The 142856-nt window shown below is 49.8% G+C and overlaps 4 protein-coding genes and 1 non-coding gene across 6 annotated transcripts; 3 read left to right on the top strand and 2 right to left on the bottom strand.

Annotated features, from left to right (window-relative positions):
* Nucleotides 1-8839: 8839 nt before the first annotated feature.
* On the bottom strand, nucleotides 8840-8982 carry LOC119927956. Its single transcript, XR_005450920.1, has one exon. It is a non-coding gene; the product is annotated as a small nucleolar RNA SNORA7 (small nucleolar RNA).
* Nucleotides 8983-26082: 17100 nt separating this feature from the next.
* Nucleotides 26083-32915, top strand: GFI1B (growth factor independent 1B transcriptional repressor). The gene is made up of 6 exons (XM_038746017.1): nucleotides 26083-26182; nucleotides 27341-27472; nucleotides 28642-28892; nucleotides 29739-29876; nucleotides 31142-31394; nucleotides 32737-32915. Exons 1-6 carry the CDS (start codon nucleotides 26083-26085, stop codon nucleotides 32913-32915), a joined length of 1053 nt encoding a protein of 350 aa, XP_038601945.1.
* A 23788-nt stretch (nucleotides 32916-56703) lies between these two features.
* Nucleotides 56704-77134, top strand: GTF3C5 (general transcription factor IIIC subunit 5). 2 transcript variants are annotated; one of them, XM_038745121.1, is made up of 11 exons: nucleotides 56704-56826; nucleotides 60603-60825; nucleotides 61769-61967; nucleotides 67862-68057; nucleotides 69611-69715; nucleotides 71041-71155; nucleotides 71522-71602; nucleotides 72817-72908; nucleotides 74019-74101; nucleotides 75992-76134; nucleotides 76460-77134. In XM_038745121.1, exons 1-11 carry the CDS (start codon nucleotides 56743-56745, stop codon nucleotides 76615-76617), a joined length of 1479 nt encoding a protein of 492 aa, XP_038601049.1. In that variant the 5' UTR covers nucleotides 56704-56742; the 3' UTR covers nucleotides 76618-77134. The 2 variants fall into 2 exon arrangements, with proteins under 2 accessions (XP_038601049.1, XP_038601050.1); XM_038745122.1 differs by lacking the exon at nucleotides 60603-60825 and having other exon boundaries at nucleotides 56762-56826.
* Nucleotides 77135-78382: 1248 nt separating this feature from the next.
* CEL (carboxyl ester lipase) lies at nucleotides 78383-93626 on the top strand. The gene is given in 13 exon segments (XM_038745670.1): nucleotides 78383-78448; nucleotides 83396-83546; nucleotides 83913-84035; nucleotides 84727-84924; nucleotides 85653-85783; nucleotides 86098-86205; nucleotides 86576-86693; nucleotides 88184-88370; nucleotides 88552-88755; nucleotides 89932-90129; nucleotides 90724-90957; nucleotides 92416-92494; nucleotides 93504-93626. Coding segments are annotated over 13 exon segments (1920 nt in total).
* RALGDS (ral guanine nucleotide dissociation stimulator) lies at nucleotides 92602-141995 on the bottom strand. Its single transcript, XM_038745669.1, has 31 exons — nucleotides 141991-141995; nucleotides 139747-139845; nucleotides 139335-139412; nucleotides 138884-139249; nucleotides 138721-138803; nucleotides 138561-138630; nucleotides 138390-138472; nucleotides 138179-138299; nucleotides 138040-138134; nucleotides 137817-137949; nucleotides 137551-137657; nucleotides 137393-137460; nucleotides 137261-137362; nucleotides 136986-137171; nucleotides 106937-107047; nucleotides 105624-105817; nucleotides 104155-104229; nucleotides 102877-103070; nucleotides 102586-102737; nucleotides 101635-101850; nucleotides 101254-101357; nucleotides 100939-101023; nucleotides 99556-99633; nucleotides 99146-99232; nucleotides 98562-98594; nucleotides 98143-98264; nucleotides 97724-97819; nucleotides 96918-97119; nucleotides 96095-96340; nucleotides 94828-94942; nucleotides 92602-93931 (listed from the first exon to the last, which is right to left on the bottom strand). Exons 1-31 carry the CDS (start codon nucleotides 141993-141995, stop codon nucleotides 93756-93758), a joined length of 3882 nt encoding a protein of 1293 aa, XP_038601597.1. The 3' UTR covers nucleotides 92602-93755.
* Between the last annotated feature and the right edge of the window lie 861 nt (nucleotides 141996-142856).

Below are 142856 nucleotides of genomic sequence, written 5' to 3'. Positions count from 1 at the left end.
GCTGTCCATCCCCTCGCCCCCTCCTACCTCACCTCCCTTCTCTCCTTCTCCAGCCCAGCCCGCACCCTCCGCTCCTCTGCCACTAACCTCCTCACCGGGCCTCGTTCTCTCCTGTCCCGCCGTCGACCCCCGGCCCACGTCCTCCCCCTGGCCTGGAATACCCTCTCTCCACACATCCGCCAAGCTAGCTCTCTTCCTCCCTTCAAAGCCCTACTGAGAGCTCACCTCCTCCAGGAGGCCTTCCCACACTGAGCCCCCTTTTTCCTCTCCTCCTCTCCAACACCCCCACCCTACCTCCTTCCCCTCCCCACAGCACCTGTATATACACGTTTGTACAGATTTATTACTCTATTTATTTTACTTGTACAGTACATATTTTCTATTCTATTTATTTTGTTAATGATGTGTATCTAGCTTTATTTCTATTTATTCTGATGACCTGACACCTGTCTGTATGTTTTGTTTTGTTGCCTGTCTCCCCCTTCTAGACTGTGAGCCCATTGTTGGGTAGGGACTGTCTCTATATGTTGCCAACTTGTACTTCCCAAGTGCTTAGTACACAGTAAGCACTCAATAAATACGATTGAATGAATGAATGAATGAAATGGAATAAAGCTCAATAAATACGATTGAATGAATGAATGAATAAATAAATCCATTTTACCTGGGGCCTCCTCTTCTGCTTTCAGGCATTGACATCTCTCCTCCTCTGCTAATCCCACCATAGTCCTGCTCTGGGATTTTCCCAACCTCAGTCCACTTCCTCTGCTCTAACCTGAATGGTCCCTTTGTCTCCACCCAATTCCAACCTGGCTTTATCTTTATCTTGGATTCAGCCAAGAATCTGGAAGTCACCTAGTGGGACACCTCTTTCCTCATCCTCTTACTGGTAGCCTCAATCAGTCAATGGTATTTATTGAGCATTTACTGTGTACAGGGCCCTGTACTAAGCGCTTGGGAGAGGACAACAGAGCTGGTAGATGTGTTCCCCACCCAAAGTGAGAAGCAGTATGGCCTAGTGGACAGAGCATGGGCCTGAGAGTTGGAAGGACAGGGTTCTAATCCAGGCTCCTCCACTTGTCTGCTGTGTGACCTTGGGCAAGTCACCTAACTTCTCGGTGCCTCAGTTCCCTCATCTGCAAAATGGGGATTAAGACTGTGAGCCGCATGTGGGACAGGGACTGTGACCAACCCGGTTATTTTATATCTATCCCAGCACTCAGGACAGTGCTTTTCACAGAGTAAGCACTTAAAAAATACCACAATTTGATCATTATTATTATTGTTATTCATTCATTCATCCAATCGTATTTATTGAGCGCTTATTGGGTGCAGAGCACTGTACTAAGCGCTTGGGAAGTACAAATCGGCAACATATAGATAGTCCCTACCCAACAACGGGCTCACTGTAAAGAAATTATCTTGTATCTACCCCACTACTTACTATTGCCTGGAACATAGTAAGCGCTTAACAAATACCAAGCACTTTGTACAGTGCTCTGCACACAGTAAGCACTCAATAAATGTGACTGAATGAATATTCCCCTCTCCATCCCCCCCATCTTACCTCCTTCCCTTCCCCACAGCACCTGTATATATGTATATATGTTTGTACATATTTATTACTCTATTTATTTATTTATTTTACTTGTACATATCTATTCTATTTATTTTATTTTGTTAGTATGTTTGGTTTTGTTCTCTGTCTCCCCCTTTTAGACTGTGAGCCTACTGCTGGGTAGGGACTGTCTCTATATGTTGCCAACTTGTACTTCCCAAGCGCTTAGTACAGTGCTCTGCACACAGTAAGCGCTCAATAAATATGATTGATTGATTGACTGAATACCATTTTTAAAAAACCCAAAAAATGAGCTTATAGTGTAGAGGACAATGAGTTCAATGATCAATTCCCTGAAATAATTTATTACTCTATCTATTTTACTTGTACATTTTTATTCCATTCATTTTATTTTGTTAATATGTTTTGTTTTGTTGTCTGTCTCCCCCTTCTAGACTGTGAGCCCGCTGTTGGGTAGGGACCGTCTCTATATGTCGCCAACTTGTACATCACAAGCGCTTAGTACGGTGCTCCGCACACAGTAAGCGCTCAATAAATACAATTGAATGAATGAATGAATGAAAATAATCCAATTATTAATAACCAGCCACCACTCTATCCTGGTCTCTGATGTGTTGCTTGATACCGGGAGAAAAGGCCCTGAATGGAGGGAATCGACTACCCTTAGGGCAGGGATGAATTGGAGAGTGAACTCAGATAACAAATTGGTTACATGCTCCTCATAGTGAATGCCGGGCTAGTGACCATGATAAATGCTATCAACAAGTACAACACCGAGAGGCAATAAATGAGACAATGCTAGGTTTGAGTGAGCAATGACCTGTAATAAATCAGCTGGACAAACGGAGTAGGATTAAACTGGGCCTAAAAGGAATAAGGCTATAGACCGAAAGTGTTTCAACAAAAATTAAAAATACACCCTTCTGCTTTCTAGTCTTTCAGAATAAATTTTAAATTGTGAGCCCCCTGAGGGGCTAACTCACAATTATTTATTCTTTCCCAGGGCTTAGTACAGTGCTCTGCATACAGTAAGCGCTTAATAAATACTATTACCGCTACTTCTGCTACTGAACTTACTCATCGATCAGTGATATTTACTGAGTGCCTACTATGTTTAGAGCACTGTACTGTTTGGGAGAGTACAATAAATTAGCCCTCAGGGAGCTTTCAATCTAGTGGGGTCAATGGACACTAAAATCTGTAAGCAAGGAGGAAGCGATAGAGAATAAAGATATTAGCATAAGGGCTCCAGGGTTGGGGGATGAGCATCCATTTATTTATTTATTTTACTTGTACATATCTATTCTACTTATTTTATTTTGTTAGTATGTTTGGTTTTGTTCTACGTCTCCCCCTTTTAGACTGTGAGCCCACTGTTGGGTAGGGACTGTCTCTATATGCTGCCAACTTGTACTTCCCAAGCGCTTAGTACAGTGCTCTGCACACAGTAAGCGCTCAATAAATATGATTGATTGATTGATTGATCCAGGAATTTAGGTAATCCAGAAGAGAACTGGCTGTAGAGGGGGGAATCAACCCACATAGAAGCAGCGTGGCTCAGTGGAAAGAGCCCGGGCTTTGGAGTCAGAGGTCATGGGTTCAAATCCTGGCTCCGCCACTTGTCAGCTGTGTGACTTTGGGCAAGTCACTTAACTTCTCTGGGCCTCACCTGTAAAATGGGAACTGTGAGCCCCCCGTGGGACAACCTGATCACCTTGTAGCCTCCCCAGCGCTTAGAACAGTGCTCTGCACATAGTAAGTGCTTAATAAATGCCATTATTATTATTATTATTTTCAATGTCACGAAATCCTGTCAGTTCAACCTTCACAACATCATTAAAATCCCCCTTTCCTTTCAAACTGCTACCACATCGATCCAACCCCTTATCCTATCCCACCTTGATTACTGCACCAGCCTCCTTGCTGATCTCCCTGCCTCCTGTCTCTCCCCACTCCAGTCCATGTTTCAATCTGCTGCCCAGATCATTTTTACTACAAAAACGTTCAGGCCGTGTTTCCCCCCTCCTCAAGAATCTCCAGTGGTCGCTCACCCACCTCTGCATCAAACAGAAACTCCTCATGATAGGGTTGAAAGCAAACCTCTACCTTACTTACCTTACCTCTCTGATCTACTACCCAGCCCGCATGCTTCACTCCTCAGTACAGTGCTCTGCACACAGTAAGCGCTCAATAAATACGATTGAATGAATGAATGAATAATACCAACCTACTCACTGCACCGCGATGTCGTCTATCTCGCCTCCGACTTCTTGGCCATGTTCTCCCTCTGTCCGGGAACTCCCTCCCCTTTCATATCCAACGGAAGATCACTCTCCCCACCTTTGGAGCCTTATTATTATTATTAATAATACTAATAATTATGGTATTTGTTAAGCACTTACTATATGCCAAGCACTGTTCTAAATGCTGGGGTAGATACAGGGTAATTAGGTTGTCCCACATGGGGCTCACACTTTTAATCCCCATTTTCCATATGAGGTAACTGAGGCACAGAGAAGTTAAGTGACTTGCCCAAGGTCACACAGGAGACAAGTGTCAGAGAAGCAGCGTGGCTTAGTGGAAAGAGCCTGGGCTTTGGAGTCAGGGGTCGTGGGTTCAAATTCCGGCTCCACCAGTTGTCAGCTGTATGACTTTGGGCAAGTCACTTAACTTCTAAGTGTGTAAAATGGGGTGAAGACTGTGAGCCTCCTGTGGGAGGCTTGACTTGTGTACACTTGACTTGTGTACACATTTTACACATGCAGGTGAATGCCTAAACTCTCTGAGATATGGTTGTCCGGTCTTTAAACTCAAGAAAAATTAGAAAAGTCTGCCAAGGAAAGATATAATAACCTAAAAGACAAATGCTTATGCCTTATGTCCAATTAGGTCTCGATGCAATTTAAACCCATTTCCTCCTTGTTAATCCTCTGAATATTTTGGATTAGGATTCTTCCCTTTTTGCAACCTGGTAGGTGTTCTGAATTTAACCGAAAAAAAAATAATAATCATAGACCAGAGCCGGAAAACCAACCAGCAAACTGCAGGTTGTTCTTGATCTCAGATTTCGGTGCAGATGGTTGAGAATTTAACTTCTGGAGACTGTTCTGTGATTTCCAAAAACTGAGATGACTTTTAATGTGGCTTCTTTTCTTTGTCAAAGGATGGGGGTCATACACGTGACGAGGTTGGAGGAACTGAGGAGGATTGACATTTGGTGGTAATTAAGAACAAAAAATTAAGCGGAGTGGGATAATAACTCAGGAAGCAGCTGAAAGACTGAGGTCCCCAGAAGCCCAACTAATGGTTTGAATGAATGAATGAATGAATGAATGAATGAATGAATGAATGAATGAATGAATGAATGAATGACAAAAAGTATGTTGGAGCTCCCTCTTGTGGGCATTTGCCAGATTGTTTCCCTGCATGAACCTGATTTCTGTTTCTAAATTCCACTAAAGGGCTGCAAATATTTTATCAGTCAATCACTAGTATTTATTGAGCGCTTACTATGTGCAGAGCATTATACTAAGCTCTTGGCAGAGGCAATACAGCAGAATTACCAGACACGTCCCCTCCCATAATGAGCTTCCTGTTTAATAGCAAGGATAAACAATATTGCTTTCCTTCCTAGGACAAATGGAAATAGTAGTTATACCTTATTTTCTTCCCTTGCAAATATAGTTTGCTCATCATTTAGGGGCGCTACTCTCCCAAGCTCTTAGTACAGTGCTTTATACATAGCTCAGTAAATACCATTGATTGATTGATTAAAAACAACACACACGAAACCTTGAAAGCCAATTTGATTTACCATCAGTAGATGATGTTTAAAGGATCGTGTGGGTGGGTCTACATAGGCAAATGATTCATATAGTTGAAGATTAAAATGATTTTCCAGTCCAAATTGCCTGAAACCCATCTCCCTGAAGTGACTCAATATATTCAAATGAAAAGATTGCACTTTCCACAGGATCCCAAATTGTAGTGTCAACAAGGCAGCTGCCTTCATTCTGAAGCTGAGGACGTTAGACCCCAAATGTGCTCCAAACTCAGTTTCAGTGGAAATTCTGTGTGGCAGCCCCCCTCCCCACCCCAAATTGCAGTTGAGGTTAATTGGGACAGGTGGAGAGTATTCCAGTTTGGGGCGAGGAGAATCTGTGTTCCTAGATGGCCATGGCAGTAGTCCAGGGAGGACTTGTCCTTAAACAACTCACAGCCCCCTTCCCCCAAGAAGCCCTCCCTGACTAGGCCAGAAAGCAGCTGGACATCTGTTCTTCTACCTCTTCTTCTTCTGCCCCTTCCTCTTCATCCAAACTGATACCGTGCCAGTCCAGTCAGCTGTCATATTCTGACGCAGCTACCACATCAGCTTCCTCGCTGACCTCCCTGCCTTCTGTCTCTCCCCTTTCTCTTTTTTTATGATATTTGTTAAACACTTACTATGCATCAGGCAAAGTGCTAAGCTCTGAGGTAGGTACAAGCTAATCAGGTTGGACACAGTCCCTGTCCCACTTGGGGCTCACAGCCTGAATCCCCATTTTGCAGATTAAGAAACTGAGGCACAGAGAAGTTAAATGACTTGTCCAAGGTCACAGATCAGGCAAGTGGCAGAACCAGGATTAGAACCCAGGTCCTCTGAGTCTGAGGCCTGGGCTCTTTCTTTTAAGCCACGCTGCTTCTCACCCCTTCCTCCTCCCCTCTCCCCTCTCCCCAACAGAGGCTGTCTAAACTAAAAAAGCTATGTGGTCTGCAGCTGGCATGGGAGAAATGGTGAACCCCCACTGAGAGGGGGTTCAAATCCCAATGTCACCAAATGGATCTGTTTGAGTGGCAATATTCACTTGGAAGGTCATTCTTGGTGGAGGGTACAACGTTAGTACAATCACTCATCCTATCCCAACTGGATTACTGCATCAGCATCCTTTCTGACCTCCCAACCTCCTGTCTCTCCCCACTTCAGTCTATACTTCACTCTGCTGCCCGGATTATCTTTCTACAGAAACGTTCTGGGCATGTCACACCCTCCTCAAAAATCTCCAGTGGCTAAATATCAACCTCCATATCAAGCAAAAACTCCTCACTCTTGGTTTCAAAGCTCTCCATCACCTTGCCCCCTCCTTCCTCAGCTCCCTTCTCTCCTACAGCCCAGCCCACACACTGCTCCTCTGGTGCTAACCTTCTCACTGTGCCTTGTTCTCCCCTATTCCGCCTTCGACCCCAGGCCTGCAGCACCCTCCCTTCTTAAATCCGCCAAACACTCACACTTCCCCACTTCAAAGCCTTATTGAGGGCTCATCTCCTCCAAGAGGCCTGCCCAGACAAAGCCCCCCTTTTCCTCAGCTCCTCCTCCCATCCCCATTGCCCCGACTGGTTCCCTTTGCTCTACTCCCCTCCCCGCCCCACAGCAGTTGTGTATATATGTACATACCTATAATTCTATTTATTTATATTAATGCCTGTTTCCTTGTTTTGATGTCTGTCTCTCCCCTTCTAGACTATAAACCCGTTGTGGGTAGGGATTCTTTCTTTATTGCTGAATTGTACTTTCCAAGCACTTAATACAGTGCTCTGCACACAATAAGTGCTCAATATATATATATGACTGACTGACTGACTGACTGACTGACTGACTGAATGAATGAATGAATGAATGAATGAGGGGTTAGCTACATCTTCCTTGAGGGCTTGGAACTAAATCCCAAGCCCCTCAGAATGAGTGGCTGGTCTTTCTGTAGCCTGGTCTTTTTGTTTTATGGTATTTGTTAAGCACTTTCTATGTGTCAAGCACTGTTTTAAGCCCCGGGGTGTGTACAAATTAAGCCAGATATAATATCTGTCCCACATAGAGCTCACTGTGTAAGTAGGAGGGAGAACAGATATCGAATCCCCATTTTTCAACTGAGGAAACCCAGGTACAGAGAAGTTAAGTCCTTTGGATGGTAAGCTCATTGTGGGCAGGGAATATGTCTACCAACTCTGTTATACTGTACAGGAAGCAGCATGGCCTAGTGCGTAGAACACAGGTCTGGGAGTCTGAAGGACCTGGGTTCTAATCCCAGTTTCGCAACCTGTCTGCTGTGTGACCTTGGGTAAGCCCCTTAACTTCTCTGTGCCTCCGTTACCTCATCAGTGAAGTGGGGATTAAGAGTGTGAGCCCCATGTGGGACAGCCCCACAGCACTTGTATACATTTGTACAGATTTATTACTCTATTTACTTTACTTGTACAAATTTACTACTCTATTTATTTTGTTAATGATGGGCATATAGCTATAATTCTATTTATTCTGACAGTTCTGACACCTGTCTATATGTTTTGTATTGTTGTCTGTCTCCCCCTTCTAGACTGTGAGCCCGTTGTTGGGTAGAGACCGTCTCCATCTGTTGCCGACTTGTACTTCCCAAGCACTTAGTACAGTGCTCTGCACACAGTAAGCGCTCAATAAATATGATCGAATGAATGAATGAATGACAGGGACTGTGTCTAACCTGATTAGCTTGTATCTACCCCAGCACTTAGAACAGTGCTAGATGCACAGTAATTGCTTAGCAAATACCATCATCATCATTATTATTATTACTCTCCCAAGCACTTAGTATAGTGTCCTGCGCACAGTAAGTGCTCAACAAAATATGATTGTCCCATTCTCTTTCCACTGGACCATGCCGCTTCCCAAGCTCTTGGCTCAGCTGGCTATGAGTTCTAACCCTGGAAGCTCTTTGGAGTGAGGGAATTAATAATAATGATGATATTTGTTAAGCGCTTACTATGTGCCAAATTAGATTAGAGTGTTGAAGATTCGGTTTAGGGTATAAGACAGGGGAAGGGGGTAGGTTTCTTAGAGGGAAGCAGAGGTAGGAAGACTTCACAGAGTGGGACACTGGGAAGGAGGGAAGAAGAAAATGGGAATTATGGAGGGGAGAAGGTACCCAACTTTCACGCCTGATTTTTCCTAAATGGCTCATCCTGCCCATTCCCCACATAACTCCCCACCCTCCACACTTGCTCAAGACATTCACTCAATCATACAGTGCCTGCAGAGCACTGTATTAAGCCCTTGTCTTGTCTCGAAGATGCCACGGACACGTCTCTCCCAGAACACCCCACCTCCATCGCAATCGTTCTGGTAGTGTATCCATAGAGTTTTCTTGGTAAAAACAAGGAAATGGCTTACCATTGCCTCGATCCGGCAGTAAACTTGAGTCTCCGTCCTCGACTCTCTCCCGGGCCGCTGCTGCCCGGAACAGGTGAGTTTTGATTTGTAGCAGATTGCCTTCCACTCGCTAGCCACTGCCCAAGCTAGGAATGGAATGGAATGGACAGGCCTCTGCTTGACTCACCCTCCCATAGTCAAGACTGGTAGGGTACTGGAAACTCTCCAGGTGCGACCCTGAGAGGGGACTAAGCACTTAGGAGACTATAATACAATCGAGTTGGTAGATGTGGTCCCTGCCCACAAGGAGATTTTTCATTCACAGTGTCTTTTTCTCCTCTCTCCCCACATCTTCCCTGAACGTCCTTTCAGGTCTTCTTCCTCCCCATGAAGCTGCCAGTCTCTCATCTTCAAAGTTACCTTTGGGTCTGTTTCCCCCTGGGCCTTTCCCAGAAAGTGCCATACTCTCCCAGGTGCTTATACAGTGCTGTGCACTCAGTAAGCTCTCAATAAATACGATTGGACTACCTGCTAGGTCAGTCTCACATATGGCAGAGACCTGAGACTTTCCGGAAGCTGAGAGAGTGAGTGGGATGAGTCTGAGGGCCGACTGCTACTTAATCAATCAATCAATGGTATTTTCTGAGCACTTACCCTGTGCAGAGCACTGTACTAAGGGCTTGGGAAAGTACAATGCAACAGATCCCACCCCACAAGGAGTTTACAGCCTACAAAGGGAGATGGACATTAAAATAGATTAGGGATAGGGGAAAGAGTAGAGTAAAAGAATATCTACTACTGTGGGGTTGAGGTGAGTAATAATAATGATGGCATTTGTTAAGCGCTTACTATGTGCAAAGCACTGTTCTAAGCGCTGGGGAGGATACAAGGTGATCAGGTTGTCCCACTTGGGGTTCACAGTCTTAATCCCCATTTTACAGACAAGGTAACTGAGGCCCAGAGAAGTGAAGTGACTTGCCCAAAGTCACACAGCTGACAATTGGCAGAGCCGGAATTTGAACCCATGACTTCTGAGTATCAATGCGAAAATCCCAAGAGCCTGGTGAGGGGGATACAGCTGGAAATCTGACTGCTCATTGTGGGCAGGGAATGTGTCTATCAACTCTCTTATATTGTACTCTCCCAAGTGTTTAGTACAGTGCTCTGAATTCAGTAAGTGCTCAATAATGATTGACTGATCAATTGATTTAACAGATGCAACTACAGATTGGGTACAAACAAAGATTCCCCTCAGACTTCTCAAACTGCTCGAGCTATCTTAACCTCTATGCAGTGGGAAAAACTGTCAATAAGGTTTTGGAGGGTGAGGGGGTAAGAAGCAATGTGGCTTAGGGAATGGGCCTAGGAGTCAGAAGGACCTGGGTTCTAATCCTGCCTCTGCCGTTTGTCGGCTGGGTGACCTTGGGCCGGTAACTTCACTTCTCTGGGCCTCAGTTATCTCATCTGGAAAATGGGGATTAAGATTTTGAGCCCTATGTGGGACAGGGACTGTGTCCAACCAACCTTCTATCTACCTCAGAGCCTGGCACATACTAAGCGCTTAACAAATCCTACAATTATTATCAAAAAGGATCAGGTTCTGTCAGAATCCGGACCTAAGTTTAACTGGGCACGAACTTGGGCCTGAACTCAGGACATCTCCCTGTCCATTCCTTTCTCTGTCAATCAGAGTTCCCTCCGGTTGAATTCCTCTCTTAGTCTCTTTACATAAAATCTTGAACTTCCAGTTTACGTTAGGGCTTCCTGTCACCAGACTTGTTTTCTCAGTGGGGGAAATATAATCCCTCAAATGCCCGGGTATAAGAGGATGCAAATCAGCCTAACAGTCCTCTGCTTTGTGGACAGCTTCTTTCATGCAAAACCTGGCTATATAAATAAGCAGGGTGGGGGAGAAGGGGAAGCGAAGGGTGAAATGGGGGAGGGATTGGACGGCAAAGGGATAAAATTCCAACGCGTTGCATTTGCAAAAGCAAACTCACCCGCCATCTCCCCACATTTGCCTGGACCTTTTAGGGAAGCTATTGGAGGGATTCTGGGGGATGACCAGAAATGCCCCATTTCTCTCCGAACCCTTCAGCAGACTTAGAGTTCCCGGGTTAGTTTCTGAGGGATAGATAGTTCTATTTCCCAGCACCAGATGGCAACCCAAGTTATGGCTTCTGCCGTAGATAGTTGAAGGGTATCCAGGGCCCGGCGAGCTCTATCTGTCCTGCAATCTCACCACACCAAGAAGTCTGAAGCAGGAGACACTGCAACTTAATCTCTGAATCCCTTTGGGTTGGACGAGATCTGTCCTGCAATCTCACCACACCAAGAAGTCTGAAGCGGGAGACACTGCAACTTAATCTCTGAATCCCTTTGGGTTGAACGAGGATGCACCGTGGCCTACTAGACAGAGCGCTGGCTTGGGGGGCCGAGGATCTGGGTTCTACGCTTCTCTGTGTCTGTTACCTCATCTGTAAAATGAGGACTAGGACTGTGAGCCCCTTGCGGGACATGGACTGTACCCAACCTGATTAGCTTGTACCTACCCCAGCACTTAGACAGTAAGGCTTCACAAATACCATTAAAAAAGAAAAATTACCAGGCCCCTCAATCGTTTGTCCTGCTTTCTTCTCACACTTTGATGGCTTCTCTTCCTGTTCAGTTCCTTTCCCAGCTGGAGCTGGCTTTTCTCCCTGTGGTTTTTGGGTTTGAGATAGCGTTTCTTTTGATTTTTCCCCAGAAATTCCCACTAATCAAAAAGGTAAGGCAAGAATGGAAGCCGACTACCTAACTTTTAGTTCAGATCGTCACATGTTGGAGTTGGGCCCAGTTAAGAAGGTGTGTGATAAAGGATCCTGGTAAAGTTAAGGCATCGCTCAATCCAACTGTGATGGCTCATGTACCTATGTTACCGGCAGAGAGGAGCACATATGTCTGCCCAGTTCTTTCCCATAGAGAAACATCACAACTAATATTTTCTGGGCATGCTCTTTTTTCTATATGTTGAGATCCAAATATGTATATTAAACTATGAATTCAGCAAAATCAGCCTCTTCACCCAACTCAGAAGGTCAATGCCATGTCTAGATGAAGTGAGAAGAAAGTAAATAATTAAAGGGAAAATAAGGAGAGGGAGAGAGAGAGAGAGAGAGAGAGAGAATGAAGGAGATATCTAAACCCAAACCCAAGTTTACTACAAACATTCATTTTTCTTTTGAAAGTCTATTTGGTTTGTCCCATTTCCAGGTTTTCTTTCTCCTCTGGGTAGCATACAGTAGTTCAGTGGCAGAAAGGGGGCTGTTCAAGACTCAGGGCTGGGAATGAGAATTCAGCTCAAGTCTTCAAGTACTGGAAAGTTTTGATAAGCAAATTCTGTCTGGGCGCTCTCTCTCCATTGGTTGTTTCTTCACCGCCAGATTTTGACACAAATAATCAGATTGAAAAATCAGGGAGGGGAACAGAAGAAAAAAAACAGAAAAAAAAGGAGAAGTATCTATTTGAACAGAGAGTAACAAAGTGTCAGAGTGGGAGAAGCTTTCCTAAAGAGAAAGCAACAACTCATTTCACTGTGGGGTCTTTCTGGAAACAGCTGAACTTGAAGTGAAAGAAAATCTGCACCCGCAACAGGTGATTGCTTTTTATATTCTATTTTCTAGAGTTTTGATTTGTAATTTTGACTTTTTGTTGGCATTTGTCTGACTGTGCTTTTACAAAGAACTTGGAGGGTTAAAAGGGAAATAATCTTTCTACCTCTCTGAGCATTTGGGCTTAGAAAGACTGAGATGGAACAATTTGGTAAAAATACTCCCTGCTGGATTTACCACCTACTTTTATTATCCATGCTTATACATCACAAATGCCACCTTTCTACACTAAGGTCTGGTTCACGATACGTGCTTGGATATGCGATCTACATGCACAAAAAAAGTTTGTTCATACCCATGCATACCTCCCCAGATCCCATGCATGATCACATACATGAAAACGCAAAGACACCCACAACATTTAGCCAAATTCAGGTGCTTTCTAACTCTATAATATGCAGATGGACACAGTTTAAAGATGTACCAGAATCCTGTAAAAGCTAAAGTAAACTCTTATAGTCAACTTCTATCTTCCTGCACTGCAAGCACAAAAGAACCCTTAATGGAAAAACTTTCTTGTGGGATTTTGCTGAATGGATTGAAAAGGGAAGCTCTTTGGAGAGGGCAGATCAAGTCCTACCGTCTTCTGCTCAGTTTTAGCTTGTGCTAGACTTGTGACCATTAGCCAACCACGCCAGCTTGCCCTGTTGCCTCTGAGGATCCTGGAAGCCTTAGGGCAGCAAAAGAGTCAGAGATTTTCGAAGCAGGTGAGAATTTGATTCCTGTCCCTTTGACAAAACTTCTCAAGTTCTGGGTAACTTCTGAGACGGGCAGACTGATTTCAGGTTTGTTGGATCAAATGATTGCTCACTAAGATGAAGTCCATTCTTCAGAGCCTTCCGTGCATATTGTGGGAGGGCATACGTGCAGCAGAATGAGATTTTTCTGAATGTGCAGGGTGCAGAAAGATGCTGGGGACCAGAACCCTCTGGGTTTTACTGGGGAAATTGCCTTTGATCTCCTGCGGATGCCTGATTGTGTGTGACGCTTGGTGTTTAAAGTGCTGCACCTCTGCCCTTTACAGAAACAACAGAAAGATTCACCCTCGTCAGCCTAGAGGGGAGGTTTTCGACCCAGGAGTTAGAGACAATAGCTGTCACTTGAACCCTGAGTCTAGAGATGCCAGGGTTAGGTACGCCTTGGCCACTTTTGATGCGGTATTGTCTGCGATGGCCCCAGCTCAGGGGAGGAAGCAGTCCGGATTCAAAGTGAAAATGTGAACGTGCGGAGGTCTAAAATAATAATAATAATGGCATTTGTTAAGCACTTACTACGTGTCAAGCACTGTTCTAAGCACTGGCGTAGATAACGAGCTAATCAGGTTGGACACAGCCCTGGTCCCAAATAGGGCTCATGGTCTTAATCCCCATTTTACAGATGAGGTAACTGAGACAGAGAGAAATTAAGTGATCTGCTCAAGGTCACACAGCAGACAAGTCACGGAGCCAGGATTAGAACACAGGTTCTTCTGACTCCCAGCCCATGCTCTATCCACTAGGCCATGCTGCTTCCCTGCGATTTATTTTTACTGGACTTTGGCAGCAGAGATGGAAAGGAACATGTCACAGATTTTTCTCGAGAAGGACTTCTAGACTGTGAGCCCGCTATGGGTAGGGACCGTCTCTATATGTTGCCAACTTGTACTTCCCAAGTGCTTAGTACAATGCTCTGCACACAGTAAGTGCTCAATAAATACGATTGAATGAATGAATGAATGACTTCTGTGTGGATTGGGCACTGGCTGTCAAGCTCCAAGGGGTTAGAAAAGTTCTATGATGTTCAGTTTGGGCTATTTCAGTGACAGTGCAACAGGGACTGTTGTATTCTTCTCCATCCCATCTGCCCAACATAGATCTTGGCAAATAGCAAGTTCTCAATAAATACCCTAACTAATGAACTAGCCACTCTCCATGAAATGGCATGAACGATAAGTTTCTTAGCAGAAACGGGTCTTTTCTCAGGGCTGAGCCAACATGCAAACCTTATTTAACTGAGAGCAACATGCAAAACTTACTTAACTGACACCAAGAAATACTCTTTGACCTCAACATTTACAGCAAAAATTTATTTTGGGGGGGGAATCCCAATTTTTCTCAGTCCTTTGCCTCGATAAACCCAAGTAAGCCTCAATTTCCCTGAAAATAAACGGAGTCTGGTCTAGCAAAGGTGTTCAGAGAGGGAGGGATCTAACAAACCCCTCTCCCCCACGCCAAGTGCACACCCCCACACCCCCAATCTTCTCCATCATGGGAAAAACAGATAATTGCTGCTGTTTGAGAATTCTCACCACCTGAGACCAGGTGATTGGATGGGAACCAAACACTTTCATTTTAGAGGTGCAAAATATTATTCTGCTTCAAAGTCAGAAGGTGCTCTATCAGCGATGGAGGTATCTCTAAAAGATAGCAACAGCAGTTGACTTTCCGGCATCCCAATATCATCAAGCCTCTTGTTTTACGTAAAGAAATCCTATTCTTCTTTCACAATCTGTGCTTCCAGTTATTTCTCAGAACGGATCGTGTGAATCAAAACTGGGTTACACTGTAGGTTGTTAATTAACTAGCCTTAGGAAGGATGGTTCCTGTTTTTCCCTCTATTAACGGGGGCCAAGGGGAACTAACTTTGGCAGCTTTCAGAAGGGTTACGGAGCAGAGGGCTTTGGTTTAACCCTAGGTCTGTTGCATCACAATAAGGCATAGGGAGCTGTATTGCAGCAGCACTGAGGATGGAAGGGGAGAGAGGTGGATCCAGTGCTGCCCATAGTCACTACTCTCTTGAAAAGGAAAAATAAATCTTCTTAGTAGAAGTAGTAGTAGAGTAATAATAATAATGGCCTTTGTTAAGCACTTACTATGTGCACAGCGCTGTTCTAAGCAGCGGGGAGGATACAAGGTGATCAGGTTGTCCCACGTGGGGCTCACAGTCTTAATCCCCATTTTATAGATGAGGTAACTGAGGCAAAGGGAAGTGAAGAGACTTGTCCAAGGTCACACAGCAGACAAGTGGCGGAGCCGGTATTAGAACGCACGTCCTCTGATTCCCAGGCCACATCCTCTGACTCTTCCAAGGGAGAGTACTATTATACTCTCCCAAGAGCTTAGTACAGTGCTGTCCACACAGTAAGTGCTCAAGAAATACCATTGATGATAATAGAAATAGTAGTAGTGATAGTATTGATTTATTTTTTTTGTTTATTTTATTTATTTATTTATATGCATGTCTGTATTCTCCTCCTCTGGACTGTGAGCTCGATGTGGGCAGGAATGTGTCTGTTGTTATACTGTACTCTCCCAAGCACTTAGTACAGTGGATTGCACACAGTAATCACTCAATAAATATGATTGAGTGAAATACGATTGAATAGTAGTAGCAGTGCTCATTGTGAGCAGGGATCTTGTTGCTCACTCTGTTGTGATCTTGTTGCTCACTCTGTTGTGATCTTGTTGCTCACTCTGTTGCGATCTTGTTGCTCACTCTGTTGTACTGCACTTTCGCAAATACTAAGTACTATGCTCTGCACACAGTAAGCACTCAATAAATACCATCAATGATAACGGAAGCAGTAGTAGTAGTAGAAATGATAGTATTATGGCATGTGTCGAGCACTTTTTACGTGCCAGGCACTGTTCTAAGTGCAGGAGTAGGTACAAGATAATCGGGTTGGACACAGTCCCTGTCCCACGGGGGGTTCACAGTCTTAATCCCCATTTTACAGCTGAGGGAACTGAGACCCAGAGAAGTAAGTGATTTGCCCAAATTCACACAGCAGACAAGTGGCGGAGCCGGGATTAGAACTCACGACCTTTTGGCTCCCAGGCCCAGGCTCTATCCACTAGGCCATACTGTTAGTAGTAGCAATGTGCCTTGTGGGAAGGGATTGTTTTGACCCACTCCATTGAATTGTACTTTCTCAAGCACTTAGTACAGTGCTCTGCACATGGTAAATGCTCAGTAAATTATTCATTCATTCAATCATATTTGAGTGCTTACTGTGTGCAGAGCACTGTACTATTATTAGCAGTAGTAGAACTGGTATAATAATAATAATAATAATGGCATTTATTAAGCACTTACTATGTGCAAAGCACTGTTTTAAGCACTGGGGAGGTTACAAGGTGATCAGGGTTGTCCCACGGGGGGCTCACAGTCTTCATCCCCATTTTACAGATGAGGTAACAGGCCTAGAGAAGTGAAGTGACTTGCCCAAAGTCACACAGCTGACAATTGGTGGAGCCGGGATTTGAACCCATGACCTCTGACTCCAAAGCCCGGGCTCTTTCCACTGAGCCACGCTGCTTCTCTGCTTACTATATTTGTTGAGCATTTACTATGTGTCAAGTACTGTTCTAAGTGCTGGGGTAGATACAAGTTAATTCATTCAATCGTATTTATTGAGCGCTTACTGTGTGCAGAGCACTATACTAAGCGCTTGGGAAGTACAAGTTGGCAACATATAGAGACGGTCCCTACCCAACAGTGGGCTCACAGTCTAGAAGGGGGAGACAGAGAACAAAACAATATGTATTAACAAAATAAAATAATTAGAATAATCCGTTGGACACAATTCCCTGTTCCACATTCATTCATTCATTCAATCATATTTATTGAGTGCTTACTGTGTGCAGAGCACTGTACTAAGCGCTTGGGAAGTACAAGTCGGTGACATATGGGGTTCAAAGGCTAAGTAGGAAGGGGAACAGATATTTAATAGTCATTTTATAATTGCGGAAACTGAGGCACAGAGAAGTTAAATGATCTGACAAGAGTCATATAGCAAGCAATCGGAAGAGCTGGAATTGGAACCCAGGTCAATAAATACTGTTGGTCGATTTATTAATCGTGGTAATAGTACTTCGTAATAGGAGAGAAGCAGTGTGGCTAAGTGGAAAGAGCAGGAGTTTGGGAGTCAAAAGACATGGGTTCTAATCCCAGCTCTGTCACTTGTCTGTTGTGTGACCTTGGGCAAGCCACTTAACTTCTCTGTGCCTCAGTTACCTCATCCGCAAAATGGGGATCAAAACTGTGAGCCCCACGTGGGGCACCCTGATTACCCTGTATCTACCCCCCACGCAGAACAGTGTTTGGCACGTAGTAAGCGCTTAACAAATACCATTATTATTATTATCATTATTAAGCATCTACTGGATGCAATGCACAGTTCTAAACACTTGCTCCTCTCTGACTGAGATTTTTGATCAGTAGGAAAGATTTATGAGAATTAGATGGACACAGGGGAATGCGATTTTATCATTCGCTCCCTCCCCGTGGACATAGGGACCTTTCAGGGTCCCTGGGCCAACCTAAAGCAAAAATCATTACATCTCCCCAAGCCTGCGGTTTCAGTTAAGTTTCCTTGTACTTCCTGCCCTAAGCTGACTTGTGTTGCTGAGGTGGCTGTCCTCACATGACTTCCGTGGTCGATGAAGGGCTTGGGGATCCTTCCTGGGGGGGCCCCCACTGAGGTGAGGAAGGTCATGGGGTGATTTGCCCCATCTCTCTCCCCTGCTCCTGACCCCCACTGATCCAGTTTGTTTGTTTCCAAACAAACTGATCCAATTCCAGCTCTTCCGATTGCTTGCTATATGACCCTTGTCAGATCATTTCACTTCTCTGTGCCTCAGTTTCCTCAATTATAAAATGACTATTAAATATCTGTTCCCCTTCCTACTTACCCTTTGAACCCCATGTGGGACAGGGAATTGTGTCCAGTGGATTATTCTAATTATTTTATTTTGTTAATATGTTTTGTTTTGTTCTCTGTTTGTTTTTAATGATATTTTTAAGCACTCACTATATGCCAGGCTCTGTACTAAATGCTGGGGTAGACACAACTGAATCAGGCTGGACACCACAGCCCTTGTCTCACATGGGGTTCGCAGTCCTCATTTTTCAGAGGCGGTAACTGAGGCACAGAGAAGTGAAGTGATTTGACCAAGGTCACACAGCCGACAAGTGGTGGAGCTGGAATTAGAACCCAGGTCCTTCTGGTTCCCAGGCCCACACTCTATCAGCTCAGGGCAGTCTTTGGTCCTTTTCTCACTGCCTACAAACCAATCCTTGAGTCTGGGAAACCCAACGATTTGTCTGGTAGGCCCAGGCCCAAATTGGACAGCTTCTCTATCTCCCTGGTCTTTGGGGAAAAGGTGTCAGGCAATCCAAGCATTCAGTATAGTGCTCTGCATGTAGTAAGCACTTAATATGTTGTTGAGTATGTTTGAATATGTTGTCAAATGTTGTTGAGTACCCACGGGGTGCATTCCCCTTCCCTGAGTGTTGTAGAGATGTGATCAAGGAGAAAACTAGACAGATCCCCACCCTCGAGGAGCTTACAAGCCATCAGCACATCTCCTCCAAGAGGCCCTCCCTGACTAAACCCTCGTCCTCTCTTCTCCCACTACCCTCTTCATCGCCCTTGCACTTCGATTTGCTCCCTTTATTTGCCTCTCCCTCAGCCCTTAACGGACATATCCGTAATTTATTTAGATTAATGTCTGTCCGCCCCTCTAGACTCTAAACTCAGTGTGGGAAGGGAATGTTCTTATCAAATGCATTATATTTTACCCACCCAAGAGCTTAGTCCAGTGCTCTGCACACAGTACGCACTCAATAAACACCATGGATGGATTGACTGATTGATTGATCGGGGAACCATCTGGAGATAATCATCTCCAGAAGCAGGGAATGGACAGGATGATCCTATGGAGGTCCCTTCCAGCCTGAAGGTTTTTTTTGGTATTTGTTAATAATAATAATAATAACAATTATGATGATGACATTTGTTAAGAGTTTGCTATGTGCCAAGCACTGTTCTAAGCGCTGGGGGTGATACAAGGTAATCAGGTTGTCCCACATGGGGCTCACAGTCTTAATCCTCACTTTAGAGATGAGGTAACTGAGGCCCAGAGAAGTTAAGTGACTTGCCCAAAGTCACACAGCAGACAAACGGCGGAGCCGGGATTAGAACCCATGACCTCTGACTCCTAAACCCGTGGTCTTTCCACTGAGCCACACCGCTTCGTGTTAAACACTATTCTAAGCACTGGGGTAGATACAACTTAATTAGGATGGACACAGTCCTTGTCTCACATAGGGCAGGGAGAAGCGGCGTGGCCTAGTGGAAAGAGCATGAGCCCGGGAGTCAGAGGACCTGGGTTCTAATCCCGGCTCCTCCACATGTCTGCTGTATGACTTTGGGCAAGCCACTTAACTTCTCTGTGCCTCAGTTCCCTCATCTGCAAAATAGGGATGAAGACCGTGAGCCTCTGTGAGACAGGGACTGTGTCTGACCCGATTATCTTGTATCTACCCCAGTGCTTAGTACAGTGCCTGGCACATAGGAAGCACTTAATAAATGTCATTATTATTATTATTATTGTGTTCACAGTCCAAGTAGGAGGGAGCACAGGACCGCTCCTCTTCCCCAGCTGCCCCAGCCCAACCTAGAGCTCAGCCATCAGGCCGGGTCATTTCTCACACTCTGTCTTTGTAAATACAGAATGTACCTTATGCTTCAACTGTTTTGATTTTTAAAAAAAAGGAAAATAAAGAGACTTCATCCTACCTAGGGGGAATCCAGAGCCACCTTGCAGTAGCCGCAGGAGACCGCGCCCTGGCCCTCCAAACAGCCCTGGCACAAATGTAAATACGCATGTAAATCTACCCCACCCATTGTCCTCTCTCCACCTCCCCACTCCCTTCGAGGTGTTGGAGACCAGGTTCCTCTGCACCACGCTCCTCGTTAGCCCTGGTGAGAGTTTCGGGGGAGGAGGGAGGTGAAAGGGAGCAGATGTCAGGGAGGGAAAGTGATTGTGTCCCTGAAAGATAAGACACGATCTTCACACCATCCCTCTGCTAGGCTTAGGGCATGTATGACTGTAAGCACATTATGAGCAAGGAACGAGTCTGTTTATTGTTATGTTGTACTCTCCCAAACACTTAGTGTAGTGCTCTATGAACAGTAAGCGCTCAATAAATACAATTGACTGATTCAGTGTTCAGGATAATAATAATAATAATGATGGCATTTGTTAAGCACCAGGTGCCAAGCACTGTTCTTAGCGCTGGGGGGGATACAAGGTGATCAGGTTGTCCCACGCGGGGCTCACAGTCTTAATCCCCATTTTCCAGATGAGGGAACTGAGTCCCAGAGAAGTTAAGTGACTTGCTCAAGGTCCCTCAGCTGACAAGTGGCAGAGCGGAATTCAAACCCATGACCTCTGACCCCAAAGCCCGGGCTCTTGCCACTGAGCCACGCTGCTTCTCCAAGCTTTGCCGGCCTGAGCAACTCCAAGTAGCCTTCAGGGAGAATCAGCTCACTGTGGGCAGGGAATGTGTCTACCAACACTGTTATATTGTACTCTCCCAAGTGCTTAGTGCGGTGCCCTGCACACAGTAACTGCTCAATAAATACCATCCATCGATTGAGGATCAATCAATCAAAGGTATTTACTAAGCATTATGCTATGTGCAGAGCATTGTGTTAAGCACTTAAGAGAATTCAATACAGTTGGTAGACATGATCCCTGCCTACGGAGAGCTTACAGTATAGACAAAGGAAGTTAGGCCCAGAGGAAAAAACATGGGACTGGGAATCAGGAAACCTTAATATATAATAATAATAATTTTGGTATTTGTTAAGCGCTTACTATGTGCAAAGCACTGTTCTAAGCGCTGGGGAGGATACAAGGTGATCAGGTTGTCCCATGTGGGGCTCACAATCTTAATCTCCATTTCACAGATGAGGTAACTGAGGCACAGAGAAGTGAAGTGACTTGCCCAAAGTCACCCAGCTGACAAGCGGCAGAGCCGGGATTTGAACCCATGACCTCTGACTCCCAAGCCCGGGCTCTTTCCACTGAGCCACGCCCATGTTTGGCACAAAGTAAATGATTAAGAAAGAGCAAGGAAGCAGTATGGTCCAGTGGCTAGAGCCCAGACCTCAGAGCAGAAGGCCTAGGTTCTAATCCTGGCTCAGCCACTTGTCTGCTATGTGACCCTGGGCAAGTCACTTCCTTCTCAGGGCCTCAGTTACCTCATCTGTAAAATGGGGATTAAGGCCGTGAGCCCTATGTGAGACAGGGCTGTGTCCACCCTGACAAATTTGCATCTACCCCAGCATTTAGTTCAGGGCTTGGCACATAGTAAGAACTTAACCACAACTGTTATGATTATTTCAACTAACCAGCTCCATCTTATATGTTGCCACCTTGTACTGCCCAAGCGCTTATTACAGTGCTCTGCACACAGTAAGCGCTCAATAAATACGATTGATTGATTGATCTTGGGTTCCTATGATTGGAAATTTGACGCAAGGGGAAGGTCAAAGGACACCTGACTTGGATCCAGCCTGCAGAAGACTAAAAACTTCTCCCCTGCATCTCCCCTGCTCCCCCACCTTCCGCCTGTTCAGCTCTCCCTGGCAGCATGGCCTAATGGATAGAGCCCGGGCCTGTGACTCAGGAGGACCTGGGTTCTAATCCCGACTCTGCCCCTTGTCTGCGATGTGATCTTGGGCAAGTCACTTCACTTCTCTGCACCTCGTTTACCTTATCTGTAAAATGGGGATTAAGACGGTGAGCCCCATGGGGGACAGGGACTGTGTCCAATCCAGTTACCTTGTATCTACCCCAGTGCTTGACACATAGTAAGCGCTGAACAGATAGCATTATTGTTATCATTATTTATATGAGGGAGACAAGGCAACTCGATTACCTTGTATCTACCCTAGCGCTAAGAACAGGACTTGACGCATAGTAAGCACTTATCAAATAGAATTATTATTATTATTATTATGTATATGAGGGAGACAGAAAGGTTTAGGGGACTGTTCATTCAATCATATTTATTGAGCGTTTACTGTGTGCGGAACACCGTACTAAGCAGCTGGGAGAGTACTATACAAGAATAAGCAGACACATTCCTTGCCCACAACGAGCTTACAGTCTGGGGGTTGGGAGGGGGACGACTGTTGGCCCTGTGACCATTTTCTCGCTCTTCCTTTTGGCTCCCCATGGACAGTCATAGCAGGGTTGGGTTGATTTCCTCCAACGGCCCCAAAGGGCAGAGTGCAGCCTCGTTAACTCAGGGTAATCTCTCTTGGGCCAGATGCTCTATCAGACGATAACCCACGCCCCGTCCCCGGAACGCAGTGTCTTCAAAACGCCAACACCTCCCCTACGTTTTGCCTACCCACGGTTTCATCGTCATCGTCCTCTGCAGGGAACGTATCAGCTAATTCTGCTGTATTGTACTCTCCCAAGCGCTTAGTACAGTGCTCAGAGCATGGAAGTGCTCAATAAATGCCATCCACTGGTTGATCATCATCATCTTCCTCGACAGTACTGATTGAGTGTCTACCATAGAGAAGCAGCGTGGCTCAGTGGAAAGAGCATGGGCTTTGGAGTCAGAGGGCATGGGTTCAAATCCTTGCTCCGCCAATTGTCAGCTGTGTGACTTTGGGCAAGTCACTTAACTTCTCTGGGCCTCAGTTCCCTCATCTGGAAAATGGGGATTAATCAATCAATTAATCAATCGTATTTATTGAGCGCTTACTGGGTGCAGATTAAGACTGTGAGCCCCCCGTGGGACAATCTGATCACCTTGTAACCTCCCCAGCGCTTAGAACAGTGCTTTGCACATAGTAAGCGCTTAATAAATGCCATCATCATTATTATTATTATTACCATGGTAGCACCAAGCACTGCTCTTGAGACTGAGGGGAATCCCGAGATAAGAATAAGCCATGGCCTTTGCCCTCAAGGACTTAACAATCCAATGAAGGAGAGAGATGATTAAAAAATATGAAAGAATGATAGGTTTTAAAAAGTGCAAGAGCGTGGAAAACAGAAAAATATGCGGAGGTTGCAGAGGTGTGCCTATGTGCTGAGCCAGCTGGGGATGGGGGTAATCATGGCGTTTATCAGGGAAGGTTTTCTGCATAAAGTGGGCTTTTAGGAGAACTCTGAAGGATGGAGGGTTCGTGGAGCAGAGGGGAATGAGGATTTCAAGAACTGGGGTAGGCAGAATTCCATGTCCAGGGAGAGAAGCATATCTAGGTGTAAGGGTAGGTGTGCTTAGGGGACAGCAAAGATCAGATCCCGGAGTCAGAGGATCTTGGTTCTAATTCTGGCTCTACCATTTGCCTATTGTGTGACTTTGGGTGAGCCACTTAACCTCACCTGTAAAATGAGGGTTAGGTACCTGTTCTCTCTTCCCTTAGACTCTGAGCATGACATTGGACAGGAACTGTGCCCAACCTGATTAGCTTGTAGCTGATTAGCCCTTAGAACAGTGCTTGAAAACACAGTAAGCACTTAACAAATACTATCATTATTATGATAAACATGGGTTGGGACGGAGTCAGAGCCTGGTGGGGATGGGAGGCTAGTGGTGGCCCTGAGGCCAATCCTGTGAGGGGTCACAGGAAGGCAATGAAGCCTTGTGAGGAAGGAGAAGACAAATCTCACCTCTTCCAACATGTCTCCCCTCACCAATTATCAGCACCTTGACTCTTATTAACCTTTCAGCCACCTCTTGCAATCAAGAGGTGATCTATCACTTAATTTCATCTATTTACTTATTTATTTATCCATTTACCTAGCTATTTATACTCATTTTCAGCATTTGTGCACATACCATACTCGATATTTCTGTGTCTTTCTCACTCGTGTAACCTCCTACTTTAAGCAGGGATCAGTCTACCAACTCAATTGTAGTGTACTCTCCCAGTTCTGCACAGTAAGCACTCAATAAATGCCATCATTGGATTGATTAATGGGCAAGGACTACGTCTTGTGCTTCTATTATACCTCCCAAGCACTCAGTACAGTGCACACCACTCAATAAATACCATCACTACTCCCATTATAATAACTTGGCACATAGTAAGCACTTAACAAATACCAACATTATTATTATTATTAATAATGAGGCGCTCCGCTGTTGCCAAGGCGATCTAAGGGCAGAACTAGAGGCAGAGAGACGTTCAAAGAGCATATCCAGAGCCCCGTTTTGATTTTTTTTAATGGTGTTTGTTAAGCACTTACTTGGTGCCAGGCACTGTTCTAGACACTAGTGTAGATACAAGCTAATCAAGTTGGACCCAATCCACGTCTCACATGGGGCTCAAAGTCCCTATTCTACAGACGAGGTAACTCAGGCTCAGAGAAGTGAAGTGACTTGCCCAAAGTCACACAGCAGACAAGAGGCAGAGCCAGGATTCGAACCCAGGTCTTTCTGACTCCCAGACTCATGCTCTATCCACTAGACCACAGTGCTTCTAATGCTGCTTCTTTGAGCAGATAAAGCTGGGATAGGGAGCTGTACAAACACTCAAAATGGCTCAGTCCAAAAAAGTAGCAGCAAAAGGGAACAGAACAGAACTCCTTTAGGAGTCAGGAGTGCTTAGCTTATTTATTTTACCAATTCATCCTCGATAATATGGTGCTGTGGACCGCTCGTTGACCCCAGATAGGGTCAAGGGGATAGTCCTGGGTACTGGAGCTCCATCCTCCTGAGAAGTCAGATCAATTGAAGATGACAACCCACTGAAGGAGCCCCCGAAGGCTTCCCTAGTGACAGCAATATTCATTGCAATTTACCAGTCCCTTGCCTTTATGGAGAATTATATTTTTAGAATAATAATATTATTAAATAAATAATATTATTTATTATTAATTAATAAATAAATGTTAGTATTATTATTGTTATTATTACCAGAACTCCAACTAATTCCATTTCTGCCACTGTCCTGCTGGAAGAGCTGGGAAAATCATTTAACCTGAATGGGCCTCGGTTTCTGCATCAGCAAAATGGGGATAACAATTCATTCATTCATAATGATAGCATTTTATTAAGTGCTTACTATGTGCAAAGCACTGTTCTGAGCGCTGGGGAGGTTACAAGGTGATCGGGTTGTCCCACGGGGGGCTCACAGTCTTAATCCCCATTTTACAGATGAGGGAACTGAGGCACAGAGAAGTTAAGTGACTTGCCCAAAGTCACACAGCTGACAGTTGGCGGAGCTGGGATTCGAACCCATGACATCTGACTCCAAAGCCCGGGCTCTTTCCAGTGAACCACGCTGCTTCTCCATTCATTCATTCAATTGTATTTATTGAGTGCTTACTGTGTGCAGAGCACTGTACTAAGCGCTTGGGAAGTACAAGTCAGCAACACATAGAGACGGTCCCTACCCAACAGTGGGCTCACAGTCTAGAAGGGGGAGACAGACAACAAAACAAAACATATTAACAAAATAAAATAAATAGAATAAATATGTACAAATAAAATAAAGAGTAATAAATACATACAAACATATATACATAGAAACAATGCCAGCCCCTTCCTGAGGACAAAGGAGAAAACTGATACATGAGTATGTATTTTATTTTGTTAATATGTTTTGTTTTGTTCTCTGTCTCCCCCTTTTAGACTGTGAGCCCGCTGTTGGGTAGGGACTGTCTCTATGTGTTGCCAACTTGTACTTCCCAAGAGCTTAGTACAGTGCTCGGCACACAGTAAGCGCTCAATAAATATGATTCATTGACTGAATACTTTGGAAAGAGAAATGATACACGAGTACTTTGGAAAGCGAAATGTTGTATTCATTTAAAGGATTATCCTCTTCATTGTTGTTCTTAATATTGATGTTAAGTTGTTATTAACGTTCTATTTGACTCAGGCAGTGGATAAAAAAAATGCCTCGTTCCTTTCTGGTGAAGAGCAAGAAGGCCCACACCTACCACCAGCCCCGTTTCCCGGAGGATGTCCTGCCCTCTGCCGCTGCCCTCAGCTCGGGTCAGTCAGGTCCTTGTGGGGGTGAAGGGAGGAGAAGTGAGACCTGACGCGCCTCGCCAGGCTGGCAGAGAGCAAAGGGAGAGAAATGCCTGAGAGGGAGATCCTGTCAGATCCTGCTACGGCTCCTAGGGATGGAGCTGAACCTGTCCAGGTCATTTCTCTGAGTCATTCCAGTCTGCCCCCCATGGGGGTGGAACTGGTGGGGGGGGCTGTGGCTCTGGATTTGGTCTGCCTCCCTTGGGGGTAAAGCTGGGGAGGGGGTGGGGGGGACTGTAGTTCTGGGTACAGTCTGCCCCCGGTGCGGGTAGGGCTGGGAGAGACTGTCTTTGGGTCTAGTTTGCCCCCCATGGGGTTGGAGCTGGGGGGAATGGGTCTAGTCTGCCCCCCATGATGGTAGAGCCCAACTGGGTGCAATGTTGCTAGTCACATAGGTGTGATTCATCCGCCCCCCGACATAATAATATTATTATTATTATTATTATTATATTAATTATGGCATTTGTTGAGTGCTTACTATGAGTTGAGTGCATAGTTATTACTATTAATAATAATAATTATGACATTTGTTGAGCGCTTACTGTGTGCAAAAGCACTGTTCTAAGCGCTAGGGAGGTTACAAGGTAATCAGATTGTCCCTCGTGGGGCTCACAGTCTTCATCCCCATTTTACAGTTGAGGTAACTGAGGCACAGAGAAGCTAAGTGACTTGCCCAAGGTCACACAGCTGACAATTGGCGGAGCGGGGATTTGAACCCATGACCTCTGACTCCAAAGCCCGGGCTCTTTCCATTGAGCCACGCTGCGACATCCCTCCCGCCCGGCAGTCAGGTGGGCCGGGATCAGACCACATTTTGGATCATCCTGCACTCACTGGATGTGACTCGGGCTGGGACGGCTCTGAAATTTCAGCCCATGTAGGGCTCTATTGTCCCTCCTGACCACTGGCGAGAATACCATGGATTGATTGATCGATGGGCAATCGGTCTTAAGCAATGAGTTTGTACTTCTTCAGCTCTCAGTACAGTGCCTGGCACGTTATAAGTGCTTAACAAATAGCATTAAAAAAAACTCTGGAGAAGATGGGGCTATCAAAGAACCTCAAGATCTCCTCCTCCTCGGAGGTCACTGGACATTAATTTCAGATGTGATTTACCCACAGCTGAACAGGGCGGGGTGATGGTGGACACAACTTCCTTCAGCTTCCCATTCCAAAGTCAGGACCCGGAATGGACAATTCCCAAGGAAGACAAGGACCCAGACTCGTGCCTGAACAGGACCATTTCAGCTCCAGGTATACGACTCAGTCACCTCAGTCACTGTACTGTATGCTTATCTTACAGCTTAATGGCCCCTCCCAAGATAATAACAATAACTGTGGTATTTGTTGAGCGCTTAGTATGTGCCAGCCACTGTACTAAGAGCCTGGGTGGATACAAGCAAATGGGGTTACATTCAGTCCCTGTCCCATCTGGGGCTCACAGCCGCAAACCCCATTTTACAGATGAGGCAACTGAGAAGTAAAGTGACTTGCCCAAGGTCACACAGCGGACAAGTGGCAGAGCTAGGATTAGAATCCACGACTTCATTCATTCATTCATTCAATCGTATTTATTGAACGCTGACTGTGTGCACAGCACTGTACTAAGCGCTTGGGAAGTACAAGTCGGCCTTAAGACTCCCAGGCCTGTGCTCTAACCACTATAACATGCTCATCACACTAGACTGTAAACTAAGTACTTAGTACAGTGTTCTGCACACAGTAAGCGCTCAATAAATATTCACTCATTCACTCAATCGTATGTCCTAAGTGCTTGGGAAAGTGCAACAGTAAATAGACACATTCCCTGCCCACAACAAGCTTACAGTCCAGAGGCAGGGGGAGACAGGCATCGATACAAATAAATAAATTTCAGATACGCACATAAGTGTTGGGCTGGGAGAGGGGAGGAGACAGGCATCAATACAAATAAATAAATTTCAGATACGCACATAAGTGTTGTTGGGCTGGGAGGGGGGAAGAGCAAAGGTAGCAAGTCGAGGTGACGCAAAAGGGAATGGGAGATGAGGAGAGTGGGGGCTCAGCCTAGGAAGGCATTTTGGAGGAGATCTGCCTTCAGTAAGGCTTTGAGGTGGGGGAGTAATTGTAGGATTTGAGGAGGGTGATTGACTGCTTAAGCTATTAGAGGGTTGGTCTCGTGACAGTGCCCGTGCTTAGAACAGTGCTCTGCACATAGTAAGTGCTTAATAAGTGCCATTATTATCATTATTACCACCTCTATCATATCGTACTCTCCCAAGAGCTTAGTACGGTGTTCCGCACGCAGGAAACACTCCAAGGAAAAGGCCTGGTTGGGTCCTGGGAGGTAGTCTAAACCAAATCCAGGAGCGGAGCCCAAGTGAGATCATCTCCTGTTCCCCGAGGCTAGGCTCACGACTCTTCTCCCCCCATCCTCTCTCCAGAGACGTCCATCTCGGCCCTGCAGGTCCAGGACCCCAATTCGCCCCACTACTATAAGCCCAGCTTCCCCTGGGATGCCTTCCCCCGACCGTACGGCTACCAGCAGCTGTCCTCCACCATCCAGTCTGTCTTCGTGGAGCGTTCGGTCAGCTTGTATGGCGGCCCCCTGGGCCCCAGCTCGGAGCCCCCGCTGGATTACAGTGTGCGCTACTCCCCAAGCCTGGACACCTACCACTGTATCAAGTGCAACAAGGTAAGTCACTCGGGGGCGGACTCCTCTGGACTGGAAGCTCATTGTGGGCAGGGAATATGTCCATTTACTGTTATACTGAGGTCTCCTAAATGCTTAGTACAGTGTTCTGCACACAGTAAGTGCTCAATAAATACGACTGACTGACTGACTGGCTGATGACGCCTTCCGGAACCAGCTGGCCCACTTGGTACCATGTCACACTCTCCCACGACTAATGGAAAACATTTATTTATATTAACGGCTGTCTCCTTCTCCAGACCGTGATCTCCTTGTGGGCGGGGAATGTGTCTACCGACTCTGTAGTATTGTACTCTCCCAAGCGCTTAGTACAGTGCTCTGCACACAGTAAGCATTCAATAAATACCATTCATGATGATGGGAATGATTATTCTGAGCAGGCCCTGCCAGGGGCCGGAAAGCGTGGACAGCACCCAGAGGTCCGGAGAGCTCAGCTGGTGGGTTGCTGCTAAGTTAGACATCCAGAGAAATTAACAGAGAGGATTAGGACTGGACAATTCCGGGGGAGATGGACCCCCTTTCCCAGTTCCAGTTGTCCTAGACAAGGTGGGGACAACTGGTGGGCGAAGGATGGGGAAGACCCTGTCCTTTCCCCACCCCACCCTCCCGGCCAACCCACAGAATGTGGCCCGCTGAACAAGAACCGCAGGAAGGATGCTTTGGTCCCTCACTTCCCCAGCCAACCTCTAGACTGTAAGCTCGCTGTGGGCAGGGAATGCATATGTTTATTACTGCACTGTCCTCTCCCAAGCACTTAGTAGAGTGCTCTGCACACAGTAAGCGCTCAATAAATACGACTGACTGAATAGCCGTGCCTGCCTTCCCCAGGTGTTCTCCACCTCCCACGGGCTGGAGGTGCACGTCCGGAGATCGCACAGCGGGACCCGGCCCTTCGCCTGTGACATCTGCGGGAAAACCTTCGGTCACGCCGTGAGTTTGGAGCAGCATACCCACATCCACTCCCAGGTTGGTAGTTGGCGGGAGGGCCCAGCCCCTTGCCACAGACATGGCCCCTGAGGTGAAATGTGGTTTCCTCAAAGAAACGGGGTTTCCTAGTGGTCAGAGCATGGCCTCGGGAGTCAGAAGGACCTGCGTTCTAATCCTGACTTCACCACTTGTCTGCTGTGGGACCTTGGGCAAGGCACTTCACTTCTCTGGACCTCAGTTACCTTAACTGTAAAATGGGGATAAAAACTTGGAGCCTCGTGTGGGACATGGACTGTGTCCGGTGTGATTGTCATGTATCTATCTCTATCTATCTATCTATCTATCTATCTATCTATCTATCTATCTATCTATCGAGAGAGTTTGTGTCGGGCTTCCTCCAGGTCACTAAGTGGGATGTTTGGGGCTCCCTATGGGCAAACTTTCCTACTGACCCAGTCCTTCCACAGGTGATCCCCTCTCCTTACCCCCCTTATCATTCCAGAAGTCTCCAGTTTTACTGGTTTCCAACTGGCAACCAGTAGTGTGGATGAGGGCGATTGGGAGGCCTCCTCCCACTACTTCAAGGGGAAAATCCACACTCTCAGCTCCATTTCTATGATTTATTTGAATGTCTGCCTCCCCTTGTACATTATAAGCTCCTTATGGGCAGGGATACTTCTGCAACTCTATTGTGTGGTACTTTCCCAAGTGCTGAGTACAGTGCTCTGCCTACGGCAAGTGCTCGCTAAATGCCACTGATTGATTTGATTTAGAGATTGGGATGATTTAGGAGTTGAGAGCTTCAAAACCAACGCAGGGAGCTGATGTCCTGAAGCCTTGAGATTGTTCTGGAGTCCCCCCCAACTGGCTCACTCATTCACTTAATCATATTTATCGAGCACTTACTGTGCGCAGAGCAATGGATTAAACATTTGGGAGAGTAAAATATAACAATAAACAGATTCCCTGCCCACAGTGAGTTTACAGTCTAGAGGGGGAGACGGTCCTTAACGTACATAAATTAACTACAGATATGTACATAAGTGCTGTGGGGCAGGGAGGGGGGATGAATAAAGGGAGCCACATACTTTCAAGACTCCCCAGTCCTAGGCCTGTTAAGACCTTCAAGGAAATGAGTCTGGTTCTGGAATTTCTCCATCCCCCCGGCTTCTCTTCCCAGTTTCCTTTGGGTTACAGGATCCAACGCTCCTCTTGCGGGCTGCCTCCTCCTCCTCCCACCTGCTGCTGCTGCAAGTGGCTGGAGGCAGAGTCAACCCCAATGGCATCCATCTCCTGTCCCCCAGGAGTCCAGGCCTGCTCTCCCGCTCAAAATAACCTGCCCCGCGGCCACGCCTGCGCCTGACCCCCCGGGGCCCCGTTTCCTCCGGCAGGAGAGGAGCTTCGAGTGTAAGATGTGCGGGAAGACCTTCAAGCGCTCGTCCACTCTGTCCACCCACCTTCTCATCCACTCAGACACCCGGCCCTACCCCTGCCAGTACTGCGGCAAGCGCTTCCACCAGAAGTCGGACATGAAGAAGCATACCTACATTCACACCGGTGAGCAGGGGAGGGAGCCCCCCCGGGCACACGCTCTGACCCTTATCCATGCCAACTTGCCCACATCGGTTGGCGATAACCCTCTAGGGTTGTGTACCTGCTCTATACAGCTTCCTCAATTTTTTTAATGGCATTTATTAAGCGCTTACTATGTGCACAGCACTGTTGTCACCACCCTCTTGTCCTCAGATGTATCGCTCCACACGTGCATAGAAATATGTGGCAGACCCATTCATAGAATAATAATAATGATGGCATTTATTAAGTGCTTACTATGTGTAAAGCACTGTTCTAAGCGCTATACTTTTCCCGTAAGAAGCAGCGTGGTCTAGTGGATAGAACCCAGGCCTGGGAGTCAGAAGGACCTGGGTTCTAATCCTGACTCCGCCAGGTGTCTGCTGTGTTACCTGGGCAAGTAGCATGGCTCAGTGGAAAGAGCCCGGGCTTTGGAGTCAGAGGTCGTGGGTTCAAATCCCAACCCCGCCAATTGTCAGCTGTGTGACTTTGTGCCTCAGTTCCCTCATCTGTAAAATGGGGATTAAGACTGTGAGCCCCACATGGGACAACCTGATTACCTTGCATCCCCCCAGCACTTTGAACTGCGCTTTGCACATAGTAAGTGCTTAATAAATGCCATCATTATTATTATTCTGTACGCCTCAGTTACCTCTTCTGTAAAATGGGGATTAAGACTGTGAGCCCTGCGTGGGACAACCTGATTACCTTGCATCCCCCCAGGACTTAGAACAGTGCTTTGCACAAAGTAAGCGCTTAATAAGTGGCATCATTATTATTATTCTCTACACCTCAGTTACCTCATCTGTAAAATGGGGATTAAGACTGTTCGCCCTGTGTGGGACAGGGACTGTGTCCAACCTGGTTACCTTGTAACTATCCCTCTGCTTAGAACAGTGCTTGGCACATAGTAAGCACTTAACAAATGCCATAATTACTATTCACAACGGGCTTTGGAGTCAGAGGTCAGGGGTTCAAATCCCGGCTCCGCCAATTGTCAGCTGTGTGACTTTGGGCAAGTCACTTAACTTCTCTGTCCCTCAGTTCCCTCATCTGTCAAATGGGAATTAAGACTGTGAGCCCCCTGTGGGACAACCCCATCACCTTTAACCTCACCAGTGCTTAGAACAGTGCTTTGCACATAGTAAGCACTTTATAAATGCCATCATCATTACTATTATTATTATTATCCACTTCCCAGCCGGCCAGAGCACCAGGCCCAGGTGGGGGTGGAAGAGAGGGCGAGGGGAGGCTGCCATAGCTAAGCGTGCCCTCTACCCAAGTCGAGCAGGGCGATGACGCTCCCGGGTCCCTTGTTGTCTTGCAGGAGAGAAGCCCCACAAGTGCCAGGTGTGTGGCAAGGCCTTCAGCCAGAGTTCGAACCTCATCACCCACAGCCGCAAGCACACCGGCTTCAAGCCCTTCAGCTGCGAGCTATGCTCCAAGGGCTTCCAACGCAAGGTGGATCTCAGACGGCACCGGGAGACCCAGCACAGCCTCAAGTGACCGCTCTGCCCGCCCGCCTCCCCCCCTCTTCAGAGACAGGGGAGAGGACCCCTGCCCGCTCTAACTGCCGGCCACCGTTGCCGGGCGGTGAGTCCTATGCCACCTGGACTTCGTGCCAGGAGGTTGGAGCTGAGAGGTGGGCCGAGACCCTGCGGCGGCTGAGGGGGAGCACTGACCTCCCCCGGCCTCTCCCTAATGAGCTGACTGTAAAATCTCTCCTCTTTTAAAAGAACTCTGTCTCGTTCTCGGTCTCGCGGGGACCACCCGATCAGCTTACCTGCCTCTTCCGCCACACCCCACAAGGCTGTAGACCCTCTGGGCTCGCATGGACTCTGGGGAGAGGGCACCGCTGCCACGTGGCTTCTCACCCGCTGCACGAGGCCAGAGGTCACAGGTGGCAGCTACCTCAGGCCAGGACGCCTCCCTCTCAATGCCTGTTTGTAGTAAATGAAAATAAAGAAACTTGAGAAAGTGCCTGATCACCCAATAGCTTCGATGTCCTTGTGGTTTTTACCTTCCCGAGGGCTTGCCCGAGGCCTCGGACCCCAGACTCTATCACAGGAATCAAACAGGGCCCTGCCCCTTCCTCGGCCTCCCTAGACCCGGCTCCTTTACCCACCTCAACGCTTTGAGTTTGAAGTCCTCCACCTCACTGTTCTCAGATGCTGCACTTTCCCTCCACTCCTTCCTCATTTCTCTAGTGGAAAGAGCCCAGGTCTTGAAGGCAGAGGGCCTGGGTTCTAATTCTGCCTGCCACAAACCTGCTGTGTGACCTCGGGCAAGTCGCTTGACTTCTCTGAGCCTCGTTTCCTTCATCTGCAAAATGGGGATACAATGCCTTTTCTCCCTCCTACTTAGACTGTGAGTCCCCATGTGGGACCTGATTATCTATGTTTAGCCCAGCATTTAGTACAGTGTTTGCTGCATAGCAAGCACCTAAATACCATAGTAATAATCAATCAATGGTATTTATTGAGTGCTTAATATGTGCAAAAACTCCTCACCCTCGGCTTCAAGGCTGTCCATCACCTCGCCCCCTCCTACCTCACCTCCCTTCTCTCCTTCTACAGCCCAGCCCGCACCCTCTGTTCCTCTGCCGCTAATCTCCTCACCGTACCTCGTTCTTGCCTGTCCCACGTCATCCCCCTAGCCTGGAATGCCCTCCCTCCACACATCCGCCAAGCTAGCTCTCTTCCTCCCTTCAAAGCCCTACTGAGAGCTCACCTCCTCCAGGAGGCCTTCCCAGATTGAGCCCCTTCCTTCCTCTCCCCCTCCTCCCCCTCCCCATCCCCCCCGCCTTACCTCCTTCCCCTCCCCACAGCACCTGTATATACGTATACATGTTTGTACGCATTTATTACTCTATTTTATTTGTACATATTTATTCTATTTATTTTATTTTGTTAATATGTTTTGTTTTGTTGTCTGTCTCCCCCTTCTAGACTGTGAGCCCGCTGTTGGATAGGGGACCGTCTCTATATGTTGCCAACTTGTACTTCCCAAGCGCTTAGTACAGTGCTCTGCACACAGTAAGCACTCAATAAATACGATTGAATGAATGAATGAATGTGCAGAGTACTATACTAAGCACTTGGGAGAGTACATACACAGAACAGCAGATGCGTTCCCTACCATAGTGAGCTTACAGTCTAGAAGGAATATTATTATTATTATCACTACTCCCTACCAGCTCCTTCTCCCATTTCAATACTCCCTGGTCCCCACAAAGCCCTGGCTCTAAGGGGCTGATGATTCATTCAATCATATTTACTACTATGTGCAAAGCACTATACTGAGCGCTTGGGAGAATACAACAGACACATTCCCGCCCACAGTGAGCTCACAGTCTAGCAGGGGAGACAGACATTAATGCAAATAAATCAACGGATAAAAAATAAATAAATTACAGATATATATAGATAATGGTGATGGGTATATTCACCTCCCCAGCCTCACCCAACATCTTCCTCAATCGTAAAAGCAAATCTGGGACAAGGTTCCTGGGACTGCCTGACAATGAGGCCCTGTGCGGGGCATTTCCATCCTTATCAGTGATTTACATGGGGCGGCATTCAGGCTAGGGAGGGTGGCCTGCCCTCTCTCCAATCTGCCCTTCAGCTCCTGGGGACTTATGTTGTCTACCGTGCCTGGTTGGACTTGGGGTCAGTTCTTTGTTTTGTTGTCTGTCTCCCCCTTCTAGACTGTGAGCCCGTTGTTGGGAAGGGACCGTCTCTATATGTTGCTGACTTGGACTTCCCAAGCGCTTAGTACAGTGCTCTGCACACCGTAAGCGCTCAATAAATACGACTGACTGACTGAATGAATGAATCCCCTAGAAGGGACGAGTTTGGATCGGCAGTCCTTATCCCAGGGACCGACTCCCAGGGATGCAGCGTGGCCTAGCGGAAAGAGCTCGGATCTGGGAGACGGAGGGTTTGGGTGCTAATCCCTTTTCCTCCACTTGTCTGCTGTGTGACCTCAGGCAGATCACTTAGCCTCCTTGTGCCTCAGTTTCCTCATCTGTGAAATGGGGTTTAAATATCTGTTCTCCTTCCCCATTAGACTGTGAGCCCCAAGTGGGGCAAGGACTGTGTCCAACCTGATTATTTTTTGTATATGCCCAATATCTTAGTACAATGCTTGGCACATAGTAAGTGCTTGAAAATATCACAGTCATGGGAAATGATTATCCAAATAATAATAATAATGGTATTTGTTAAGTGCTTACTATGTGCAAAGCACTGTTCTAAGCACTGGGGGGATACAAGGTGATCAGGTTGTCCCACGTGGGGCTCACAGTCTTCATCCCCATTTTACAGATGAGGGAACTGAGGCCCAGAGAAGTGAAGTGACTTGCCCAAAGTCACACAGCTGACAATTGGTGGAGCTGGGATTTGAACCCATGACCTCTGACTCCAAAGCCTGGGCTCTTCCCACCAAGCCACGCTGCTTCTCTGAGCCACGCTGCTTCTCTCAAATGCCATAATGATATGCCATATATGATTATCCTACAGTAAGCCCGCTGTCGGGTAGGGACCGTCTCTATGTGTTGCCAACTTGTACTTCCCAAGCACTTAGTCCAGTGCTCTGCACACAGTAAGCGCTCAATAAATACGATTGAATGAATGAATGAATGAATGAAAAGCCTCTGGGGCAGGTCTCTCCCTCTGAGGGGAGGCTTCTGTTAGCATGCCAACTGTTCCCTGATGGCCAAACTCGAGGAGCCCCAAGGCTTTTGAACTTTGGCACAACCCAGCCAGCCTGCCTTCCGAGATCTGTCTGGGATTAGGGCCTGGTTCCTCTGGGAAGGGGGGCTATTCCTAGTCCAAAGCTGAGATCTTCAAGCCACAGAGATTTACCGGATTGGGCAGGCTGGGCTGGGCAGGACCGGGCAGGATACGACTGGAGGAAAGCAGTGTGACCTAGTGGATAAAGCACAGTCCTGGGAGTCAGAGGATCTGGCTTCTAATCTGGACTCCACCACTAGCCTGGTCTGTGATCTTGGGCGTGTCATTTAATTTATCTGTGCCTCAGTTTCCTCAACTGCAAAGTAAGGATTCAATACCTGGGGGTAGGGAAGAGGGAGGAGGAGGATGGGCAAGGACAGACTGAGCTTCAGTGATTGGTCAGAATCAGTCTGGAAAAAATCTGGTATCCCGCGATTGGCCAGAATCATCCTGGAAGAACTTGGTCCCAAAGATTGCTTAGGATCTGTCTGGAAGTCAGTCTTCTAGACTGTGAGCCCACTGTTGGGTAGGGATCGTCTCTATATGTTGCCAACTTGTACTTCCCAAGTGCTTAGTACAGTGCTCTGCACACAGTAAGCGCTCAATAAATACGATTGAATGAATGAATGGAAGAATCTGCTCTCACATAATTGGTCAGGAGCAGCCTAGAAGAATGTGGCCCCTTTTTCCTCTCCTCCCCCCCATCCCCCTGCCCTACCTCTTTCCCTTCCCCACAGCACTTGTATTTGTACAGATTTATTACTCTATTTATTTTACTTGTACATATTTACAAGTATTTACTATTTACATATGTACATATTTACATATTTACTATTTATTTTAATGATGTGCATAGAGCTTTTATTCTATTTGTCCTGACTATTTTGACACCTGTCTACCTGTTTTCTTTTGTTGTCTGTCTCCCCCTTCTAGACTGTGAGCCCATTGTTCGGTAGGGACCGTCTCTATATGTTGCCGACTTGTACTTCCCAAGCGCTTAGTACAGTGCTCTGCACACAGTAAGTGCTCAATACGATTGAATGAATGAATGAATGAATGAATACCTGCTCTCCCTCCTACCTGGACTGTGAGCCCCATGTGGGGCAGGGATCACCTCCGATCTGATTAACTCGTACCTATTCCAGCGCTTAGAACAGTCCTTGATGCTCAGAAAGTACTTAACAAATATCATAAAAAAAAACCACAAACAAAAATTGAAAGTTCCTCACGTCAAGCTCCTGGTCTCCAATCCTCTACCCTTATTCTCCCTGAAGCCAACCCCACCCTCAAACGGAGGGTTGTTGAAACCTGGGGTCAAAGGTGCCAAAGCCACCGGGAAATGAACAGTGTGATTGGGAATGAGCAGGCATTTGATGATTCCAAAGTTCATACCTCCTCATCCCCATCCCTGTCTCTCTTTCTGGGCTCCTAGACCCCTTTCCTACTCGTTGGAGAAAGGAGACCTCCAAATGAGCATGGTGTGAGGGGCTCAGGGTGAGAACAGCATTTTTCCCCGCCTCTGAGTCTTCAGGAGTGGAGGAATTCCAATATCCCTAGATTGTAAACTCATTGTGGTCAGGGAATATTATTATATTGTACTCTCCCAAGCGCTTAATACAATGCTCTGCACACAGTAAGCACTCAATAAATACCATTGATTGATTGATTGATTGATCCAAGCCTAAGCAGACCCCATACACCCCCAATTTCACATTCTTTAGACTACAGACTGTAGACACTACGCTCCTCGTGGGCAGGGAATGTGTCTGTTTATTGTTATATTCATTCATTCATTCAATCATATTTATTGAGCACTTACTGTGTGCAGAGCGCTTGGGAAGTACAAGGTGGCAACATATAGAGATGGTCCCTACCCAACAATCAATCAATCAATCAATCAATCGTATTTATTGAGCATTTACTTTGTGCAGAGCACTGTACTAAGCGCTTGGGAAGCACAAGTTGGCAATATATAGAGACAGTCCCTACCCAACAGCGGGCTCACAGTCTAGAAGGGGGAGACAGACAACAAAACAAAACATGTAGTCAGGTGTCAAGTCATCAGAATAAACAGAAGTAAAGCTAGATGCACATCATTGACAAAATAAATAGAATAGTAAATATGTACAAGTAAAATAAATAGAGTAATAAATCTGTACAAACATATATACAGGTGCTGTGGGGAGGGGAAGGAGGTAGGGCGGGGGGGATGGGGAGGGGGAGAGGAAAAAGGGGGCTCAGTCTGGGAAGGCCAGTACTTTGCACACAGTAAGCGTTCAATAAATACAATTGAATGAATGAATGAATAACTGTAAGCTCTTTGTGATAGGGATCATGTGCTTTCCCAAGTGATTCCCCAAATCTGCCTTTTCCTCTCCATCCAAACTGCTACCACACTGTTCCAAGCACTTATCCTATACTGCCTTGACTACTGTATCTTCCTTCTCTCTGACCTCCTGGCCTCCTGTCTCTCCCCACACCAATCCATACTTCACTCTGCTGCGTGGATTATTTATCAACAAAATCGTTCAGTCCCTATCTTCCCACTCCTCAAGAACCTCCAATAGCCGCCCATCAACCTCCACATCAAGCAGAAATTTCTTACCATTGGCTTAAAAGCACTCAATCAGCTTGTCCCATCCTACCTCACCTCACTAATCTCCGACTACTACCCAGCTCACACACTCCGTTCCTCTAGAGCCAGTTTATTCATTGTTCCCCGATCTCCTCCATCTCACCGACGACGCCTTTCCCACATCCTCCCCTTAGCCGGGAACTCCCTCCCCCTCCATATATGTTGGACCATCACTCTCTCCTCCTTCCAAGCATTATTAAGGTTACATCTTTTTCCAAGAGGCCTTCCCCTATTAAGCCCTCTTTTTCCCCCACTGACTCTTCCTTCTTCATCGTCTACACATTTTGATCTGTGACCTTTGGACATTTGATATTCGCCCTAACACCAACCCCACAGCACTTATGTACGTATTTTTAAATTATATATTATAAATTAATTATTTATTCATATCAACATCTGTCTCTCCCTCTAGTTCGTAAGATCGTTATGGTCAGGGAATGTGTCTGCTAATTCTGTTGTTTTGTACTCTCCCAAGTGCTTAGACAGTGCTCTGCATGAAGCAAGCGCTCAATAAATACCTTTGATTGATTAAGTGATCCAGGGCCTAAGCAGACCCCACACATCACCATTCTCATCTTCTTTAGACTGTAGACAGTAATCTCCTTGTGGTTAATGATTGGGTCTCCCAACCGTATTATAACACTCTTCCAAATGTTTATTCATTCATTCAATCGTATTTATTGAGCGGTTACTGTATACCGAGCACTGTACTAAGCGCTTGGGAAGTACAAGGTGGCAACTTACAGAGATGGTCCCTACCCAACAACGGGCTCACAGTCTAGAAGGGGGAGACAGACAACAAAACAAAATATGTGGACAGGTGTCAAGTCATCAGAATAAATAAAAGTAAAGCTAGATGCACATCATTAACAAAATAAATAGAATAGTAAATATGTACAAGTAAAATAGAGTAATAAATCTATTAGTTTAGTTTAGTACAGTTTAGTTAGTTTAGTTAGTTTAGTTTAATACAGTGCTCTGCACACAGTAAGCAGTCAATAACTACCACCGAATGACTGAGACAAATCTGGTTCCAACTCTTCCCCTGCTGATCAGAGTCATAGTGAGGAGGCAGTTGCCACATGAGGAACCTGAAGAAGGACAGAAGAAGTGGCAGGGATTGGGGTGCCAGTGATTATTGAAATTCTTTCTTGCCTGCCCTTTTGTTCATTCATTCAATCATATTTATTGAGCGCTTACTGTGTGCAGAGCACTGTACTAAGCGCTTGGGAAGTACAAGTTGGCAACATATAGAGCCGGTCCCTACCCAACGGCAGGCTCACATTTTGTTGGCCCAGGCATGTGGGCTTGTGCTAATTGGCAAGGGTGGATGGAAAGATATACCGCCCTTATGTGGGGGAGACCAAGACTCCACAATTACTTACACGGGGTTCTGTTGCCTAGCCTAGTCCTGACTTGGAGGAGACAGAGCCCCAGTCTCAGAGAGTCAGAGCACTGCTAGAAGCTGAAGGGCAGCCCTGTGCCAGTGAGCAGCAAGCAGGTATTCCCTTCCCAGAGCCACAGAAAAGCCCAAGAACCGATAATTCTATTTATTTATATTAATGCCTGCTTACTCGTTTTGACATCTGTCTCCCCCCTTCTAGACAGTAAGCCCTGTGTGGGCAGGGATTGTCTCTATTGCTGAATTGTACTTTCCAAGCGCTTAGTACAGTGCTCTGCACACAGTAAGCACTCAATAAATACGATTGATTGATCGATTGACCAGACTGGCAATACCCCGGGGCCGAGTGGGACTGTTTTGGTGGGGTTTGATCTGATCCGCTCCTAAATGCTGCCCATACTGCTCTCCTTTTCCCCTCTGAGGTAAGAGCCTTCTGGCACAGGCTCCCCTGCCCCTCTCTCCAAACATGCAAATTCTTTCCATCTCCCTCTGCTTTGAAGCTGATCCTTCCCTCTCTCTCTGTTCCCCCCTCAGCTCTAGCTTTGGATGGTCAAAGGAGGAACCAGATAACCTAAAACCCAATCTCAACCAACCTCAGAAGGCAAAGAAAGAGCTTATTGTCTGGGTTTCTCCCCTTACCACCTTGCTGTTCTCTTCCCCTCCCTTCAATTTTTTTTTTAAATTCCTCTGCTGTGAAGAAAAAAAAAATCCAATATCGGTCCAGTTTTGTTTTGCAAATGAGGGCCATGCAAACCAAGCCCTCCCGCTGCCAGAGGGAGAGGGTATGAGTGAGTGTGTGAGCGTGAGTTTGTGTGTGTGTTTGTGTGTGGTGTGTTTGGGGGTAGGGGAGTGTGGAGTTGGGGGTCAATCAATCAATCAATCAATCATATTTATTGAGCGCTTACTGTGTGCAGAGCACTGTGTGAAAACCACCCCAGACCCTGAGGGTAGCATCCCAGGGGAGGATTTGACTGAAGTACATGGTGGTAGGGTTTGCTTATTCATTCATTCATTCAATCGTACTTATTGAGCACTTACTGTGAGCAGAGCACTGTACTAAGCGCTTTGGAAGTACAAGTTGGCAACATATAGAGACGGTCCCTACCCAACAGCGGGCTCGCAGTCTAGAAGGGGGAACATTTACTAACATCTTCTGGGATTCCCCACTTGGAATCGAAACTGTTAACGTCCTGAGGAGCAAGGAAACCAAATCACGGAAGAACAAAGGGGAAAAAATGGAGAGAAAATGAAACCGACTCATGGAAAAGGGCCTATTCGTAAGAAGCGGAGAAACTGAGACTGTGAGAGGAAAAGTGACCTCCCCCAGGGCATTCTGGAAAGTCACACACACTATTAGGGCTTTCCTGAGAGTGTGAGCAATGTCTCTATATGTTGCCAACTTGTACTTCCCAAGCGCTTAGTACAGTGCTCTGCACACAGGAAGTGCTCAATAAATACGGTTGAATTCATTAATATTTATTAAGCGCTTACTGTGTGCAGAGCACTGTACTAATCACTTGGAAAGTTCAGTTCAGCATCAGACACAATCCCTACCCAACAATGGGCTCACAGTCTAGTATTCAGACTACACATTTTATCGTTTTAAATTGACACATATTACCTAAGTTAAAGACATTAGCTAAACAGAATCTTAAACAGTACAACACACAGTAGTCTGCGGTGCGACTCCACTCTGTCGACCAACTCTGTTATAGTGTATTTTACTCTCCTAAGCACGTAGTACAGTGATCTGCACACAGTAAGCGCTCAATAAATACAACTGATTGACTGATCAGACAGACCAGTCCAGGGGATGACAATCAGGAGGGAGGTTGCTCTCCCATAACAAAGCTTTACATCAGTAAGGAGCCACAGAGGCAGGCTGGAACTGAGGCTGGCCCGTCCACATAGTAAGCGCTTAACAAATACCATCATCATCATCATCATCATCACACAGCAAGCACCGATTGCAGCCAAACGGTGCAGAGGGCAGTGTCAATTAGTGTGGCTGAGTGGAAAGTATACCAGCCCGGGAGTCAGAGGTCATGGGTTCTAATCCCGACTCGCCCACATGTCTGCTGCGTGACCTTGGGCAAGTCACTTAACTTTTCTGGGCCTCAGTCACCTCATCTGTAAAATGGGGATCAAGACTGTGAGCCCCATGTGGGGCAACGTGATCACCTTGTATCCCTCCGGTACTTAGAATGATTGAAAGAATGAATGAATATGCTCTATTTCCCTTCCCTCCTCCTTCTCGTCTAGGAAGATTGGATCCGATTGCTTAAGGGCAGTGGCTTCTGGGGCAACTAGAATGTGAGAACGAGCCAAAGACATCAGCAGTAGCATTACAGGTCAGAACACTACAGACCAGCCCTCTATTCTGTCCCCAAGAGTGGGAACAGGATGCTTGGAGGAACTGTGTGAAGGCTGCCCTCTTGGATATCCATTTTAATGGTTAGGGATGTACTACCTAATATCTTTAACCTTCCCCCTTCTCCTCCTTAACTTTCCCCCTTGTATTCCATTATGGACAGCCCATTCATGAATTTGTCCTGAACCTCTTGATGTTTTTGGCCTGCACAATTTCCTGTGGTAGCCAATTCCATTGCTTACAACCCACTTTCATGAAAAGCACTTCCTTTTTTTTTTTTTAAATCTACCACCCATCAATTGTTAACAAATGGCTACTCGTCCGGGTTTGCCCAGCGACGGTAGTAGCAATAGTTATCAAGTTCGCACCGAGCGTAATGGGAAGTACAAAAGAAAGAAGTGACGCATTCTCTGCCCACGAGTGGCTTACATTCTAATAGGGGAGGCAGATATATAAGTAGGTACGTACAGAGTAATCAAAATCAATAATTGAACGTGCAAGTAAATCAGTGTACGAGTGCGGGCTAGAGATGGCTGGAGGGTTTTTATGACTTGGGATGCTGGGAATTAATCCAGTAGGCATTTGGAGGCTGTGGGTTTTTGAGGAGGGCTTTGAACACAGGGAGGACTGTGGTTTGTTGGATTTGGAGAGGGAGGGAGTTCTAAGCTGGGGGGACACAGAGAGTGAAGGAACAGAGGGAGAAGAGACAAGAGGTTAGAAAGTTGCCTTGGGAGGAACAGAGAGAGCAGGTTGGGGATTAGTGGGCAAAGAGAGCAGGTATGTAAGGTGGGCTGAGTTGGTGGAGAATCTTGAAGCCACTGGTGACAATGTCCGACTCCCCCTCTAGACTGTAAGCTCGTTGTGGGCAGGGAATGTGTCCGTTTATTGTTATATTGTACTCTCCCTAGCTCTTAGTACAGTGCTCTGCACACAGTATGCGCTCAATAAGTACGACTGAATGAATGAACTTGATGCAAAAGGCCATGGAAGCCAGTGGAGGTTTTGGAGGCAACTGGGGGTTTTTGAGGTTGGAGGCAGGGAAGGATGGAGGGAGGGAGACCAGAGAGGAAGGTGTTACAAGTCTTGTCGTGAGGTGAGCTAAGCTTGTACCTGAGCTGTAGCTGTTTAGGTGGAGAGGAAGGAAAGGAAATGGGAGATGCTGTGTAGGAAGAATCAGCAGGATTTGGTGGCCCTGCCCCCGTTCTTCCAAAAGGTCTTCCCTGACCCAGGTAGCCCAGGATCTCCTCTCTTGTCTAACTGCTGGAAGATTGGGGAGCGGGAGGGAGGGTGGCAAGCAGAGGGGGGCTATGAGGCTGCCCTAGGCACCTGGGATAAGTGAATGCCATTCCCAGTTTCCAGGCCTGACCGCCTCCTCAGAATGTGGAACGTGAAGCCCGAATTTGGGAGTGCCAATCAGGGAAGGAGTGAGAGGAAGAGGACAGAGCAGCTAGCCGGGTTGAGGCGGGATGGCGGGAAGGGAAAATCTGAGGCCGGGGAGTTGGGGAGCGGGCTCTGGATTCAGGTTTGGGCTGATAAGTTTATCAAGCTCAGCCGGCTGCCAACGGTCGGCTGGGAGAAGGCAGGCAAACCCAGGAGGAAGAACAGCTCCCGGGCCCAGATAGGTCTCTCCGCCTCTTATCAGGAGCCTTTTGGGGTAAGCGAGCGGGTGGGAGAGAGAGAGAGAGAGAGAGAGAGAAAGAGAGCGCGCTTTCCAACCACTTCATCCGAATAACAGACAGATTGGCAGGAAGACTGTCAGAGCTTCCTCTGCTTGACTGGAGAACAAAAGCTACAGAAATAGACCCTCAGAGTCCTGGTGTGGTGGGGGAGAGGGGGTGTATTTCAGACCCCTAACAGAGCTTTCACAGCTGAATGGAAAGACAAGAACTCTCCCGAAGTTTTCCACCTCAACCGTCTAGGCAGGGATGTGTGGCCTGGCCTCCCTGGGTCATCTTTTTTGTTTGTGTGGGGTATTTCTTAAGTGCTTAGTATGTACCAGGCACTGTACTAAGCGCTGGGGTAGATGCAAGCGAATCAGGTTGGTCACAGTCCCTGTCCCACATAGGGCTCACCGTCTTAATCCCCATTTACAGATGAAGTAACTGAGGCCCAGAGGAGTGAAGTGACTTGCCCAAGCTCACACAGCAGACAAGTGGCAGAGCCAGCATTAGAACCCATGACCTTCTGTCTCCCAGGCGCATGCTCTAGCCACTACAGTAGGGAAGGGTTTAAAAAAGAGAGAGGGAAGGCCCCATCCTGAGGTAACTGAGGCACAGTTAAGTGAAGTGACTTACCCAAGGTCACAAAGCAGACAACTGGCAGAGCTGGAAATAGAACCCAGGTGCTTCTGACTCAGAGGCTGGTGCTCTATCCATTAGGCCATGCTGCTTCACCTCCTTGGGTCATCCAGTCCAGTAGCAGGTCTCACCTAAATTCCTGATCTTTTCAGGCATCAACAGTAGCATAATCTTCGAACCCGAAGGACAGCTCTGTATATGTCCACAGTAGAGAAGAATCACTCTGAGAAAACATGAAACACAAGAGCCTTGTCTCAATATTTCAGGGAATTGGGAATAGACAGAGAATGCATAAGTGGAAGCCACAGAGAATTTGAAATACAAGTGGCCTAGGACTGTGTCCAACCTGATTAGCTTGTGTCTACCCCAGTGCTTAGTATAGTGCCTGGCACATAGTAAGTGCTTAACAAATACCACAATTATTATTATTATTATTATACTCATTTTAGCCAGGTTTTTCATCCCTTTGACCAACCCCATCTTTTCTAGGAGAGCTACTCCTCAGCTATAAAGCTGGCCGGTTTTTCCCCTTGGAGAACAGTGAGGTGATCAAAAGGCAGGAAAAGGAATGGTCAGAGAGCCGGCTGACTGAGGATCCACAGTCCCAGAATTACTGAGGATGGACTGCATTTGGGGAAGCTCGTTGGAGTCTCGAGACCTAGGTTCTAATACCAGCTCCGTCACTTGTCTGCTGTGTGACCTTAGGCAAGTCACTGAACTTCCCTGGGCCTGATTTCCCTCATTTGTAAAGTGAGGATTAATGAGTGACTCCCCATGTGGGACTCTTTCGATTGAGTGGTAAACCCCCTAACCGATGGGAATGGATCAATCCCGGCTCCGCCACTTGTCAGCTGTGTGACTTTGGGCAGGCCACTTAACTTCTCTGTGCCTCAGTGACCTCACCTGGAAAATGGGGATGAAGACTGTGAGCCCCATGTGGGACAACCTGATCACCTTGTATCTACCCCAGCGCATGGACCAGTGCATGGCACGTAGTAAGCACTTAAATATCAACATTATTATTATTATTATTAAAGCTCTTTTGATTCCAACGAAAGCCAGAGGCCCTGGCATTGAATGCCTTATGACCGGGTCTGGGAAGGAGCTCTCTAGACTCTTCCATCGATGAAAGAGGGTGGGTGGGGGGGTCCCAGAGAGCAGAAGGCCCCAGCCAGGAAGCCTTCTAGAGAAACACCCCCTCCCAGGCTGGAAGCAGAGCAAAAAAGAGCAAAGTCTATGTAAGCCTCAAAGCCGTCTCGCTCCCGTTGGCAGCTGCAGCGGTTGACCTTCCCAACTTCAGAGTTGGCCTAGGAACGAGAAGTATTTATGTTGATTTTGACTTCTGACTTCCTTCAGGATCACTTAAAAATAAAGGGGCTATCTCACCCTCCAGGCTCCTCTATATTAGGCACTCTTAAATGATTTCTAGTGGCAGCCCAGCCCCGGGTTTTCTCCCCTGCGGACACGAGGACTTATCTCTAGGCTCATTCGGGGGGAGCAGGAAGGGAAGAGACCACGGAGGGCAGCTGTTCCCGACAAGGGGGCCTCGCTTGAAATGGCCGGAGGAGGCGAATGGTGACTCAGGGTGTCAATCACCCCTGGCTGCGGTCACCCCCCGCTCGAGCTTTCCCCGGCCGGATTGGAAATCAGTCAGGCCCATTGACAGGCAGAGAGCAGTCTGGAAGAATGGGTGTCAAGTCCCTCCGTGAGTGGCTTGCCTGGGAGATGATTCTTGGGGTGCCTCGGGAGGGTTGGGATTCCGATGGGATTCCCAGCAGCAATCACAGGGCGTTGTTGGAGTGATTCCCTGCCTCCAGGGAAGAGGAGGAAGGTGTCACTCAACCAGAGGCCCAATTCCAAAGTCTCAGCTCTCCTGGGGAGGAGGAGGAGGGGAGGGTGGCCCCCTCACCCTTCACTCCCAAGGTTTCTGAGTTTGGACTCGTTGGGATCAATCGATCCATCAGTCATATTTATTGAGCTCTTTTTACGTGCAGAGAGTTGTACTAAACATTCGGGAGAGCACGATGCAACGGAATTAGCAGACAAGATGGCCTTAATGCAAATCTGTTTCAGGTCTCCCTTCATTCAATTATTCATCCATTCATTCAATAGTATTTATTGAGAGCTTACTGTATGCAGAGCATTGTACTAAGCACTTACAATGCTGGCATTTATTAAGCGCTTACTATGTTCAAAGCACTGTTCTAAGCACTGGGGAGGTTACAAGGTGATCAGGTTGTCCCCTGGGGGGCTCACAGTCTTCATCCCCATTTTACAGATGAGGCCACTGAGGCACAGAGAAGTTAAGTGACTTGCCCAAAGCTGACAATTGGCAGAGCCGGAATTTGAACCCATGACCTCTGACTCCACAGTCCGTGCTCACTCCACTGAGCCACGTAAGCGCTTACTGTGTGCAGAGCACTGTCTCCAGATCCTGGAGAAGAAGGAAACTCCCTTTTGGGAGCTGAAAATCAATCAATCAATCAATCAATCGTATTTATTGAGCACTTACTGTGTGCAGAGCACTGTACTAAGCGCTTGGTAAGTACAAGTTGGCAACATATAGAGACAGACCCTACCCAACAGTGGGCTCACAGTCTAGAAGGGGGAGACAGAGAACAAAACCAAACATACTAACAAAATAAAATAAATAGAATAGATATGTACAAGTAAGATAAATAAATAGAGTAATAAATATGTACAAACATATATGTACATGAACATGAAAAGTGGCATGAAGGCCACCTTTGAGCAACAGTTTCCTCTGAGCCTTGAGTTTCACTTCCAGACCTTCCTGTGACTATGGCCACTGTTTTATCAAAATCACCTGTGCTTTTAGCTCTGGAAAGAAAGGGCAAGAGGCAAGTTGCTTTCTCGGACATTTGCCCACCGTACATTTAAAAACAAAAGGCATCAAAATCCCCAGAGAATTTGCTCATTCCTCCTCCAATCTTCTGACCTCCTGCTGGGTTGCTTTGGGCCGGGCTCAGCCATGGGGGCCGAGGCCTTTACAAAAACAATCCCCCCCGGTATCAGCGACAGCTTCTCATCCAACCCCTCCACCGACTCCGATCGACTAGCGCGGGAGCCTGTCGGCAGCCAGAAATCTTGGTCATTTGGGGGGAAATGGAGGCCTCTCCCCACAGGCCTGTCCCTGAAGAGGCTGAGGCCGACCGCGGGCAATCTTTATCGCTGCCACGCAGCTGCCTCTGCTCCCCCTGCCTCCCTCCTCAATGATTCAGCAAATCTTCCCCCGGGAGAAAAACAAGGGCAAAAATGAACAAATCACAATGTCAGATTACAAACCCCCTAACCGAAGGGGTAGGACTCCCCCGAAGGGGAGATAAGGGTCACACCCGGCCCTGGTCTGGGCACCCCCTCTCCGCCCTTAGACCCGCTCCGAGGATGAGCATCGGGAAGCGCGGTGGAAGATCCGAGGCTTCACAGTTCCCGTGAGCCGAGAGGGCCAGGCCCTGGCGGAAGCCCGGGCCTCGGAGGAAATACAGCTTGGTACCCCAACCCGGTGCCCCCAAGACCAAGCGCGTGGTGCAGGGAGCTGAGATCAGAGAGGAACCGCCTCAAGTTTGGCCATCTCTCTCTTTAGGCAGAACCCCTGGCATGCTGGCTGGTTGAGAAACATCTGTATCCCCAGCATCAGTCCTTATACCCACCAAGCTCAGGGGGTCTCTGAGGCCTTGCTGCCTCTATTAGCAGAGAAATGCCACCATTTCCAGGATTTCACCGAGGCACTGCACAGCAACACTGTATAGGAAGTGACCAAGGAATGCTCACTGAAAGGGGGCAGGGAACACATTCTGGGAGTGTTTACACCATGGCTCAGTGGAAAGAGCGCGGGCTTTGGAGTCAGAGGTCATGGGTTCGAATACCGGCTTCACCACTTGTCAGCTGTGTGACTTTGGGCAAGTCACTTAACTTCTCTGGGCCTCAGTCGCCTCATCTGTAAAATGGGGATTAAGACTGTGAGCCCCACCATGGGACAACCTGATTACCTTGTATCCCCCCAGCACTTAGAACGGTGCTTGGCACATAGTAAGTGCTTAATAAATGCCATTCTTCTTCTTCTTCTTCTCTGTCATTGGGGGATCAAGCAGCCAGGATTTTATTTCAGGGTGGATTTAGGGGTTTGGTTTGGGCCCATTAGCAACAGGGGCTCTTTTCCACCAGAATCATCTTAAAGAGTCACTCCTTCCCTCTTCTGTGATTGGCTTTTCCCCCTATCCCTACTCCATTTTAATGTCTCTCTCTTTCTGTAGATTGGTAAGCTCCTTGTGGGCAGGAATCGCATCTACCAACTCTGTCACGTGGTACTTTTCCAAGCGCTTAGTAGAGTGCTCCGCATGCTGTAGTGCCCACTGACTGACAGACTGAGCCACGTCTGAGCTACAGTGGTGAATCCCACACCCACAGGCGTAAAAAGAGTAGCAGTCGCAGTCGCTCATTTAGTTGCTCATCTAAGTATTTACTGAGTCTCTGCTCTTTACCTTCCCAAGCGCTTAGTACAGTGCTCTGCACACAGTAAGCGCTCAATAAATACGATTGATTGATTGATTGATTTACAGCTCCCGTACAAGGTTCTTGGGAAAGTACAAGGAGAGCAAGAGAAGCACCATGTCCTAGTGGATAAAACACAGGCCTGGGAGTCAGAAGGTCCTGGGTTCTAATCCCATAGATTAGAACATAGTAAATGCTTTTAAAATGGGACAGCAGTGTGAAGGTGTCCCCTGTAAAACGGGGATTAAGATTTGGAGCCCCATGTGATACGCGGGTTTTGTCCAACCTGATTAGCTTGTATCCACCCTAGGGGTTAGTACAGTTCCTGGTACGTAGTAAGCACCTAATGAATACCACAATGATTATTATATTGCTGTATCTACCTCAGTGCTTAGAACAGTGCTTGGCACATAGTAAGCGCTTAACAAATACCATAATTATTTAACCTCTCTGTGCTTCATGCTCCTCGTTTATAACATGAGTTCATAATACCTGCCACTCTATACTCCACAGGCACATTGTGAGGACCAAATGAGACAAGTAATGCCAAAGGACTTTGGAAAACCAAACGTGCCATTCAGATTCAAGATAAAATGACAACTACTTTTCAGGGCATCTGAAAAGTGGGAATTTCACAACTTCCTCCCTCATAAATGCCAGTGCGTGGCCACCTCACTATCACCACCAACAAAAAAAAAAATATTCCCTAAATCCCTGATGGGTTCATGGCCCCGAACTGGGCGCTATGTGGTTACAAAGTACAACCGGGAGGAGCCAACACACCTCCATCCCTGCTCTGAGGGAGCTTTTATACTCTTATCTTCCTGCAGATGTTGCCTCATTATGTTGCATTATAATAATAATAATAATAATGGAATTTATTAAGCACTTTCTGTGTGCAAAGCAATGTTCTGAGCGCTGGGGAGGTTACAAGGTGATCAGGTTGTTCCACGGGGGGCTCACAGTCTTAATCCCCATTTTACAGATGAGGTAACTGAGGCACAGAGAAATTAAGTGATTTGCCCAAAGTCACACAGCTGACAATTGGCAGAGCTGGAATTTGAACCCACGACTTCTGACTCCAAATAATAATAATGATGGCATTTGTTAAGCACTTAATATGTGCCAAGCACTGTTCTAAGTGCTGGGGAGGACACAAGGTGGTCCCACGTGGGACTCACAGTCTTAATCCTCATTTTCCAGATGAGGTAACTGAGGCACAGATAAGTTAAGAGACTTGCCCAAAGTCACACAGCTGACAATTGGCAGAGCTGGAATTTGAACCCACGACTTCTGACTCCAAATAATAATAATGATGGCATTTGTTAAGCACTTACTATGTGCCGAGCACTGTTCTAAGTGCTGGGGAGGATACAAGGTGGTCCCACGTGGGACTCACAGTCTTAATCCCCATTTTCCAGATGAGGTAGCTGAGGCACAGATAAGTTAAGAGACTTGCCCAAAGTCACACAGCTGACAAGCAGCAGAGCTGGGATTAGATTCCACGACCTCTGACTCCCAAGCCTGTGCTCTTTCCACTGAGCCATATAATGCATTTCTAGACTGTGAGCCCACTGTTGGGTCGGGACCAACTCTATATGTTGCCAACTTGTACTTCCCAAGTGCTTAGTCCAGTGCTCTGCACACAGTAAGCGCTCAATAAATACGATTGAACGAATGAATATGCATTATGATGCCGATTTGTACTTCCCAAGCATTTAGTAGCGAGAAGCAGCGTGGCTCGGTGGAAAGAGTCCGGGCTTTGGAGTCAGAGGTCATGGGTTCAAATCCCAGCTCCGCCACTTGTCAGCTGTGTGACTTAGGGCAAGTCACTTCACTTCTCTGGGCCTCAGTTATCTCATCTGGAAAATGGGGATTAAGACTGTGAGACCCCGTGGGACAAACTAATCACCTTGTAAACTTAGAACAGTGCTTTGCACACAGTAAGCGCTTAATAAATGCCATTATTATTAGTAGTAGTACAATGCCCTGCACACAGTAAGCACTCAATAAATACGACGGAATGAATGAATGAGTGCAGAGCCAGGGATAACCTGATAGAGTCAATCAATCGATACGTCTCACGATCTGTATTTGGTCAGCGGGAAAGACCACAAGCTCAAGGAAGGGTGGGGACACATGCTCCCGGTGGTTTTAGCTGGTGGGGTGGTCAAACCTTCCTCCAAAAGGCCTGGAAAAAATGATTGCCCTCAAGGAGGGGCCTGGCATGAAGGGCAAAGCCTGAGTCCATTGCTCCCTCTGCTGTAGAGAGAAGCTCCACTGTACGACGATGCCCTCCAAGCCCTCCTATTGCCAAGCATTCTCTTTTTCCTTTTTTATACTATTCAGGTGCTTTCTATGTGCCAGGCACTGTAATAATAAGAAAATAAGAAAAATAATAATGTTTATTATACGCCAGGCACCGTACTAAGTGCTGGGGTGGACACAGGCAAAGCAGATTGGACACAGTCCCTGTCCCATGTGGTGCTCACACTAAACCCCCGTTTTACAGATTCATTCATTCATTCCACACTATTTATTGAGCACTTACTGTGTGCTGAGCACTGCACTAAGCGCTTGGGAAGTACAAGTCGGCAACATATAGAGACGGTCCCTACCCAACAACGGGCTCACAGTCTAGAAGGGGGGAGGCAGACAACTTCCCAAGCGCTTAGTCCAGTGCTCTGCACACAGTAAGCGCTCAATAAATACGATTGAATGAATGAACAAAAGAAAACATGGAGACAGGTGTCAAAATCGTCAGGACAAATGGAATTATAGCTATATGCACGTCATTAACAAAATAAATATGTACACGTAGAGTAATAAATCTGTACAAATATATATACAAGTGCTGTGGGGAGGGGAAGGAGGTAGGGAGGAGGGGATGGGGAGGAGGAAAGGAAAAAGGGGGCTCAGTCTGGGAAGACCTCTTGGAGGAGGTGAGCTCGCAGTAGGGCTTTGAAGGGAGGAAGAGAGCTAGTTTGGAGGATGTGTGGAGGGAGGGCATTCCAGGCCAGGGGAGGATGTGGGCCGGGGGTCCACGGCGGGACGGGCGAGAATGAGGCCCAGTGAGGAGGTTAGTGGCAGAGGAGCGGAGGGTGCGGGCTGGGCTGGAGAAGGAGAGAAGCGTGGTGAGGTAGAAGGGGGTGAGGGGATGGACAGCCTTGAAGCCGAGAGTGAGGAGTTTTTCCTTGATGTTGAGGCACAGAGAAGGAGGAAGTGACTTGCCCGAGGTCACACAGAAGACACAAGGTGGAGTTGGGATTAGACGACCTTCAACTCCCAAGGCCATGCTTTATCCACTACGCCACACTGTTTCATTGTCCTGAGCAGTGGGGTAGAGACAAAATAATCAGGTTGGACACAGTCTCTGTCCCACATGGGGCTCACAGGCTAAGTAGGAAGGAGAAGGATTTAATTCCCGTTTTACAGGTGGGGTAACTGAGGCATGGAGAAATGAAGTGACTTACCCACGTTCACACAGCAAACAAGTGGCAGAGCGGGGATTAGAGCCCAGGTCCTTCTTCCATTAGTCGACACTGCTTCTCCTTTAGTGTCCCTGAAGGATTATCATCAGTATAATCAGTCATATTTCATTCATTTATTCATTATTCAATTGTATTTATTGAGCACTTACTGTGTACTAAGAGGTTGGAAAGTACAATTCAGCAATAAAGAGAACGGCAATAAAGAACACGGGCTCTGGAGTCAGAGGTCAGGGGTTCAAATCCCGGCTCTGACAATTGTCAGCCGTGTGACTTTGGGCACTTCTCTGGGCCTCAGTTACCTCATCTGCAAAAATGAGGATTAAGACGGTGAGCCCCCCATGGGACAACCTGATCACCTCCAGCGTTTAGAACAGTGCTTTGCACATAGTAAGCGCTTAATAAATGCCATCATTAATAGAGACAATCCCTGCCTGTACCAGGCTAACTAAGCACTTGGGAGAACACAATAGAATTGGCAGACACGTTCCCTTCCTACGAGGACTTTACAGTCTAGAGAGACAGACATTAATATAAATAAATTATTTATAATAGATAATTGAAAGACGTGTGCATAAGTACTGTGGGATTGAGAGTGGGGCAAATAGCAAGTGCCCAAAGGTCACAGATTCAAATGCATAGGTTATGCAGGATGTATCCCCCTGCTTCCTCTCCCCCTCCTCCCTCTCTCCATCCCCCCCTTCTTACCTCCTTCCCTTCCCCGCAGCACCTGTATATATGTATATATGTTTGTACATATTTATTACTCTATTTATTTTACTTGTACATATGTATTCTATTTATTTTATTTTGTTAGTACGTTTGGTTTTGTTCTCCGTCTCCCCCTTTTAGACTGTGAGCCCACCGTTGGGTAGGGACCGTCTCTATATGTTGCCAACTTGTACTTCCCAAGCGCTTAGTACAGTGCTCTGCACATAGTAAGCGCTGAATAAATACGATTGATGATGATGATGATGGTGAGCCCACTGTATTAAATTGTACTTCCCAAGCGCTTAGTACAGTGCTCTGCACACAGTAAGCACTCAATGAATACAATTGATGGATTGATTGAGTGGGGTCCACTCCCATAACCATCATTGGGTGTGGACCAAGCCCTTTATCATCTCTTTAGGGCTAAGGTGTCCGTTATTTAAATCCCAGCACAGGTGTCGGATCGATTTCCCTGGTGTTGACACTTTGTTGAATTAATCCTTAAATTAGGGTTGTGCTTGGGGAGGAGCTGACAGGTGGAACTAATGGGCCCTGATATAGCCTGTAAATACACCTGTAAATCAAACATCAGTCCGTGGGAGATCAACTTTCAGCCTGGGAATTTCCGGAGAGCAAACTGGTCCGAAGGGCTGGAAAACAGAACACCCGGGTCTTGCCCCATTTTCCCCCAAGGTGGGGGAGGTCACAGGGCTGCGTGGCTAGCCACCCCTTAGGGTGGCTACCTCCTTTTAGACTGTGAGCCCACTGTTGGGTAGGGACTGTCTCTATATGTTGCCAACTTGGACTTCCCAAGCGCTTAGTACAGTGCTCTGCACACAGTAAGCGCTCAATAAATACAATTGATTGATTTCTACCTGTTGACTTGTTTTGATGCCTGCCTCCCCCCTTCTAGACTGTGAGCCCGTTGTGGGCAGGGATTGCCTCTACTAGTTGCTGAATTGTACTTCCCCAGCGCTTAGTACAGTGCTCTGCACACAGAAAGCACTTAATAAGTGACTTTGGGCAGGTCATTTAACTTCTCTGGGCCTCAGTGACCTCATCTGTAAAATGGGGATGAAGACTGTGAGCCCCCTGTGGGACAACCTGATCACCTTGTAACCTCCCCAGTGCTTAAAAACAGTGCTTGGCACATAGTAAACGCTTAATAAATGCCATTATTATTCTCTGTGCCTCAGTGACCTCATCTGTAAAATGGGGATGAAGACTGTGAGCCCCCCGGGGGACAACCTGATCACCTTGTAACCTCCCCAGCGCTTAGAACAGTGCTCGGCACATAGTAAGCGCTTAATAAATGCCATTATTATTCTCTGTGCCTCAGTGACCTCATCTGTAAAATGGGGATGAAGCACTTAGTACAGTGCTCTGCACACAGTAAGTGCTCAATAAATACGATTGATTGATTATTATTATTATTCTCTGGGCCTCAGTGACCTCATCTGTAAAATGGGGATGAAGACTGTGAGCCCCACGGGGGACAACCTGATCACCTTGTAACCTTCCCAGCGCTTAGAACAGTGCTTGGCACATAGTAAGCGCTTAATAAATGCCATTATCATTATTATTATTATTCTCTGGGCCTTGGTGACCTCATCTGTAAAATGGGGATGAAGACTGTGAGCCCCCCGGGGGACAACCTGATCACCTTGTAGCCTCCCCAGCGCTTAGAACAGTGCTTGGCACATAGTAAGCGCTTAATAAATGCCATTATTATTATTATTATTCTCTGGGCCTCGGTGACCTCATCTGTAAAATGGGGATGAAGACTGTGAGCCCCCTGTGGGACAACCTGATCACCTTGTAACCTCCCCAGCGCTTAAAACAGTGCTTGGCACATAGTAAGCTTTTAATAAATGTCATTATTATTATTATTATTCTCTGGGCCTCGGTGACCTCATCTGTAAAATGGGGATGAAGACTGTGAGCCCCCCCGTGGGACAACTTGATCACCTTGTAACCTCCCCAGCGCTTAAAACAGTGCTTGGCACATAGTAAGCGCTTAATAAATGCCATTATTATTATTATTATTATTATTATTCTCTGGGCCTCAGTGACCTCATCTGTAAATTGGGGATGAAGAATGTGGCCCCCCCGTGGGACAACCTGATCACCTTGTAACCTCCCCAGTGCTTAAAACAGTGCTTGGCACATAGTAAGCGCTTAATAAATGCCATTATTATTATTATTATTCTCTGGGCCTCAGTGACCTCATCTGTAAAATGGGGATGAAGAATGTGGGCCCCCCGTGGGACAACCTGATCACCTCGTAACCTCCCCAGCGCTTAGAACAGTGCTTGGCTCATAGTAAGCGCTTAATAAATGCCATTATTATTATTATTATTATTCTCTGGGCCTCAGTGACCTCATCTGTAAAATGGGGATGAAGACTGTGAGCCCCCCGGGGGACAACCTGATCACCTTGTAACCTCCCCAGCGCTTAGAACAGTGCTTGGCACATAGTAAGCGCTTAATAAATGCCAGTATTATTATTATTATTGTTATTATTCTCTGGGCCTCAGTGACCTCATCTGTAAAATGGGGATGAAGACTGTGAGCCCCCCGTGGGACAACCTGATCACCTTGTAACCTCCCCAGCGCTTAGAACAGTGCTTGGCACATAGTAAGCTTTTAATAAATGCCATTATTATTATTATTCTCTGGGCCTCAGTGACCTCATCTGTAAAATGGGGATGAAGACTGTGAGCCCCACGGGGGACAACCTGATCACCTTGTAGCCTCCCCAGCGCTTAGAACAGTGCTTGGCACATAGTAAGCGCTTAATAAATGCTATTATTATTATTATTATTATTACTGTGAGCCCCCCATGGGACAACCTGACCACCTTGTAACCTTCCCAGCGCTTAGAACAGTGCTTGGAACATAGTAAGCGCTTAATAAATGCCATCATTATTATTATTATTATTATTTCCACTGAGCCACTATGCGAGCGTCAGGGCGGGGCGATGGGAGGGCCGGCGGCGGAACCTTTGTTTCCCGGAACCTTTGGAGGCGGGCCGCGGTTCCCGGGGGGGATGGAAGAGGGAGGGCGTCGCGAGGCCGGAAGTGACGGGCGGGCGCGATGGCGGGGCCGGAAGTGCCGGTGGCGATGGCGATGGCGGGGCCGTCGGCGGGCGCCGTGCTGGTGGAGCTGCAGCGGGAGCGGCGCATGGTGTGCGTGGAGTACCCGGGGCAGGTGCGGGACGTCGCCAAGATGCTGCGGACCCTGGGCGGAGAGGAAGGCGTGTCCCGGGTGAGGCCCCGGCGACGGACGGGCTTGGGGGACGGACCGCCGCGGGGGGCGGAGCATCCGTCTCCATGGCAACCGTCTCCCCGGCAACCGGGCCGCGGGAGGCGAAGCCGGCGGCTCCCCCGCCCGCTCTCGGGGGTCTTTATTCATTCATTCATTCATATTTATTGAGCGCTTACTGTGTGCAGAGCACTGTACTAAGCGCTTGGGAAGGACAAGTTGGCATCATATAGAGACGGTGCCTACCCAACAGTGGGCTCACAGTCTAGAAGGGGGAGACAGACAACAAAACCAAACATAGTAACACAATAAAATAAGTAGAATAAATATGTACAAGTAAAAGAAGTAAATAGGGTAATAAATGCGTACAAACATATATACAGGTTTATTCATTCAATCGTATTTATTGAGTGCTGACTGTGTGCAGAGCACTGGACTAAGCGCTTGGGAAGGACAAGTCGGCAACAGATGGAGACGGCCCCTACCCAACAGCGGGCTCACAGTCTAGAAGGGGGAGACAGACAACAAAACATATTAAAGTAAATAATAATAATGATATTTCATTCATTCAATCGTATTTATTGAGCGCTGGCCGTGTGCAGAGCACTGGACTAAGCGCTTAAGCACAAGTTGGCAACATATAGGGACGGTCCCTACCCAACAGTGGGCTCACAGTCTAGAAGGGGAAGACAGACAACAAAACATATTAACAAAATTAATAATAATAATGATATTTCATTCAGTCATTTATTGAGCGCTGGCTGTGTGCAGAGCACTGGACTAAGCGCTTAAGTACAAGTTGGCAACATATAGAGACGGTCGCTACCCAACAGTGGGCTCACAGTCTAGAAGGGGGAGACAGACAACAAAACATATTAGCAAAATAAATAATAATGATATTTCATTCATTCATTCAATCGTATTTATTGAGCGTTGGCCGTGTGCAGAGCACTGGACTAAGCGCTTAAGTACAAGTTGGCAACATATAGAGACGGTCCCTACCCAACAACGGGCTCACAGTCTAGAAGGGGGGAGACAGACGACAAAAAACACGTGGACAGGTGTCAAGTCATCAGAATAAATAGAAGTAAAGTTAGATTCATTCATTCAATCGTATTTATTGAGCGGTGACTGTGTGCAGAGCACTGGACTAAGCGCTTAAGTACAAGTCGGCCACATATAGAGACGGTCCCTACCCAACAGCGGGCTCACAGTCTAGAAGGGGGGAGACAGAGACAAAAAAACATGTGGACAGGTGTCAAGTCATCAGAATAAATAGAAGTAAAGCTAGATTCATTCATTCAATCATTTATTGAGCGCTGGCCGTGTGCAGAGCACTGGACTAAGCGCTTGGGAAGTACAAGTCGGCAACATATAGAGACGGTCCCTACCCAACAGCAGGCTCACGGTCTAGAAGGGGGGAGACAGACGACAAAAAACACGTGGACAGGTGTCAAGTCATCAGAACAGAAGTAAAGCTAGATTCATTCATTCATTCAATCGTATTTATTGAGCGCTGACCGTGTGCAGAGCACTGGACTAAGCGCTTAAGTACAAGTCGGCAACATATAGAAGACGGTCCCCACCCAACAACGGGCTCACTTCTAGAAGGGGGGAGACAGACGACAAAAAACATGTGGACAAGTGTCAAGTCATCAGAATAAATAGAAGTAAAGCTAGATTCATTCATTCATTCAATAGTATTTATTGAGCGCTGACTGTGTGCAGAGCACTGGACTAAGCGCTTGGGAAGTCCAAGTCTGCAACAGATAGAGACAGTCCCGATCCAACAACAGGCTCACAGTCTAGAAGCGGGAGACAGACAACAAAACAAAACATGTGGACAGGTGTCAAATTGGGAAGTCCAAGTTGGCAACATATAGAGACGGTCCCGTCCCAACAACGGGCTCACAGTCTAGAAGGGGGAGGCAGACAACAAAACAAAACACGTGGACAGGTGTCAAGTCACCAGAATAAATAGAGGTAAAGCTAGAGGCACATCATTGACAAAATAAATAGAATAGTAAATATATACAAGTAAAGTAAATAGAGTAATAAATCCGTACAGGTGCTGTGGGGAGGGGAAGGAGGTAGGGCGGGGGGATGGGGAGGGGGAGAGGAAAAAGTGGGGTATTTGTTAAGCGCTTACTGTAAGACTTTGGACAAGTCACTTCACTTCTCTGGGCCTCAGTTCCCTCATCTGTCAAATGGGGATGAAGACTATGAGCCCCCTGTGGGACAACCTGATCACCTTGTAACCTCCCCAGCGCTTAGAACAGTGCTTGGCACCTGGCCATCATTATTATTGTTATTACTATGTGCCAAGCACTGTTCTAAGCACTGGGGTTGACACTGGGTAATCAGGTTGTCCCACATGGGGCTCATAGCCTTCATCCCCATTTGACAGATGAGGGAACTGAGGGTCAGAGAATAATAATGATGATGGCATTTATTAAGCACTTACTATGTGCCAAGCACTATTCTAAGCGCTGGGGAGGTTACAAGGTGATCAGGTTGTCCCACGTGGGGCTCACAGTCTTAATCCCCATTTGACAGATGAGGGAACTGAGGCCCAGAGAATATTAATAAAGATGGCATTTATTAAGTACTTACCATATGCAGAGCGCTGGGGAGGGTACAAGGTGATCAGGTTGTCCCACGGGGGGCTCACAGTCTTCATCCCCATTTGGCAGATGAGAGAACTGAGGCACAGGGAAGTGAAGTGACTTGCCCAAGGTCACACAGCAGAGGTGGGGGAGTCAGGATTAAAACTCATGACCTCTGACTCCCAAGCCCGTGCTCTTTCCACTGAACCACGCTTCTTCTCAATAATAATGATGGTATTTGTTAAGCACTTACTGTGTGCCAAGCACTGTTCTAAGCATGGCACAGTGGAAAGAGCCCGGGCTTGGGAGTCAGAGGTTGTGGGTTCTAATCCCAGCTCCGCCACTTGTCAGGTGGGTGACTTGGGCAAGTCACTTCATTTCTCTGGTCCTCAGTTCCCTCATCTATAAAATGGGGATGGAGACTGTGAGCACCACATGGGACAACCCGATTAGCTTGTATCTCCCCTCGCGCTTAGCACATAGTAAGCACTTAACAAATATTATTATTATTATTGTGCTCTGGGGTAGATGCAGGGTAATCAGGTGGTCCCACATGGGACTCACACTTTTACCTCCTTACCTCACCCCTCTTTTACCTCACCCCTTCTTACCTCCTTCCCTTCCCCACAGCACCTGTATATATGTATATATGTTTGTACATATTTATTACTCTATTTATTTATTTATTTTACTTGTACATATCTATTCTATTTATTTTATTTTGTTAGTATGTTTGGTTTTGTTCTCTGTCTCCCCCTTTTAGACTGTGAGCCCACTGTTGGGTAGGGACTGTCTCTGTATGTTGCCAATCTGGACTTCCCAAGCGCTTAGTACAGTGCTCTGCACATAGTAAGCGCTCAATAAATACGATTGATGATGATGACGATGGCGGAGCCGGGATTAGAACTCATGACCTCTGCCTCCCAAACCCGATATTCTGAGAAGGGGCAGTGACAAATGCCGTTCTCTTTTTACGCCCCAATACTGAGACAGTGAGGAGTTTACCCTTCTCCAAGAGAGTCAGATTTGGGGCTGAAGCCTAGGAGTTTTAATTTGTAGTCCAATCCCATTCCTTTCCAAGCATCTTGTAATCGAGTCTACGTAGAGTGGCTGCGTGCTAGCAGAGTTCGGACCACATTCACGTCCTCTCCTCCTTTTGGGTCCGTGACGCAGATCCACGCAGACTCTGCCAAGAGGCTGGAGCTGTACTTCCGCCCAAAGGATCCGTACTGCCATCCTGTATGTGCCAACCGCTTCCCTACCACCAGCCTGCTACTCAAGGTCAAGAGGAAGAAGTCAGGGAGGCGAAGCTTGGAAGGCGAAGGGAAAGCTGCCCAGGAGGTCGAGTTTGACATGGAGATCCTTGGCATCATCACCACTATTTACAAATTTCAAGGTGGTGGTTTCATTCGCGTCGGGGAACCTTTCTAATGGGTTGTTAAGGGGCAGGGTGGTTTGGAAACGGCTGCTCTTCACCCTTAACATGTGCGACAAGGTTAGGTCGGGTCATCAAACCCTTCAGAGCTGTAATCTCAGTGCAACTAACGTGGCGGTCATCTGAATGACCGGGCGGTTACAGACCTGAACTGTATCTGGGCCAAATCCACATTCATTTTCAAAATAAACCCCCAAGTTCTGATGTCTCCATGCTGTGAACATACCCAGTGTTCAATAAATACAATTAACTGACTCCTCCGCACACAGTAAGCGCCCAACAAATATTGTTTGATTCGTGATCACTGCCTTCTTGGAAATTCTTAGGTGTGGGTATAGCCAAAGAGGTTAATAATAATAATAAATCAATCAATCGTATTTATTGAGTGCTTACTGTGTGCAGAGCACTGTACTATGATGATGGCGTTTATTAAGCACTTACTATGTGCAAAGCACTGTTCTAAGTGCTGGGGAGGATACAAGGTGATCAGGTTATTCCCCAGGGGGCTCACAGTCTTAATCCCCATTTTCATCATCATCAATCGTATTTACTGAGCGCTTACTGTGTGCAGAGCACTGTACTAAGCGCTTGGGAAGTACAAGTTGGCAACATATAGAGACAGTCCCTACCCAACAGTGGGCTCACAGTCTAAAAGAGGGAACTGAGGCACAGAGAAGTTATGTCCAAAGTCACACAGCCGACAAGTGGCGGAGCTGGGATTTGAACCCATGCCCTCTGACTCCAAAGCCCGGGCTCTTTCCACTGAGCCACGCTCCACACTCCACGCTAAAATATCAGAGCTCCAACATGGAGTTTCTCCTACACCCGTTAGATTCACATATATGTATATATATATGTATGTACGTACGTTGGTATGTATCGATGTATTTGATTCTCCTCCCAGGAATGTCTGACTTTCAATACTTAGCAGTGCACACCGGGCCCGACGGCCAGCATACTTCCATGTACGAGAAGGTTCTCCTGCGCAAACCAGAAAAGGAAGAGTACTTCAATCAGGAATTACCTCTTTATATACCCCCACCCATTTTCTCCCGCCTGGACACCCCAGTGGACTATTTCTATCGACCAGAAACCCAACACCGGTCAGTACCTTCTCTCGGGACGAGGTAGACCTGCAGGTTCTCTAGAGAAACCCTGGATCTCATTGATAATGTTGAGGATGGAATTTGTTAGAGAACCTCCTCTTCTTCAGGAGGTTTTGGAGAACCCAGATAATAATAATAATAATGACAATGGCATTTGTTAAGCACTTACTATGTGCAAAGCACTGTACTAAGCGCTGGGGAGGATATAAAGTGATCAGGTTGTCCCACATGGGGCTCACAATCTTAATCCCCATTTTACAGACGAGGTAACTGAGGCTCAGAGAAGTTAAGTGACTTGCCCAAGGTTGCACAGCCAATATGTGGCGGAGCCGGGATTCGAACCAGATGGGCAGGTGTCTAATTAGTCTTCTTCCTCCTGGTGTATGAGACATTGGTTTTGAAGCTCTCCGTTGACAGGAAATCAATCAGTAAATCAATCAATCGTATTTATTGAGCGCTTACTGTGTGCAGAGCACTGGACTAAGCGCTTGGGAAGTACAAGTTGGCAACATGTAGAGACAGTCCCTACCCAACAGTGGGCTCACAGTCTAGAAGGGGGAGACAGAGAACAAAACCAAACATATTAACAAAATAAAATAAATAGAACAGATATGTACAAGTAAAATAGAGTAATAAATATGTACAAACATATACATATATACAGGTGCTGTGGGGAAGGGCAGGAGGTAAGACTGGGGGGGTGGAGAGGGGGGTGAGGGGGGAGAAAGGAGGGGGCTCAGTCTGGGAAGGCCTCCTGGAGGAGGTGAGCTCTCAGTAGGGTCTTGAAGGGATTGTGTGTGTTATATTGTTGTGACGTACTCCCCCAAGCGCTTAGTACAGTGCTCTGCACACAGTAAGCGATGGATAAATACGATTGAGTACCTAAACCTGTACGCTGAAATGAAGCAGTAGGATATTCTTTTTTTCCAAATCTTACTGATGAATGGCCCTGAGATAAAAAAATAGTTGTAAAATACCCAACGAAGAGAACGGAGGGTCTTACGCTTTGTGGAAGCGGTGATGTTCTTTGTGCAGTTTTAAGGTTTTTATCATTTAGCAAATTCAGTATTAAATAGCCTTTCCTCTCCATCCAGACTGCCACCTCACTGATCCAAACACTTACCCTATTGCATCAGCCTCCTCGCTGACCTTCCTGCCTCCTGTCTGTCCCCACTTTATTCTGCTGCCTGGATCATTTTTCTTAAAGACGCTGCGTCCACATCTCCTGTGAGCCCACTCTTCTAGCCTGTGAGCCCACTGTTGGGTAGGGACCGTCTCTATATGGTGTCAACTTGTACTTCCCAAGCGCTTAGTACAGTGCTCTGCACACAGTAAGCGCTCAATAAATATGATTGAATGAATGAATGAATCTCCCCCCTCCTCAGGAACCTGTAATGGTTGCCCATCCACCTCCAGATCAAATAGAAACTTCTTATCATTGGCTTTGAAACACTCAGGCAGCTCTTTCCCTCCTTCCTGTCCCACCTTGCTAATAATGCCAGTATTAAGCACTTACTATGTGCCAGGCACTGTTCTAAGCGCTGGCTTGGACACAGCCCCAATCCCACGTGGGGCTCACAGACTTAATCCCCGTTTTACAGGTGAGGCAGCTGAGGCCCAGAGAAGTGAAGTGACTTACTCAAGGTCACACACAGCAGGCAAGTGGCAGAGCCGGGATTAGAACCCAGGGCCTTCTGACTTCGCCTGTGCTCTATCCACTAGGCGATGTGCTTCCTGATTTCCTATGACAACCCAGTCCACCCACTTTACTCTTCGAACTCCAGCTTATACACTGTACCTCAGCAACTGACCCCTTGTCCATATCCTCCGTCTGGCTTGGAACTCAGTCCCCCTTCATATCTGTTGGACCACCACTGTCCCCACCTTCAGAGCCCTCCTAAAATCCCATCTCCTCCAGGAGACCTTCCCTGACTAACCCTCATTCCTCCCCCCTCCACCACCCTGCCCCATTTCACTGGATTTGTGCCCCTCCAGCGTTCGATATTCACCCAGCCCCACGGTACTTATGAAAGCTTCCATAATTTAATAATAATAATACTAATGGCATTTAGTAAGCGCTTACTATGTGCAAAGCACTGTTCTAAGCACTGGGGTGATACAAGGTGATCAGATTGTCCCACGTGGGGCTCACAGTCTTAATTCCCACTTTTACAGATGAGGGAACTGAGGCACAGAGAAGTTAAGTGACTTGCCCAAAGTCACCCAGCTGACAATTGGCAGAGCTGGGATTTGAACCCATGACCTCTGACTCCTAAGCCCGGGCTCTTTCCACTGAGCCACGCTGCTTCTCTACTTTCATGTCTGTAAGCTCCTTGTGGGCAGAGATCATGCCTCCCAACTCTATTGTATCGTACTTCATGCCTCCCAACTCTGTTGTATCATACTTCAGGCACTTAGTACAGCGCTCTGCGCACAGTAAGCACTCAGTAAATGCCTTTGGAGAGGCATTGTGTAACTTGTACTTCCAAAGGAAGAGGGCAGAATTTTACCATTTTTACAGTTTTTGTCTATAGAATGGGACTCAATCTGGGAAAAAGATCTTTTCATTCATTCAGTCGTATTTATTGAGCTCTTACTGTGTGCAGAGCACTGTACTAAGTGCTTGGAAAGTACAATTCAGCAAAAAGTAGAGGCAATCCCTGCCCAACAAAGGGCATTCATCCAAGTGTCCTGAAAATGGGTGAAAGCCTACCCTTCACCGATTCTCTACATAGGTTTAAGATCAGTCAGTGGATTTATCTCTATTTCTATATATATATATATATTAATGCCTGTTTTGCTTGTTCTGTTGTGTGTGCGTGTATATATATATATATATATATATATTATATATATATATAATTCTGTTTATATTGATGCTATTGATGCCTGTTTACTTGTTTTGCTGTCTGTCTCCCCCCTTCTAGACTGTGAGCCCAGTGTGGACAGGGATGGTCTCTCTTTGTTGCTGAATTGTACTTTCCAAATGTTTAGTACAGTGCTGTGCACACAGTAAGCGCTCAATAAATACGATTGAATGAATGGCTGAATATAGGCAGTGAAAAATTCACTTGGATTAATCAAGCAACAGAGCTGAACAGCTACCAGAAGTTATTGGCTTAGCAGAGGCCGACTTAGAAGGGTTTCAGTCCTCTGGGCTCCCACCCAACACTTCTGTGGATCAAGTTGGCTGCCCCAGCCCCTCACGAACTCCTGGATGCTCCCATCCATTGATGTTCATGCCGTTCTGTTCTCTGCTAAATCTTTTCCATGCTAATTACGCCTGGAGCAGACACCCTTGCCCCTTTGACCGTAGCCTTTCACTGTGGGGCGTGTCATTCATTCATTCGCTAATTCAGTCGTATTTATTGAGCACTTCCTGTGTGCAGAGCACTGTACTAAGCGCTTGGGAGAGTATGATACAACAATAAACAGTTCTTCCAACCAAGCAAGATTAGATGGGAACCTACAGTTTTCTCAGCCCTCTTGGTCACGAGGTCTCTCACTGCAGCCAGGCCTAAGCCTTCAATTCCTCTTCTCCCACTCCCTTCTGCGACACCCTGACTTGCTCTCTTTATTTATCTCCCCTCCCAGCCCCACAGCACTTCTGTCCCTAGCTTTAATTTTAAAATTTATATTAATGTCTGTCTCCCCCTCTAGACTGTAAGCTTGTTGCAAGCAGGGAATGTGTCTGTTTATTGTTATATTGTGCTCTCCCAAGCAGTTAGTACAGTGCTCTGCAAACAGTAAGCACTCAGTGAATATGATTGAGTGGGGAAGCACAAATGCCCACTATCTTCCAGGGGCTTTTGGGTCAGGAAGAGGTGCAAAGTTTGGAAGATTAGGCTGGTGGAAGAAGTCTTAGTAGAAGATTGAAGACCGATAAACATTGAAGGAAAAGCACCAGGAGAAAATAGAGCCTGAATATCCCAGGGATAATGAATATCTCCCTTAAGGATGTTAGACCGTGACTCCATAGCAGGACAGGGACTGTATCCAATCTATTTTTCTTCATTCATTCATTCATTCAATCGTATTTACTGAGCGCTTACTGTGTGCAGAGCACTGTACTAAGCGCTTGGGAAGTACAAGTCATAACATATAGAGACGGTCCCTAACCAACAGCGGGCTCACAGTCTAGAAGGCGGAGACAGACAACAAAACAAAACATGTAGACAGGTGTCAAAATCGTCAGAACAAATAGAATTAAAGCTATATGCACATCATTAACAAAATAAATAGAATAGTAAATATGTACAAGTAAAATATCGTAATAAATCTGTACAAATATATATACAAGTGACGTGGGGAGGGGAAGGAAGTAGGGTGTGGGGGGATGGGGAGGAGGAGAGGAAAAAGGGGGCTCAGTCTAGGAAGGCCTCCTGGAGGAGGTGAGCTCTCAGTAGGGTTTTGAAGGGAGGAAGAGAGCTAACTTGGCAGATGTGGGGAGGGAGGGCATTCCAGGCCAGGGGAAGGACGTGGGCCGGGGGTCGACGGTAGGACAGGCGAGAACGAGGCAAAGTGAGGAGGTTAACGGCAGCAGAGGAGCGGAGGGTGTGGGCTGGGCTGGAGAAGGAGAGAAGGGAGGTGAGGTAGGAGGGGGCAAGGTGATGGACGGCCTTGAAGCCGAGAGTGAGGAGTTCCCGCAGTGCTTGGCACCTAGAAGCTGGGTGGTCTAATGGATAGAGCATGGGCCTGAGAGCCCAAAAGTTCTGGATTCCAATTCCTGCTCCACTACTTGTTTGCTCTGTGACTTTGAGCAAGTCACTTAACTTCTCTAGGCCTCAGTTCCCCCAACTGTAAAATGGGGATTAAGACTGTGAGCTCCATATGGGATATGGGCTGTGTCCAACCTGACTAGCTTGTATCTACCCCAGCACTTAGTACAGTGCCTGGCACATAGTAAACACTTGAGATACCATTTTTTTTTTAAATAAAAGACCATCACTTAGACTAAACCAAGTCGTGGGAAAAAACACCAGAGAAAAATTCTGGTGTAGGTGTAACCCAGTCATGGGGGAAATGGTTTTAGTGACCACGGGGGTCCCTTGCAGGCCTGTGGAGTCAAACCTCATATCCTTCCCATTGGAATTCTCAGTGTTCTATGCCGGACCACAATCCTCTGCCTGACTTCTTTTGGGCCCACTAGATTATAATAATAATAATAATAATGATGGCATTTTCTAAGTGCTTACTATGTGCAAAGCACTGTTCTTAGTGCTGGGGGGATACAGGGCGATCAGATTGTCCCACGTGGGGCTCACAATCTTAATCCCCATTTTACAGGTGAGGTAACTGAGGCACAGAGAAGTTAAGTGACTTGCCCAAAGTCACACAGCTGACAATTGGCAGAGCCAGGATTTGAACCCATGACCTCTGACTCCAAAGCCCGGGCTCTTTCCACTGAGCCACGCTAGATCCAACCTAATAATAATGATGATTGTCATATTTGTTGAGGGCTTACTATGTGCCAGGCACTGTACTAAGCACTTGGGAAGTACAAGTCGCAACATATAGAGACGGTCCCTAACCAACAATGGGCTCACAGTCTAGAAGGGGGAGACAGATTCACTGGGGTGAAGACAAGCTAATCATGTTGGACACAGTCCTTGTCCCAGATGGGGCTCACAGTCTCAATCCCCATTTTACAGATGAGGGAACTGAGGCACAGTAAAGTGAAGTGACTGCCCAAGGTCACACAGCAGACAAGTGGCGGAGCCGGGATCAGAACTGATGACCTTCTGGTTCCCAGGCCCGTGTGCTATCCACTACACCTTACACTCTATTTTCCGGGGTCTGGCCCGGAATTATTTTCCTGACTGCATGTCTTGATGGTTTGGGATTGTTCCTGCATCTTGTCTGTTTTCTCCCCTGGTTATATTGGGACTCAGGGAAGGCTACAACAACCCGCCCGTGTCTGGAGAGAACCTGATCGGCTTGAGCAGGGCCCGGCGGCCCCACAACGCGATCTTTGTGAATTTCGAGGAAGATGAGGTGCCCACGAAGCCGCTGGAGGCTGCCGTGCTGATGTGGAAGAAAGTGTGCACCAACCCCATGGACAGGAAAGTGGAGGAGGAGCTGAGGAAGGTATGGAGATCTGGCTTTCTGGAGCCAAGAGACCAGTCAACCCCGCTCCGATGATGATGATGGTATTTTGGAAGCGCTCGCTACGGGCCAGGCACTGTACTAAATGCTGGGGTAGAGACGAGTTCAACAGATCAGACCCAATCCCTGTCCCACATGGTGTCTACTAATGAGAAGCAGCGTGGCTTAGAGCACAGACCTGGGAGTCGAGGGATGTGGGTTCTAATTCCGGCTCCTCCACGTGTCTGCTGTGTGATCTTGGGCAAGTCACTTCACTTCTCTGGGCCTCAGTTACCTTATCTGCAACATGAGAGATTCAGATAGTGAGCCCCATGTGAGATAGAGACTGTGTCCAACCCGATTAACTTGTATTTACCCCAATACATGGAACAGTGCTTGGCACATAGTAAGTGCTCAATAAATACCCGTGATCGATAGATTGGTAACACTTACAGTCTAAGGGACTACTTGAGGGAGTCAGCACATCTCCCTTATGCCAGTCCCTGTTTGCTCAGCTGTCTTCAAGGTTGACCTGGGCCCCCTCGACGGTCAACTCTGGTCAGTCACTTTTGTTTATCTTTTCTTGACTGTCGGGTTTGCGGCTGTGAATTTTTCGGCCTCTGACGGCTGTTCTGAAAGTTATGTCAATATGGAGCGGGCTTTCCGAGCACGGAAATAGCCCCTGGGTTTCTTGGAAATCTTCATCTCCCAAGATTAAGGTTCCACAGATGGTGCTACGGCCTGTATACGACCTGAGGGGCGAAAAATGAAATAGGGCCATTCATATGTTGCAACTCCCGGATCTGGGCCTCAGCTTTGCCCCTGAATTGGGCTGGATCGTCCCCATTGTTTGAATCAATCAGTGGTATATATTGAGTGCTTCCTATGTGCAGAGCACTGTACTAAGCACTTGGGAGAGTGCAGTACTACAGAATCAGCAGGCACATTCCCTGCTCGTAATGAGCTTATGGTTTCAAGAATACCGTTGAGGCCGAGTCACAAAAGTTACCCACACTCACCCGTGTGGAGGTAGTCATAATAATCGATTCACTGTGGTATTGGTTCAGAGCTTGCCATATGTGCCAATCGCTGTGCTGAGCGCTGGGGTAAGTACAGGGTCATCAGATCAGACACAGTCCCTGTCCCACATGGGGCTCACAGTCCAGCGCAAGAGGGGGAACAGGAGGTGGTTTCAGACTGACGTTTGGTGAGCGTCACAGTGCTCCCTCCTTCCGGATAAGTCTGGTGGTCCAGGAGCCCCTGACTTCTGCTGAGAAGCAGCATGGCCTAGTGGCTAGAACACAGGCCCGGGAGTCAGAAGGTCATGGGTTCTAATCCCAGCTCCACCACTTGTCTGTTGGGTGACCCTGGGCAAGTCAGTTCACTTAGGTAACCAATATCACAATTATTATGATTTCCGGTCCCATCACCTACCACTTAGCAGCGGACCACAGCCCCGATTGGCTTAGGCCCCTGCCTGCTCGAAGAAAGCCAAAACCGGTCTGGGATGAGGTGGCGTTGGCTGTTAGCTTTTCTCCCTCCATGTTGTTCTCCAGCTGTTTGACGTCCGTCCCATCTGGTCTCGTAATGCGGTGAAGGCGAATATCAGTGTCCACCCTGACAAGCTCAAGGTCCTGCTGCCGTACTTGGCCTATTACATGGTGAGTCTCCTTCCATCCTCTGGCTGGCTACCATCTTTAGTACCAGGGCCCGCCAAACAACTCCTTGAATCCACTCCAAACATTTCGGTTCTCGGTTCCCCTCGGACGTTTCTAGATCACTGCTAGGATCTCCCTGGCACCCTAGTATCCAAGAGCTGAGTTCCTCCTCCTACCTCCAGGCAGGATTGCCCTCAAACTAGCCTACTCAGCCAACTCTCAACCCTCAGAAAACTCCAGTGGTTGCCCATCCACCTCTGCGTCAAACAAAAACTCCTTGCCATTGGCTTTAAAGCACTCCATCACCTTACCCCCTCCTATCTCGCCTTGCTCCTCTTCTACTACAATCTAGCCCGCACATTTCGCTCCTGTAACGCTAACTTTCTCACTGTGCCTCGATCTCACCCGTCTTGCCACCGACCCCTGGCCCATGTGCTGCCTCTGGGCTGGAACGCCCTCCCTCCTCAAATCCAACAGACAATTACTCTCCCCCGCCATTCAAAGCCATATTGAAGGTACCTCTCCTCCAAGAGACCTTCCCTGACTAAGCCCCCCCTTTCCTCTTCTCCTGCTCCCTCCTGCATCACCCTGACTTGCTCCTTTTGTTCTTTCCCCCTCCCAGCCCCACAGCACTCATGTACATATCTGTAATTTTATTTACTTGTACTGAGGTCTATGTGCCCCACTCTAGACTGCAAGCTTGCTGTGGGCAGGGAATGTCACTGTATATTGTTGTATTGTACTTTCCCAAGTGCTGAATACAGTGCTCTGCACACAGTAAGCGCTCAATAAATACAATTGAATGAATGAATGAATCAACCGCCAGGCTGACCAGCAGTTTACCAGAAAGCCATAAGGCCTCCATCCTTTCGCCGGACTATGTCAGATCCTTCATCCCCTCTGGTCAGGCTCCGGTTTGGCTTCCAACCACAGAAGAGAAGCAGCATGGCATAGTGAGTGGCTAGAGCACGGGCCTGAGAGTCAGAAGGTCATGGGTTCTAATCCCAGCTCCCCCACTTGTCTGCTGTGTGACCTTGGGCAAGTCATTTCACTGGGCCTCAGTGACCTCATCTGTAAAATGGGCACTGAGACTGGGCCCCACGTGGGACAAGGGACCGTGTCCAACCCGATTTGATCGTATTCACCCCAGCGCTTAGAACAATGCCTGGCACAAAGTAAGCACTTAACAAATACCATAATTATTACCAGCAAGAGGCAACCTGGAGAGAGGGAGTTGGAGAGAAGAGAGGGAGGGAAGGGCTGGATATTCAGTAATGGGCTGAACTAGCTGCCGCCCCCCTCCTGGCCATGGGTCTCCCTATCCGCAGATAACGGGTCCCTGGAGAAGCCTGTGGGTTCGGTTCGGATACGACCCCAGAAAAAACCCCGAAGCGAAGATTTACCAAGTCTTGGATTTCCGAATCCGCTGCGGAATGAAATACGGTAAAGCAGCCTTAACCGAGATCCCAAGCAGACTGGCTCTTTTGTCTCTCTCTTCCTACTTCCTCCTTCCTGTCCCCTTTCTGGGAGGGAACTCCTGGGTTTGAAGCCACCTCTCCTTCTAGCAGGGACATCCATCTAATCCAGACCTGGGAACGGGGCCTAAAATACATGGAATGGGAAGTATCATGGAAGCATCAGGTTATCGAGTGAAGCACAGTAGTATCCTCCATTCGGGGTCCCCTCCGTCCAGCTCAGCCCTGCCCGGAGTCTGGGATTTGGAAACCACCCTGGCCCTGATGGTCGGACAGTTATTAGGAAAGGGCCGTGTGCCCATCTCCATCGCTGTTCCCTCCTTCTCGCCTGCAGGCTACGCCCCCAACGACATGCCCGTGAAGGCGAAACGCAGCACCTACAACTATAGTCTCCCCATCACCGTCAAAAAGACACGTAAGTGGGATTGGCTTGACTCGGGCTTCCAGGACTGGTGGAACGAAGACAACCAGAAGCTTAACCACCTTCTGCCTGCCAAACGGGCTGTCTCCAAACCGGGGCCCCTGGGCAGTAGTAATAATAGTTGTAGTAGTACTACTACTTATTTATTTATCTATATTAATGTCTGTCTCCCCCTCTAGACTGTGAGCTTGCTGTGGGCAGGAATGGATCTTTTAGTTGTTATATTGTAGTCTCCCAAGTGCTTAGTAATAATAATAATAATAATAATAGTGGCATTTGTTAAGTGCTTACTATGTGCGAAGCACTTTGCTAAGCGCTGGGGGGGATACAAGGTGATCAGGTTGTCCCACATGGGGCTCACAGTTTTAATCCCCATTTTACAGATGAGGTAACACAGGCCCAGAGAAGTTAAGTGACTTGCCCAAAGTCACACAGCTGACAGGAGGTGGAGCCGGGATTAGAACCCATGACCTCTGGCTCCCAAGCCCGTGCTCTTTCCACTGAGCCACGCTGCCTCTCTGTACAGTGTGTTGCACACAGTAAGCACTCAGTAGATTCAATTGAATAATAATAATAATGATGATGGCATTTATTAAGCGCTTACTATGTGCAAAGCACTGTTCTAAGCACTGGGGACGTTACAAGGTGATCAGGTTGTCCCACAGGGGGCTCACAGTCTTCATCCCCATTTTGCAGAGGAGGTAAGTGAGGCACAGGTAAGTGAAGTGACTTGCCCAAAGTCACACAGCTGACAGTTGGCGGAGCCGGGGTTTGAACCCCTGATCTCTGACTCCAAAGCCCGGGCTCTTTCCACTGAGCCACGCTGCTTCTCGAATGAATGAATAGTAGTAGTAGTAGTAATACTAATAGTAATAATATTAAGTGCTTACTCTGTAAAGAGCACTGTACTAAGTTCTGGGAGAGACTACCCAGATGGGAATTAGTCGTTCCCTTGGGAGTCACACAATCCAAGGGCAGATAAGGAAGACGCTGGCTGGGAAGGATGGGAATCGAGAGGGAGGAGGGCTCATCCCAGCGAGTGTCTCTGGAGCAGCCCCCTCTCACCAGAGACCACAAATGGAAGCAGCAAGCGGTTGGACCGTGCGGTCAGGTGGCTGCATATCAAGCGCTTAGTACAGTGCTCTGCACACAGTACGCGCTCACTAAATAAATACAATTGAATGAAAGAGCCTCCCGTCTTCTTTCAGCCAGCCAGCTGGTCACCATGCACGACTTGAAGCAAGGACTTGGGGCATCGGGGACAGCGAAGAAATCTGTCTCCAGCAAGTACAAGCTCAAGGTGGGTGCCGCCTGCTCTATCTGGGGTAACGGGGGCGGGGGAACCCGGCCTGCTCGATTTAGTTGGCGGCCCCCAGAACCAGTCCTAGTTGGAATATATGTGGAGAGGGGTGGCAGGGCGGATGGTAGATGCAGGGTGGAGGTGGGCGGCTGTTCAGGAGATACAGCTGAGGAGCAGTGTGGGCTGGAGGGTCTGGGTCCTAATCCTGGCTCTCCTGGGAGACCTTGGTCAAGTTTCTTTGTGTGTTTTGTTTGTTTGCTTTTTTAAAAAAATGGTATTTGTCGAGTGCTTACTCGACACTACATGCTGGAGTAGATACAAGCTAATCAGGTTGGACACACTCCACGTCCTACATGGGGCTCACAGTCAATGCCTATTTTATAGATGAGGGAAGTGAGGCACAGAGAAGTTAAGTAACTCGCCCAAGTTCATACAGCAGATGAGCGGCGGAGCCGGGATTAGAACCCAGGTCCTTCTGATTCCCACGTCCATGCTCTATCTACTAGGCCGTGCTGCTGCTTCTTCAAGTGGCAAAATATTTTTGTGCCTCTGTTTCCTCATCTGTAAAATAAGGATTAAACACTTGTTCTCTTTCCCCCTAAGACTGTGGATCAGGGAATGTGATGATCTTGTATCTACCTCAGCGCCTCAATACAGCCAGTGTTTAACAATTATTTAATAATTTTAATAATGTTTAATAATTATTAGTCTCCAGAGGGCAGCCCCGGCCTCTCCTGTGGACCATAAGGGTACATTGGGAGTCTGGCAAGCATGGCATTGGACTGCAGCATGGGTCTTGGACTCTGGCAGCTCTTTCAAGAAAATGTTCCCTTTTAAAATTGTGGTATTTGTTAAGCACTTACTGTGTGCCAGGCACTGTGCTACGAGCTGGGGTGGATACAAGCAAATTAGGTTGGACACAGTCCCTGTCCCACATGGGGTTCACGGTCTCAATCTCCATTTTACACATGAGGTAACTGAGGCTCAGAGAAGTGAAGTGACTTGCCCAGGGTCACACAGCAGACAAGTGATGGAGCTGGGATTAGAACCCATGATCTTTTGACTCCAACACCTGTGTTAAACCCTTCTGTCTCTCCTTTCTGTCCTCAGGATTCCATCTACATCTTCCGCGAAGGAGCCCTGCCACCGTATCGTCAGATGTTTTATCAGCTCTGCGACCTCAATGTGGAAGGGTAAGGGCTTCCCTAGTCTTCAGGGTTTGTAGAGGGCCTTTTGGGGATCAACCTGGAGGAAATACGGCTGGACGTGCAAGGTCTTGAAGGGAAGACTATTTCTAAGTGGAGGAGAGGCAGCAAGCCCCACAACAGTAACAGTTGTGGTATTTGTTAGGCACTTACTGTGTGCCAAGTGCTGTTTTAAGTGCTCAGGTAAATACAAGATCATCAGGTCAGATACAGTCTGACCTGTAAGAAGCAGCGTGGCTCAATGGAAAGAGCACAGGCTTTGGAGTCAGAGTTCTTGGGTTCAAATACCAGCCCCGCCACATATCTGCTGTGACCTTGGGCAAGTCACTTAACTTCTCAGAGCCTCAGTTACCTCATCTGTAAAATGGGGATTACAACTGTGAGCCCCACGTGGGACAACCTGATCACCTTATATCCCCCCCAGCACTTAGAACAGTGCTTTGCACATAGTAAGCGCTTAACAAATGCCATCCTCATCATCATACAGTCCCAGTTCCATAGGGGGCTCACAGTTTGAGTGAGGGAGGAAACTGAGGCACAAAAAAAATTAATCAGTAAGTGGTATTTGGGAGCTTTCTGGATGCAGAGCATTGTACTAAGTAATTTAAGTGACTTGACCAAGGTCACTCAGCAGGCAAGTGGCAGAGCCGGGTAGAACCGAGGTCCTCTAAGGCCCAGCCTTTTTGAGTGAGGCCTTGCTGTTCATTACTTCTGCAGGAAATGCATTTCATTATTATTATTATTATTGTTGCTCTTGTTAAGTGCTTACTATGTGTCAAGTGCTTTTCTAAGTGCTGGGGTAGATATAAGTTAATCAGTTTGGATACAGTCCCTATCTCACCAGAGATCTCAGTGTTGGGAGGGAGAACAGAAATTTACTCCTGTGAAACACAGACCATGCTCTTAATAATAATTATGGTACTTATTAAGCGCTTACTATGTGCCAGGCATTGTACTAAGAGCTGGGGTGGATACGAGCAAATGGGGTTGGACACGGTCCCTGTCCCACATAGGGCTCACAGTTTCAATCCCCATTTTACAGATGAGGTAACTGAGGCCCAGAGAAGTGAAGTGACTTGCCCAAGGTCACACAGCAGACGAGTAGCAGAGTAGGAAGTAAAAACCATGACCTCATGACTCCCAGGCACATGCTTACAGTGCTTTGCACATAGTAAGTGCTTAATAAATGCCATCATAATTATTATTATTACTATGCCACATTCCTTGCTGCTTACATGTTCCTTTCCTTCATTTTTCAGTATTGTAATACTGAGCCCCTTCTCAATGGGTAGAACTGTAAAGGGAATTATAAAGGGAAATAATCAACAGCCTCAACCTTCAGGGACCTTTGAGTCTAACAGGGAATTGAGATCAAAAGCAGACAGCACATCAGAATTTGCAAGGTAACAGGACCACCCCCCGCCGCCCACCCAATCCACTGTTTCCAGAGAAACAAAGTGTGGAGTTAATCCAGGAGAGCCTCAAGCACGGGAGGTCTGGGGCAGATCTCTGAAGGCAGCGAAGGATGCGGTTGGATGAAAAGTCAGGGAGACCATTTCAAGCTGGGGGAAATCCCAGGAGCCCAGGCTTGGGTTCTAGGTGACGTACCTCGTCCAGACGACTTGGTAGGGCAAGATGTAGGCAGAGAGGCAGGACCGATGAACTCCCCATTCATTCCCTCTCATGGAGCAGGCCCTGTGTGCATTCAAAACTCCAGCTGGAGGGGGAAAGTAGCATCCTTGTGGGCGTTGAACTCTCCGTACCATGCTAGGTCAGATAAATGGGCCTGGTCTCGTGGGGGAGGCCCTGAGTGTTTCTCTGTGAGCTGGGGTGGGCGTCCAGGGGCCATCTTGACTCTCACCACGGGCTTCCCCGCAGCCTGCAAAAGATCATCCACCGGAACGACGGGCTGGAGGCCGAGTGCACGGAGCGCGACGGTTGGTGCCTCCAGAAGACCAGTGACGAACTGAGGGACACCATGTCGCTCATGATCAGGCAGATCATCCGCTCCAAGCGGCCAGGTGGGCACCGTGGGGCCCCGGGAGGCTCTGCCCGTCAGAGGGTATCGGGGCTGGGTGCCGGATGGGGCCAGTTCGCCCAGAGACCACCAGCCAGGGAGCCCGCCCACAAGAGAGCCGCTGACATCAGCCTGGCCCCGTGGCGGAGAGCTGGTCCTGGCCGCTCCCCCGGGAGCCGGTTTTCAGATGGGCGGCTCTCACCTGCAGCCCATGCTAGCTTGGACCTCCCCCCAGCCCCCAAGGCGTTCCCCCTAGTGACGCAGACCCCGGGATGACTCTGGACTTAGCAGGATGCCCACGTTGCCCTTCTTGTCTCTCTGGGCCTCAGCTCTCTTCTCCAGCACCTCAGAAACCAAAGACGGCAAAGAGCAGCTGACCTTCGAGTCCGGGGAAGAGGAAGATGAAGACGATGAAGAGGAAGAGGACTTCAAACCGTCCGACGGGAGTGAAAACGAAATGGAAACCGAGATCTTGGACTACGTGTGACGGGCTTGGAGCGGGGAAAGTTCTTCGAGTGGGTCCTGTTGGAGGGCGGGGGCCTGGGCCCAGGCCATTCCCGAGTAGCCCGGACCTTTCTGATTCAAGTCAGGATGGACAGCACTGGTGCCTTCCCCCCGGGAGCTGGGGGTGAGTCCCCTGCCCCCGGAATAGTAGGGGCACCTCACCTTTCCTATAGAAGCCAACCTAGCTGGTGGGTCCTTCTGTCTTGGGCCCAAATTGCGCTGCCATCTGACTCCCAAGACAGCTATGCTTTGGCAGCTGTCTTCGTCCCTGCCCCGAACCCTACAAGTTCCCGGGTCCCGGCCCACGAGGGGGTTCAGAGTGGAGTCGGGGTATTTGCAGAGGTGGAAATACCACAGACTAGGAAACCAGATTCCCCCGTTAGTCTCATGGCTTGGGGCATTTCAGTGCTGGCATTCCCTTGGAACAGTCTGGTGTAGATCTTAGCAGTTCTCTGTAACTTAGGATGGGGCTGGAAGCCCTATTCCCTATTAAATGACTTTCCTTAGATCCTTGGGAGTGACTTGTTCAGAGGAGAGGAGTGGGGAGTCTTCTCTGGGGTCAAATTGGCAACGTCGTCATCTTCGGGCCAACTGCAGTTGTCTGATTCCGGGAGGGCGGGAGTATGGGAACTTAGCCGGCCAAAACTCCCGTGTCCTCTCAAGCAAAGCGTCTGGGGTCCTCGTCCGCCATCTGCCTTCCTTCTCCCAGCATCTTCCTTGCTCACATCACACCTGCCATGGTCTCAGTTATTACCAGGGGACCTTCATTGCTCCTGCCAAGTAGAAGCTGACAGCAGCAGGTACCAGGGAGTGGAGAGAGGGCAGGCCCAAAAGAGAAGAACTCTTCCTTTGCTCTGTGATGCCAGGAATAGCAGTGGGCGGTGGGGGGGGGGTGTAGGGGGCAAATGGCCCACGTGGATAGTCAGGGACTGGGCCTTCTCCTAACTGGTCTCCCCTGGGTCACTGCCGCAGAAGCAGCCTGGGGAAAGACTGCAATAAGGAGCTTTATGTGGCAGAAAGGAGCTTTACGTGGCCTGTTTACCGTGAGTAAGCACCCAACAATCGGTCTTCACCCGTCCAGCCTCTGAGACAGACCTGGGAGAGTTTCTCCCACTGGGTAGAGTAGAGGAGGACTTGCAGTGCCTCAAGTTGGCACATCTGCACTCTGGAGACCATTCCCCTACCCCCTTGCCCCAACTTCAGCGTTAGCCTGAAGGCCCCTTAGCTTTAAGCAGCAGCCAGGGTTGCCCCTTACAGCCCAGAGCAAGGGGGAAGAAGGACCGGAACAAACCAGAGTGCAGCATTTGCACCCACCCAAGGTAGTCGGTGACTGCAAGGCCATCTCTTCTCCCAAGCTCTCAGGCCTCTTACCCCCTCAGCCCTCCAGGATTGGCTCTCAGGTAGTCAGAAACCTGTGCAGGTGCAAAGTTGGGAGGTTGCTTGTGCCAGGGTCGCTATCTGGCTCAGGACGGGGGGTGATGGGGAGGGCCTGATGGCCCCGAGATAGCACTAGGCTGTTCTTTCAGTAACCTTGGCTTCCTGCCCAAGGGAGTAGCACAGGGGGAGGCTTTTCCAAACCAGTAGGTCAGTTCCCACCATGAACCACCCTGGGCGAGGGGCCCCATTCTCAGGGGAAGGAGGGGGAAGAGGCTGGTCCTCCCAGTGGGCAGAGGCGAATCACTCAGCCCTACACCCACTACATATAGCCACCGGTCACAGGCCAGAGAGCCGCCGGGTCAACACACACCATGGGGCGCACGGAGCTGGTGGTCTTTGCCCTTACCTGCTGCCTGGGGGTGGCTACCGCTACTAAGGTAAGCGAGGGGTAGAGCGGAAGGGAGGGAGGGAGCTGACGACTGCTGAGCCCATCATGCTCCTGCCTGGAAATAGCACCTTGCCACGGCTGCACAATTCTCTGTCATGGGAAAAGAGGGGATGGTGGGAAAATCAAGGACCTAAAGGGTGCTGCCATCAGCACCTTTCCCCCTATCATAAAGAACTGCAGTGGGAAGAGAGGTCCTGGAGGAGAAAACAGGGTTAAAATTCATTCATTCATTCAATCGTATTTATTGAGTGCTTACTGTGTGCAGAGCACTGTACTAAGCGCTTGGGAAGTACAAGCTGGCAACATATAGAGACAGTCCCTACCCAACAGTGGGCTCACCTACTTACTCATTGGCACCCCTTAACTCGCTCCCAGCTAGTGGGATCTGCTCCTGCCCACTGTCAGCCCCTCCCCTCAGAACAGGACTCAGGGCTCGGACTGTCAGACCTGATTATCTTGTATAATAATAATGATGGTATTTGTTAAGCTCTTACTATGTGCAAAGCAATCAATCAATCAATCAATCAATCGTATTTATTGAGCGCTTACTATGTGCAGAGCACTGTACTAAGCGCTTGGGAAGTACAAATTGGCATCACATAGAGACAGTCCCTACCCAACAGTGGGCTCACAGTCTAAAAGGGGGAGACAGAGAACTGAACCAAACATACCAACAAAATAAAATAAGTAGGATAGAAAGCACTGTTCTAAGCACTGGGGAGGTTACAAGGTGATCAGGTTGTCCCATGGGGGGGGCTCACAGTTTTAATCCCCATTTTCCAGATGAGGTAACTGAGGCACAGAGAAGTAAAGTGACTTGCCCAAAGTCACACAGCTGACAGTTGGTGGAGCCGGAATTTGAACCCATGACTTCTGACTCCAAAGCCCGGGCTCTTTCCACTGAGCCATGCTGCTTCTCCACTGCTTGTATCCAACCCAGCGCTTAGTTCAGGGCGTAGCACATAAGAAGCACTATTCTTATGAGGAACAGTATATGCCTAGTGGAAATAATAATAATTATGGTATTCGTTAAGTGCTTACTGTAATAAACGCTGGGGCAGATACAAGATCATCAGGTTGGACTCATTCCCTGTCCCACATGGGGCTCATGGTCTCGATCCCCATTTTACAGATGAGGTGACTGAGGTACAGAGAAGTGAAGTGATTTGCCCAAGGTCACACAGCAGACAAGTGGTGGAGCAGAATTAGAACCCATGACCTTCTGACTCCCAGGCCCGTGCTCTTTCCACTAGGTCATGCAGAGTCTGAGGACCTGGGTTCTAATCCCAGCTCTTTCACTTGCCTGATGTGTGATCTGGGGCGAGTTATTTGACTTCTCTGGACCTCAGTCACCTCGTCTGCAAAATGAAGATTCAATACCCATTCTCCCTCCTACTTAGACTGTGAGCTCCATTTAGGACCTCATTATGTTGTATCTACCCCAACGCTTAGTACAATGCTTGACACGTTGTAAACACTTAACAAATGCCGCAATTATTATTAGTAGTAATAGACCAACAGAGACCCACAAGACATAACAAAGAGCTTGTGGTTCTCTTTGTTCATAAGGTTGCAGAGGGGGAGGACCAGGTTTCCCACATCCAAGCCGTCACCAAAACCTGTCAGTCTCACATCCGCAACATCGCCAAGATCCGCCCTTTCCTCTCCATCCAAACCGCTACCCTGTTCGTTCAAGCTCTCATCCTATCCCGTCTGGATTACTGTATCAGCCTCCTCTCCGATCTCCCATCCTCCTGTCTCTCCCCACGTCAATCCATACTTCACGCCGCTGCCCGGATTGTCTTTGTCCAGAAATGCTCTGGGCATGTTACTCCCCTCCTCAAAAATCTCCAGTGGCTACCAATCAACCTACACATCAGGCAGAAACTCCTCACCCTGGGCTTCAAGGCTGTCCATCCCCTCGCCCCCTCCTCCCTCACCTCCCTTCTCTCCTTCTCCAGCCCAGCCCGCACCCTCCGCTCCTCTGCCGCTAATCTCCTCACCGTGCCTCGTTCTCGCCTGTCCTGCCATCGACCCCCGGCCCACATCACCCCCCGGCCTGGAATGCCCTCCCTACCCACATCCGCCAAGCTAGCTCTCTTCCTCTCTTCAAGGCCCTACTGAGAGCTCACCTCCTCCAGGAGGCCTTCCCAGACTGAGCCCCCTCCTTCCTCTCCCCCACCTCCCCCTCTCCATCCCCCCACCTTACCTCCTTCCCTTCCCCACAGCACCTGTATATATGTTTGTGCGTATTTATTACTCTATTTATTTTACTTGTACATATTCTGTTTATTTTGTTAATATGTTTTGTTTTGTTCTCTGTCTCCCCCTTCTAGACTGTGAGCCCACTGTTGGGTAGGGACCGTCGCTATATGTTGCCAGCTTGTACTTTCCAAGCACTTAGTACAGTTCTCTGCACACAGTAAGCGCTCAATAAATACGATTGAATGAATGAATGAATGAATGAACTAAGAAACCCTCTGCATTAGAAGGGGTCCAGATAGGGCTGTGGGGGAGCTGTGCTGGGTGATTGGACCCCTGTAGGCCTGGGCTGGAGGGATGGGGAGAGGGTGGAGACGCTGAGTAGAACGACACCTGAGTAGGTGGTGGGATATGGGTGCTGTGCAGCCCCCCATACTGGCATGGACCACCATCTCCACTCACTGCCTGCCTCCCCCTCTAGACTGTAAGCTTGTGGGCAGGGAAGGTGTCCACCAACTCTGATATATTGTACTCTCCCAAGCACCTAGTGCAGTGTTTTGCACACAGTTAAGCACTCAATACAATTGATTGATTGCTGCAGAGCCATCTTGGCGGACAATCAGCTTGGTAACACCAGTTTGAGCTGGCTGGAATTGTAATTGGGAAAAGTCACCTCTTTTCGACCCAGATTACCCAGAACGTGGACAACAGAGGTTAGCGTGGTTGTGGGCTGCCTCAGGGAGATCCCAGGGGACAGGCCGGAAAGTCCCCTGTAGGATAGGGACTGTGTCCAACTTAACTTTTATCTACCCCCAGCGCTTGAAACAGTGAGATGAGAAGCTTGGTATGGGCAGGGACTGTCTTGGTTATATAGCACTCTCTCAAGTGCTTAGTACAGTGCTCTGCACACAGTAAATGCACAATAAATATGCTTAACAAATACCATAAAAAAGCTGTCCCTGGTAGGGGTCGAGCAGGCTCTAATAATAATAATGATGATGATGGTATTTGTTAAGTGCTTATTGTGTGTCAAGCACTGTTATAAGCTCTGGGGCAAATACAAGCTAATCAGTTTGGACAAAGTCCCTGTCCCACATGGGGCTCACAGTCTTAACCCCGTTTTACAGATGAGGTAACTGAGGCCCAGAGAAAGCTAAGTGAATTGTCCGAGATCCAAAACAGAGCTCCGTATTTTCCCACCCAAAGCCTGTCCTCTACTGGACTTTTCCATCATTGTAGACAGCACCACCATCCTTCCCGTCTCACAAACCCTTAACCTTGGCATTATCCTCGACTCCTCTCTCTCATTCAACCCACATATTCAATCTACCACCAAATCCCATTGGTCTCACCTTAACAACATCACTAAAATCCGTCCTTTCCTCTCCATCCAAACTGCTACCACGTTAATACAATCACTCATCCTAGCCCGCCTAGATTACTGCGTCGGCCTTCTTGCTAACCTCCTGCCTTTCCCTACTTCACTTCAGTCCATACTTCACTCCGCTGCCCGGATCACCTTACTACGGAAACCTTCAGGACACGTAACCCCTCTCCTCAAAAGTCTCCAGTGGTTGCCTATCCACTTCCATCTCAAACAAAAACTCTTCACCATTGGCTTTAAAGCACCCCATCACCTTGACCCCTCCTATCTCAACTCGCTTCTCTCTTATAACCCAGCCCGCACACTTCACTCTGATGCTAGCCTCACCGTGCCTCCATCTCGCCTGTCTCATCGCGGACCCCTGGCCCACGTCCTACCTCTGGCCTGGAACGCCCTCGCTCCTCAAGTCTGCCAGTTACTCTCCCCCTTTTCAAAGTCTTACTGAAGGCACATCTCTTCCAAGAGGCCTTCCCAGACTAAGCCCCGCTTTTCCTCATCTCCCACTCCCTTCTGCGTCGCTTTGACAGCGTGACTCAGTGGAAAGGGCACGGGCTTTGGAGTCAGAGGTCATGGGTTCAAATCCCACCTCCGCCAATTGTCAGCTGTGTGACTTCAGGCAAGTCATTTTACTTCTCTGTGCCTCAGTTACCTCGTCTGTAAAATGGGGATGAAGACTGTGAGCCCCCCGTGGGGCAACCTGATCACCTTGTAACCTCCCCAGTGCTTAGAACAGTGCTTTGCACACAGTAAGTGCTTAATAAATACCATCGTTATTATTATTTTACTTACTCCCTTTACTCTTCCCCCTCGCCCCGCAGCACTTATGCATAGTTCTGTAATTTTATTTACTTATATTGATGTCTGTTTATTTATATTGACGTCTGTCTTCCCCCATCTAGACTGTGAGCTCGTTGTGAGCAGGGAATTGTCACTCTCTATTGCTGTATTGTACTTTCCCAAGTGCTTAGTTCAGTGCTCTGCACACAGTAAGCGCTTAATAAATAAAATTGAATGAATGAATGAATGATGAAGTCACACAGCTGACAAGTGGCAGAGCCGGGATTAGAACTCAGGCCCTTCTGATTCTCAGATCCATGCTCTATCCACCAGGCCACACTACTACAACTGCCACCTTCTGTTGGTCAGGAAGCAGGTGGTGTGTCAGAACCCTCACAGAGGTGACGGGCAGACCCGCTCCAGTTTGTTGTGGGCAGAGATTGTGTTTACCAGCTCTGTTGTATTGTACTCTCCTGAGAGCTTAGTACAGTGCTCTGCACTTAGTAAGCACTCAGTAAATTCGATTGACTGATGGATTATTGCTAAGCCTGGTTTGGGCCCTCTGCCCTACAGCTTGGGGTCGTGTACACCGAAGGAGGCTTTGTCGAAGGTGTCAACAAGAAGCTGGGCCTCTTTGGTGACTATGTGGATATCTTCCGAGGCATCCCCTTCGCTGCCACCCCCAAAAACCTGGAGGCCCCCAAGCCGCATCCTGGCTGGCAAGGTACAGAAGTTTGGGGCGTTCCGAGCAAGCGGGGGCAACGGGGAATGGAAAGGAAGTGGAAAAAGAAGGGGGAAAGGGAGGATTCTAGACTTTAAGCTTGCTGTGGGCAGGGAACATCTTTACCAACTCTGTTATACTGTACTCTCCCAAGAACTTAGTTCAGTGCTCGGAACACAGTACGCACTCAACAAATACAATTGACTGATTCCTAATTTCCCCACCATCAGTCCGCGGGGGCTGGGGGACGAGGACACCTCTCACCCACTCTTCTCCCCCTTCAGTTTACTCTATAGTACTCTCCCCAGGGCTTAGTACAGTGCTTTGCCTAGAGGAAGTGTTCAATAAATACCCTTGATTGATCGACAGGAACTCTGAAGGCCAAGGAGTTCAAGAAGCGCTGCCTGCAGGCCACCCTTACCCAGAAAGAAACCTACGGCGATGAGGACTGTCTGTACCTGAACATCTGGGTCCCTCAGGGGAAAAAAGAAGGTTTGGAGCCACGGAGGGCAAACTGGGAGGGTGGGGGAAGGGAAGGGGAATGGGGAGAGGCTCTGGCCTGGATTAACCAGTGTAAATGGGATGATTGGACCACCGGAACCAGAGGGCCCGAGAGAGACCTGGGAAGGAGCGAGACTCCAGCCCTGACCTAATCCCAGTCAGGACTCTGATTTCCTGGAGGCCCAGGAGGCCGAGGCGAGTGAGTAGGAAGTAATACAGAAGTTAGACTAGAAGAGAAGCAGCATGGCTTAGTGGATAGGTTATGGGCCTGGGAGTTGGAAGTACCTGGGTTCTAATCCCGGATCCGCCACATGTCTGTGTGACTTTGGGCGTCACTTCACTTCTCTGTGCCTCAGTTACCTCATCTGTAAAAAAATGGGGATTAAGAGCGTGAGCCCAATTCAGGACAGGGACTGTGTCCAACCTGCTTAACTTGTATCTACCCCGAGGCTTAGAACAGTGCTTGGGACAAAGCAAGTGCTTAACAAGTACCCCTAATTGTTATTATTATCATTTTTAAAGCTTTGATCCCATCCGTCCGTCCGTCTTCCCGTCAGTGGGTTTGCTCTGAGCATTCCCTGAGTGCAGGGTCCTGGGCTGGGAGCTGGGGTGGGAGAAAGGAAAGGAAGGCAGGATGCAGCCCTGGCTCCCAGCCCTCCTGCTTCTCTTGCCCCTCTCTCAGTCTCCCGGAACCTGCCTGTGATGATCTGGATCTACGGGGGCGCTTTCCTGATGGGCTCCGGCCACGGGGCCAACTTCCTCAAAAACTACCTGTACGACGGCGAAGAGATCGCCACCCGCGGCAACGTCATCGTCGTCACCTTCAACTACCGCGTGGGGCCCCTCGGCTTCCTCAGCACTGGAGACTCCAACCTGCCAGGTAGACCCGGCCCTGGAAAGCAGGTAGCTCAGGGGTGGGAGACACGCTCCCCTCTCCCCCACAACTCTGATGCCTGGAGATCGCCCACCTTCCATCCCATCCGCTGGAGAAATCAATCAATCAGTAGTATTTATTGCTCACTCACTGTGTGCAGAGCACTTTACTCATGAAGCAGCGTGGCTCAGTGGAAAGAGCACGGGTTTTGGAGTCAGAGGTCATGGGTTCAAATCCTGGCTCCGCCAACTGTCAGCTGTGTGACTTTGGGCAAGTCATTTAACTTTTCTGTGCCTCAGTTACCTCATCTGTAAAATGGGGATGAAGACTGTGAGCCCCCCGTGGGACAACCTCATCACCTCGTAACCTCCCCAGCGCTTAGAACAGTGCTTTGCACATAGTAAGCACTTAATAAATGCCATCATTATTATTTACTCAGCGCTTGGGAGAGTAGAATACAACAGAGCTTGTACATCCATTCTCTACCCACAAGGAGAAACCCAAAGAAACGATAGGGAATCCAAAAGCCAACTTTGCTCTTGCGTCCACTGCCATAGGCAGAAAGAAGCAGCTTCTTCTCTCAATGGCTGAGGTTGTATAGGGGAGAGGGGTAGGAGGGGGAAGGAGCCCCGGGCTCTATCATGGCTTGTGGGGGTGGTCAACTCTCCTCTGGTGGCTAGAGGGTGTGCCACATCCCCCTCCTCCTTCCCTGATGGCCACCTCCCCTGGCACAGGAAACTTTGGGCTGAAGGATCAGCACATGGCCATCGCCTGGGTGAAGAGAAACATCGCGGCCTTTGGTGGGGACCCCAACAAAATCACGATCTTTGGGGAATCAGCCGGCGGAGTCAGCGTCAGCCTGCAGGTGTGGGCTCTCCCCTCCCTGCCCCTCTCCAGACAGCCCATGCCCTGGGGTGGGGGTGAGGGTGGGGGGATGGGAGCTGGAGACACGGCCCATCCTGGAGGGGGGCTAGGGGCGATGGTCTGGAGGGCCGTAGTTCCACCCAGAACCAACTCCTCGCCCCTGTCGACCCAGGCCATTTGTTCCAGGCAGAGTCACAGCCACCCTGGGAGGGAGGGTGGGAGGGCATGGGGTGAGAAGGGAGGAAGTGGGTAAAAGGGAATGGAGGAGGTGGAGAGAGAGGGTGAGGGAGACCACTGGGGCTGTCCTTCTTGCAGACCCTCAGCCCTTACAATAAGGGTCTTATCAACCGAGCCATCAGCCAGAGCGGGGTGGGCCTTTGCCCCTGGGCCATCCAGAGGAACCCACTCTCCTGGGCCAAGGAGGTAAGAGTACCAAGCCTGCAGGGAGGGAGGGTGAGAAAGAGGAAGGGAGGGAGGGAAGGGATTCCAGCTCCTGGTGATCCCCCAGGCCTGGCTGTTCAACGGAGTTGGGAAAGGAAGTGGCTAGGGCTTCCCTCCCAGCTTTGAGCTTTTTGGATCCACCTCTGTTCTGGCTCAACTACATATCACAGACATTCACTTTGGGTTGAGGAATACCCTGTTGCATCCACTCGGGCAAATCCCAGCCGGAACATCACCTGGTGGGGCGAGTTCCAGGGCCGCTGCCCCCTTCCCCTCCCCCATCACTCGGGTCACCTCGGATCCTGCCCGGAACTGCTGAGGCGCGGCACTGGGGCCTCCCTCTCCTTGGCAGATTGCAAAGAAGGTGGGCTGCCCCACAGACGACACCGCCAAGCTGGCCAACTGCCTGAAAGTCACCGACCCCCGGGCTCTGACGCTGGCCTTTTTTCTACCCCTGGTCGGACTGGAAAGTGAGTGGTCCAGGCAAGAGGGGAGGGGAGGGATGCTGGGGACAGGGAAAAGGGACACCTGCTTTAGGGGGAGGGAGGGTACCCAGTGGCAGCAACAAGGCCGGGGCAGCCGTGTTTTAATAATAATAATTTTGGTATTAAGAGCTCACTGGGTGTCAAACCCTGTTCTAAGCGCTGGGGTAGATACAAGGTAATCAGGTTGGACAAAGGCCATGTCCTACATGGGGCTCACAGTCTTAATCCCCATTTTCCAGATGAGGTAACTGAGGCCCAGAGAAGTGAAGTGACTTGCCCAAGGTCACACAGCAGACATGTGGCAGAGTCGGGATTAGAACCCATGTCTTCTGGCTCCCAGGCCCGGGCTCTTTCCACTAAGCTATGCTTTGTAGATGGCTTCAGGCACTCCCACCCCCAAGGTTTAAGTCCAGGCCCCCGTTATTCCCCGGACACCCACCTGATTCCCAGTGATCCATGGTGTCCAGAAAGACTGGCCATCCAGCTCTCTGTGCCTCCCCAGAGGACAGACAAACAGAAATAGACTCTGGCAGCAAGAGAGACCTTGGCCAAGTTCAGAGAAGAACTTCCTAATAGTAAATGTTACCGGGATGGGAAAAGGGGTGCTTGGAGACCTTAAAGGATAGGCTAATCCACTGAGCACTCACCTCCTCCAAGAGGCCTTCCCAGACTGAGCCCCCTTTTTCCTCTCCTCCTCCCCATCCCCCCCGCCCTACCTCCTTCCCCTCCCCACAGCACCTATATATATATATTTGTACAGCTTTATTACTCTATTTTACTTGTACATATTTACTATTCTATTTATTTTGTTAATGATATACATTTAGCTTTAATTCTATTGGTTCTGACAACCTGACACCTGTCCACATGTTTTGTTGTCTGTTTCCCCCTTCTAGACTATGAGCCAGTTGTTGGGTAGGGACCATCTCTATACGTTGCCGACTTGTACTTCCCAAGCGCTTAGGCCAGTGCTCGGCACACAGTAAACGCTCAATAAATACGATTGAATGAATGAATGAATGCAGAAAGAAAAACTAGAATTAAAACACAATGTCACTCCACCCCCTACCATCATCCTAGGGGAGACCAGGGTTCTGGACTGAATGGGGTTGAAGAGGGGTGAGCCCAAACACTGAAAATGCTGGGCAATCAAGCAGGGCCTCGGGGGAGAATAAAACGGGAGCTGGGGGGCTGTGGGAGCTGGGCATCCAAAAGACAGCAGACAGTAGGGGCTGAGCGGCACAGTCCCTTTCTGCTGCCCTCTACTCCCATGCAGCACTTTCCCTCACAGAATCACCATTACAGAAATTTTTCTTTTACTAGAGCTGAGTTCAGGCCAGTTGACTTCCCTACCTCCGGCTCTGGGCCGGCTGGACTACAGTTCGGCCCAGAAGTTGGGGGCTAGATGTCTCCACCGAACGACCCAGATGGTGGGGGATAACAGGCCTTCAAAGCCACCTCCCTCCTCCCTCCAGAACCCCTGCTCTCTTACCTCGGCTTCCTGCCCGTCATCGACGGAGACTTTATTCCCGAGGAGCCCGCCAACCTCTTCGCCAACACCGCCGACATCGACTATATAGCGGGCACAAACAACATGGACGGGCATATCTTCAGCAGTTTAGACTTGCCCGCTATCGACCAGCCCTCCATGAACATGGCTCCGTGAGTGGGGGCGGAGAGGAAGGGAGGCCGGAGGTGGGGGTGAGTGGGGCCCGGCCTCTATGTCAAGCCCTTGGCCATTGGCCGGGAGCCCCATTGGATGGGGGCTTGGTCTGAGGCCGGAGAGCTCTGTGGCGGCGGGATAGCCAGAATTGAGAATCCTGGGCCTGCTCGGGATCTACAGGGAGCAGTTTTACCAGCTGGTGGCCGACCTCACCAAGCCCAAGGGGGTCTCCGGGGCCAATGCCACCTTTGAACAATACACCCAGACGTGGAACCGTGACACCACCCAGGACAACATGAAGAAGACTGTGGTCGACTTTGAAACAGACATCCTCTTCCTGATTCCCACCAAGCTGGCGCTGAAGCTGCACAGGGAAAATGCCAAGTGAGAGCAAGGGGGATGGCGGAATGGGGCAGCCTGGATCCTGTCCCACCTTATGTTTCAGAGCAGCGATCTCTCCCCCTCGGTCCCTTTACCCTCCTCCTCGCTGCTCACATTTTCTGGCCTCGTCGGGGCCTTGAGCTGCCCAGGGACTGCTGCCCTGTCCCCTTCAGGCCTTGCTGATCTTTCCCCTGGCTCCAGACCTTAGACCCTGGGCTGGGCAAAATGGCCAGTTAGCATTTGATTTGAGAGTGGTGACATACCCGAGGGAACCTCCCCGCCTCCAGTCAAGACCATGTCTAGACCCTCCCCTATGGAGGCTGTAACAACCCCCATTTTAATCGTTAAACATTTGGACTGTCAGTTCCTTCAGTCTAACCTGATTCCTCCCTTTTCTCTCATCTGGCCCCCAGTGGGGAAATAAAAAGTGAGAAAGCACAGTTGATCACTGCCTCCTAAAACCCATCCATGAGCAGGAGAGAGCAATCCCCAACCCTCAACCTTCTCTTCTCCAGTCTAAGCACCCCAGCCCCTTTAGCCTATCCCTTTTAGCTTAGCAGGCAGGGCCTGTCTCTCTCCCCACTAGCCCTACTTGCTTCCCATGCCCCTCTCTCTGGCACACCCACTCACCTGGGCCTCTCCTTCTGCCCCAGTGACTCAGTGGGTTGATGCTGACATCCCTCTCAACTGGATTTTAATCCCAGTTTTCGCTTGTCCACTGTGTGACCTTGGACAAAGCCACTTGATTTCTCGGAGCCTCAGTTTCCTCATCCGTAGAACAGGGATTCAATACCCTTTCTCCCTCCTACTTAGACTATGAGCCTTATGTGGGATGGGGACTGTGTCCCACGTGATTAACTTGTATCTACCCCAGTGCTTAGAACAGCTCTTAGTCCATTGTAAGTGCTTAAATACATGGCATAGTGGATAGAGCACAGCCCTGGGAGTCAGATCAGTTCTAATCCCGGCTCTGCCACTTATCTGCTTTATGACCTTGGGCAAGTCACTTTATTTCTCTGTGCCTCAGTTACCTCAAATGTAAAATAACTGAGATCGAGCTCGCTGTGGGACAGGGACTGTGTCCAACCTGATTTGCTCGTATCCAACCCAGTGCTTAGTACAGCGCCTGGCACATAGTAAGCACTTAATTCCATAATTATTCTTATTATTCTTCCCCAGAAGTGGCAAGACCTACAACTACCTGTTCTCCCATCCCTCCCGCATGCCCGTCTACCCCAAATGGGTGGGGGCCGACCACGCCGATGACATCCAGTACGTCTTTGGAAAACCCTTTGCCACGCCCCTGGGCTACCGGCTCCAGGACAGGACCGTCTCCAAGAACATGATTGCCTACTGGACCAACTTCGCCAGAAGCGGGTAAGGTGGCAGCGGCTCCCAGCACAGCGTGCCCAGTCCCAGTCCCTCCCAGAGAGTGCTCAGAATTCACACTTGGGGAGAAAAGCCTACAAATCCCCACAGGCTCTCTGTGTGTGACCTAAGGAAAGTCACTTAATTCTCCAGACCTCAATTTCTCCATCCCTAGGAGAGAAAGGAAGTGTTAATCCCTATTACTCCCTACCCTCAGGGCCAGTGTGAGATGGCAAGTGAAAAAATAAACAAATAAAGGCAGAAAGCGTGTGGAGCCTCGGACATTTGTGGATTTTGTCCTGATGGGAGAGGCTGCTGGATTCTAAGGCAGCGTGACTGCAACTGGCATGGACTCTAGGGATAAAAGGAAGAAAAGTCCCAAAGGTGAAGGCCTCCAAAGTTAGATTAAACCCAGCTGAAAACTCTCAACTCCACAGGACACCAGGAGAAAGGATTCAAAGTCAGGGTTTCACTCAGAGTAGGAAGGGTCTCAGAACAGACAGCAAGAGGGTAAGAATGGACCTGGGGTGGGAAGGAGAGGGCAGGAGAGGAACCCGGATCCCTCCGATGCCTCCCTCACCCGGGCCGGCCCTCCCTTGGTAGGGACCCCAACCAGGGCAATTTAGCCGTGCCTGCCCGCTGGGCTGCATACACCAATGAGAACGGCAACTACCTGGAAATCAACAATAACATCAACGCCAACTCCTTGAAGCAGCACCTGAGGAACAACTTCATGACCTTCTGGAGCCAGACCTTCTTGAATCTGACGAGTGTGGACTTCGATGAGGAGTAAACTCTGCCCTCCCCGCCTATGCCATGCCCGGAGCCTGTGTGGAAGTAGGCTGACTCTTCTGCCCCCATCTCATGCTTTGAATAAAGCCATTACACTGCCTCTTGGCTGTCTGTCTGCCTGCCTCGCCTTGGGTATAATAATGATGGCATTTGTTAAGCGCTTACTATGTGCAAAGCACTGTTCCAAGCGCAGGGGAGGATACAAGGTGATCAGGTTGCCCCACGTAGGGCTCACAGTCTTCATCCCTATTTTACAGATGAGGGAACTGAGGCATGGAGAAGTTACGTGACCTGCCCAAAGTCACCCAGCTGACAAGTGGCAGAGCCGGGACTAGAATCCATGATCTCTGACTCCCAAGCCCGTGCTCTTTCCACTGAGCCACGCCGCTTCTTGGGAACAGACCCCAGACCAGCCCTTTGGTCAGGAGCAATAAGCTTCCTGCCTCTCTCCCTGACTCTCCCAGGGCCTAGCAGGTTGGTCTGTGGCCCGGTATTCAATCCCCAACTCCTCTTTCGACGGGGCCTAACCTAACTCTGGGGGAGGCGGGCAAGGGACGGAGGAAGCAGCATGTCCTTCTTTTCATCACACTGGGACAAAGATGAGTCCTCACCGCCCCCCCGGCCTAGCCCTGCTAGGCTAAAGTTCCAGGCAGAGCGGAGAGGACCCAGGCCTAGTTACAACTCTTTCCGTGGCAACTGACACGGCTCCCCCAGGGAGAAACCCCCAACCCGGAGAGAAAACAGCATCCCACCTGTCCAGGCTTGGCCTCTATTGCCCAAATGGGGAAACAGCGGGAGCTGGGCTCTTCCCTCAGCTGCTGGGGGATTCTGATTGCGGGATCTTAGCTGGGCAGCTCTTCCCTGAGGGGTAAGGGGGATAGGAGTGGAGTTGTCCAATCTCCACAGAAACCTGATAGTAAGTCGGTCAGAGACCACCTGAGAAGCAGCGTGGCTCAGTGGAAAGAGCACGGGCTTTGGAGTCCAATCTCGGCTCCACCAACTGTCAGCTGTGTGACTTTGGGGAAGTCATTTCACTTCTCTGGGCCTCATCTGTAAAATGGGGATGAAGACTGTGAGCTCCCCGTGGGACAACCTGATCACCTTGTAACCTCTCCAGCGCTTAGAACAGTGCTTTGCACAGAGTAAGCGCTTAATAAATGCCATTACTATTATTATTATTACCTGACCCTGCCATACTAACAGAAAGGAATCTCAGCTCTGCGTCTGCATTCAGCTTCACCTTGGGGGCCTGGGCCAGGTGGCAGCTATGCTATGTCCACCCCACGCCTGGCAGAATAGAAGGTCGTCCCTGGCCGGGTCATGGGAGGGGATGTCTGAGGACTGGATGATGGCATCACCCACACCGACACAGGGCCATTTCCCAACAACCTCTGTCCTCTACCCCAGGAGACCCGCAGGGCTTAGTGGTTAATGGGCAGCCCGGGTGTCAGTTCAGGGACAGAGTATGGGCAATCTGGCCATTGCTATAGCGCTCCCGTCCAGTGGGTACTGTAGCCTACCCTGCTACTACGATGGAAGCAAGGAGATAGGTGGAAGGGTGCCTGAGGTCAGCAAGAGGCAGGTGAGTTTACCATCAACCCACTCCCTGGGCCAAAGCTGCTGCTCAGCTCCATCTGCGGATAACCAGGAGGGGACTGTAGACAACAAGAAGACAGAACAACACTGCTGTCCAGTGGTGTAACAGGATTTAGTAGAATGTACAGGTCTAACGTTCTCTATTTACATCCAATAAATATCGCCCCCCCAAAAGTCAGTAAACATTTCTTTTTTTACAAAAAAAAATCCAGTAACTTCCCCTCCCCCGACCCCAGCTCCCCGTCCCCTCCTCATCATGTGAAATCTAGAAAGCCCAGCGTCAGTGGCATTTTGTTGAGTGAGTGGCAGAGTCCCGGGTCGGCGCGGCCCCCACCCCGTCCCAGCCCCGGCCCAGGTGAGTCGTGCGTCTGTCTCTATTTACAAAGTGCCGCCGGAGGGCGAGTGGCCCGGCTCCTTCCCTGGGTGGTCTCCTCGCTGGGATGTGCATTGCGACAGAGTCCCTGGGGATGGGATCTTTGGTGCAGGTCAGAAAGGCTGGAGCTCTGGCATCAGGCTGGTGGCGCAGGACGGGGAGGGAAAAGTGAGAAAACTTCACTAAAAAGTGACCGTGGAGAGGTGAGGCGGAGGGCTGGTGAGGGGACACGAGAGCATAGGGTGGTGGTGAGATGGCATGGTACAGGAACGGTCTGCAGGGTGGACAGGGAGGAGAGTGGGAAGGAAACAGTCAAAGTCAAAGAGGGTAGTGCCAGTCGAGTGCCCCGTGGGCAGGGGCCCTCAGCCCCGAACGGGGAGGGATTGGTCCGAAGTGCAGCGCCCGTGTGCCTCCCCCCTGGCCTGGCTCGTCTGTCCTCACAGGCAGGAAGGCAGGGATGGGCAGGAGACGGTGCCCGTTGGCAACGTTCCTTGGCAATCGTCCAGTCCTCTGCTTCTTGGAAAGCAGAAAGGCACCTAAGGCACAGGGGCGGCTCGTGGGACCGGTCAGCCTGGGTCCCCGAGGCTTCATACCGGGCAGCGAATAAAAGCAAACCGCTTAGAACAAGTCCCAAGGAAACCTGAAGTTCTACAAAGAGTCTCTGTCCGGCCGGGGCGAGCCCCTGCCCCCGCCCCGGCCTCGATCCACCCCCGGGGCGTTCCTGCCCGGTTTCACCAAGTGCTGATTTGAGGGCCCAGGGGCTCCTCTCAGGCTTCGCCCGATGGCCACAGGGGCTGGGGGTGGCGGGAAGGCCCGGAGCCGCCCCCACCCCCCGGGGCGGGTGGACAGCTGGAGGGAGGAGTGTCAGGTCAGGTCAGAAGATCCCCTTGGCGATCTTGAGTCCCTTCTGTTTCATCCTGGGAAGGGTGGAGCTGGCTCCGTGTCTGACCTTCACCCCCTTGCTGAAGCCTCTCTTCTTCAGGACGAAGTCGTAGTTGGCAGCAGAGTTCATGGCGTAGAAGACGTTGGCATTGTCGGGGATCTTCAACTCTGGGGGTGGGCGGCAGGGAGAGAGAGTGCCAGGGATCTTAGCTCGGTCTCACCCACGGGCCGGGGCCGGTCGCGGAGCCAGTGGGGGCAAAGTCACAAGTGGCCAACTGGGGAGGGACGGTGGGGCGGAGGGCGGATGAGGATACTGTTTGTCCTCTAGTTGCCACAGATAGCAGAAAAGGGGGGAATGCCACCTCAGGCCTGCTAGCGGTAAACCAATTGGAACTAGGTTGGCCTCAGGGCATCTCCTGGAGGGGGAAGAGGGTGTGGGCCTACCTGGAAGCAGATCCTAGGGGGCTGAGACTTGGAACAGTCAGTAAATCGTATTTATTAGGCGCTTACTGTGTGTAGAGCACTGTACTAACTGCTAAGCAATATAACAGAGAAGCACCATGGCTCAGTGGAAAGAGCACGGGCTTGGGAGTCAGAGGTCACGGGTTCTAATCCCAGCTCTGCCACGTGTCTGCTGTGTGACCCTGGGCAAGTCACTTAACCTCTCTGAGCCTCTGTTACCTCATCTGTAAAATGGGGATGAAGACTGTGAGCCCCCCGTGGGACAACCTGATCACCTTTTATCCCCCCCAGTGCTTAGAACAGTGCTTTGCATATAGTAAGCGCTTAACAAATGCCATTATTATTATTATTATTATAACCAGTGGTGGTTCAGGTCATGGTTCTGGGGGCCTAGAAGCCTAGGGCTCCTGGAAATTAGGGAGAGAATCCTCCTTCTCTGCCTAGATATTCACTGGGGAAGGGATTCGGTTGACTTTCTCTTCTAGGGGCCAGAGTGTGTTCCATTGGCCCCTCGGTGAGATGGACGGGGACAGGAGCAGTAGGGGCTGTTGGGACGCAGGTGTTGCTCTCCCCACCAGGCCTGAGCCACCTCAGACACATACCTCTCTCCTCGGAGATGATCTGCACCAGCTCATAGTCCTCCGGCTGGTCCCCATCCAGATTGTGTTTGGCCATGGCCTTCCGGATCACCACTGGGGTCTTGTCCTGGCTAGTCACCTGAAAAAGTCATCGCCTAAGAGTCACGCTTTCCTCCATTCGTGTCCCCCATGACCATTTATTCCATGCTCCTGCCTCCAGGACTACAACGTCCCTACGACAGCTCTCTGAAGCTGAAGCTTTCCCATATTCTTTGGTGGGATGTTCTTACTCCAAGCAAACCTAAATCCCTGGTGCTGCAGCCCGGTCCCTCTCAATCAATCAGTGGGATTTGTTGAGCGCTTATTGTGTGCAGAGCACTGGACTAGGCGCTTGGGAGAGAACAAAACAAGGGAATTGGTAGACATTCTCTGCCCATGAGGAGCTTACTGTCTAGAGTTCATTCAATCGTATTCATTGAGCGCTTACTGTGTGACACACACATTAATATACATTATGGATATAATAATAATAATATAATAATCATGGTATTTTTATGTGCCAAGCACTGTACTGAGCACTGGGGTAGATTCAAAATAATCAGGTCCCTCATGGGGCTCACAGTCAAAGTAGGAGGGAGAACGGGTATTGAATCCCCATTTTGCAGATGAGGGAATTGAGGCCCAGAGACTTGCTCAAGGTAACACAGCAGACAAGCTGCAGAGACTGGATTAGAACCCAGGACCTCAAGCCCATGCTCTTTCCACTAGGACACACTACTTCTATGTACAGCTTCTACAGATACGTACATAATATGTGCTGAGGGTGGGGTGAATACCAAGTGCCCAAAGGGTACAGGTGCAAATTCACTTGGATCTCACTAATAACAATAATAATAATAATAATAATAATAATGGCATTTCTTAAGCACTATGTGCCAGGCAATATACTAAGCGCTGTGGTGGATACAGCAAATCAGGTTGGACACAGTCCCTGTCCCATGTGGGGCTCATAGTCTCAATCCCCATTTTACAGATGAGGTATGTGAGGTCCAGAGAAGCAAAGTGACTTGCCTAAGGTCACACAGCAGATAAGTGGCCGGGATCAGAACTCATGACCTCCTGATTCCCAGGCTCGTGTTCTAACCACTATGTCATGCTGCTTCAAAAGTCTGCTGGTCTCCAGCAGAGAAGAGCTGAGAGCAAGAGAGGATGATTCTCTGAAGGGATGTTCCACCCTGCTCCGTCCCGCAGAAGGCCCCACCCCGTGCGTCCTTTGCCCCCGGCTGCTCACCAGGATGCTCTTGTACATGTTGCCATTGTCCACTGCCAGGCTGACGCGGATGATGCAGCAGTCGTCAATCTGCTGGTTGTACAGGGGGAGGGAGAGGGAGGAGTAGCTGGAAATGCCCGAGACAGAGCGCTTGTGGGTGCGGGAGGCGGCCACCGGCGTGGAGGAAACGGAGGAGGACGAGGCACTGCTGGAGCCAGAGCCAATGCCCGACGTGTCCAGGGACGACAGGGACGTCGATTCCCAGAACTGGAGGGTGCGGGAGGGTTGGAGTGGGTCGTGGGGAGGGAGACACACACGTTACGGAGGGAACCCTGAGCGGCTGCCTTGGTAGGCGTCTATCCTGGGGTAGGGGCGGGGGCAGGAGAGCGGTCAGCAGCCCCCACCTGAGACAATGCCAACCTTCATCTACTGAAGAACATCGGACTGACACCTGGGAAGGTCTTGGCAAGTGCTAAGCTACTCTCCATTCCCCTCCTGTCCTTCCCGCTTCATTTGCCTGAATTTGCTAAGCTCTGGGTCACTCTGGGGATTTCTAGCTCAGTCTTTACACTCTCAAAGTGGTTATTTCATTCCGTTCCTCCCCGCCAGCACCCAACCCCACCTCCCTTTCTGGGCTCCAAGCACCTCCTTCACGCACCTCCCCTCTTAGGCAGAGCACTTTTGGGTGCTCCGGATCTAGAGACGGAGCACTCCAGGAAGGTGGGAAGGAAAGAAGGATCCCGAGCATGAGGTGAGGTGAGCCTGGGACTGAGTGTGAGAGGGGAAGCTGCCTCGGGCCCCCTCCCCCCCGATCCCACCGCCTCCCGGGGAGGCTGACACGCACCTTCTTCTCCTGGCAGTCGGGCGACTCGGGGACGAAGGTGATGTTGATCTCCTCCACGTCGGAGCTGGACGAACCGGCCGAAGTGACGCTGAGGGAGTCAGCGGCGTCTCCGCTGCATAGGTAGGGTCCGCACTTGAGCTGGTCAAACGACTTCGAGTGGGAGCTGCCACTGGTGCTGGGCTCGGCACTGGGGGCCTGCCGGCTGGAGCGGACACAAAGGTCACCCGCGGGCGGAGGCCCCCAGCCCAGGCCGGCCCCACCCCGGCCAACCCAGTCCGCTTTAGTGTTGGGGCCTAGATGGCTAAGCAACACACTGAAAGGAGATTCCTCATCCCTGTCTCCCCAGGGAAGAGACCCTGGATAGAGAGGGGATATTCCCCTAGAATATATCGGATCCCAGCCCCTGCCCCCACCCTGGAGAGCCCACATCCACACTGATGGGGAACCTTAAGTCATGCCAAGAGAAGCAGCGTGGCTCAGTGGAGCACGGGCTTGTAAGCCAGAGGTCATGGGTTCTAATCCCAGCTCTACCATATGTCTGCTGTGTGACCTTGGGCAAGTCATTTAACTTCTCTGAACCTCAGTTACCTCATCTGTAAAATGGGGATTAAGACTGTGAGCGCCACGGGGGACAACCTGATGACCTTGTACCCCCACCCCCCCGCCCAGCGCTTAGAACCGTGCTTTGCATATAGTAAGTGCTTAACAAATGCCATCATTATTATTATTATTATTATTGTTATGCCAGCTCCCAATTCCTTCCAACCGCGTGCCAGCTGTGCCCCGAGCAAGCCGCAAGAACTTACTCGCTCCAGCGTTTGATGATTCCAGTGTTTTTCTTGGCCTTCAAGGTGTTGCTGGCCGATTCTGACAGGGGCTCCAGTTCACAGGACAGGCTGTAGCTGGGGGAACGGGAGAGGTGCGTGTGAGCAACGTCCTGGGGCCTTCCCAAAGGGGGATTGACTCAGGGACTATCAGATCAATGCTGGGAGCTTCACCCCTTTCTGAGGCCCCAGAGTCCCGGCCCACACCCGATTGGCATCACCAGGAGAAACAGAGGGCAGAACACGGAAGCCACACTGCAATGCCCTCCCTGGGGTGAGGTGAGGGGCCGGGTAGAAGTTTCAAGGGCCCGAGGAAGCCCCATGTCTCCCACCTTCCAGGGGCTCCAACTTTCCTCACCATCTGGGGGCCCTCACCTCTCTTGCCACCCTCAGGGCCTCACCTCTCAGCCTCGCTGAGCTTCTCCACACCCCGGAACCAGTCCCCGAAGAGCTCAGCTGGGGTGAAGCTGTAGTTGTTACAGGCTGACTGGAGTAATTTGATTTGTGCGATCACTTCAAACTCCTGTGAGGAAACGAGGAAGGTGAAGCGGGGGGCTAAGGACACGTGTGGAGGTCCGCCTCACAGGGCTCCGTCCTGCGAGCCCAGAGGGCATCTCTGCTCTTAGAGACCCCGCTGAAGGCTGTGGAGATAGGAACCTTGGGGCGGAGGTGAACAGAAATAGGGATGAGGTTGGGGACAGAGACAAGGGCAGGGGTGGGGAAGTGTCCCACCCAGGATCCATTCCTCTGGGCTCCCACCCTCAAGTAGGATGGGCCACTCAACCCCTTTCTTCCCTCAGGAGAGTCAACACCCCCTCACCTTTCTCCTCTTTTCGAAGTTGATCAGGCCACCCTGGAAGGCAGAATACAGATGTCGTCGGAACCCGGTCTCTTTCCCACCCTCTGCCCACCGCCCCCTGAGAAAATCCTTCCCTGTAATAGGGCATATGCCCGTTGGGGCATGCCACACAAACATGTCACTTGGGCAGCAGCAGCAATAAGGGGTTAAAAAAGATTCCTCCCATCTGGAAGGAGACTAAAAGCTTCCTGAGGGCACCGTGGCTGCTGAGCTGACCGAGACCCAACCTCTGGGGCCAGCTTGCTCTCCCCTTGGGCCGATTCTGAGAGTTTTCTCTAGACTCCCCCTATAAACTGTGGGCAGGGGTTACATCCACCACCTCTGTTGTATTGTACTTTCCCAAGCGCTTAGTACAGTGCTTCTACACACAGTAAGTGCTCAGTAAATACCACAGCCAGCTTCTGCTTGGAGAACAGTCGGGTCCCCATCTTTCCCCTACACCTGCCCTCGGATACCCACTGAAATCTGGATAGATGGCGGCTCCTAAAAGGAGTCCAGCCCAATCCTCCCTCCCCCACGTCTTGTTCGCTGGGAGGGTCACTCACATCCAGGTAGTCCTTCATGGCTGTGTCCAGCATCACCAGATCCGTGAGGAAGGTGCCCAGGTAGGGGATGGTGCCCTGCATTACGCCCTGTGCCATCGGGATGGGGAGAAGTGGGTCCCAAGGACTCTCACCCCTCCCTCCCTCTGCACCGATGCTGGACCCAGAATCCTTCCCGGACCCCAGTAACCAGATTCCCGAGGTCCCACTGGGGAGCCAGATGGCGAGGACCCCCAAACCAGCGACGGCACCCGCTGGGGTCAGCTGGAGAGCTCTCTTGAGCCCCAACACTCAGCAAGCTCTCTCAGGGTCCCTGCCAACACAGGCCCAGCCCCAACCCCCTTCGATGCCCCACCCACCCCCCTTGCTAAGGAGCTCCAAGAGCAAAGTGGGCACCGCTTGGCAGCTCTCACCATCTCCCGCTGCTGCTGCTGCCTCTTCTGAGCTCTCTTGGGGTTGATTTCCAGGGTGGCGAATTTCGAAGTCCCCTCCTGCCCCCACCAAGGAACACAGGAGAGGGGTCAGGAGGCCATCAAGGGCAGAAGCTAGAGCAAACCCCTCCCATGGGGGCATTCCCTTTACTCAAATGGGGGAATGTATCTATTGTAATATCGTACTCTCCCAAGCTCATAGTACAGTGCTTTGCATACAGTAGGCACTCAGAGAAGCAGCGTGGCTCAGTAGAAAGAGCACGGGCTTTGGAGTCAGAGGTCATGGGTTCAAATCCCGGCTCCGGCAATTAGCTGTGGGACTTTGGGCAAGTCACTTCACTTCTCTGGGCCTCAGTTACCTCATCTGTAAAATGGGGATTAAGACTGTGAAGCCTCCCATGGGACAACCTGATCACCTTGTAACCTCCCAAGCGCTAGAACAGTGCTTTGCACATAGTAAGCACTTAATAAATGCCGTCATTATTATTATTAAATACAACTGAATAATAATTATGGTATTTGTTAAGCATTTACTACATGCCAGGCACCGTATTGAGCCCTGGATTGAATGAATGAATGACGTTCCCTAGCCAGGACCTAAAAGCCAGGTCTTGGGGAGTTCCCACTCCCAAAGAAAATGAATCCAGCCTGCTAACCCTGACTGTCCTGCAGAAGGGCCCTGGCCTAGCTAGATGAGAGGAGCAATGTAGCCTAATGATTAGAGCATGGGCCTGGGCGTCAGAAGGACCTGGGCCCTAATCTCAGCTCCGCCACTTGTCTGCCATAACCTTGGGCAAGTCACTTAACTTTTCTGTGCCTCAGTTATCTCATCTGTAAAACGTGAGCCCTATGTGGATCATGGACAGTGTCCAACCTAATTAGTTTGTAGCAGAGAAGCAGCATGGCTCAGTGGAAAGTGCACGGGCTTGGGAATCAGAGGTCGTGGGTTCTAATCCCAGCTCTGTCACTTGTCAGCTATGTGACTTTGGGCAAGTCACTTAACTTCTCTGTGCCTCAGTTACTTCATCTGTAGAATGGGGATTAAGACTGTGAGCCCCACGTGGGAAAACCTGATTACCTTGTATCTACCTCAGCACTTCGAACAGTGCATGGCACATAGTAAGCGCTTAACAAATACCATCAATATTATTATTATTATTATTACCCCACCACTCTCAGTACAGTGCCTGCCACAGGGTAAGCACTTAAATACCATTAAAAAAAAAAAAGAAGAAGAAGAAGGAGGAAGCTCTGGACCAGGGTTCTCGGGCTACCTAGAGATAATAGCTTCTTTCCCCTCCAACCCTCGATTCCTGGGTGGGACCTCAGTGGAGAGCCCAAGATGCTTCCCCCTCAGCCTCTCACCTTGATGAGAAGTTCCCGGCTGAGGGAGTGGTTGTTTTCATCCGAAAAGATCTCCGACAGCTCGTGGAAGGTGCGGAAGCTCTCCCTGTAAGGGGATGGGGAGAAGGGAGAGGGGCTCAGAGGCTCTGGGAGGAAGGGAAAGCCAGGCTGCCCCCACCCAGGGTCACACCTCTTCCTCCAGACGATGCCCCAGAATGATTTGGGAGAGGCGTCACCCCATACCGAGAGACCTGGCCGCATGCTCATTTACACCCACAAACCACGCCAGGCGGCTACGAGAGCCCCAACTTCCCAGGGCATGGCATGTCCACGTACCGAGTCACCTCGTCCCAGGTCTTCTTCAGCCGGTGGACAGCGTTGCACTGCAGAGCGGAGAGGATGGCTCGCAGGGAGGAGAAGTTTTTGAGGATCCTGCACTCCTGGGGAGGAGGAAGGAGGACGAGGCGGCATGATGGCTGGCTCAGGGGGCCCCCGGAGACAGATAAGGTGGTCTCCATGGAGACGGGAATGCCCCTTGACCCCCTCGGTTCCCGCGGGAGGGGAGTCAAAGCAGTTCCCATGGCAATGGGGGGAAGGAAAGCGGGGGCAGGGACAGCCGTAGCCCACAGCCCCAAGCGGCCCTGACAGTCGACTCCCCCTGCCCCAGTCGCTCATCTTGGGGCCCTGGAGAGTACTCAGGGTGGGCTCTGGTCGTACCCGGGCCACCTCGATCCAGCGCTCCACCACCTTGGCCCTCTGTTGGGCCTTCAGGGTCCGGTCCCCCAGGCAGGTGGCGATCACGCAGTTGGTGACGCAGTTGAACTGGGAGACGGTGGCCCGGATGGTAGGTGCCAGGTGCTCTTTGCCCTTCTTATCCCTCTGGGACCAGATACAGCCCAGGCAGTGGTAGGGCACCACCTTCTTAAATAACTCCTGGAGATGGAGAGATGGAGGGGAAAAGAAAAAAAATAAATCACGGGGCCAGAAAGATCATCTGTTTCGGCCCCTCCGCAGATGCACTGTGCCCAGTCACGTGAACATTTGAGCTCGAGCAAGACGCTTAGTCTATCCTTTTCCTCAGGATCTCTGGGGATCTCCCACCACCTCCACAGCACATATATACGTAACCGTAATTTATTTAACGTCCGTCTCCCCCTCTAGACTGTAAGCTCATTCATTCATTCCATCCTATTTATTGAGTGCTTTCTGTGTGCAAAGCACTGTACTACGTGCTTGGAAGAGTACAATACAACAATAATCAGGCACATTCCCTCCCCACAATGAGTTTACAGTCTTGAGGATAACGGGGAGGGAATGTATCTGTTATAGTGTTGTGTTGTACTCTCCCAAGGACTTAGTACAGTGCTCTGCACATAGTAAGTACTCAAATGCGATTGATTGGCTGATGCTGTCTCCCTCTAGGACTTACTCCCTCATCTCCGCCCCATCGTCAGAAGACCCGTTATCCAGTCCTCCCTCCTCCTGCCCGCCCTGCCCGTTATCTGCTTCTCGGGGACGGGGTGAGGGAACAGCCAACAGTTCATCCAAGGTCCCCATAAGGTGTTGCTGTTGCCTTCCTGCTGCCTGAATGCAAGCAGGCAGGAAGTCGATGGTCTCTGAGGCTGTGGGGGCACTGGGCGGGGAGAGGAACCAGGCCCCACTACTCACCGCGTCCATCAGAGTGAACTGCTCTGCCACCATCTCCGGGGAGAAGGTCAGGAATTCTGGCTTCCCCTCTCCCAGACCGTTTTCCTCAGCCGCCTGGAAGGGACAGCTCTCGGCCTCCACGGGCTCCGCCGCCTCCGCCTCCACCGCTGCTGCTGCGGGTAGCAGGAGGGGGGTCCAGGGGTCGGGATCAGCGGTCCTGAAGAGGCCACGTCCCCAGGCCCCGTTTCTCAAGCCTCCACCCAGATGGCGCAGCCCCCGCCGGCACAGGACACATCCCCTGGGTCCCCTCACCTTCCGGCTCGGCTGCGCCGTGCTCCTGCCGCTGGAACTGGGCCAAGAGGAGGCGTGCCCGGCGCTCCAGGTCGGAGCCAGCGATGTTGTGGCGGACATAGGCGACCAGCTGCTTGAGGCAGGAGAAGTCTGGCGGCTGGCGGAAATCCTCCGAGTACTGGTCCAGCCAGGCGCCCAGGATGGAGGAGACGGTGCTGAGGAGGGAGTGGAAGCTTCAGGGTCAGCCGTGACAGCCCTAGCTACTTTAACATTTCTGAGTTGGACACACTGCTCCGCTGGGAGAGAAACTCTTTCTTCCCCCGGACAGGGAAAAGCCGGCTGCCCACTGGTCCTTGCAGCCAGCCTCGTGGCGCGGTCAAGTTGAGCTCACAGACCTCCCCCCTGAATCTTGGAACTTATTCAATCGTATTTATTTAGTTGCATTTACTGAGTGCTTACTGTGTGTGGAGCCCTGTACTAAATGCTTGGGAGAGTACAATATAACAATAAACAGAGACATTCCCTGCCTACTTGGCTCATTGTCTCTAGGAGGAGGGTGGAAAAATCCATCTTCCTCCTGCACAGCATCCCCTGGGAATTCCAGGGAGAATAGGTTCCCCTAGCTCACTGCCCCCCTGCTCTGACTGTCTGGCCAGATGGTGTGGCGAGGGAGAAGGGTGAGTCACAGACCGTAAACTCATTATGGGCAGGGAATGTGCTGTTACATTGTACTCCGCCAATTGCTTAGGACAGTGCTCTGCATATGATTGACTTTCATTCATTCAATCGTACTTACTGAGCACTTATTGTGTGCAGAGCACTGTGCTAAGCGCTTGGGAAGTACAAGTCGGCAGCATATAGAGACGGTCCCTTATCTGCAAGATAAGCAGATAAGCAGACTGGCTGCAAGAGAAGTAGCATGGCTCAGTGGAAAGAGCATGGGCTTTGGAGTCAGAGGCCATGGGTTCAAATTGCGGCTCCACCAATTGTCAGCTGTGTGACTTTGGGCAGGTCCCTTAACTTCTCTGCACCTCAGTTACCTCATCTGTAAAATGGGGATGAAGCCTGTGAGCCTTCCGTGGGACAACCTGATCACCTTGTAATCTCCCCAGCACTTAGAACAGTGCTTTGCACATAGTAAGCGCTTAATAAATGCCAACATTATTATTATTATCTGGCCCCTCCCAGGTCTGGAGGTCCCATGCCCCCGAAAGCTCAAGCCAGGGCCACCAAGGAGAATGGGACCAGGAGCTACCAACCCCACGGTCAAAGACAACTCCCCGCTTCGGTGCCACTTACTTCTTCAGCTCCAGCCGATCATCTGAGCCATGCCGGCCGTGGTCCCCATTGGCCTGGGCGTGGAGGCGGCCATACCTAGGGGGGCAGCGGCAAGCAGGTAAGGGGCTTGGAATAGGGCTCCGTGCATGCTTAAGTTCTGGGCCCTGGCCCTAGTCCAAGTCAGGTAAGTCTGCTTATAACCTGACCCCCATCTCCAATGAGCAGGCCTGATCTGGCTGCTGGAGACTGGGGGTCCGGGGGTGATCTTACCCCCTGGGCTGGGCACAGCCCGGGAGCCCACACAACCTTGGTCCAGGTGCAAGGGTGAGATTCCCTCTCTGACTGAGGGCACCTGAGTGGGATGCTCCCCTGTGGTTGAAGATCCTTCTCTTTAGCCTCTTCCTCAAATGGCCAAACAAGCTCTCCGCTCCAGAAACATTCTCCAGGGCAGCCATGAGAAAGACAACACCCGCCCAGGGGCACCCATGAGGGTGAGCCCCCCCTGGGGACACCCACAAGAGTGCCCTTTCTGGGGCACCCACAAAAGGGAGTATCTGCCGCCTCCCCCTCGGCCCTGGGGTGCCTGTGAGAAGCTGCGTGACAGTGGAGACAGCATGGCCTGGGAGTCAGAAGGACGTTGGATAATAATTCCATCTCCACCATTCGTCTGTTGTGTGACCTTGGGAAAGTCACTTAACTTCTCTAAGCCTCACTTCCCTCATCTGTAAAATGGGGATTAAGACTGTGAGCCCTATGTGGGACAGCGACTGTGTCCAACCAGATTATCTTGCCTCTACCCAAGCACTTGGAACAGTGCCTGGCACATAGTAAGCACTTAAGTACATATAATAATAATAATGATAGCATTTATTAAGCGCTTACTATGTGCAAAGCACTGTTCTAAGTGTTAGGGAGGTTACAAGGTGATCAGGTTGTCCCACGGGGGGCTCACAGTCTTCACACCCTATATACATACTATACACACACACACACACACACACACACACACACACACACACACGTAAAACACACAAACAACTCCCCGCTCATGGATACACAATCCTGGGCCCCGAGCTTGTCTTTGGGAGTGTCAGATCTGCATATAGCCAGATCAATAACTGGGTATAAGCCCATTTCCAGGAGGGAGATAGATATATAGGTAGATAGATGACAGATATAGATAGATTAGATAGACAGACAGACAGACACACACACGTTTTGCTGGGAGTGTGTATCTGTTCCTGGGGGGTTACAGAACTTCTCATCCCAGCAGCCATTCCCTGGCATCTCTCCTTACACAGCTCAGAAGCCCAGTGCCAGTTGCCTGTTGAAGGCTGAGGTCTTTGTAGCCTTAGGGGCCCCGGCATGGTGGAGAAGCGGGAGAGGCCCTAAGGATCCGTGTTGCAGTGGGGTCATTAGAGGCAAAGGGGATGGCAGGGAGCCCTCCTGGCAGCATGTGTGCCTGTGTTAGGGGGTGGGGAGGGGGTCACCTGTTGAGCAGCAGATCCAGGACTTGCTTGGTGGTGGCAAAGGCACGGTAAGTGCACAGGAAGACGGTGACATAGGTCGAGTCATTACCCTTGAAGGCCGACACCAAATACTCCACCAGCTTCTCCAGTGTCCCAGCCTTGATGGTCCGCACCTTGCAAGTCTCGTACAGGTTCAGCGCGGACTCGTTCTCAAACTGAGGAGCGAAGGTTGAGGTCTCACTCTGCCCCCCAGCCCCCACGGCTCTTCTCCCGCCTCTTTCCCGGGAAGAAGCGGGTAGCCCCAAGCCCCCACCGGTCAGCTATCAAAGTGGCAGGAATCTCCAGGCCCCTCCGGCTCCTCAAAGCCCAGGCTGGAGTTCCTCAGTCGAGGAGCCGGGCTAGGCCGGGCTGACACGCCTTCCTCCTTAACAGAGCGGGATGATGGTGGTGGGGGTGGTTGGGGTGGTTGGGGAGGGGGACCTCAGCTGCAATGAGGTCCAAGAACCCTCAGTTGTGGCCACGATCCCCTCTCCTTAGTAGGGAGCAAGGAGACCCAGCTGGACTGGGAAACAACAGAGATGTCACCTTCCTTCTTGCCCTGGAGAAATCTCTCCATGCCCCCGGCCTCCCTACCCACCTTTCCTCTGCCCGCCCCAGCTGATGGGCACGTGCTCTGCTTGGAGTCGGCAGGCAGGTCCAGACAGACTCAAGAACCAGTCTTCCAACTCCCCTCTCAAGCCATATCACCATGGAGGTATGGTCGGAAGGTTGAACAGGCTGGGCAGGGACCAGGAAAATTCAGGAGATCCAGATGCAGCAGGGAAGCCTGGGGGTGGGGGGGGCACTAGTGGAAGTAGGGACCGTCTCTATATGTTGCCAACTTGTACTTCCCAAGCGCTTAGTACAGTGCTCTGCACACAGTAAGTGCACAATACATATGATTGAATGAATGAATGAATGGAAGGAGCATGGGCTTGGGACTCAGAGGAACTGGGTTCTAATCCCAGCTCTGTCAGTTCCATGCTGTGTGATCTTGAGAAAGGCATTTAGCTTCTCTGTGCTTCCAGTTCCTCAACTGTAAAATGGGCATTAAACACCTGTTCTCCCTCCTAGTTAGACCGTGAGTACCAGATGGGCCAGGGATTGTGTCCAACCTAGTTAACTTGTACCTACACAAGCGCTTAGATCAGTGTTTGACACACAGTAAGCACTTAAATACCATAAAACAAACAAACTCCTGGCCAGCTTCCCTCCTCCCCTGGGGCAGTGGGGGTACTCCCGAGGCCAGACTCCCGCCTCCCCCGGGGTAGCCCAGTCCGGTCGCCCCCGCTTACCCCCAGCCACCGCTGTCCCTTGTTGGCAGTGTGGTGGAGCTGCAACTTGCGGAGCGAGATGCTGTAGATGGCCCCATCCTCCAGCTCTTCCCCAATCTCCTGTGTGGAGCTCTGTAAAGGACACCCCCAGCCCCACTAGTTAGTCAGGCATGGGGCTGCTTGGGCCATGGGGGATCCCCAGCCCCTGGCTAGGAAGATGACGGAGGGCACCCCTTGATGGGTGCCTTCCCATCAGGAGCCCTAGAAACATCACCAATGGGGCTGCCGCCTCCAGGGGTGACCACCTCATCCTGCCTCTCAGGGAAAAGGGATGCGGTCTGCTCCATTCACCTTCAGAGGGGCCAGGAGCCTTTTCCCAGAAAGAAAGTTTGGAGACAGAGGGGTAGGAGGAAGGGAAGAGGGGGCAGAACTCTGGTTGAAAGCATCAAGGCATCTGAGGGCCTCACTTGTTTGGGGAAGCAGGATGACACAGGTCCTGGCCGTCCCCCGCAAGGGGGCAGAGGCAGCTTGGCTCCGCGGCCGGCCCTCTGGACAATCAGCTGGGGCTCGGCCTCCCCCAGGGAGCCGGGAAGGGCGAACAGCCCTGCGGCCTTATCACAACAAGCGCCCAAGTTGCTGACTCAGAAGTGGAAGCTTCTCAAGAGCCAGTTATTTAATACCCAATTCAAATGCATGTGTTCCCCCTTCCCCCGCCCTCCCCTTTGCTCTGGACTGCTCTTGTCCAACCCGAGAAAACTCTCAGCTGGGCTTGGTCACCCTCAGTCGCAACAGCAGGCCCCATCATCATGACGCCCCCGGCCCCGGACCCCTCAAGTCACGAAAGACCAGCTCTCTGGGGTGGGCGGGCCCGGAGGAGCAGGGGGAAAATTCGGCAATCCTGGGCTCTCACACGCTGCACGTGCTGGGGAGTCGGGGGGAATGCCCGAATGTAGCCACATCCGCAACCGGCTTCCTTCCTGATTCCAACTCTGGCCCGGCTCATTCATGCCCTCGTGTTCCCTTGAGCAAGGCAGGGGAGTTCCCTCCCCAGGGAACAGACACCCTGATGGCCGGGGCCTTGGGGCCAGAGGAAAACCCAGCCCAGCTAGAGTTAAACATCCTCCCTTCCGTCACCATCCCCGGCCTGCAGGGAAAACAACCGGGCCTTGGGCTGGGTCAGGAGGGAATGGTTGCAAGCGCCAGCTGCTGATGGAAAGTTGCAGAGATGAAAAGTGTTTGTGAGCTCAGGAAGCAAAGGGCTTGACCCCCGAGAGGTCTCCTCTGGCTGGATTGCTCCAACACAGCACCTGAGGTCCCTGGGGCGGGGTCCCAGACCAGGGCAGTGATGGGAATCTGGCTTAAGTCTTCCACGCCCCTCTATTCCCTCTTTCTGGAGATTCATTCATTCATTCAAGCATATTTATTGAGCGCTTACTGTGTGCAGAGCACTGTACTAAGCGCTTGGCCAGCTGGAGATGGGGTGGTGGATCCAGATGCCCAGGTTCCCCCCGACCCTGCTTCTAGGAGGTGGTCATTCATTTATTCAATTGTATTTATTGAGCACTTACTGTGTGCAGAGCACCGTACGAAGCGCTTGGGAAGTACAAGTTGGCAACATATAGAGACGGTCCCTACCCAACAACGGGCTAACAGTCTAGAAGGGAATAATAATGATAGCATTTATTAAGCGCTTACTACATGCAAAGCACTGTATATATGTTTGTACATATTTATTACTCTATTTATTTATTCATTTATTTATTTTACTTGTACATATCTATTCTATTTATTTTGTTTTGTTAGTATGTTTGGTTTTGTCTCCCCCTTTTAGATTGTGAGCCCACTGTTGGGTAGGGACTGTCTCTATATGTTGCCAATTTGTACTTCCTAAGCGCTTAGTACAGTGCTCTGCACACAGTAAGTGCTCAATAAATACGATTGATGATGATGATGGTGATGATGATGAAAGCACTGTTCTACGCGCTGGGGAGGTTACAAGGTGATCAGGTTGTCCCACGTGGGGCTCACAGTCTTAATCCCCATTTTACAAATGAGGAATTGAGGCACAGAGAAGCTAAGTGAGTTGCCCAAAGTCACACAGCTGACAATTGGCAGAGCCGGGATTTGAACCCATGACCTCTGACTCCAAAGCCTGTGCTCTTTCCACTGAGACATGCTGCGAGATGTTGCCGCCTCATCAGTCTGGGGGCATCCTCGTTGACCACTGGCATTTGTTGAGCGCTTTCTGTAAGTAGAGCACTGTACTAGGCGCTTGGAAGAGTACAATACAACAGAGGTGGTAGACACATTCCCTGCCCACAAAGACCTTACAGTCTACAGGGGGAGAGAGACACTAAAATAAATTACAGATAGGTGGAAGCAGCAGATTATAAGGATGTGTACATTAACTGCTGTGGGGCTAGATTTGTGGGGAATAGCACAGAACTTGGGTACAGGCCCTATTTATCTAAGATCTGGGTTCACCCCTGGTCATGCGCAAAGTAGGGCCTGATCTTGCAACCCTCTCTTTCAGAGCAGCATCGGGCCTGGGAGTCAGAAGGTCATGAGTTCTAATCCTGGAAACACCACTTGTCTGCTGTGTGATCTTGGGCAAGTCACTTAACTTCTCTGTGCCTCAGTTCCCTCATCTGTAAAATGGGGATTAAGACTGTGAGCCCTATGTAGGACAGGGACTGTGCCCAATGTAAATATCTTGTATCTACCCCAGCGCTTAAGACATAGTAAGTGCTTAAATACCATAATTATTATTATTATTATTCAGTCAAACTGAAAAGGAGAGGGAGAAACATACACCCACACACCCCTCAACATGTACGTGAACGTGTACTTTTATTCATTCATTCTATCGTATTTATTGAGTGCTTACTGTGTGCAGAGCACTGTACTAAGCTCTTGAAAGTACAAGTTGGCAACACACAGAGATGGTCCCTACCCAACAGCGGGCTCACAGTCTAGACGGGGGAGACAGACAACAAAAACATATAAACCAAATAAAATAAATAAAATAAATATGTACAAGTAAAATAAATAGAGAAATATGTACAAACATATATACATATATACAGGTGCTGTGGGGAGGGGAAGGAGGTAAGCCGGAGGGGATGGGGAGAGGGAGGAGGGGGAGAGGAAGGAGGCGGCTCAGTCTGGGAAGGCCTCCTGGAGGAGGTGAGCTCTCTGTAGGGCTTTGAAGGGAGGAAGAGAATGAATGTACCCATTCATTCATTCAATCGTATTTATTGAGCGCTTACTGTGTGCAGAGCACTGTACTAAGCATTTGGGAAGTACAAGTCGGCAACATAGAGAGACAGTCCCTACCCAACAACGAGCTCCCAGTCTAGAAGGGGGAGACAGACAACAAAACAAAACATGGAGACAGGTGTCAAAATCGTCAGAGCAAATACCCATCTCTTCTGCCCTCAACTATCACCCCCACCTCTGGCAATGGCTCAGCACTCAGGAAGGGGAAATTCCCCACGAATCGAAACAAGAGGCTGACTGGTTTCTTTTCTCCCTTTCTGTCCCTTCTGCTTTCCCCACATCCTAGGGGGAAAAAAAACCCAGCAACACTGAGTCAAGGGACAGACATGTCGCTGAAGTGTGGCAGACTTCCACTGGGGAGGTTGGGGGCTCCTGCCAGGGTTATGGGGGCGAGGGGCTGGGGGGGAAGCACCCCACCAGCCTTAGTGGCAACTGTCAGACACTTGGAGTGACCGGGCTCCTGGAAGTGGAAGCCCCCACCCTAACTGTTTCCCTGCTGTGCTTCTAAACTGAGCCTGTTGTTGGGTAGGGACCGTCTCTATATGTTGTCAACTTGTACTTCCCAAGCGCTTAGTACAGTGCTCTGTACACAGTAAGCGCTCAATAAATACGATCGAATGAATGTGCCCCAGCTGCTCCACCCGACCTGACCCTCTCCCAGGCCAACCCAACAACGAGCCAGCAGCCTCCCAGCTAGGAGGGCTGGGAGGCTCCATTAGGGGAGGGGGCCATACAGCATCAAGCCCTGCAGAGCCCTGCCCCAAGGCAGCCCCCACCCTGTTCCCTGTATTCAATTATTTATATTAATATCTGTCTCCCCCTAGACTATAAGCTCGTGTGGGCAGGGAATGTGTCTGTTTATTGTTATATTGTACTCTCCCAAGTGCTTAGTACAGTGCTCTGCATGCAGCAAATGCTCAATAAATACAATCAAATGAAAGAATGGACAGGGAACGTGTCGGCTAATTCTGTTGCACTGTACTCTCCCCAGCACAGCTTGGGGTAGTGGATAGAGCATGGTACTGGGAGTCGAAAGGTCATTAATTCTAATCCCAGCTCTGCCACTTGTCTCTTGTGTGGCCTTGGACAAGTCACTTCTCTTAGCCTCAGTTACCTTCTCTGGGCCTCGGTTACCTCATCTGTAAAATTGGGATTGAGACTGTGAGCCCCATGAGGGACAGGGCCTGTGTCCAACTTGATTTGCTTGTATACACCCCGGTGCTTAGTACAGTGCCTGGCATGTAGTAAGCGTTTTAATACCACCATTACTACAGCAATCTGCACATAGTACACACTCAATAAAGACCACTGATTGATGGATTCTGAGAGCCTGGACCCACTAACGGCGTTCCCTGAAAACCTTTGGGCTGGGAACACCTGCCAGCAGTCAGCTCTCTACCTCAATTCCCCACTGTGAAGGGGAGAGGAAGGGGAGCCAGGGAGAGCCTCAAACTCCACCAGTGGCCCACTGGACTAAACAGACCTACTCTGAAGACGAGACTCCCTGCCAGCCGTCAGGAAAACAAAACCAGTTTAGCATGACATACAGGATAGAGGATGGGCCTGGGAATCAGAAGGTCATGGGTTCTAATCCCAGTTTTGCCACTTTGCTGTGTGGCTTTGGGCAAATCACTTCACTTCTCCGGGACTCCGTTACCTCATCTATAAAATGGGGACTGAGACTGTGAGCTCCACATGGAACAGAGACTGTGTCCAACCTGATTTGCTTGTATCCACCCCAGTACTTAGTACAGTGCCTGGCATATAGTAAACACTTAACAAATATCACAATTATTATTATTATTAGGATTTCCAGGGGATCCATCCAGGGAGGGGATTCCCCAGGAGCTGGCCATTGAGCCACCTGGGGGTTGGGGATCTCCCTCATATTGGCTGGAAGGCCGTGACCACATGGGGGTCTAAGTTTTCCTCCCACCCATGGGGTCAGTTGGTCAGTCCCGGGGGGGCACTGGAAGAAAAAAAAACCCAAACCATGACATTTGTTGAGCTCTTACTAGGAGTCAAGCACTTTTCTAAGCTTGGATACAAATTAATCAGGTCCCTGTCCCACATGGGGCTCACACTCTTAATTCCCATTTTACAAACTGAGGTAACTGAGGCCCAGAGAAGTGAAGTGACTTGCCCAAGGTCACACAGCAGACATGTAGCAGAGCCGGGATTAGAACCCAGATCGTTTTGACTCCCAGGCCTGTGTTCTATCCACTAAGCCATGGGGCCAAGAGGGGATCTAATCTAAGGGGGAGGAAGAACAGGTATTTAAACCCCATTTTACAGAGGAGGAAACGGAGGCCCAGCCAAGTTGACTGGACTGAGGTCAGTCCAGAGGCCTATCCTCTCGGTCCCATTCTCAGTTCCTTCAAGCTTCGGACAGGCCCTGCTAGGCTGTCTGGGGATCTAGAAAGGGAGGAGGCCAAGGATGGGGATAGGGGAGGGATACTCAGGCACTTCCCATGCCCAGCCCGAAAGAAGGCAGGCGAGGAGGCTGAACCCCAGACCCAGAATCAGCCCACTGAGCCTAAAAGGAACAGGAGATCGACTGACCCTTCTCGGCCAACTCTGCAGCAAGAATCCCGAGGCCCCAAGCTCTATTACAGCCTTGTGACTTCCCATCAGCGAGTCAATAGCCACAGCCGGTGCGGGGAGGAAGGCGGAAAGGGATGGGGGGAAGGGGGTGGATTAGTGCTAAACCTCTTAACTTCCAGACAGGAGACAGAGCTGCCTGCCACATTCTTCCCTGCTCTTTTTGTTTCCCTCTGGAGTAAGACTGGAAATGCCACAGTGCCTGCTTACTGGGGTTGCTGGGGGAGAGCAAAGGGAAGGAAGGCAGGGTACGGAATCTCCCAGCTCTGCCCGGAACCCGGGAGTCTGCCCCTCCGGCTAAAGCTACCCGCTTGCCAGCGAGCTGGCCCGAAAGCATAACTCGTTTCCTAAGTGCTGACAAAGAGGAAAGTCCAAACAAGGGGGAAGTGGGACGTAGTACAGCACGGGGATAGGACTCTGTCAGAAGAATGCTGGCCAGCTACATCCCGTGAGCCCTGGGAAGCCTGGATGGCTCCCATGCTGCCCCTCTGACGGGCCTCGCTTCTCCCAGACCTCAGGCCTCGCACCAATCTCTGGGGGCAAGGCCGCCAGACAATGGATTCAGCTCTGCTGTTCAAGCTGAAGTCACGACTACGGTAATGAGGGGAGAGATTAAACAAGAAAAGGATGGAAAGGGACCACACTCCCCTAGGCTAAGCAATCTTGAAGGTCTCAAACTACCCACCACCCCATTAATACCCACGGTGGCTCGTTTATTTACTGCAGGGCTAGTTCCTCCTGCCCCACAAAGTCTCCCTCTGGGCCTCTCTCCCCAACTGGAAGACAGGACTCAAAACACTTGCCCACAGGGCCTCTCTGGGTTTTACTTTTTTTTAAATGGTATTTTTTAAGCACTTACTATATTCCAGGCACTGTACTATGCACTGGGGTAGACACAAGCTAATCAGGTGGGACCCAGTCCCTGTCCCACATGGGGTTCACGGTCTTGATCCTCATTTTACAGGTGAAGTAACAGAGGCACCGAGACGTGAAGCGATTTGCCCAAGGTCACACAGCAGACAAGTGGCGGAGCTGGGATTAGAACCCAGGTCCTTCTGACTCCCAGGCACGGGCTCTTTCCACTAGGCCCTACTGCTTCACCAGGATAGTGAATGGAGGTGACTCATGGCACACCAATTGCCACTTGTCTGCTGTGTGACCTTGGGCAAATTGCTTCACTTCTCGGTGCTTCCATTACTTCATCTGGAAAACAAGGATGAAGACCGTGAGCCCCATGTGGGACAGGGACTGTGTCCAACCTGATTAGCCTGTACCTATCCCAGTGATTAGAACAGTGCCTGGCACATAGTAAAAACAAAAACAAAAACAAAAAAACAAACAAAAAATCAGAGGCTGGGGCAGGTCATGACTTTCAGTCAGCATCCCTTCCCCTGTGGGGGAGTAAGCAGGAACCAAGTAGGCTCTCTAGTCCCACGGAGCCCCAGAAAGTATTCTCCACAGCTGGCTGGGACGAGACAGGCAGACTTGCCCAATACGGGGGCATTCTAGCAGAGTTCTTCTGTTCACTATTCCAAAGCCCCATTCAAGCTCCCTTGTCGGTTCTCTAAATAGCTGTCTCTTCCATAATCCATCTGCTTTGGCTTGGGACACAGCAGCTGGCCCGAGCTCCAGCTCGCTTTAGTCATGGGATTCCAGCCGGGCCTGGATCCTCCAACCCCCACCCCAGCCTCCGCCCCCAAATCCGGACGCAGCCTGGTCCACCCACCCATTCACCTGCAGCTAACCCCCAGGGTAAGACGGTAACTTGGCTTAGACCACTGTATGGGCCTGGGACTCCTCCTCAGACCCGAAGGGGGGCAAACAGGCCTGACCCTTTCCCAACCTGCTGACCTGGGCCCCTCCCCAGGGTGAAGGGGGCACAGCCTCCCCGCTCCGCCTGGTACGGAGGGTCAATGCCCGCGGGTAACCGGATGTCAATGCCACCGCTATGCTAGGCTGACTCATCCCCAGCCCAGGCCCCATCCGACTGGGAGGCCAATGGGAGCCGAGCTCAGGCCGGGAGCGGGAGAGGAGGGCCAGGAGGGGGTGGGCTGCAGCGGGGGCCGAAGGCAGGAAGGGCGCGAGGGACTGAATGACCCAGTAAACCCATGAAGCGGAGAAAATGCGGGAAGCGTCTCCGTTGAAAGGCGGGCTTCGGCAGTCAGTGCCGTGTCGTCGCTGTTTGTTCCAGACAACAGAGGAAGAGAGGCGAAAAGAGGGGGAGTTAAATGGCCAGCTTTGTTCCCAGGGCTGGCCTTTTTCTCCCCCTGCCCCACTCTCCTACCCTGGCAATGCTGGAGCCTTCTTTCGGTCCCCAATCTGGGCCCGGGGAGCGGTTGGCTCCAGGGTGGGAAGGGTAATTGGGATCCTCTCTCCCACCCTCCCCTGCCTGTCTCACGGGATGGAAGAGAAGGCACGGGACGCTGACCCTCAATTCTGCCCATGACCGCCTGTGGGGCCTTGGAGGAAAAATCTGGAAGGCGGGGAGATAATAGGAGCCCAGTGACTAGAGGTGATCAGAAGACCTGTGCCAAGAAACTAGCCAAGAGCATCCGATGGAGTGGCCTTGTCCTCCCAACTTGTGGACTGGATGGAATGAAATAGCTCTAGACGGGCAGCATCTCATTAGTTTTAGTCACCAGATCTTCCTTCTCAGTGTGCTAGTGACCCAAGGTCAAAGATGTCCATTACCATTTGACAGAGAGAGAACCAACACGAGCAGCCACAGGAAGCAATGAGCTGAGTCAGGACTTAAACCCACAACTTCCCTCTTCCTGTTCCAAAGTATTATCCGCTTGCCCACATTGTCTCCCTTGGAGCAAGTGGGGAATCCCTTCAGCCCTATCCTCCAGATTTTTTTAAATGGTATTTGTTAAGCGCTGTATGCTAAGCACTGTAGTAAGCACTGGGATTGATACAAGCTAATCATGTTAGATGCAGTCAATGTCCTATGTGGGGCTCACAGTTTTAATCCCCATTTTATATATGAGGTAACTGAGGCACAAAGAAATTAAGTGACTTAAAAAACAGGTTGTTCGGAAAAGTCACTAGCCTAAGGAAACCTCGAGACATCAGAGTCGGGTGAGACAGATGAGATGGGAGGGGAGATGATCCAGTCTAGGCTCCGAGAACATGTACGTGCTAGTTCAGGTAGGGCCCAACCACGCCAAGTGCTCTCTCAGCTTGGTGGCTTGGGCTTCCTTTCTAGCTTTGAGCCGGCCTACAGCCCCTAGCCTTGGAAGAAGGGTGGCTATTCCTCACTCCACATGATTGACGATTCTCCCCAGCCCTAGGCAATTTGAGGATCCAAGGCCCCTCAAGTCAAATACGATTGAATGTATGAAGTCGATTGAATGTATGAAGTCGTGATCCCCCAAGTCACAGTCTCCAAGAGGCCATGAGGCCAGAATGGCCTGGGGAAACAGATGCTACCTGAGGACATGCGGTACACTAAATTCCCCCCACCAATCTCCTCCCCCACCTCTCTCTCCCTCTCTCACAGACAGACACACACACAAACACTCTCGCTCCCTCCCTTCCCAGTCATCTGGGCTACCTCAAGCCATCGGGGTAGGGGCAGGCCTGGCCAGGTGACCTCAGAGTGATATTATGGCAGGCCTGGCTGGGTGACCTCACACTGGCATGCTAATCCCCAGTATCCTACACAGTCACTTCCCAGGAGTACTCCACTTCTGACTCAATCAGGGCACGGGCTGCTGGCTCACTGGCTCATTGTGTCATTCCAGGCCTCGCTCCTCCCACGGAGGGAACTTTTGACTCCAGAGTTGGTAGAGGGTCCCTAAACCTCGCCCCACCACCTACCCTATCCCCTGGAAGGAGAGATCCTAATCCCTCTCAGCTATGAGGAGGCTCCGTGTTGAAAGAGAGAAGGATGCAGAGAGCCAGAAAAGAAGTGATCCTGATCCTAAGCTGTCCTACCCAGAAGGAGCCAACTTCCTCCTCTGGCCTTCGTTACCCACTTCAGGAGTGACGGGAAGGCCTCCAGTGGTGAAGGAGGTCTGAGGGAAACTCAAATATTGCTCCAACCTGGGAGGGTCACTGGCTGGAGACAAGGATAGCATTTAGCCAGGAGAAGGACGTAGGGGTCGAGCAACACTAAATGACGGAGGGAAAAAAAGAAAGCCCAGAAGGGAATGGGGGTGAAAAAGGGCTGAATATTTGAAAGGAGGAGGAGAGACAACTCCCCTTCAGCCCAGGAGTCCGTTGGTTCACTTCCTAAGATGAAGGACCTACAGGACTTCACCATAACTGTCTCTGACGCCAATCCACTGAAAATGTCAACCCAAGATGGATGCCCTTGGAGCAAGGAACTGGGGTCCGAGGGGCTCAAGGTTGCCATGACAACTGGCTGATGACCCTGGATGGGTGGAGAGTTTGGAGGAGAGGGCTTGCAGCTATGGGAGACCTTTTTGCTTGGATTTCAGGGGCAGACGGCAGCTGTCCCAGAATTGAGCGAAGGGAGATGGGAGGGGAAGGGAAAATATCAGGTTCCTGAAAGGGGGAGGAGATCCTTGAAAAAGAACAGCCTACAGCTCCTTTCCCCAGCTTGCTTTAGACTTCATGCTGAGCTGGGAGTATTGGTATTTGAGGAAATGGAAAGTTCAGGACTGATCAGTAGGAGGAAGTGGTTTGTGTCTACACCAGGACCACTTGAGGCCAGAGGGCTGCTTAATTTTTTTAATGTAATGTGTTAAATGCTTACTATGGGTCAAATGCTATTTTAAGCACTGAAGTGGGTACAAGCTAACCAGGTGAGACACAGTCCATGTCCCACCATCTTAATCCCCATTTTACAGATGAGGCAACTGAGGCCCAGAGAAGTGAAGTGACTTGCCCAGATAAGTGGCGGAGCTGAGATTAGGACCCAGGACCTTCTGATTCCCAGGCCCATGCTCTATCTACTGATCTACTCAGACCAGTGGGTACTTAGGCTGATGAGGGGCAGGGGGTTAGGACCAGGGTGTGGGGGAGGGGCCTGGCTCTGCATCAGGGGGAGCTTTGTCCAGATGCAGAATAAACAGAGCTTGTATAAACAGAGCCAGGATCCACTAGACTGGGAGATGGTTTGTTTTTTTTTTAATGGCATTTGTTAAGAGCTTATTATGTGCCAGGCTGGAGCAGATAACAAGCTGATCAGATTGGACACAGTCCTTGTCCCACATGGCCCTCACAGTCTTAATCCCCATTTTCCAGATGCGATAACTGAGGCCAATGAAGTGACTTGCTCAAGGTCACACAGCAGACAAGTGGCGGAGCCAGGATTAGAACTCCAGTCCTCTGATTCCCAGGACTGTGCTCTTTACACTGTGGCAAAGGCCACACTGCTGTCGACTTTGGCTCCCTCTGCCCCCTCTCCTTTCTTCCAGCCCCTCAACCCCCCACCCCTTCCCCCAAACTTCTTCATCATCATACCGTCCTGTCCCCACCAGCAGTTCCCCCACAGAACTGTGAGGTTGGAGAGAAAGATGTTGTGCCCTTTGACCCTCACCCCCAGTTCCGCCCAGCTGGTCCTCAAGCCAGGCCCTACCCTCCCACTGCCTCTTCGTCCTTCCAATTTAGAGACTCTGGGAGGCTGAGGAGGGATCGCTCAGTGACCAGGGCTTGGCAGCCCCAAGGCAGCTGCTCAGAAAGGCAGGCTAGGGTGAGCCCCGGGATGGGGAGCATTCTGAGTTGCCCCATTTTCTGAACACTTCTCCCACTCACTAAGGCCACACTCTGGCCCCCCGTTCCGGCCTCGGGCCCTCTGCTCAACTTCAGGATGAGCCAGGGAGGGGCTCCAGCCCAAAGGGCTGAGAACTCTGAGACCCAGGCAAGCTCAGTGCCCTTGGGAGGCTCAGGGAGCAGAGAGCCTGGGAATGGTTGGTGAGAGCTACCCAAAGGGCTTAGGGGTTTTGTCCCTTTGGGATGAAGCGGCGTGGCTCAGTGGAAAGAGCCCGGGCTTTGGAGTCAGAGGTCATGGGTTCAAATCCGGGCTCTGCCAACTGTCAGCTGGGTGACTTTGGGCAAGTCACTTCACTACTCTGTTACCTCATCTGTAAAATGGGGATTAAGACTGTGAACCTCTCGTGGGACAACCTGATCACCTTGTAACCTCCCCAGTGCTTAGAACAGTGTTTTGCACATAGTAAGTGCTTAATAAATGCCATCATCATTATTATTATTATTATGAAGGCCTTCCCTAAGTCAACGGATTGAGACCCTTCTTGGACCAAACCCCACTGCCCTGCCCCACCCCGGCACCTGACCCCCACACTGCGGCCCCCGGGCCTCCTTGGCACCCCTCTATGGCAGGGGGCCGTGGGGCTCGAACCCTCCGATGATACCCCCGAGCCGGCGCACGACCACATTCCAGCACGCAGCCCGAGTCTTCTGGAATCTCGCCTCCCGGAAAGCCAAGTCGGTGATGAAAGGCCCCCTGTGCGCCTGGCTCAGCTGATACTGTGTCCAAATCCTGTTCCCTAGCAACCATCTTTCCCCTCCCCACCATGCTGTGGGAGATGCGGGACACAGATCGAGGATGTCTCTCCCAAGGGATAAGTTGCCCTGGGGAATGGGGTGGGGGGAGGAATTTCCACTTCAACTCTGGCCCAGGAGTGGGAAGGAGCAGACAGCCATCATGGAGAAGCAGCGTGGCTCAGTGGAAAGAGCACGGGCTTGGGAGTCAGAGGTCATGGGTTTTAATCCCGGCTCCACCGCTTGTCAACTGTGTGACTTTGGGCAAGTCACTTCACTTCTCTGTGCCTCAGTTACCTCATCTGTAAAATGGGTATTAAGACTGTGAGCCCCATGTGGGATGACTTGATCACCTTGTACTCTCCCCAGTGCTTAGAACAGTGCTTTGCACATAAGTGCTTAATAAATGCCATCATTATTATTATTATTCTCTGTGCCTCAGTGACCTCATCTGTAAAATGGGGATTAAGATTGTGTGCCCCACAAGGGACAACCTGATCACCTTGCATCCTCCCCAGCGCTTAGAACAGTGCTTTGCACAGCGCTTAAATACCAAAATTAATATTACTATTATTATCAGCTTGGATCAGAGCGGCTATCCCCACACACCCTTGCTCCCGAGAGATTGCTCGGGGAGAGGAAGAGGATCCTGATGAACTCTCCATACCCTGCCAAGACCCCTGGCCCAAGAATGCCAGGTAAGAGTCTCACAGCGCAACCCCAGCCTCCCAGCACACAGTAAGCACTCAATAAATATGACTGATTGATTGATGAAGCTCAGGGCTAGCCAAACCCAAAGTCAGTCTCCCCAGAAAGGTCCACCCACCCCAGTTCCCACCTAGAGCGACTCCAAGTCAGACTCCCCAGGCCCGGCCAGCTGGAGGAGGAGCAGGCTGGCCCGGTCTCCAATCCCGGGCCACCCAAAACATTCCTTCTTCCAGCCACAAAACAGGGCTAGAACAAGAACAGAGAAAGAGGGTCCTACGCTCCCTCTGGCCTCCCAGAGCTGCCCGGCCCGCGGCCACTGAACAAAAGCCCGTCAGAGTTCCGGGGCCGGCAGACGAGGCGGGCGGAGCCGACCACGTAGATGCCCACACCCACGGGGGCCTGGGCACATTCCTCCGGGAACAAAGCCCGTGTGCCAACGCGCCCTGCTCCCAAACCTCCCTCTCACCGGAAGGGGACAAGACAAGAGGAAACCTGAGCTGGGAGGTGGCCCGGCTGGTTGGATTCGCCTGCATCCATCTTGGCTCCCGGGAAAGAGATAAATATAGTCAACACCCACCGAGCTCTTGGTTGCGCCCGACACACCCTGGAGCTCTGGTTGGGGCTGCACCTACCTTTTGGACAGGTGCCAGGAATTAAGACCTGTCCAGGAAATACCAACACATGATGCACTTCATGTGGATTCCAAACACACGCATGCGCACGCACAGAGTACTTGGGCGATCGGTAATCCTGGCTGCCGGGGGAACCCCGCGAACAAAAGACTGGTGCTGTAGAAGTTACCGGCTCCTTTGAGAGCCCAGGCTTAGAGGAAACTAACAAACACGCAGTAAAAGGAATCCCAAATAAAACCCCAGAATGTCCTGCTTGGAAGAACCAAGAGACCCCAGGCCAGGTCATCATCATCATCATCATCAATTGTATTTATTGAGCACTTACTATGTGCAGAGCACTGTACTAAGCGCTTGGGAAGAACAAATTGGCAACATATAGAGACAGTCCCTACCCAACAGTGGGCTCACAGTCTAAAAGGGGGAGACAGAGAACAAAACCAAACATACTAACAAAATAAAATAAATAGAATAGATATGTACAAGTAAAATAAATAAATAAATAGAGTAATAAATATGTACAAACATATATACATATATACAGGTGCTGAGGGGAAGGGAAGGAGGTAAGATGGGGGGATGGAGAGGGGGACGAGGGGGAGAGGAAGGAAGGGGCTCCTGACGGAGGCCAGGTGATGGAGAAGGGCTGAGAAATCCCGAAAGATCACTTTTCAGTCTGTTTTGGCTTTGGAGCGGTTCTAGCTGGAGGCGAGTGGATGGATGTAATCACCTCGGGAGACTCTCTCCCAACTCGGCCCAGACCATCATGGGGCATTCTGCAGGGCAAGGGGAAACTAGCTCAGAAGCCAGCTTCCAAATGACTTGGAACAGAGGGATCTGAACACCTGGGTCCCCACCTCACGGTGTTCTGAGAGGGCTGGCGAGAGAGAGCGAGTGAGCAAGCAAGAGAGAGAGAGAGAACATGTGGAGAAGGGTAGGGTCATGGCCTAACCTGTTCAGTCCTTGCTTAGTTCCCGGGGTGAGCCCTGACTAGGCCGGCTTCCCCAAGTAAGCAGTACGGCCTAGTGGAAAGAGCTCAAACCTGGGAGTCAGAGGACCTGGGTTCTAATCCGGAACTGCCGAATGCTCGCTGTGTGACCTTGGACACAACTTCTCTGCGCCTCGATTCTCCTCCCTCCTACTTAGATTGCGAGCCCAATGCTGGACAAGGACTGAGTCCAACATAATTAACTCATATCTAACCCAGCGCTTAGAACAGTGTCTGACACAGTAAGCGCTTAAATACCAGAAAGATTAAAAAAAAAAAAAAAAAAGAAAGAGTCCGTGAGCCCCACACATCAACAAGGATGGCCTTGGGCAGAGGCTCTTTGTGTCTGGCCAGGCTCTGGCAGGCTCCAGCAGCAAGGAAATCCACCCTGAGACACGAGAGGATGTTGGCAGGAGGAATCAAACCTTCCCCTCCTCCCCTGGAGTCTGCTGTTAAATGGACATTGTGTTTCAGCTTCCGGCCGCTTCTCCCGAGGCAGCTGGACTCCTGGCGCTGCTGCACTTATCATGGAAACTCCCCTCTCCCCCCACCCCACGCCCAAACCACATCCCTCCCCTCCTTTACAGTGCAGCCTCTTTCAGGAAGCCTTCCTTCACAGACCCCACCCTGTCTTAACCCAATAGCCCAAAACACCAGCCTGCCCCTCCCTCTCAGCCCAATTACGGCACTGACCTGAACATATTTACGTCGATCATAGGCCTGTCTCCTCTCCACATTTGAGCTCCCCTAAGGGCAGAAGGCAGGCCTCCGCTCAAACCCAGAGCCCAAGCACCTAGTGTAATAATAATAATAATAATGGTATTTGTTAAGCGCTCACTATGTGCAAAGCACTGTTCTAAGCACTGGGGGGATGCAAGGTGATCAGGTTGTCCCATGTGGGGCTCACAGTCTTAATCCTCATTTTACAGATGAGGTAACTGAGACACAGAGAAGTGAAGTGACTTGCCCAAAGGCCGGGATTTCAACCCATGACCTCAGGCTCCCCAGCCCAGGCTCTTTCCACTGAGCCACACTACCTCTCTTGGTATGGTGTCGGTTCTTGCGCTGACCGGCCAAAACGCAGCCTCGTGGGTCCAAGAGGCAGAGAGAGAAGCGACGGCACGGGGGGACCGAGATGGGGAAACGTCCAGCTGAGCTTCTCCGGCCTGCTGGGGGAAGCGGTGCAGAGAGAGGGACCTGAGCTTGTCCCCCCTCCCCCCAGATCGCTCTTCCTCTCCAGGCTCGCTTGCCAAGAGCATGGCCCCGGCTCTCGCTGTGCAACGGGATCTAGAAACCCAGATTTCCTGCCAGACCTAACGAAAACCAGATGAGGGGCCGTAAACAGTGTCAGGACACCCACCCTCGAGAGCGCCTGTTCGGGGCCAGGAGGAGGCCAGACCCAACAGGCCTCCCTCTACTTTCCTAAGGGCCTGGCTCGGGGCCCAGGTGGCCGGGGAGGAGGGAGGAATGACCCCACTGGCCCGGCTGTGACCCCCAAACCCCACCCCCACGCAGGGGACAGGGTTCGCTCTGTCACTGGCCACCGCCCCTTTCCAGACTCCTGGGAGCATGCCCCCAACCTTAAGCTTCCAACCCTCCAACCGCACCAAGACGGTGAACCACGTTCCTTCCTGCCCGCAGAGCCCCAAGGGGCGGGAAACAAGCCTTCTCCCCGCGTTCTGGGTGGGAAAGCCGAGGTCAGGAGCACAGATCATCTTGCCTGATTACAGCTTGCCGGGGAGAAGACCACAGACAAACCTGAGAGCTCGAGAGAGTGGGGCTGATGGGATCAAAGAGAAAGCCCGTGTCTGCTAATCCCATTGTATTGTTCTCTCCCAAGCGCTCAGTACTGTGCTCTGCACATAGTAAGTGCCCAATAAATGCCACTGATTGATTATTGCGTTAGTCCAACCACAGAGAGTCCCAGAACATAATAATTCTGGTATTGGTTAAGTGCGTACTACGTGCCTTGCGACCAATCGTATTTGAGCGCCGACTGTGTGCAGAACACTTCACTCCACAATATAACCAAGTTGGTCGAAGCTCGTCGACTGTAGACGAGCTTACAGTCTACAGGACGAGCTGACACGCTGTACTAAACGCTGGGGTAGAAACAACAATTTAAATAGGTGGGACACAGTGCCTGTCCTCCGTGGGGCGCGCAGTCAGAAAAGCCTCCAGGAGGCCTAAAAGGGGGATGCAAGACCACACGCTGACCATTGTGTGTTTTTATTGTTGTACTGTACTCTCCCAAGAGCTTAGTACAGTGCTCGGCACACAGAAAGGGCTCAATATGATTGAATGAACGAATAAGCAGCCCCAGGACCCTCCCCTCAAGATGCTTCAGAGCCCGGTCTATTGTTCCCAGGGAGCTGGGGAGGCGTTGAGGCCACCGCCTGCCCCGACACCAATCCTGAGCCTCGGAGGCAGACGCCAGCCTCTCGCTGATAAAACATTCAAATGTCCTTGCTGTCACCGCAGCCCCCACCATCCTTACCCTCCCTGCGTAGTCTGAGAGCATCTCCAGGCTCTCTCTGGTTTCTCCTAATAGTCGCTGCAGAGCCTGGCCCTCTGCCTGGCCATGAAACAACAGGATGGAAAAGAGCAAAGAGATCTCCCAGGCAATTATTCACCACTCACGGATTAAGGAAAGGTAAGGAGAATGTCGGCATCTCTACTACTGCATGGTCCCAGAACAATACCGCCTCTGGGTCTCTCCCCATCCCTATCCCATCACCAACTACAGGATCCTCTGACAGAATAGAAGCTTTCAAGATGAAGAGTACCTCCCTCAGAAATCCATCCATATCCCACTCAAAGCCACTGGCCAATCCCCCCCAAAGCATCAGGAGCTATTAGAGGAGAAAGTTGGAGGTTTTAGAAGGCTTGGAAAGGTTTAATCTTTACATGAATGGTGGGTTACCAGAGGGAGAAGTTAGGGATCAATCAATCAATCAATCGTATTTATTGAGCGCTTACTTTGTGCAGAGCACTGTACTAAGCGCTTGGGAAGTACAAGTTGGCAACATATATAGGGATGTTAGATGGTTCCTCCAGAACTATAAAGACAGATGCCAAGGAGGCAGCTGTGACACTATTGTTACACTGTACTCTCCCAAGTGCTTGGTACAGTGCTTTGCACACAGTAAGTGCTCAATAAATACAAGTGAATGAATCCTGTTGCCACTGTGGGAAACCCAGTGCTGGGCAGTGTTAGGAACGCTGGGTCCATCTCAGTGCTTAGGGTCTTGAGCCTGGAGTTCAGTTTCCCGGGATTCCGTGAGCTTGGGACAGTCCCAGGGCCACCCCCCCGGACTGGAACCTTGGTCCTGGTCCAGACCACACCTGCAGGCCCCGGGGTGGGCCGAGATAAACTGGCCTCTGCAGCCAGGGGGAAAAATGGGGGAAGGGAGGGAGGTGGTGGTTGGAGGTGGGGAAAGGAAGAAGAGGAGGAATGGGGAAGAGAGTAGTAAGGGATGGGAGAGGCACAAAGCAACCAAGGATTTGCGTCCTGAAGGTGACATCACCCAAGGAGGCAGCAGACCTGCAGGATGGAGTCCAGGGGTGATCAGGACTCCTGCTGGGACCCCACAAGCTCGCCCCAGTTGCGATGCTCTCCGGGCCCTTGGGCAGGGAAACGGGATGGTCCAACTAGATCACAATTCTCAGCTGGCAGAGTCTTCACCACCCTCCCGAGCTCCATATGCCCTCCCCATCCTACTCCCACAGTGGTTTGTGTTATGCGCTTACTATATGCCAAGCACCGATGTGCTGGGGTAGATACAAGTTAACTGGCTCCCACGAGGGGCTCATAATCTAAGTAGGAGGGCCAACAGGTGTTGAATCCCCATGTTGCAGATGAGAGGACTGAGGCACAGAAAAGTGAAAGGACTTGCCCAAGGTCACATAGCAGATAAGTGGTGGTGTCGACATTCGAACTCAGGTCTTCTGAGTCCTAGGCCCGGGCTCTTTCCACTAGCCCATGCTGCTTCTCTGGCAGCAGGATGGTTGGAAGAGCAGTGGGGGAGGACCGCCCTTCTTGACAGCCACCCAAATGTTTCGTGATGTACCATCTAGCCGCATGGCCTAGTAGATAGAACATGGGCCTGGGAATCGGAAGGACATGGTTTCTAATCCCAGCTCTGCCACTTTGCTGTGTGGCCTTGGACAAGTCGCTTCACTGGACCTCAGTTACCTCATCTGTAAAATGGGGCTGTGTCCCCAACTCGATTATCTCTTATCTACCCCAGTGCTCAGAACAGTGCCTGGCACATTGTAAGTGCTTAACAAATGCCATTATTATTCCTAACTTTTCTCCTCTACATCCCTAACTTTTCTCAACATCCCTAACTTTCCCTCTAATAGCTCACATGGACCTCTTGACCATGAACTGATGCAAACTCCTCTTGAAGCTAATGGTATTTTTGGCCTGCACAATTTCCTGTGGGAATGCATTCCATATGCTTAACCACCCGCCGAGGGGGAAAAGTGTTTCTTTTTGTTTTGAACCGTACCGCCTTTAAACTTGAAGCCTTACCAAACCAGGCAGCCTCAAAACTCATACCTTGAACTGACCGGGCTATCTTGGGGGCCCCTTTCCCTTCCTTCCAACCACAATCCCACCCCCCTGCCCCGAGCTCTGTAAATCTAGTCCCTTCAGGGCAAGGAAGGTTCTCCAACCTGCAGGGTGGGGAATAATAACGATGGCATTTATTAAATGCTTACTATGTGCAAAGCACTATTCTAAGTTCTGGGGAGGTTACAAGGTAATCAGGTTGTCCCACGGGGGGCTCACAGTCAATCCCCATTTTACAGATGAGGGAACTGAGGCACAGAGAAGTGATTTACCCAAAGTCATACAGCTGACAACTGGCGGAGCAGGGTAGGGAAGTTATGGGTACCACAGGACAGTTCCACCAGAGGGTGGTAGCTTTGGTCTGAGTGATTTATATATTCCATATACATCATATATTTAATATATATGGAGAGAGAGGTGGTGGGGGGAGAACTAATAAAGGTGCTAACTTGTTCAGCTCTTGTTATGTGCCAGGCACTGTTCTAAGCGCTGGGATAGATGAGGTGCTAACAATTCTGTTTCATTGTACTCTCCCTGTTCTAATTGCTGGGGTAGATAAGGTGCTAACTATTCTTTTGCACTGTACTCTCCCAAGCATTTAGTACAATGCCCTGTACATAATAAGCGCTCAATACCATTGATTGTTATTTTGCCAGCACGGCAAAAAGGAGGTGGGGATTTCCAAGGGGATAAGACAAGCTTCGAGAAGTTAATAATCAAAGGTATTTATTGAGCGCTTACTCTGTGCAGAGTACTGTACTGAGCACTTGGGAGAGGACAGTACAATTGGCCAAGGCTAGAAGGACATCATTTTAGGTCTTTTCGGCTCTAACTGGAAACTCGGATGTGTCCAGAGCCCCGGGACGGACAAGTCTGAGCATCCGGACCACCCAGGTGAGGGGGGCGAGGGTCTGCATCACCCGGGGGGAGGGAGAGCCTAAGGTTAGAAAGGGCTAGGAAGTCCAGGCCTTCATGGGCACATTGTGGACCTCCCCTAGGTCCTGAATCCATTCCTCTCAATCCGACATCTGTGCCAAGCCTTCTGGGGGCAGGGGGTGATCGATGATTGACGTGCCCACTACTGAATAACAGGCATGACCCCCAGAGGGCAAGCTCTGGGGTCCTAAATCCTGCCCGGGACCACTCTTAAAATTGCAGACCCGCAGAGGCACCTCGAGTCAAGGCAAAGCCTCCTCCCTGTTAATCATCATCATAATAACTATGGTATTTTTTAAGCACTTACTATAATAATAATAATAATGGTATTTGTTATAATAACAATAATGATGATGTCATTTGTTAAGCGCTTACTATGTGCCAGGCACTGTTCTAAGCCCTTGGATAGATACAAGGTAATCAGGTTGTTCCATGTGGGGCTCTACAGTCTGAATCCCCATTTGACAGATGAGGGAACTGAGGTGCAGAGAAGTGAAGTGACTTGCCCAAAGTCACACAGCTGACAAGTGGCAGATTCAGGATTAGAACCCACATCCTCTGACTCCCAAGTCCAGGCTCTTGTCACTAAACCACGCTGCTTCTCTATGTGCCAAGCATTCATTCAATCGCTTTGTTTTGTTGTCCGTCTCCCCCTTCTAATGATAATAATAATAATAATGATGGCATTTATTAAGCGCTTATTATGTGCAAAGCACTGTTCTAAACACTGGGGGGATACAAGGTGATCACATTGTCCCATGGGGGGCTCACAGTCAATTCCCATTTTACAGATGACGGAACTGAGGCACAGAGAAGTTAAGTGACTTGCCCAAGGTCACACAGCTGACAACCGGCGGAGCCGGGATTTGAACCCATGACCACTGATTGGCGGATCCGGAATTTGAACCCATGACCACTGACTCCAAAGCCCACGCTCTTTCCACTGAGCCACACTGCTTCTTCTAGACTGTGAGCCTGTTGTGGGGTCAGGACCATCTCTATCTGTTGCCGACTTGTACTTCCCAAGCTCTTAGTCCAGTGCCTCACACACAGTAAGTGCTCAATAAATACAATTGAATGAATGAATTCTATTTGTTCTGATGACTTTGACACCTGTCTCCATGTCTTGTTTTGTTGTCTGTCTCCCCCTTCTAGACTGTGGGCCCGTTACTGGGTAGGGACCATCTCTATCTGTTGCCGACTTATACTTCCCAATTACAGTGCTCTGCACACAGTCAGCGCTTAATACGATTGAATTGAATTCTTACACCCATCTACTTATTTTGTTTTGTTGTCTGCCTCCCCCTTCTAGACTGTGAGCCCGTTGTGGGGTAGGGACCGTCTCTATCTGTTGGCGACTTGTACTTCCCAAGCGTTTAGTCCAGTGCTCTGCACACAGTCGGCGCTCAATAAATATGATTAAATGAATGAATGGGCCGGGACCGTCTCTATCTGTTGGCGACTTGTATTTCCCAAGTGCTTCGTCCAGTGCTCTGCACATAGTTAGCGCTCAATAATATGACTGAATGAATGGGTCGGGACTGTCTCTATCTGTTGGTGACCTGTATTTCTCAAGCGCTTAGTCCAGTGCTGTGCACATAGTAAGCACTCAATAAATATGACTGAATGAATGGGTCGGGACCTTCTCTATCTAATGCCGACTTGTACTTCCCAAGCTTTTAGTCCAGTGCTCTGCACATAGCAAGTGATCAATAAATATGATTGAATGAATGAATGGGTAGGGACTGTCTCTGTTGGTGACTTGTACTTCCCAAGCACTTAGTCCAGTGCTCTGTACACAGTCAGCGCTCAATAAATACGATTGAATGAATAAATGGATCGGGACCGTCTCTGTTGGCAACTTGTACTTCCCAAGCACTTAGTCCAGTGCTCTGCACACAGTAAGTGCTCAATAAATACGACTGAATGGGTCGGGACCGTCTCCTTCTGTTGGCGACTTGTACTTCCCAAGCGCTTAGTCCAGTGCTCTACACATAGTAAGCGCTCAATAAGCACTACTGCATGAATGAATGAATGGGTCGGGACCGTCTCTTTCTGTTGGCGACTTGTCCTTCCCAAGCGCTTAGTCCAGTGCTTTGCACATAGAAAGCGCTCAATAAGTACGATTGAATGAATGAATGGGTCGGGACCTTCTCTTTCTGTTGGTGACTTGTCCTTCCCAAGTGCTTAGTCCAGTGCTTTGCACATAGAAAGCGCTCAATAAATATGATTGAATGAATGAATGGGTAGGGACTGTCTCTGTTGGCGACTTGTACTTCCCAAGCGCTTAGTCCAGTGCTCTGCACATAGTAAGCGCTCAATATGATTGAATGAAGGGGTCGGGACCGTCTCAATCTGTTGGCGACTTGTACTTCCCAAGCGCTGTCCAGTGCTCTGCACACAGTAAGCGCTCAATAAATATGATTGAATGAATGAATGGGTCAGGACTGTCTCTGTTGGCGACTTGTACTTCGCAAGCACTTAGTCCAGTGCTCTGCACATAGTAAGCGCTCAATATGACTGAATGAAGGGTTGGGACCATCTCTAACTGTTGGCAACTTGTCCTTCCCAAGCACTTAGTCCAGTGCTCTGCACATAGTAAGTGCTCAATGTGATTGAATGAAGGGTTGGGACCATCTAGCTGTTGGCGACTTGTCCTTCCCAAGCGCTTAGTCCAGTGCTCTGCACATAGTAAGTGTTCAATAAATACGATTGAATGAATGGGTCGGGACTGTCTCTGTTGGCGACTTGTCCTTCCCAAGCGCTTAGTCCAGTGCTCTGCACATAGTAAGTGTTCAATAAATACGATTGAATGAATGGGTCGGGACTGTCTCTGTTGGCGACTTGTACTTCCCAAGCGCTTAGTCCAGTGCTCTGCACATAGTAAGTGCTCAATAAATATGATTGAATGAACGAATGGGTCGGGACCGTCTCTGTTGGCGACTTGTCCTACCCAAGTGCTTAGTCCAGTGCTCTGCACATAGTAAGCGCTCAATAAATATGATTGAATGAACAAATGGGTCGGGACCGTCTCTGTTGGCGACTTGTCCTACCCAAGCGCTTAGTCCAGTGCTCTGCACATAGTAAGCGCTCAATATGATTGAATGAAGGGGTCGGGACCGTCTCCATCCGTTGGCGACTTGTACTTCCTAAGCACTTAGTCCAGTGCTCTGCACGTAGTAAGCGCTCAATAAATACAATTGAATGAATGGGTCGGGACCGTCTCTAGCTGTTGGCGACTTATTCCCTCACTCATTCGATTGTATTTACTGAGTGCTGGACTAAGCGCTTGGGAAGTCCAAGTCGGCAACATCTAGAGACAGTCCCCACCCAACAGTGGGCTCACAGTCTAGAAGGGGGAGGCAGACAACAAAATAAATTAACAAAATAAAATAAATAGAATACGTACAAGTAAAACACATAAACTGTCCTTACCAGGTGCTTAATGCAGTGCTTTGCAATCAATCAATCGTATTTATTGAGCGCTCACCGTACCTCGTTCTCGCCTGTCCCGACATCGACCCCTGGCCCACGTCATCCCCCGGGCCTGGAATGCCCTCCCTCTGCCCATCCGCCAAGCTAGCTCTCTTCCTCCCTTCAAGGCCCTACTGAGAGCTCACCTCCTCCAGGAGGGCTTCCCAGACTGAGCCCCCTCCTTCCTCTCCCTCTCATCCCCCTCTCCATCCCCCGCTTCTTACCTCCTTCCCTTCCCCACAGCACCTGTATATATGTACATATGTTTGTACATATTTATTACTCCATTTATTTATCATCAACCATATTTATTGAGCGCTTACTGTGCGCAGAGCACTGTACTAAGCGCTTGGGAAGTACAAGTTTGCAACATATAGAGACAGTCCCTACCCAACAGTGGGCTCACAGTCTACTTGTACATATCTACTCTATTTATTTTATTTTGTTAGTATGTTTGGTTTTGTTCTCCGTCTCCCCCTTCTAGACTGTGAGCCCACTGTTGGGTAGGGACTGTCTATGTTGCTAACTGTACTTCCCAAGCGCTTAGTCCAGTGCTCTGCACACAGTAAGCGCTCAATAAATACAATTGATATAGAGACAGTCCCTACAGTAAGCGCTCAATAAATACGATCGGATGGGTGATTATTGCCTAATAATACAATTGATTGATTGATATAGAGACAGTCCCTACGGTAAGCGCTCAATAAATACGCTCGGATGGGTGATTATTGGCTAATAATATGATTGATTGATATAGAGACAGTCCCTACAGTAAGCACTCAATAAATACGCTCGGATGGGTGATTACTGGCTAATAATACGATTGACTGATTGATATAGAGACAGTCCCTACAGGAAGCGCTCAATAAATACGCTCGGGTGGGTGATTATTGGCTAATAATACGATTGATTGATTGATACAGAGACAGTCCCTACAGTAAGCGCTCAATAAATACGCTTGGATGGGTGATTATTACGATTGATTGATTGATATAGAGACAGTCCCTACAGTAAGCGCTCAATAAATACGCTCGGATGGGTGATTATTGGCTAATAATACGATTGACTGATTGATAGACAGTCCCTACAGTAAGCGCTCAGTAAATACGATCGGATGGGTGATTACTGGCTAATAATAGGATTGATTGATTGATACAGAGACAGTACCTACAGTAAGCGCTCAATAAATACGCTTGGATGGGTGATTATTACGATTGACTGATTGATATAGAGACAGTCCCTACAGTAAGCGCTCAATAAATACGCTCGGGTGGGTGATTATTGGCTAATAATACGATTGATTGATTGATACAGAGACAGTCCCTACAGTAAGCGCTCAATAAATACGCTTGGATGGGTGATTATTACGATTGATTGATTGATATAGAGACAGTCCCTACAGTAAGCGCTCAATAAATACGCTCGGATGGGTGATTATTGGCTAATAATACGATTGACTGATTGATAGACAGTCCCTACAGTAAGCGCTCAGTAAATACGATCGGATGGGTGATTACTGGCTAATAATAGGATTGATTGATTGATACAGAGACAGTCCCTACAGTAAGCGCTCAATAAATACGCTTGGATGGGTGATTATTACGATTGACTGATTGATATAGAGACAGTCCCTACAGTAAGCGCTCAATAAATACGCTTGGATGGGTGATTATTACGATTGACTGATTGATATAGAGACAGTCCCTACAGTAAGTGCTCAATAAATACGCTCGGATGGGTGATTGGTGGCTAGTAATACGATTGACTGATTGATATAGAGACAGTCCCTACAGTAAGTGCTCAATAAATACGCTCGGATGGGTGATTACTGGCTAATAATACGATTGATTGATTGATTTAGAGACAGTCCCTACAGTAAGCGCTCAATAAATACGCTCGGATGGGTGATTACTGGCTAATAATACGATTGACTGATTGATATAGAGACAGTCCCTACAGTAAGCGCTCAATAAATACGATCGGATGGGTGATTATTGGCTAATAATACGATTGACTGATATAGAGACAGTCCCTACAGTAAGCGCTCAATAAATACGATCGGATGGGTGATTATTGGCTAATAATACGATTGATTGATTGATATAGAGACAGTCCCTACAGTAAGCGCTCAATACATACGCTCGGATGGGTGATTATTGTGATTGATTGATATAGAGACAGTCCCTACAGTAAGTGCTCAATAAATACGCTTGGATGGGTGATTATTGCCTAATAATACAATTGATTGATTGATATAGAGACAGTCCCTACGGTAAGCGCTCAATAAATACGATCGGATGGGTGATTATTGGCTAATAATAGGATTGATTGATATAGAGACAGTCCCTAAAGTAAGCGCTCAATAAATACGCTCGGATGGGTGATTATTGGCTAATAATACGATTGACTGATATAGAGACAGTCCCTACAGTAAGCGCTCAATACACTCGGATGGGTGATTATTGGCTAATAATACGATTGATTGATTGATATAGAGACAGTCCCTACAGTAAGCGCTCAATAAATACGCTTGGATGGGTGATTATTACGATTGATTGATTGATATAGAGACAGTCCCTACAGTAAGCGCTCAATAAATACGCTCGGATGGGTGATTATTGGCTAATAATACGATTGATCGATTGATATAGAGACAGTCCCTACAGTAAGCGCTCAGTAAATACGCTTGGATGGGTGATTACTGGCTAATAATAGGATTGATTGATTGATACAGAGACAGTCCCTACAGTAAGCGCTCAATAAATACGCTTGGATGGGTGATTATTACGATTGACTGATTGATATAGAGACAGTCCCTACAGTAAGCGCTCAATAAATACGCTCGGATGGGTGATTGGTGGCTAATAATACGATTGACTGATTGATATAGAGACAGTCCCTACAGTAAGTGCTCAATAAATACGCTCGGATGGGTGATTATTGGCTAATAATACGATTGATATAGAGACAGTCCCTACGGTAAGCGCTCAATAAATACGCTCGGATGGGTGATTATTGGCTAATAATACGATTGACTGATTGATAGACAGTCCCTACAGTAAGCGCTCAGTAAATACGATCGGATGGGTGATTATTGGCTAATAATACGATTGATTGATTGATATAGAGACAGTCCCTACAGTAAGCGCTCAATAAATACGCTTGGATGGGTGATTATTACGATTGATTGATTGATATAGAGACAGTCCCTACAGTAAGCGCTCAATAAATACGCTCGGATGGGTGATTATTGGCTAATAATACGATTGATCGATTGATATAGAGACAGTCCCTACAGTAAGCGCTCAGTAAATACGCTTGGATGGGTGATTACTGGCTAATAATAGGATTGATTGATTGATACAGAGACAGTCCCTACAGTAAGCGCTCAATAAATACGCTTGGATGGGTGATTATTACGATTGACTGATTGATATAGAGACAGTCCCTACAGTAAGCGCTCAATAAATACGCTCGGATGGGTGATTGGTGGCTAATAATACGATTGACTGATTGATATAGAGACAGTCCCTACAGTAAGTGCTCAATAAATACGCTCGGATGGGTGATTATTGGCTAATAATACGATTGATATAGAGACAGTCCCTACGGTAAGCGCTCAATAAATACGCTCGGATGGGTGATTATTGGCTAATAATACGATTGACTGATTGATAGACAGTCCCTACAGTAAGCGCTCAGTAAATACGATCGGATGGGTGATTATTGGCTAATAATAGGATTGATCGATTGATACAGAGACAGTCCCTACAGTAAGCGCTCAATAAATACGCTCGGATGGGTGATTATTGGCTAATAATACGATTGATTGATATAGAGACAGCCCCTACAGTAAGCCCTCAATAAATACGCTTGGATGGGTGATTATTATGATTGATTGATTGATATAGACAGTCCCTACAGTAAGCGCTCAACAAATACGATCGGATGGGCGATTATTGGCTAATAATACGATTGATTGATTGATATAGAGACAGTCCCTACAGTGAGCGCTCAATAAATACGCTCGGATGGGTGATTATTGGCTAATAATACGATTGATATAGAGACAGTCCCTACAGTAAGCGCTCAATAAATACGACTGGATGGGTGATTATTGGCTAATAATACGATTGACTGATTGATACAGAGACAGTCCCTACAGTAAGAGCTCAATAAATACGCTTGGATGGGTGATTATTACGATTGACTGATGGATATAGAGACAGTCCCTACAGTAAGCGCTCAGTAAATACGCTCGGATGGGTGATTATTGGCTAATAATACGATTGACTGATTGATAGACAGTCCCTACAGTAAGCGCTCAGTAAATATGATCGGATGGGTGATTACTGGCTAATAATAGGATTGATTGATTGATACAGAGACAGTCCCTACAGTAAGCGCTCAATAAATACGCTCGGATGGGTGATTACTGGCTAATAATACGATTGATTGATTGATATGGAGACAGTCCCTACGGTAAGCGCTCAATAAATATGCTCGGATTGGTGATTATTACGATTGATTGATTGATTGATATAGAGACAGTCCCTACAGCAAGCGCTCAATAAATACGCTTGGATGGGTGATTATTACGATTGACTGATTGATATAGAGACAGTCCCTACAGTAAGCGCTCAATAAATACGCTTGGATGGGTGATTATTACGATTGATTGATTGATATAGAGACAGTCCCTACAGTAAGCGCTCAATAAATACGCTCGGATGGGTGATTGTTGGCTAATAATACGATTGACTGATTGATAGACAGTCCCTACAGTAAGCGCTCAGTAAATACGATCGGATGGGTGATTACTGGCTAATAATACGATTGACTGATTGATATAGAGATAGTCCCTACAGTAAGCGCTCAATAAATACGCTCGGATGGGTGATTATTGGCTAATAATACGATTGATTGATTGATATAGAGACAGTCCCTACAGTAAGTGCTCAATAAATACGCTCGGGTGGGTGATTATTGGCTAATAAAACGATTGATTGATATAGAGACAGTCCCTACAGTAAGCGCTCAATACGCTCGGATGGGTGATTATTAGCTAATAATACGATTGATTGATATAGAGACAGCCCCTACAGTAAGCCCTCAATAAATACGCTTGGATGGGTGATTATTACGATTGATTGATTGATATAGACAGTCCCTACAGTAAGCGCTCAACAAATACGCTCGGATGGGTGATTATTGGCTAATAATACGATTGATTGATTGATATAGAGACAGTCCCTACAGTGAGCCCTCAATAAATACGCTCGGATGGGTGATTATTGGCTAATAATACGATTGATATAGAGACAGTCCCTACAGTAAGCGCTCAATAAATACGACTGGATGGGTGATTATTGGCTAATAATACGATTGACTGATTGATACAGAGACAGTCCCTACAGTAAGAGCTCAATAAATACGCTTGGATGGGTGATTATTACGATTGACTGATGGATATAGAGACAGTCCCTACAGTAAGCGCTCAGTAAATACGCTCGGATGGGTGATTATTGGCTAATAATACAATTGATTGATACAGAGACAGTCCCTACAGTAAGCGCTCAATAAATACGCTCGGATGGGTGATTACTGGCTAATAATAGGATTGACTGATTGATATAGAGACAGTCCCTACAGGAAGCGCTCAATAAATACGCTCGGGTGGGTGATTACTGGCTAATAATAGGATTGATTGATTGATATAGAGACAGTCCCTACAGTGAGCGCTCAATAAATACAATCGGATGGGTGATTATTGGCTAATAATACGATTGACTGATCGATTGATATAGAGACAGTCCCTACAGGGAGCGCTCAATAAATACGCTCGGATGGGTGATTATTGGCTAATAATACGATTGACTGATTGATAGACAGTCCCTACAGTAAGCGCTCAGTAAATACGATCGGATGGGTGATTATTGGCTAATAATAGGATTGATTGACTGATATAGAGACAGTCCCTACAGTAAGCGCTCAATACATACGCTTGGATAGGTGATTATTACGATTGATTGATTGATATAGAGACAGTCCCTACAGTAAGCGCTCAATAAATACGCTCGGATGGGTGATTATTGGCTAATAATAGGATTGATTGATTGATACAGAGACAGTCCCTCCAGTAAGCGCTCAATAAATACGCTCGGATGGGTGATTATTACGATTGATTGATTGATATAGAGACAGTCCCTACAGTAAGCGCTCAACAAATACGATCGGATGGGTGATTATCGGCTAATAATAATGGCGTTTATTAAGCAGGCACTCAAGGAGTACGGCGGGCGGGTTTTTGGGGGTTTTTTTTGGGGGGGGGGTGTCACCTCGAGAAGCAGGCACTCAAGGAGTACGGCGGGCGGGTTTTTTTTGGGGGGGTGGGGGGTGTCTCACCTCGAGTCGGGGCAGGTCGGGGTCCAGCTGGGTGAAACTGTTGAGCACGACGGGGCAGGGGCCGGCGGCGCCCAGCTCGAGCCGCACGGCGTCCCACAGGCTGCGGCTCCGCCGGGTCCCGGGGAACATGGTGTCGGCGGGGCCCCCGCCGCCGCCCCCGCCGCCCCCGGGGCCCCCGGGATCATGCTGCCCCGGACCCCCGGCCGCGGGAGGAGCGGGAGCGGGAGGACCGGGGGGAGCACCGGGGGGAGCAGCGGGGGGGCTCCGCCTCCGACCGCATCAGCCGCCCCATCAGCGGCGCCCCGCGGGAGCCGCCCCGGCCCCCGCCCCCCGGCCCCGCCGCATCTCCGCCGCGGGGATGCACCGCCGACCGCGGGCTAAGGCGAGGACCGGACCGCGGACCGGACCGCGGAGCGCAGGTTGCGGTAAGGAGCGGACCGCGGAGCGGAGCGCGGACTAAACCGCGGAGCGCAGGCTGCGGCAAGGACCGGACCGCGGACCGGAGCTCGGACTAAACCGCGGGCTGGACCCCGGAGCGGAGCGCAGGCCGGAGTAAGGACCGGACCGGAGCTCGGATTAAACCGCGGGCTGGATCGCGGAGCGGAGCGCAGGTTGGGGTAAGGACCGGAGCTCCGGCCGGAGTAAGGACTGGAACGCGGGCCGGAGCGCGGACTGAACCGCGGAGCGCAGGTTGGGGTAAGGAGCGGACCGCGGACCGGAGCTCGGACTAAACCACGGAGCGGAGCGCAGGCCGGAGTAAGGAACGGACCGCGGAGCGGAGCTCGGACTAAAGCGCGGGCTGGATCACGGAGCGCAGGTTGGGGTAAGGACCGGAGCACGGACTGGAACGCGGAGCGGAGCTCAAACTGAGCCGCGGGCTGGACCGCGGAGCGCAGATTGGGGTAAGGAGCGGCCCGCGGACCCCAGCTCAGACTAAGCCGCAGGCTGGACCGCGGAGCGCAGGCTGCGGCAAGGACCGGACCGCGGACCGGAGCTCACACTAAACCGCGGGCTGGACCATGGACCGGAGCGCAGGCCGGAGTAAGGAACGGACCGGAGCTCGGATTAAACCGCGGGCTGGATCGCGGAGCGGAGCGCAGGCCGGAGTAAGGAACGGAACGCGGAGCGGAGCTCGGACTAAAGCGCGGGCTGGATCACGGAGCGCAGGTTGGGGTAAGGACCGGAGCACGGACTGGAACGCGGAGCGGAGCTCAAACTGAGCCGCGGGCTGGACCGCGGAGCGCAGATTGGGGTAAGGAGCGGCCCGCGGACCCCAGCTCAGACTAAGCCGCAGGCTGGACCGCGGAGCGCAGGCTGCGGTAAGGACCGGACCGCGGACCGGAGCTCACACTAAACCGCGGGCTGGACCATGGACCGGAGCGCAGGCCGGAGTAAGGAACGGACCGGAGCTCGGATTAAACCGCGGGCTGGATCGCGGAGCGGAGCGCAGGTTGGGGTAAGGACCGGAGCTCAGGCCGGAGTAAGGACTGGAACGCGGACCGGAGCGCGGACTGAACCGCGGAGCGCAGGTTGGGGTAAGGAGCGAACCGCGGACCGGAGCTCGGACTAAACCACGGAGCGGAGCGCAGGTTGGGGTAAGGAGCGGACCGCGGAGCGGAGCGCGGACTAAACCGCAGAGCGCAGGCTGCGGCAAGGAGCGGACCGCGGACCGGAGCTCGGACTAAACCGCGGGCTGGACCCCGGAGCGGAGCGCAGGCCGGAGTAAGGAACGGACCGGAGTTCGGATTAAACCGCGGGCTGGATCGCGGAGCGGAGCGCAGGTTGGGGTAAGGACCGGAGCTCAGGCCGGAGTAGGGACTGGAACGCGGACCGGAGCGCGGACTGAACCGCGGGCTGGACCGCGGAGCGCAGGTTGGGGTAAGGACCGGACCGCGGACCCCAGCTCAGAGTAAGCCGCGGGCTGGAGCGCGGAGCGCAGGCTGCGGCAAGGACCGGACCGCGGACCGGAGCTCACACTAAACCGCGGGCTGGAGCGCAGGCCGGAGTAAGGAACGGAACGCGGACCGGAGCTCAGACTAAACCGCGGGCTGGAGCGCGGAGCGGAGCGCAGGCCGGAGTAAGGAACGGACCGCAGAGCGGAGCGCAGGCCGGAGTAAGGAACGGACCGCGGAGCGGAGCTCGGACTAAACCGCGGGCTGGAGCGCGGAGCGGAGCGCAGGCCGGAGTAAGGAACGGACCGCAGAGCGGAGCGCAGGCCGGAGTAAGGAACGGACCGCGGAGCGGAGCTCGGACTAAACCGCGGGCTGGATCACGGAGCGGAGCGCAGGTTGGGGTAAAGACCGGAGCTCAGGCCGGAGTAAGGACTGGAACGCGGACCGGAGCTCAGACTAAGCCGCGGGCTGGACCGCGGAGCGCAGGCTGGAGTACGGAACGGACCGCGGACTGGAGCTCGGACTAAACCGCGGGCTGGATTAAGGAGCGGAGCGCAGGTTGGGGTAAGGACCAGACCGCGGACTGGAGCTCGGACTAAACCGCGGGCTGGGCCATTGAGCGCAGGTTGAAGTAAGGACCGGACCGCGGAGCGCAACTCGGGTGGGGTAAGGACCGGACCGCGGAGCCAAACTTGGACTAAGCCGCGGGCTGGAGCAAGGACACGAGCGCGGACCAAAGCTCAGACTAAACCACGAGTTGGAGCGCGGACCAAAGCTCAGACTAAACCACAAGTTGGAGCGCGGAGCGCAGGCTGGAGTAAGGACCGGAACGCGGACCAAAGCGCAGACTAAACCGCGGGCTGGATTACAGGTAGGAGCGCAGGTTGGAGTGAGAACCGGACCGCACAGCGGAACTCAGGCTGGAGTAAGGACCGGAGCGCGGACCCCAGCTCAAACTAAGACGCGGGCTGGAGCGCGGAGCGCAGGCTGGAGTTACGACCGGAGCGCGGAGCGGAGCTCAGACTAAACCGCGGGCTGGAGCGCGGAACACAAACTGAAGTAAGGACCGGATAGCGGAGCGAAGTGCAGACCTGAGCGCGGAGCGGAGCTCAGGCTGGAGTAAGGACCGGAGCGCGGATCCTAGCTTAGACTAAACCGCAGGCTGGAGTAAGGACCGAAGCGCGGAGCGGAGCTCCGACTGAAACTCGGGCCGGATTGCGGTCCGGAGCGGGAGCTGAGGAGGAGGAGGAGAAGGAGGCGGGGCCTAGGGGAAGGCAAAACCCGGGATGGATCTACCGGAGCTGGAAGGGAGGTGGCTAGTGGGGGGTCGGGGCGCGGAGAGTGGCCACATCAGCGGAAGAGACAGACACAAGAGCTGGGAGGTGACACAGAAGAGAGGGAAAGGAGGCAGGTTTGGTGCCTCAGTTCCCTCATCTGTTACATGGGGATTAAGGCGTCGAGGTTTGTCCAACCTGATCCCCCTTGTATCCATCCCAGAGATTAGAAAAGTGTCTGGCACATAGTAAGTGCTTAACAGATACCACAATTATTATTAATCTAGAAAGTGCTTAATACCATTTATTTAAATAAAAGAGGTGGGGGAGATAAAAGGGAGCCAACTTATAATAATAATAATAATGATGATGGCATTTATTAAAGCGCTTACTGTGTGCAAAGCACTGTTCTAAGCGCTGGACTTGTACTTGTACCTGTGCTTCCCAAGTGCTTAGTAAACAAAAGAGGTGGGGGAGATAAAAGGGATCCAACTTGTAATAATAATAATGATGGTGGCATTTATTAAGCGCTTACTATGTGCAAAGCACTGTTCTAAGCGCTGGACTTGTACTTGTACCTGTGCTTCCCAAGTGCTTAGTAAACAAAAGAGGTGGGGGAGATAAAAGGGATCCAACTTGTAATAATAATAATGATGGTGGCATTTATTAAGCGCTTACTATGTGCAAAGCACTGTTCTAAGCGCTGGACTTGTTCTTGTACCTGTACTTCCCAAGTGCTTAGTACAGTACTCTGCACCCAGTAAGCGCTCCCAGCTCCGCCAATTGTCAGCTGTGTGACTGCATTTCTCTGTGCCTCAGTTACCTCATCTGTAAAATAGGGATTTAAGACTGTAAGCCACCCCGTGGGACAACCTGATCACCTTGTAACCTCCCCAGCGCTTAGAACAGTGCTTTGCATGTAGTAAGTGCTTAATAAATGCCATCATTATTATTATTATTATTATTATTATAGTAAATACGATTGAATGAATGAAAGGGATGGGGGAGAGAGGAAAAGAGTTAGAGTTTTGCTAGGCACTTACTATGTGCCATGCACTGTACTAAGCACTGGAGCACTGGGCGGAGATACAAGATCATCAGGCTGGACACAGTGTATGTCCAGCATGGGGTCCAACAGCTTTAATCTCCATTTTACAGATGAGGGGATTGAGGCGTAGAGAAGTTAAGTGACTTGCCCAAGGTCACGCAGCAGACATGTGGCAGAGACAGGATTAGAACTCAGGTCCTCTGACTCCCAAGTCCGTGCTCTTTCCATAAGGCCATGCTGCTTCTCCAAGTTGGCATGAAGGCGGGGGGAAGGAGAACAGTTGCTGAACATCTCCCATTTCAGAATAGGTAAGGGGGCATGATGCAAGGGGGCATGATGCAGTAATGTTGTCATTCATCCAGCGCTTAGAACAGTGCTTTGCACATAGTAAGTGCTTAACAAAAGGCATCATTATTTGTAGAGTCCTCAGCAGCCCATGAAGGCAAATGTGTGTGCCCAGCAGAATGAATCAATGTCATTTATTGAGCACTTAGTGCAGAACACTTGGAAGAGTACAACCCGACAAGATCTCAGGCACATTCCCTGCCCACAAGGTTCAGATCAATTCTGGCCCAAATTGGGACTGAATTGGCCACTAGTTTTAGATTAGGAGATTTTTAGCCAGGGTAAGGCTTTCACAGTGCTCGAGGAAAACGCAGGGCCTTTTTCAGCTCCGGTCGCATCTCCATCCAGGTTGCAGGTGCCTTTCTGCTAGCAAGCGGGTCCTGGGGTGGAATCGAAACTACCAAATCCCTCCACAGCCTCTACGTATTAGAAGAGCCCAAACTGACTACATCAACCGGTCTGCAAGAGGAGACACAAGTTAGGCGAGGGGATCATTCAGAGAACCAAAGGTAGACTCAAGAACAAAATTCTACTGCCGTAACTCTTGGCACAGCCCCCTTTTCTAAAGCGGCAATGGCTGTTGAAGGTTTCCCAAGCCTAATTCAGTGCCCCTTCGACCCACTCCTCCCCTGCTGAAGATCTTGAGCTTAACCCAATGAGTAAATCCTGGTGGGCAGTGGGAAAGTGAAGCTGGAGTCCATTCTCTCTCTGCCACAGGTGGCCTCGGAATTGGGGCCAAAACCAGAGAAAGCAGCCAGGAGATGAAACAGAGTCCCCTAAGTGACTGGAATTGGGGGAGCTCCCCACTGGCCAAAGAGCTTCAGCTGGGTATCGGGAGGGAGAGGGAGACTAGTTAATAGAGCAGATGCTGCAATTTGATTCTTTGGTCAGGAGAAGGGCAGCTAATGTTTCAGAGTTGAGGCATTTCAAGATAAAGTGAAGGGGGCTGGCAGAGAGAGGGAGAGGGTGGTGGGTGCGCATTCTGAGGCATCCTCCCTCTGTTTCCTAGCCTGGAGGGTGTCTGGGTCGTGACCTGAGCCAGAGACCTCAGCAGAGAAAGAGTTAACTTTGCCAAGCCTGTAGAACAGAAGTCTCACTTCTCCCCAGCAAACCATCCCTCTCCCCCTCCAGTCCAGGGGAGACCAGCCTTGATGAGGGTGGCAAAGAATTGTCTCTTCAGGATAGTAATAAATGCAGTAGGTTTACTTAGTACCATTCTCCTGAGAATGCTAAACCTTCACTCAACTATCTTGATAGCACTCTAAGAGAGGGGCAAGAGGGGTCACCTCCTTTTTTTAAATGGGCAAACCAA

The sequence above is a fragment of the Tachyglossus aculeatus genome, chromosome 4 (genome assembly GCF_015852505.1).
Source record: "Tachyglossus aculeatus isolate mTacAcu1 chromosome 4, mTacAcu1.pri, whole genome shotgun sequence".
In the NCBI taxonomy this organism is placed as follows: domain Eukaryota; kingdom Metazoa; phylum Chordata; class Mammalia; order Monotremata; family Tachyglossidae; genus Tachyglossus; species Tachyglossus aculeatus.
Note: the sequence above shows the minus strand (reverse complement) of the source record. Positions and strands in the feature narration are given on the sequence as shown.

What these genes read in the sequence shown, in the direction of transcription:
- GFI1B (XM_038746017.1), top strand. Translation starts at nt 26,083, where the DNA reads ATGCCTCGTTCCTTTCTGGTGAAGAGCAAGAAGGCCCACACCTACCAC. An exon ending in ATACCCACATCCACTCCCAG is followed by an intron (nt 29,877 to 31,141) that starts GTTGGTAGTTGG and finishes CCTGTCCCCCAG; the next exon opens with GAGTCCAGGCCTGCTCTCCC. An exon ending in GCATACCTACATTCACACCG is followed by an intron (nt 31,395 to 32,736) that starts GTGAGCAGGGGA and finishes GTTGTCTTGCAG; the next exon opens with GAGAGAAGCCCCACAAGTGC.
- GTF3C5 (XM_038745121.1), top strand. Translation starts at nt 56,743, where the DNA reads ATGGTGTGCGTGGAGTACCCGGGGCAGGTGCGGGACGTCGCCAAGATG. An exon ending in CCGCTGCGGAATGAAATACG is followed by an intron (nt 71,156 to 71,521) that starts GTAAAGCAGCCT and finishes TCTCGCCTGCAG; the next exon opens with GCTACGCCCCCAACGACATG. An exon ending in CATCCGCTCCAAGCGGCCAG is followed by an intron (nt 76,135 to 76,459) that starts GTGGGCACCGTG and finishes TCTGGGCCTCAG; the next exon opens with CTCTCTTCTCCAGCACCTCA.
- RALGDS (XM_038745669.1), bottom strand. An exon ending in GCGTTCCAGTCCGTGCTCCG is followed by an intron (nt 137,658 to 137,816) that starts GTCCTTACCCCA and finishes TCCGCGGTTCAG; the next exon opens with TCCGCGCTCCGGCCCGCGTT. An exon ending in GATCGGCTGGAGCTGAAGAA is followed by an intron (nt 103,071 to 104,154) that starts GTAAGTGGCACC and finishes CTCCCTCCTCAG; the next exon opens with CACCGTCTCCTCCATCCTGG.